Raw genomic sequence first — 126,067 nt, forward strand, 5'->3', positions numbered from 1 at the left:
GTCTCTCCTAGTATATTTAATGTGAGTTTTAAACGGGAAATGCTATAATCTTCAGTGGTGTTCATACTGATATTAATAGAAATCACTACATTTCTATTGGCTATGTTTCTATTGATATTATTTTGCTGTATACGTTGTTTTGGTTGTTTTATTTTGAAGGTTTTCATCGGATTGGTGCTTATGTAAATACTTCCGTTTTTAAACTAGAGTTCAAATATTTCTTTTGTTTTTGGAATACAGTTTTTGACACAGTTAGCGTCAGCGGTCACAATAAGCAACCAAATCTACTTTGTTAAGAAAAATGTATATAATAAGCCACAGATCATTCCTTATAACTTTTTCGTTGTTAAAATTGTTGTGTGGCCACATTGAGTGTTGTTGGACCTATTGCTTTCCAGTCTTAACAGTCTGCTTACAACAGCATTTTTTTGCTATTTGAAAAATGATCTATTATTTATTTCCAGATGTCCTTTTTTCCCAGAGTTTAACGTGAGCACGTAAATGCACCACAAAAACTATTAAGTTGTCAATTAAATACCTGATCTCATTGTGCAGGTTAATGGGCAATATTAGCGTAATTTCAGCTCTCATACAACTTTAACTTTCAAAAGGGGAGGGGGATTTCTACGGGATTTTGTATATTATAATGGTTGACGGCTTGACATGCAATCAATTCATTTCCGGCAGCACCTGAATGCAGCATCACATAGGCTACAGCAGGTGGTTTTGAGTAGCTGATGATGTCACCGGCTGTATAAAGAGCGCAGCAGCATCTCCTGTTTCATTCACCTACTCACTGAGCAGCGAACCCAAGCAGAGCAGCGAGACCAGCCTTTGTTCAGACCCCACGCCAAGATGAATAAGATGTGTCTAGCTCACCTGGGACTTTTCCTGCTGGCTCTCAATCTCTTCTCAACAAAGGTTAGTTTTCTCCCTTGTTTTGTGTTTTCTCTTTAACTTGGATAAAAATCACTGTTAATTGTAAAAGGTGAGAACAAGTCTGTTTATCTTTATAGGCGTCCTAACAAGCGGAACAGGTGCCCTTAATTTCCTAAAAAAATCATCTTTTAGCTGTCAGTTGTTGGCTTGTTTATATCTTAAAACATTTAAGACCACAGGCTAATTCAAACAACTTTTAAATGCTTGTAGTTCTAGCTGCGACGTGCATCATTGGAAATGTTGAATACCATCAGAGCCAAATCTTGATTAAGCACAAGGGCTTCAAAGAACTCTAAACCCACTTGAGGTTTTGATAGTTTAAAGAAACAACCTTATCATAAGACCAGCGCTCAAACGTGTCGCGCTTTTTTTTCCAGAAATTCGAGGGTTAAGTTTAATTTGATGAATTAAACTAGTTTAAACTCGTGTAATTGTCTAACGGCATCACCAGAAAGCGGAAAACGGTGACTTCATTCCATGGTTTTCACCGGACATAGTCTGAGGAGTTCAAGCGCAGGATGTGGTTGCTTTAGAGATGATGCATGCGTTTTAAAGTTCTTAAACGCGGTTGAATCTGTCTTCTGGCAAAGTTTTTTTTCTTCGGTATTTCGTTGGCCTCCCTGGCATTAACGTCTAGCGAGTGAGCTCATTATTACCCAATTGTGATAAACGCCTGCATTAACTGTTGTAGGCTACCTGTTAAACAAGATTGTATGGTTGTTTGTTGCAGCTGGTCCAGGCCCAGAACACCGAAGGTGCCATGAACAATACCACGACAAACGGCGCCACGATGACGGCCGCCCCCTCAATGAACATGACCACTATGAAGAGCGGCTGCGGGAGAACCGAAGCCTTCACGCTGCTGCTCCCCCTGGCTCTGGCAGCGCCCCTGCTCCACGGCTGGTCCCAATGACCGGGCTGATGGCGTGTTGCATTGGACACAGACCGCCAGGACGTCTGGACTGGACACGCAACGCATTTTAAGAGCAGTTCTTTAAAAAAAATCTCCCCTCCTTAAACGCATTTTGGAGTTCACATAAGTGTTTGCCTGTCCCATATTTTGGATTTATTTTGAAAGGAGCGTGCCAGAAAGCTGTCTCCGTTTTATGCACGAAACGGGGACGCGCCCTGCTGCTCTTCTGTCCTGCTGGTTTTTGTGGGCTCTGTGGACTATGGAAATTTCCCTTTTCCAGACAAACACAGGTGTATTGGTTGAAGCTGGCGTCCTCTACAGGGTCGCAGGTAACCCGTATGCCCGCTGTGCACTCTAAAAAAATGTAAAAATCATGCACACTTGACACAAGGCTCCGAAGGCCTAACGTGATTGTAAACAAGTTTAGAAAAATTTTGTATAACAAATTCTGGATGTGTGATATAAATGTTTGCTTTTAGAATTTCAATTTTGTAAGTCCAATAAAGCTTTGAATTGTAAGTGACAACTTGATCAGTTTGTTCCTTTTGCTGCTGGTGTGTAAAAATGAGGCAAGCTTGGATTTTAGGGCAGAAAGTCAAAGCTGAATGTCCAATTCCTCTGCTAGTTTGTTTAGATAACCTGCAGGCTATAATACAACCGCACTTGGGATAATCAGGATCAGCTCCAACTCTAATTAGGCTCCTGATCATGTATGAGGTGAAGGTAAACAAATGGCAACCCTGGTTTAAAAGTTTCCTCTTTATACTTGTGAGGTCTAATAACCACTGTTTTCACGACAAGTCTAACTTCCCCAATAAGCTAATGCATGTAGCTGCATTTATATTTGCAGTCCTAGTGAATGTGCTAGATGGAGGAATCCAACATGAGTGCTTCCCTAAAAGTAATTTAAATAAGATTCTTTGTCATGTTCAATTGACTGTAACAAACTCAATTAGATTTTATTTTTTTCTTAAAGTAATCAAATTTAAATGTAAAGTCACTATTGGCAAATTGGCTAACACAATGGTGATTGAGCCTATGGCCCACTGAAGGCCCTTGCATTTGCAGTATTACAGACTGGGTGTCTGTGACAACATTGGCAGAAAAAATCACAAGCTGTGCCCAGTTGTGCGTTTTTAATTACCCAGCAGTCTGCCAGAGAGGGTAGGCGGAGCAGCTTTTCTGGTCTCAGCAAGTGTTGCGAGTAAACGGTAATCTACTACGGCTGATCAAACCAATAAAAGATGGATTACTAGATAAAACTTCAAAAATAACTGAAAATCCAAAGAAAAAAGGAACAAACTCGACGCTCAGATGAAGGCAAACAAAGTCTAAAGAGGAAGGCGACAGTCAGCAAGGAAAATCAAGAGTTACAACCGGAGCCAACCGTGGACGTCACACATGCAGCACTGTCTGGATATCTGGGAAGTGTGCTCCCGCAATTACTGTATCACCATAGATGCCACCAAAGAGAACGAAACTGATCTTTGCGATTATAACTTAAAGTATTACTTATAGGCTACTTCTTAGGTATGTGACCTGTCTTATGTGATAGAAAGTAATGCTAAACCTTTAAAATAAGCAATATTCTGTAAAGTGTGCTGTGTTCTAATTAGTGAGGGAATCTGAACGTTTTCTCACATCCCAATCATCTAAAGAAATTGGTAAAATTCTAAGGGACATCAGGCCAACTTTCAACCTAACAGATGTTTGTCTAACTCATTAGAAAACAGTAAACATTAGCACTAGGTCTTATCTTATTATCATGTCATGTAATGTTAGAATGTTCCAAACCATTATAACTCTTTTTTTTAAGTGAGGGGCAGTGAAATGATGTGTCAGGTTATTTTGATTACAGCATTTGAGCTCGGCCTGAGTGTAATGTCAGAGGAAAATGGCCACCAGGGAAGAGGAAGACATGCAATGCAGATATTTGAAGGTATTTAAATGACTTGGATCATTTATTTAACAAAACACAATTTTTCATTCATAGTACGGTTATTTAATTTCTCTAAAAAATATCCAAAGGAGACAATCAGAGGTTCCTGATGTGAAGCTACACGGTCATATAAACCTTTTCTACAAGCAGCTGGCCACAAATACCAGGGTTACAACTGTAAGCATTGTTTCCTCACTACTCAAAGAGAGGATGTGAGTGCTAGACAAATCAAATACTTTAATAATTGATTGTCGGGGGTGAATAATTAAAGGCTGGTGAGTCTGGCCTCCTTCCTTCACCTGGTGCGGGGGGGCTCTGCCATCAAAGGGCCTCTCTATCTGTGGAATCCACCTGTTGTTTCCTCCATCCTCCCCCTTCCTGCACCCACTCCCGATCAGTGTGGGAATAGCATCCCACCCTGATCACATGACAAAGGCTGTATTGTGTGGCTCATCTTATCTGTTCCATAGCTTGACTCAGATCAGGACATTTGCTCCCTCCCTCCCCCCTCTCCTTCATCAGGTACCTCAGACTGTTTCTCATTAGCATGTTTATTTAAAATGTGGATCTCTGTTTTTACACTCAGTCTGCGCACCTTCTTCATAATCCAAAGCTACAGAGGCCTGACGGAGCACCAGCCACATTCCTGCAGCGCATGTGTGAAACTTTAATGCCACTGGAGTGCGGTCAGGTGATCAAGAGAGTCCACCTTTAGCTGACCGCCAGAGTGTGACCACTTAAGGCTCTCCTCCTCCTCCCGTCCACCTGAAACGTAAGGAGAAACCTGAAATCGGGTATAGGTGTTTGCTCGCTGGGGTAGAGAGGGGGGGAGGGAGTGCATGCTATAGGGAGCGAATAAAAGAGAGGGGAGAGGAAGGACAAGAGGAGGGATCAGGGAGAGGTGAAGGACACTCCAAAGCTTTCATCGCTGAGGAGAACAAGCACTCACACAGCTCTCGCTCTTAGCAGGAATTTCAAGACCACAAAGTTGAAGCCTTTGAGAAGTAATTTGACACCATTCACCACATGATCACACTTTTTTTTTTACCATAACAATCATCTTACCTCAAGAGTGAGTCAGCATTTATTCCTCACTGTCTCTTCGGAGTCTAAAACAACGGCCCAGCGTTGGATGCTTATCAATTAGTCAGAGACTATCATGTGCTGGAAACAGATATCACTTCACCCTCACTGTGGCTTCCCAGTAAGTTATTTAGAGCATCTGTGTGCATAAAGGAGGCCTGTTATGTAGCTTCTACTTCTACATTTGCTGTGGCCTTTAAATGAGGACTAGTGGAACTAAAACAGTGAAGTAATTAATGTAAACATAAGAAAATTACTTCCCTAAGATACATTTTCCAGTGAGATACTTCTGACGTGTTGCTGAGTAAAAAAAGTTTAATATTAGCTTCAAAGTGGGGCTGGTTTTGCTCGGATGGTAGAGCAGGTGACGTATATACAGAGGCTACAGTCCCCAACGCACTGATTGCTGGTTCAGCTCCCAGCCTGCCGATCATTTGGCACATGTCACCCCCCCACCCTCTACTCTCAACACCTGTTTCTCTTCAGCTGTCCTATAAATGAAGGCCAAAAAATAATCTTTAAAAAATATATATATACCCTACCAGTCAAAAGTTTGGACACACTTTCCCATTCACTTGTATGAGAAAAGGTGTCCAAACTTTTGACTGGTAGTGTATATATATATATATATATATTTTTATATATATATTAGCTGTAAATCAGCATTTGACCCTGCAGTAATGTGGTGTCTAAAACAAACTACTTTCCGACTGAAGGCCACCTCAAGTCAGAGCAACAACTCTGACGGTCAAAGAAAATGTTGCATCACACCGAGTTGACAGACTATGTAGAAACACTGATGACATTAATGGCAGAAAACATTTTATAAATGTAGGAATTGCATATCATTTTTTGCTTGCATGCAATTTAATATGATATTATGTTATAACTATAAGTTGCTGCCAGGTAGAGCAACTTAGATTACACCTAAGCAATTCAATTGAAAGTGTATATAGCTGTCAATGCTATAGGTATGGCTCTTTCGACTGCAGCGTCGCATGACATTTAGTACATGTATTGATGGGGCCCGGAAAAGGACTCCGACTGACTTCTGTGATACTCTCACTTCTCTAGTGCTACACACAAAACATTCACATAGTCTGACCTTCACCTCAATGTCTGTTATTTGATTATTTGAAAAGACCCTTTCCTCTAGTGCCACCAGCACATTCACAACACAGGCTCTGGATAAAATGTCTCCACAACTTAAGTCTGATAAGAACGTGTCCCACTTAGGTTAACTTCTGCTATCCTTTAATTTTTCAATTAATGCCATCTTCAGGGCAGTGGTTAGCACTGTCGCCTTACATCTAGAGGGTTCCTAGTTCAAATCCCGGTTCGGACATAAGGAGCCTGCATGCGCAGGTTCCCTCCAGGTACTCCGGCTTCCTCCCACAGTCCAAAGCCATGCCGATAGGTTCATTGGTGACTCTAAAATTGCCCGTAGGTGTGAATGTGAGCGTGACCCCCGCGACCCTGAACACGATAAGCGGTAGGCTATAAATGATGGCGGCTGGATGTAATGGTTGGGTTTATGGACAAATACCTGCTGGACAAATGACATTCCAATCAGTTTCAGCTTTACTTATTGTTTAATGCTAATTAGCACATGCTAGCATGCTAAAACACCAGACTAACACACCTACTAAACTATTGACATTCTCCTCAGCTTCAGCTATTCTTGTCTCAAGAGCTAATTGTTAACACGCTTACACAATAAACAAAAACACCTGTTAAAACCAATCCCATCAGCCTTTGGCTGGGGCCTAATTTATGTTGAAGGCTAATTTGCAAATGATAGCATGCAAACACACTAACCTCAAACATCTTCTAATCTATTGTCAATCCCATCAGCCTTGGCTGGGGCCTAATTTGTTTTCAATGTTAATCTGCAAATTTTAGCATACTTAACTCTAAACTAAAACACCTGCTAAACTAATGGCATTCCCATCAGCCTCAGCTGTACTCTGTGTTTGTGTTAGCATGCTTACAGTAGCATTAAGCTCATTACTCAGCTGTGTGAAAGTAGCTACAGAGCTATTAGCATGGCTCTGGACCCTAATTGTTGTTATTAGTTAAATGCAGGCTCAGATGTCCTTAACTTGCTGACTAGTATTCATTTACTCCTCTTTTTTATTGTTTAAATGTGTTGATGCCTACCCTAGCTAGGCAGGAGCCCAGTCTGTTGGGACCTGGCTTGGGAAGCGGAGGGCGGCTGGCTCAAGTCCCGGTATGGACCAAGCGTGGAATTGGGGCTGGTAGCTGGAGAGGTGCCAGCTCCTTTCCTGGGCTCCGCCGAGGTGTCCTTGAGCAAGGCACCGGATCCCCCACCGCTCGTGGCACATGTCCATATGTAGCCCCCTCACTTCTTGTGCATGTCCATGGAATCCTGTTCGTGCATGTGTGTATTTTGGGTGTGTATGTGTGTCTTGCATGTTTGTAAAAACAGAGTGAAAAAATTGAATTTCCCTTCGAGGATTAATAAAGTATCACTTCTTCTAATTCTACTACTTCTGTCGCGCTTTGTATAGACCTATTTCATTGTTTGGTGATGATAGAGTGGGAAGCAACCACCTCTAGAGACACAGAGAGACAGAGACATAGGCCTATACAAATTCATCCAGCATTGACAACTATTTAAAAAAAAAAAACCTCAGTGCTCTTGAGAGATTGAGAAACACAAGGCTGCTTGCTTCATTTGAAACAACCGATGTACCACAGATTCAGACCCCTGCATGTGTGTGAACGACACAGAGAGATAATTCTTTCTCTGCCTGTAACGTGATTTTAAGAGACTGCATTGCTCTCCAATTAAATGAAATCAAACTACAACATAATCCAAAGCATCAGCAGACAGGTTAATTGATAGTGGCTCCACTAAGTTGGTTTTATGACCTTAAAGGAACACATTGATGCTGACCCTGTGCCCCGAGACTTGGCACAGCAAAACAACAGTCAGGAAAAACATCCTTTTATTCACAAATTTTTCTAAGACAATATAAAGATATCTTCACTTAAAATGTATTGTACTACCATCACAGCATCGCTGATTTAGGGAAGTTCAGATGTGCTCTTTCGCCACACTTTGTACAATTACGGAACTTAAGAGCACACATTTAACAGCTGCCATGCACACAGGTTGTGTCATTTTTGACTGGTGTTGAGAAGGCAAGGATAAACACCGAGCTTATACACTACCAGTCAAAAGTTTGGACACATTTTCTCATACAAGTGAATGGGAAAGTGTGTCCAAACTTTTGACTTGTAGTGTATGTTAGTTGAAAGCATTTAAATTCTCTTTGGGTGCTCTTTTCCAGACTGACTCTAAAGGAACACGCAGGTAGCAAAACTAGTTCAATCAGTTTAACCAAAGACCTTTTATCGGGATGCTGTAAGAGACACTCAAGTGATGTTTCAGGCGTTTCATGGTGTTGTTTACCACATGCCCCCTCCCCTTAATCTGTTTCTAGTCATGATTCAGCTCTAGGGCATTGTTCTCCAAAGCAACTTGCAGATCTGTCGACATGTCCTCATTTCCTGTTCCTGTTTTTGGAGAACAGATCAGTGGGTCAGTTGACTATTACATAAGCTAGTTTTGCATACTGCGAAGTAACTGATATGACACAGTAACTCAGTTCATACATCCATTCATCCCTGCAGAGAACCAGAAGCTGTCCAAGCATGCACTGGACAAAATGCACGGTGCATCCTGCACAAGCATGGATGGATTGCTGAACGGGGCCTTTGGGCGCAGGCGGAAATACAAAGACGACCTTATAAAGACACACAAAATGAACAACCAGAAAGAGACACAAAACAACCACAGAGAGACACTGATTGACCAGAGAGAGACATAAACATTAAAAAGCGACACAGAACAACAAAAGAGGAACAGAATGGCCAAATGAAGGGACCAAATTACCCTCAAGATGTGTTTTGTCTGTGCCCGGGGTCTCATTGCCTCAAAATCCGTCCAACACCAGTCCATTACAGACTCACAGTTATAAGCACACACTGTGATGTTTGAACAGCATTACAAACATTATTTAAAGAATGCAGATAATATGCAACCAGAAGAAAATCTATGAGAGGTGCGGCAAGCTAGAGGAACAAACCTCTGTGTCGGGGAAATCCCTTCAGCTGGCAGTTGTGTCACTAATCCTCCAGCTTAAAGAGGAACGTGCCAACACAGACACACACAGTTTTTACCTCCCTTGTCTTTGCAAATTAAATTTCCCATCTCAAACCAATAAAGATATGTTTAGTGTTAAGATGCTTCTTCTGCTGGACCCGTGTCTGTGACCTTCAAGCAGAACTTAAACCGTGATGTGGACGCAGTTGCATTAGATTTTGTCTGTGGAGGATACATGTGAGGAGTATGTGCTTGTGATTTTAGAACGCCCTTCTCTGTAAGCTGTGATTAAAGGCAACATTTGTACAGTGAAGACGGAGATCAGGATCAAATGAGTCGCACTGGAAAAAGCTGGGCAGGTGGGAGGGATGGAGCGAGGATGAAAGAGGAGAGAAGGGGATACCCCGCAAATCCACACATCCGCAGAGGAGAATGTCAAAGGAAACAAGAGCCCAGCACAGGCCCTCTGTGTTCTGCTGTGGGTTTGTGTGCGGTAAATATTTCAAAGGATAAGTTGCTGGTATGCATGTTGAATAACTTTTAGTCAAATCTATAGTAAAAGTTGAACACTTTGGGAGTGAACTCGGTGATTCGCAAAGATTAGCTTAGAGCCAGAAAGTAAGGGGAAATTAAAAACCTGGTTCTGTTCAAAGTTAAAAGATGCATAAGGTGGTTAATCAATCAAACAATCTGTTACTAATTCATACAGTCCCAAATTACAACAAAGGTTTTTTCATCACATTTAACGTACAGCAGGTCCAGGCCTTATACTGTTATTTTCAGACTGGACTGAATACAGTATAACATGAGCAAGAACTCAGCAATGTCGGTGAGGAAGAACTTCCTTTTAACAGGCAGAAACGTCAAGCAGAACGTATTTACTCACAATTAAAATGAGCTAAGCTAGCTGTTATTACTCACATTAAAAATTAGCTAAGCTAGCTGTTATTACTCACATTAAAAATTTGCTAAGCTAGCTGTTATTACTATTAGAATGAGCTTAGCTAGCTGTTATTACTCACAATTAAAATGAACTAAGCTAGCTGTTATTACCATAGACTGTATAAGGTTATTACTCACATTAAAATGAGCTAAGCTAGCTGTTATTACTCACATTTAAATGAACTAAGCTAGCTGTTATTACCATAGACTGTATAAAGTTATTACTCACATTAAAATGAGCTAAGCTAGCTGTTTTTACTCACATTAAAATGAGCTAAGCTAGCTAATATTACTCACATTAAAATGAGCCAACCAAGCTAATATTACTCACAATTAAAATGAGCTAAGCTAGCTAATATTACTCATATTAAATGAAAACATTTCCACTTATGGTAAAGTAAGACAAGTTAAACGGGACCGCAGGAATCAGCGCAACGCCTAACTGAGGTTTTCTGTCTCGCCACTGTCAGAGTTTAAAGTCTTTAAACACCGCCGTAAAGATCCACAGACATCAAAGTGACATGAACGTACAGGATACAGTTGGTATCCTGCAGTTATGGGAGATGAATGTGTACAGACGGAGGCAGAGAGGAGGACAGAGGAGCTCAGTGAATCATGGACAGTTCCCCCAGCAGTAAAAGCCTATGAAAGCATAACTAGGAGCTCAAAAAAGTTCAGATGTAAGCCCAGACTTAAATAGAGAGGGTGTCTGCCACTTGAACCCAAACTGGAAGACTATCCCACAGGAGACGAGCCTCATAATGGAAGGCTCTACCTCCCATACTAGAGTCCAGGAACCACCAGTTAGCCTGTTTTAACAATACATTAGTGGGGAAAAAGGGAGCTGTGAGTCTGTATCTTTCAAAAATTGTCAAACTATTCTTTTAAAGTAGTTACACAAAAAAGGGCACAGGTATTACCAGGTGTTTAATCATATTCTGAATCTGGCCTGTGGTGGTAGAAGCTAGCTACAGAGCTTAGATGCTTTGTGTTGTTCTCAGCCTGAGTTGTCCTTCTTTTAACTGAGGTAGAATAAGGGTAAGCAGTAAAGCTAGCTGAACACTATTTGTAGCACCAGTGAGCTGGGATTTGGGGTTTTCAGGGCACTATAACAGTATCAAGGAATAATGGACCTGGTCTCTAATATACCTGTGTGACATATATCTCCTTATCAAGCCATTATTTTAGGTAATATCATTTTGTTAAAGCGAATTACAACATCTACTCTGAGACTCTGACAACCACTCTGTCACTCTGCCTGTAAAACTTCATTGTATTTTATTTGATAGGGGTCTTGCTTCAGTGCTCAGATGAGCTTTATCAGACCCGCTCTACTGACGCGCTCCCGCTGACCTAATTTGTTGCTAACTAACAGCGTTTAGTTTTAGTGCACCTGACGCCTTAAACAAAATATGGTGGATATTTTAAAACTCCAAACCTCTATTTGTAATTTTTTTTACATCGCCATTTGTTATCTTATATCCTAATGATCTAATCTACCAATAATCTCCTCTATATTTATCTAATTAGGACATTACCTTTATTCAGTTTACTATATTTATTTTTCGCTTTTGTACTTGACTTGATTTCTGGAGGGCTCCTTCTAAATCATTGCTCTCTCCAGTATAAATGAAACTGCATTAACTAATGTTCTATAGTCAAATGTTACCTTTATAGATTGTTTGTAGTTCATATTATTTACAAAGAGAAGTATATGGTTCATTAAAAGCGAAGTGATGTGAAGTAAGTATATTGTGAAAATTGCTCTGAAATACAGAAGGAAGTAACCTAGTATGTTGAAACAGATCAATTAGATACATGAAAAACAATACATTCATACAGACAAATAGACAAAAGGAAGTATTAAAATAAAGAGGAAGAGTGACATCTTGGTTCACTGCAGAGAACAGGGAACTGAGATAATCAAATGAGGCTTCCTGACCTCAGCATTAACATTTCATCATATCAACTCATCAGTTATTAACATGCGCTCTACTTAAATGTTTTCTTAATGGAACTTGTTGATGCACGATTTACAAAAAACCCACAGCATTCATGTAGAAAAAACATCCAACATGTAAAAACAAATATTTAGTCTTGTGCACTCAATTAAGCTGAATTACAGCGTAAGGATTACCATGACCAAGTATAAATTCCCTCCTGCAGAGACGGGTGAGGATTATCTGTAGTCAACTGAGAGCAGGTTATTACAGACTCCTAAAGCACTCACTGCAGGTCCTTAGTTTAGGCTAGTTTCCAGCACTATAAATGGCTTAGTGGATTGATTGCACTTGTGTTGAACACTTTAATATCTTTGTTAAGGGAAAGTGCCTTTGTGAGCCAAAATGGCTTAAAAGTCTTCTGGTTGCAGCTTGTGCAAAGTTATTACAGGCTCTTTCTTCGTTCTTTCTTTTTCTTTCAGACACACTTCAGACATTTTTTTTCATTTCTTAGTGAATTGAAAATTGTCTGCACGAATTGCAACATGTGAAGTTTAAAGAGATAAATTTGAGACAAGATTTACACCTGTTATACAGCTCTGGAAAAAATGAAGAGAGCACTCACAAATGTTCTTTAAATCAGCATCTCTCTTTGCATGTCATGGCCGGCCCAATCCAGATCTAAACCTCAGTGAAAACCTCCTGAATGTGATCAAGAGGAAGATGGATGGTCACAAGCCATCGGACAAAGCCTAGCTGCACAAGAGCGGCCTAACGTCACCTAACAGCGCTGTGACAGAGCAGTGGAGAGCATGCAGAGATGCATGAAAGCTGTGATTAAAAACCAGGTTATTCCACCAGATATTGTTAAAACAGTATTCTGTTGTTCAAACATGAACATGAACTTGTTTTCTTTGCATTATTCAAGGTGCTTTTGGTTTTCTCAACCAGTCGTCATTTTCTGCAAATAAAAGACCTCAATGAGAATATTTGATTTGGATGAAGGAGAAATGTTGTTTACAATAAAAGTTCATTTAACACAAACACACACCCAAAGAAAAACGTATGTTGCAGTGGTCTCTTTATTTTGGCCGGAGCTGTAGATGATGCCAAACAGTGTCAACTTAGCATGTGATGTGGAAATACCTCTTTATAAAGTTATTTTCCCCCAAGGATTAAGAAAGTATTTAAGATACTGATACCAGGTCATTGTTATAATTTATTTACAGGAATAGGGCTTAATGAATTAATTTATATCCATTTTTAATCAATCTAAATCATATCAATATAATTCACTCTGGGCCAAAGTAGTGTGTCCTGTTTTCTATCCATCCATTATCTATACCGCTTGTCCTGTTCAGGCTCGCAGGGGGCTGGAGCTTCTCCCAGCTGTCATTGGGCGAGAGGCGGGGTTACATCTGGACTGATCGACACATAGAGACAGACAACCTTTCACACTCACACCTACGGGCAATTTAGAGTCACCACTGAACCGAGCATGTCTTTGGACTGTGGGAGGAAGCTGGAGTACCCGGAGCGTGCACGGGGAGAACACGCAAACTCCACACAGAAAGGCCCGCTATGCCTGAACTAAGATTTGAACTAGGAGCCTTCTAGTTGTGAGGTGCACCACTGTGCAGCCCCCCTTTCTGTTTTATCTCTGAAATATTTTCCTTTCTTGTCACCCAAAACTAATCTATTTGCATGAGTCTATTTAATTCAATATTTGCTCACAGCTATTATTACCCTCCGGTGGTGTACGCCAGGCCTACGCGTTTATACCAAATCAGATGTAATATTTCTTCAATATAAAGTGTTTTCAAAGAGGATTTAAGAAGAGAACAATTAAGAAAGACGATGCCAAGTTTCACGAAGGTTTGACAAAGCTGAAGAAGTTCCCTGTACTTCATGGTGTTTTTATTTCCAGTGTTGGAGCCATGCTACTAGCAAGGCAAATGTAGCTAATCTTTCCAGTTCGGAGAGTTTTTTTCCTTAAGATATAGTAAATTGAATATTCCATATCTTGATACTTAAAAACAATAACAATAATAAAAATGATTCTGTCAAAATAAATCACCCAACTCACATTTATTTCATAGCTCCACCCTTAGACAAGAAGCAGCAGGTCAAAGATTAAACATAATGTCTCTGATCTTAAAATATGATGCTTGTTGGGAAACTTTACATAAAGCCACTGGTTGCATTTATATTTCATTCCATCAAGAAAACTTGAAGCTCTGGACAGATGCCTGAAAGTCCACCAAAAATGTCCTGCAAAGGCATCTTACAAGCTGACAAAGTTCACCACAGACGATGAGCGGCTATCAAACATGAGCCTGTAACAAGTAACGATGCCAACACTCCTCAGTCCTCCTCAGGCAGCGGAAGTCTGCTCCCTTTTGGTCACTCCTGTATCACTCCTGCTCTCGCTGGAGTACCCATAGTCACTGATTGAAGGAAACCCAACCCTCTGCTCCATCCATCGGGCAACACTAAGCAGCTTCTTTTCTTGGAGTGCAGGGCTGATAAGCTGTAAACCAATGGGAAGGCCCCGTCTTGATAAAGCTGTTGGCACAGACACAGCGGGGAGACCTGTGGAGAAGAAAAGGGAGAGCTGAGGGAGAGTTCAGGTAAAGGTAAAGATTAGGATCTTGAGGTTAGTTACAGGTTAGTTTGGAGGCTCATTAGAGGCGAGAGAAAGTTTAACTCAATGTAAACTCACTCTTTAAAGGCTCTGAGTTACATTTTAATCTCAGGTTAAACTTATACTGACCAGATCAGCAATTGTTTGCCTTCAGGGGTTGACAAAGAAAGAGAACAAGCTTTGCTCATTATTACTTATTTCCCCTTTAACTGTCACTGCGACATCTATTCTCCTTTGTCATATGGAAAACAAAGACGCTTTAAGTGCTTTGCGTGTAAGGTTTTAAAGTCAAGGGTGTGTGGGTGTGTGTGTAGTATATGTGTGTATCCATGCATAATGAATATACGACTTCCTGAATCCTCCCACACTTCCTACACACACACAAGCAGTTGTCATTGTTTTCTCTCTGTACCTGCCATGTTGACGGGCTGGGTAAAGACGTCTTCCTGTGCGCTTCGTGTTCGGTTGTCTTCCTGTGTGAAGTCAGAGTAACAGGCTGCGTCAGTCAGAGTTGTGGGTGTCAGCAGGATGTCCACACCTGAGCCGAACACATGCCTGAAATCATCTGCGATGAGCCGGCGGACTTTCTGAGCCTTCAAAAAGTAGTGCTGGTAGTTCCTGCGGCAAGGATGGCAACAGTTAGTTTGTGCTTTTTTGGAAATATTACAGCTCTAATGACAATAGAGAAAGGGTTAGAGTACGTCTGAAGAAAGACGGTTCAGTTCGTTATCTTACTGTCTGAGCAGGAAGTAGTTCCCTGAGAGTATCCTCCCTCTCACGACGTCGTTGAAGCCCTCATGTCTGGTTGAAGCATACATGGTCTCCGTCGAGCTGTCCACAACACTACGATGGCCTGGAGAACAGGGATGGAAATCAATAGTATTTGTTTTTCTGATTTTGTACTGTAAAATATTCATATAATAATAAATAATAGTCTCATGTTTGAAGTGTCAAATGCTCCATACTAGCTTTATATGTTATATTTTAAGGTATTTCGGGTATTTGTAACATATATTTGTGTCTTACAGTTGTAATCTTGATAATCTCAGTCTCATTCTCTTTGTCGACACCTGTGGCGATAAACGGTAATTGCAGGAGCAGACTTCCCAGATATCCAGACAGTGCTGCATGTGTGACGTCCACGGTTGGCTCCGGTTGTAACTCTTGATTTTCCTGGCTGACGGTCGCTTTCCTTTTCAGACTGTTTGCTTCATCTGAGCGTCGAGTTTGTTTCTTCCTCTTTGGATTTTCACTTCTTGTTGAAGTTGTATCTGTAGTCATCCATCTTTTCTTTGTTTGTTCAGCCATAGTAGATTACTGTTTATGCGCAACAATTGCAGAGACCGGAAGACCAGCCGCTTAGCTCCGCCTACCCTCTCTGGCAGACCAACCACTGGTGGCTGATGGAAAACGCGTCACTAACTGGGCACTGCTTGTGATTTTTTCTGTGAAAGTCGCCACAGACACCCAGTCTGTAATGATACTATACTGTATACTGCTAATGCAAAGTCTTTCATCAGTGGGCCGTAGGCTCAATCACCATTGTGTTCCCCGCGATAGATAGTGACTTAACAGACATTTATTTAAAGGAAAATCTTCAAGATTATTACTTTAAGGACCTATAGGTACAAAAAGTTTGAGAATTGCTCCAGTAGATTGCTTCAGCCAACAGCTGCACACAGGCTGTAATGGCTGCAATGTAATCTCATGGAGACTAATATGTCCCATCAAAGTATGTCTACTAAAAGTGCTTTTTTTCCACATATTCAGATTGTTTTTCTGAGTTCCTGACAACATAATGGAAAGGATTTGCCAAAGAGTGAGATGCTTTTTAGAAACCAGAAACAGCCGTCACATCCCTCTCTTCAAAGATACCAGACTCCATAGACTAAAACAGTAATTCTACACGTGTTGCTGGTCTGCTGCTGCCTCAATGGGTTTGTTTGTGTTATGGTGTGACCATGATGGTTTAAAAAAGTACTGTTTTTGTCAATGGAGTCTGGAAGCGAAAAAAGGTCTACTTCTGTAGGAATCTTTTCCATAATGCTGTAAAACACAGAGAATAACAGTCAGTGGCAAACACAAGAACTTTTATTGGGGGCTTTTTGCCTTTATTCGATAAGGCAGCTGAAGATCGACAGGAAATGTGGGGAGGAGAGAGCGGGGGATGACATGCACCAAATGACAGATTGGGAGTTGAGCCTGTGATCAGTGCGAAGAGGACTGTAGCCTCTGTATATGGGGCGACTGCTCTACCATCTGAGCTAAACCAGCGCCCCAATGCACATATTTTGATCGAGTGCATTTCCAGAGCAGAGCGAAACTTATGCTGCAGCCATTACAGCCCGTTTTGTGGCTGCTGGCTGAAGATTTTCTGGAGTAATTCCAAAACGTTTTGTACATTTTGGACCAAATTGTCCTTTAAAAAGGTTAAATGTTTTGTACTTCTTCTTACCATATTCTAGGCCGTCAAAACGGGCCATGTTTGATGCCACCTCAGTGTGGCACAGGACGTGGTAGCACACGATGGAGTACTGGGTGTGGGGGAGGGATACTTGCTCCACCCGGGCCCCTGCAGTCTCAAACAGGTCAGCAACACGACTCCACTGTGCTAGAGTCTCCTCAGACAGACCCGGGGCGTGGTACTCCTGTGATACATTTAGAGACAGGAGAGACGAGCAGCATTAGGAAATTAATCTTTTAATGTTTTTGTTTAGCTTTTGCCTTTATTTGTTGGACAGCTGAAGAGAGCGGGGGCACCAGCACCCCGAAATCAATCTTTTTATGTTCACTGTGTTTTTGATTCCAAAAATACATGTGTCAGTGAGGCTGAGATAATGAAGAGGAGGTAATGATTCTAATATAGGGATAAACTCACCTTAGGGATGCCCACACAGATGTTCTTGACATCCAAGTCTTCAGGTAGCTCTGTCAGGGATGAGGGCGAAGGGATAGTTGTTGAGTCTCTGATATCAAGGCCTTGGAGGATACCTGTGTGTCAACAAAATTCAATGTTAGGTCCATATTTGAGGTAAAATGCACAAAAAAATTGAACTTTGGGTCGGTTTAGCTCAGCGGTTAAATTGCAGGACCCATATAAAGAAGCTACAGTCCTCTATGCGGCGGCCCAGGGTTCAAGTCCTGCCCTCGGCCCTTTGCCGCGTGTCATCCACACTCTTTCCTCAACTGTTTCCGACACTATCCACCGTCCTCTCACTTAATAGCGAGATTATGTTTATTTTATGTGTTTCTGACAAGAACACATTGTGTGAGACTCGTTGATAACGTAAGAAAAATATTTCCATTGCAAAGTATTCTTTTTCCAAATATTTAAAAAAGTTGCAAAGTTTATATTTATCTTTGCTTGTTTGGCTTTTGCTGGCGCCTACCTACGCCCGTTGGTGTGTTAGCATCGACCGGGTGTTGATCTGCAGAATAGTGTGTAGGCAATGGCAGGATGAATGTGAGGCCTGCATGCTTTTTTATGAACAATATGACTAGTACCCCCTTGTAAAAACCTTCCTTAATAGCCCCAGTAGTGGTCATCTACACTCACCAGCCACTTCATTAGGTACACCTGTACAATCTAATGCAGTTGAATACAACAGCACTGCCGTGGACTCTGCTTTTATGAGGTTTAGTTTTTGTTGACTTTTTTTTTGTTGAGTCGGAAGTGTGGTAGTGTAGTGTAGTTAAAGGTGGTGTTGTACTCTAATTTTTTGTCCTCCCTATTTACATACATGAGGGGGCCAGAGTATTAGGAACACCTCTAAATATAATGCAGCTCAGCACAGCCCCAACACCAATTATTACCTAGACGCTGAAATATCATTGAATTAACACCTCTATGACAGCTTAGAAAAAAGCCTGTACATTACAGGCAACATAAAATCAGTAGTTTCCTACCTAAGACGATGGCTGCATCGCTGACACTGCGGGTCATGATGCCGGGGACATCCATGGAGTTTACCAGAGGGATGAGACCGTGTCTGGACAGCAGGCCGTAAGTGGGCTTCAGTGCCACGACACCACACAGTGCTCCAGGGTTACGAGTGGACCCTCCTGTGTCTGAACCCAAAGCCCTGCCAAGTAATAATCAATACAGGAAATCATGATTCTGAACAACAATCTGGATCTTTACTTTTCTATTTCTTTGCAACATATTATCTTTATTATTCTTCAACTAGTGGATATGAATGTTTCCTCACAGGTAGCTGGTGAGTGAGGCCACAGCTGCAGCACTTCCTCCTGAGCTTCCTCCAGTGACGACCCAGTCAGAGTCCGGAGCTGCCCCAGTCTGCTCTCTGTAAGGAGCAGCATAGCTCCAGGGGTTTCTCACTGGACCAAATGCTCCATCAATACTGCCTGCACTGTGACACAAATAAATACAAAGCATCATCATGCTGTTTATAAAGAAGACAGGGAAATGTTACTAGCTGTAACGTTAACACTATTCTAACATTGATAAAAATGGACTAACCCCATTGCAAACTCATCCATATTGGCCTTTCCCACGAGAACAGCCCCTTGGTCAAGCAGCTTCTGGACCACTGTAGCATTGTAGGGTGGAGTGTAGTCTGGAGACAACACAACATTAGGTTAATAATAATGGGATTGGGATATAAGAGTATAAAGTATGCAAGTCATACTTTCTCAAAAAATCACACAGACCTTTCAGCATCCTGGAGGCACACGTGGTCTTGATATTTTCTGTGCAGAAGTTGTCCTTCACTGCAAAGGGGATTCCATCCAGAGGACCTTTAGGAGCACCTGACGGGAAACAAGAGGAAGCAGTAACACCTATGACTCTACAAAGATGATATACAGAAATACTCACTTGTACACACCTTGTAGCAGTCGGCTTTCTGCCTCTTGAGCCTGCTTCAGTGCCAGCTCCTCTGTCACAGTGATGTAAGCATTGAGATGTTGTGTTTTCTTGATGCGGTTCAGACACTTCCTACAAAGCTCTGTTGGGGAGAGTCTTCCCTCCCTGAGAGCCAAAGACACCTGAAGAACAGGGATGAAACAACCAGGTTGAATGTAACTCTTTAAGTCAAAAGGCGAATGGATCGATTCTGATTAAGTGTCTTGGGATGTATGACAGTGTGACAGGAAGTCATTCCTGCCTGTCGCCATCAAACTTTACAACTCCTCCATCTGACTGTCTGACACACAGACACCTATTTTAAACTTTGCACTGAACTCTTACTGAATATAAGCTGCATAATTGTGCAATAATTCAACTGTGCATTATTTTGACATAAATACTGCCTTATACTGTTCATTTTTAAATAAATCTTATGTATAACTTTTTTGCATCGTAACTCTTATTTCGCATTTAACTTTTTGTGGCAATCTCTATCTTTATTTCTTATTTTATTGAATATATGATGCATATATTTGACATTTTTCTTTCTTCTATTTTATGCCATATATTTCTCTATGCTTTCTGTGTCAGAGAAACAAAAGGGAAAAACAAAATATTTCTGATTGTGCTACTACAACCCTGAAAGTGTAAAAGCTACAAAGCTGTGAAAGCACTAAAGCACTGCTTTACTTATGCATCAAATATGCATCGTTTTCCAATAATGCATATAATAAAAATAAAATAATGCTTTAAATTGAGTGTTTTTTCATTGCGATGGCTTTTATATCAATTATTTCAGAACATTTATCTCCTTATACTCTCAATTATTGTTTGAGTTTTATGTCTTACACTTTATTATAATAATATTATTGCACAATAATAAAACAAAAAGTCCTAAGCTATGTAAAAAAAATATTAGTAATTCAATTATTGGCGGGACTTCTACCTGCAAACGAACATATTTTCATGGCAACTTTATAAAGCTAAACGTTAAGCAGTTTTTTGCTTGTCTTGGTAAGCTAGTTAAATTTTCTACTGCATTCACACAAATGTCATTTAACTTTCATCACTGTACAAAATGCATAATGCATATACAGTTATAATGTTTTTAACTGTTGCCTGACAGCATGTTTTATCACTCAAGAGGCAAAAGTAGCAGAGATGTCATTTATTTTTCTTAAGCTAGTTCTGATTTGCCAGCAGAAAACGTCCAATAGTGAGCTAAACGCGCTTAACGAACTCGGAGACCGAAGCTCACAGAACAGTCAAGTAATCATACCAACCTCTCTTATTGTCAGGCCAAGCATGTTTATAATAATCCTGTTACAACCTTTGAAATTAAAAACAACCTTCGCACAGTGTGCAGCACAAGCAGGCCGCCATGTTTGTTTCGGTATTCAACGTGTAACAACGCCTTCTGTGATTGGACAGCTGCTGAGGAAACCGCGCTCTGATTGGTGGAGAAGCATAGACACCGGTCGAGGAAGTAGCATGTTACGGAAGAGGACTTTGATTTGAAAATGATTAAAAACTTCGGAATTATTGCCTTTATCAGCTCGTTTAATTGAGAAGACAAAATTTATAACCAGAAGGTGGTTGTAGTTAATCAATTACGTTAACAAGTGATTTATTAATCTAGCAAACTGGCTGTACAGTTTACAGTCTTCACCTCTATCAGTGATTACTAACTCTGCTAAATTACAGTTGTACTTTTATTTGACAATATTTAAGAGTTGGAAGATGAGTTCTGTCAGACACTTGTACAGAAGGTGCTGGTTTCATCTTAGTAAATCACGCTGTGTGGAAATGACCTGTAATGGCAGCCAGAAGAGACTGTTAAGTACGACCAAAAGCTGCAGAACCATCATGCCAGCTTGGGTTATAGATAAATACGGAAGCAATGATGTGTTACGGTTCACTAAAAATGCCAGCTTTCCCGTCATCAACTACCCCAATGAGGTTATTGTCAAAGTCTCTGCAGCAGGACTGAATCCTCTTGACATCAGCATGAGAGGTGAGTGACAAATCTGTGATCATGTTTAAAGTGACATCATATTAAGATATTGAATACATGTATTGTATATGAATATTATAAATATTCCCAAGTGAATGCATATCAAAGCTTTAAAACTTGAAATGGAAAAAAAGGTATTGAAAAGTGAGCAACACATTCAAGACTGGTTAGACGGATGTGTCCTGTGGTTCCATGTTTCTTAAAATGAATCATGCACCCGTCATTCCCCCCCACACAGCCAGTGTCTGCTTAACCACTCTGTGATCTGTGGTTAGCATATGTGTGGGTGGATAGAAAGGGGTACATGAAGTGGTAGGTATTAAGTTTGGCGGAAAATTTAGGTTTTACTGCCTGGATTGCACTTTTGCATAGGGAAAGGGGTTACATGGTTCCTGCTTTACACGCAAGCTTATTTGAATAGGATCAAAGGATGACGCACATTAAACAACATTACTCTTTTATTACTTCCTCTTATCATTTGTTTGTGAAAATATCCCTGTGGTGTAAAACACACAAACATTATTTCGCATGGTGAGGCTTAAACATCCAAGTGAAGCTACAGTGCAGCAGGCCTTTAGGTGACCTAAACACCTTTCTTATATCCTTGATTCTGTAGCACCTCTTTTAATTTAATTTAATTTAATTACCGTAATCTAAAACAAACATTTAAACATATTTATGATGGATATTTTGAACACAGAGAAAACAATGAGCATTAAACCCAAAATACAACAATGACTGATAGAAAAACCATAAAAGCAAACAAAGTAGAATAATTCTTAAAAATCAAATAACAATAAATTATGTACAATATATAGTATACAATAAATCGATTTTAGTATGTAAAATAACATTATAACAAAATACATTAGATACAGTTATAGTTAGCACTGTAACTGTATTTGTTGAAATAAACATTATATAACATTAACCTTGTTCAACACCTTATAGTTTCTGTAGTTTTCATCAATGTTCAAATGTGTTTGGTAGGTATTTGGTTTCGTCTGAAAACAAAGTGTTGGAAAAATAAAAAGTCAGTGGATCACCTTCTCCATTGCTGCTGCCTCCCTCTGGAACTCTCTCCCCCAACACCTCACACTCTCACACTCACACTCACTCCCTTCTTTCAAAGCTGCACTCAAAACTCACCTACTTAAATCTGCTTTAAATCTGGGATCCCTCATTATGTTATTTTTGTAACTGTCTTTAATATACAGATATATTTAACTTAACTAATGTATGTACCTTGATTGTTTTACACTGTTTATTGCTTTTACTGTCTCAGCTATTGTGGTGTAAGTGTTGGTCAGTCAAAACAAACGACTGAAAGACAACACCATGGACTTAAGGTTTATTTGATGAGTATTTCTCATGATTTTCTTACATTCTAGATCAAACAGGAAACTGATCATTTAAGAAAATAATCGGATTATTATGTCAGTCTATGGTCTATGGTTCCAAAGGTTGACACAACATGTTTTACTGTTAATATTACTGCAGATTTTTACAACCTGACAATCACTTTGGTGTCTTTGATCTTGTCCTTTTCTGTTTTGTTTAGTTTTAGTTATCTTGTGCTGTCGCTGCATTAAACTGTCTCCTGTAATATTTTTCTTATTCTCATGCTTTGATTGTTCTCAAGCTTTTGCGGTCATCAGAAACTCTTTACTTCCTGTCAGGTGGCTATGGTGCTGCAACATTGTCCATGAAGAGAGACCCTCTGAACATCAAGCAGTCCGGCAGCGAGTTCCCTCTCGTCCTGGGGCGGGACGTGTCAGGGGTCGTCATGGAGTGCGGCCTGGATGTGAAGTACTTCAGAGAGAGGGATGAGGTAAACCAGGCAGACCGCAGATGAGAAGTAAAATGAAGTTGTGTGTATATCCAAGAGATTGCATAAAATCATGTGGTAAAAAAATGACCCTTTTTATGCAATCAGAACATTAATATTTATATTCTATTGATGCATTTATTACAGGCCCTGCAACATCCAGCGTCTTTTTGTAGTCTGAACAAAGGCACTAAGATTTGCCCAAAGTCAAAGTATTAATCAAAACAAAAATCAATGCAAGGTTTTTGAGAATCGATGCAACAAACAAAAAGAATGATTTCCTGATACTCAATACTTTATTACAACGCCTAGTATAACCACTTCATTATACATGCAGAAAGGCCCCCTGTTTATGGAAACAACTTGTTCATGCACGCTGTGAGTCATGCATGAATAAAGCATGAGTGTAAAATGTGTCGTCAGGTGTCCTGTCAACAAAAACATCTATCTGCAGAAACAACAAAACACCTTGTTAAAAGACAGATTAGACAAGAATTATTGAGACACAAAGGTAAACAGTGAAAACAACCTGTGCCTGGAGTCGATGCTTGGCAGGAACACTGTCAGCATGTCACTATGGTAACCACCTGTAGTGCTGGTGTAATACTACAGGGCTGCTTTCTTGGCTGACATAAGGCTCCGTAATGCCACCCAAGTGTTATCACCACAGTGTATCTGAGCACCTGCGATGACCTGGTTCATCCTCGCCTAGCAGCCTTGTACGATTTATCACATCCATCCATCTTCCAGGATTATGCACCGTCATCCCTGCCCCGCTTTGTGGCTTGACTCGAATCTTTTCCAAGTTTCAGTTTAAGAGAACCTCTGAGGTAGAACAGGAATCCGAGCAGCACCTGTGAGATGCCGTTAAGTCTTATTGAACTAACGTTGCAGACCTATACATGTCTCACCTGATTTCTTATTAGCTGTTTTTTTAATGAGTTAAATTTAGCAGCAATTAGGGCTGCAACTAAAGATTGAATACAAGGTTGCCAAATTAAGTGCAGAAGCCCATTAAGTGCAAGGATGCACCGACACACCCGCTCAGTTTGTCTAGAAAGTTTTCCAAAGCCTCTGCTCAAGTCTACTTTTCAAGTTTCAAGTTTCAAGTGATTCTGTTGGAGGTTTCCAGCGATGCTGCAGCTGTTGTCCCTTGGCTGGCTTCTGGAAAGCTGGCCAATCAGAGGAAAGTGGGTTTTTAGGGCTAGGAGCCAAGGAGCTTGTTTCAGACAGAAGCTAAACTTAGGGAAGAAAGCCAGTACAAGATAAATAAGGATTTTTTCTCAAATTGAATCATGCAAAGCCACTCTAGTGGAGTCCCAGAATAAAAATATAAGGCTGTAAATGAGCAGGAAAGTTCCTCTTTAACAAGTGTTGTGTTGCTCTGTGTCTCCCTCAGGTGTGGGCGGCTATCCCTCCGTGGAAGCAGGGCAGCCTGGCTGAGTTTGTGGTGCTGAGTGCCAACGAGGTATTGTTACTCTGACTCTAATGTTTTTAGTGATGCAGCACATTTTTCATCTAGCTGAGTTTTCCTTCTATCTGTGGGAAGTAATTTAAAAGCATATTAAGTAGTTTTACACATACAAGGGATTTGTCTTTGTGTCTTGGGTGCATAATGACAAACTTAGAAATGGACAAAAAATCAAAGCACATAAACAACAGTACTCTTACAGTTAACACACTTTGATTAAATCAATAAAAGAAGAAAAATATGAGACCATAATGTCTCATCATCATCATCATCATCATCTTCGTCATTTATTTTTTTAAATCCTCGGGAAAACGCATTGAGGGAGAGCCCTCATTTACTTTGGTGCCGAGGTACAGACAACAATAGAGCAGATACAAATAAAATCATCACATAAGGCTAGGGGGTAGCCATGTAACACGTTCAATATTTTTAAAGTGTCATGTCATAGCTGTACAATTCGTGCAGGAATGTGCAGGATATTTACATGGGATTGGATTGGATTAGATTTATTTCGAACATGTACAAAAGAAGGTCATACAGAAAACAATAATTACACAAATAGAAAGCAGTAACAGATTGTCGAATAGGTGATGACTCTGTATACACATCCGAAAGGGAGTGGGAAGAAGTACAAACTTATTTAATCCCACCCCCTCTCCATAAGTCATTTTTCAATTATTTTCCAGCTTCCTTATATATAAATCTCAATAATTATTTACCTAAACTTACCTATATATATATATATATATAGTGTTAATACAAATATATTACTAATATGTTCATATATCAAATATATAACTTCATTATTTACATAATTATTTATTGTAACCAAAAATATGATTTCATCGATATAAATGTATATCAATAACAAACCAATTAATAAACAGTAAACAAACACCCGGTTATAATCAGACACCTTCATCCCTGTACCTTGTGAAAATCATATCCTTATACCTCTTTTTGAATAGGTTTATGTTTGGACATCCCTTGAGCTCATCATTCAAAGTGTTCCATCGCTTCACCCCACAGACAGAAATACAAAAACTTTTCTTGGTTGTGCGCACCCTAACATTTTTTAAATTAAATAATCCCCTTAAATTGTAACTTCCTTCTCTTTCAGTGAACATTTTTGTATATTTCCTGGTAGTTGCTTATTTTTTTCTTTTAACATAATTTGTGCAGTTTGAAATTCCACCAGATCTGCAAATTTTAATATTTCTGACTGTAAAAATAGTGAGTTTGTATGATCCTGATACCCAGCATTGTGAACTATCCTTATCCTTATTGCTGAACATACACACGTTTACTTTATGAAACACAGAGGAAAAACTGCATGTACAGAGATAATAATCCAGAGGATGTGGGTCAATGTAACAGATAAGAGTCAGATGTACAAGCTTTATAAAGATCAAATGACAGTCTGTGCCTGAGGAGGTCTTATTGAGGAGGCTTCTGTTGTGGTGAGATGTGTAAAATATACATTTATTTGAAAATGAACAGGCTTCCTTTCTCGTGCTGCTTATCACCAAAGCATACAAATAAAAACATGTGAAGTACCATCAAGCAAACTTTCAGATCCTTTTTCGCGATGACTCAACTTCAGTTATGCTCCTGAAGTTGTTGAGGCAGTGCTACTTGTCTAACTTTTATCATTATAAATGTGTGTTGTGCTCAGGTCTCTCATAAACCAAAGTCACTGAGCCACATCGAGGCAGCAGCCATCCCCTACGTGGCAACCACTGCCTGGTCTGCACTCGTTAACACCGGTGGGCTCAGCAAGGACAACTGTGCCAAGAAGCGGTGAGGGAATATGGACAGGCACTGCCACACACACACACACACACACACACACACACACACACACACACACACACACACACACACACACACACACACACACACACACACACACACACACACACACAACTTCCACTTAATCCCTTTCCACCCTAAAAAGAAGCTCCCTGTCTTTGATCTGGCCAATTATTTCACTCCATCCGAGCTTAGCCCCCTGTTAGCCTGCCCTGCTCTGTAATGAGCCTCGAGGTGCTCTGTTTCTCTGGCTGCCGCTCAGACGCTCGCTCGCTCTGCTGTGAAGTTGACACCCTGAAGCCCAGAGTGCAACTGACATGAATCCTAATGAGGGAGAATCTGTGCAACAATAGTGTGGAGAACGTTGTCGACACATTCTTGTTTTTTTAAACGTGCGCTGTTTCTCTTCCCCCTGCAGAATTCTGATCCTCGGAGGCTCCGGGGGAGTGGGAACATTTGCTATACAGGTACAGATGTTATTATGCAACACCTGCTCTAAATATGGCACTTTTTACTTATACTTAACGACAGCCGTGTTAGAATAAACAAGAGCGCTCATCCTGAAGTAAACAGTGGTGTTCGGTCGATCAGTTTGGCCTGTCAGGTTTCAGACTCTGCCACACGTCTTACGTCTTACCTGCTGACCTGAATACTGTAGCTCACGTTACACAGACGTTAACACTTCATCTCATTAATCATACATTCTCTGTGCCTCTCAAACATTCGCTAACATGCTGCTCCCTACAATTATCCACATCTTTACGTGTTTCAAGACAAATATGATAAGCGTTACTACAAAAACTGTGGAGAATTTCTTTTTGTCTGAGAGTTTCTTTTAAATAAACCAATGAAAGGACAACAAACAAACAAATACACAAACAAACAAACATAAGAGCCCAACACTCTGTGCAGCAGAGAACCGGGGGGGTTACAAAACAACTCTACTTTCCCAAATGTATCAAATATGTTGTTCCTGAGTCTCAAAACAAATGTTAATTTGTACATTACAAAAATGGAAAGCATCACATTAAACCAATCTGCTAGTTTACTGCGACTTAATCTCTATATATATTTACAGATGCTACATAGAAATGTAGACTCTGTAGGCAGGAACGTGGATTTTTGGGACAGCAAGTGTTCTGGTTTCCCTTTGTACTACGCTTGTAGCCCCGAGTAGTATTGACCAATCACGTATCAGCAGGCTGCGGGGTATGTAGGAAGAACAATCCGTGTGGAGAGCAAAAGCAGGCAGAATTCACTGTAATGACATCCCGGCTCCATCAACGTCATCTGCCAACGATTTAGCTTCTTATTAATCTCTATAAACAGACGTCTGCATGCTAACAGCTAACAATCTGTTCTAGATCAAAAATTCAACTTAAGACAAATTCCCTTGATGCTGTGTCACAAAAGCTGTTCAGCAGTCAGATTTCCTGACTTCCTTGAATGCATCATAAATGATGGCTCCAACCTCCATTCATCAAATGAGCATTTTAAAATAAGTTTCCATCTCCTCTTGAGGACAGACCTGACAAAGCTTCATGTTGTTCCTAATCTGCATCATGATGTTGTTCTTTCAGCAAACTGAAGAGCCGTTAATTAAAGTCGATCACAAGAAAATCTGTTTCTGTTTGGGCTTCATCCCGCTGAAGTAAGCCAGAGTGCAGCCTCTGTGTAACTTCCTGTTTACAGTGAAACTGAGACTCAGGACAGACAGATGAACGGGCGCTCCTCCGGGAGATGGAACGAACCAAGAGATGACAGCGTTTATTTAGCAGACGTATCTGGAGGGAGAACTTCACTTCACTTTGATCTGAACACACTGTCACTTCTCAAGCTGCTAACTGGACTGTAAACAATGCAGCGCACGGAGAAGGAAGTCTTGGCTAAATGCTGGCTAAACCGGACACGCCCGACATGTTCACCGTTGTCCCCAGAGGCTATAACGTTGTCAGACTATAGCCGATGGGTTCGGAGATTGACTCTGACCATTTCGTCATGCCGTTTTATTAGCAACAGGCATTATTCTGAATATGTAGAATGGGAAAGCCAATAAGATGCGCTGTCTTATAACCCGAATACAAAACCGGACAAGAAAAGAAAGTCTTCATTTTTAAAACGTTTTTTTCCGTATGATGTCTGATTGTGTTGGAGTAGCCTTTAATCCCAGAACAATCCCAACTTATAGGATAATGTGATCATATTTAAGTATGGAATCTGCCTTTGTGTTAAGATGCTGAAGGCCTGGGGAGCCCATGTAACTGTTACCTGCTCCCAGAATGCCGAGCGGTTTGTTAGGGAGCTGGGGGCGGACCATGTGGTGGACTACACTGCTGGACCTGTTGAGGAGCCGCTCAGGGCACTGGAGAAGTAAGAGAATCACACACACACACACACACACACACACATTTACAGTCCTTTTTCGTACATGTGGGTATTTAATTGGAGGTGGTGTATGTGCCCTTGTTACTGAGGTTCCTCCAGCCAGTGTCAGCTCGTTAGTGCGGGAAAACACAGAGTCCTTTCATTTTCTGACAAATGTAATCTCTTTGTAAATCTCTGTCCTCTGCAGAAACATCCCTTTTCTTTCCAAACTACCTCTTCATTTATACCCAATGACCCCAAACATACTGTAGGTTTCTGTGTCTCTCTTAAGGTTCAACCTGATCCTGGATAACGTCGGGGGAGACACAGAGCGTTGGGCACTGAGTCTGCTAAAGCCGTGGAGCGGAGCCAAGTATGTCACCCTTGTAACACCGTTCCTCCAGAACACCGACAGACTGGGCATCGCTGATGGCATGATGCAGACTGCTGCCACAATGGCCACCAAAGCACTCAAGGTATAATCACTGTAGAATAATACGGATGCTCTTGGACTCTTCAGTATATTGGTTCCTTAAGGGGGAACTATTTTTTTTTTTCTTTAATATATTCTTTTGGAATTGGTCCAGCAGATCGTTTCAGTTGGCAGCTGCTAAATGGATTTTAACGGCTGTAATGTCATCCTTTGCTGCAAATCAACCCAATCAAAGTACGTACCCTGAAAGTTCATGTTTGTGCCACTGACAGGCTCAGATTGTTATCAAGGGTTTGCAACATTACGGAAGGATCCCTGCAGACACAGACCTTTTTGTTAAAAGAGTAAGGTGCCTTTGTGTGACTTTGTCATAAATGTTTAGATCCAACACAATATTTGTGATATACGCGATAGCAGAAAAAGAAAATCCTCACAGCAGTAAAAAAAGCACTCCAATGTTCTGCAAGTTAAAACTACAGTGTTTGCCAGTGGAGTCTTGTGGCTTTTAAATAGAGGAACAGTTGTGGTTGCAATGATAGCATCTGAACATGTCAGTGGCTAAAACAAGCACTTTTAGAGAATTTACTTTGATTGTGCACATTTCCCCCCCTATAATGGTGCACCCATTGAGGTGCGTTTCGCAATTGCCGGCTAAAGCAAGCTGGAGGAAAACCAAACCTTTCTAAACCTTTTAGTAGTTAGACTCTAAAATATGTAAACATAGGGCCCAGGTTTAATAATACCAGAATAGCCCCTTAAACTGAATTAATTTAAAATTGTAATCTTGAGATCTCAATTTCCTTCTCTTTGGCGGCACCTGTGGCGATAAACGGTAATTGCAGGAGCACACTTCCCAGATATCCAGACAGTGCTGCATGTGTGACGTCCACGGTTGGCTCCGGTTGTAACTCCTGATTTTCCTGGCTGACGGTCGCTTTCCTTTTCAGACTGTTTGCTTCATCTGAGCGTCGAGTTTGTTTCTTCTTCTTTGGATTTTCACTTCTTGTTGAAGTTGTATCTGTAGTCATCCATCTTTTCTTTGTTTGTTCAGCCATAGTAGATTACTGTTTACTCGCAACACTTGCAGAGAGCGGAAATGCAGCCGCTTAGCTCCGCCTACCCTCTCTGGCAGACCAACCACTGCTGGCTGATGGAAAACGCGTCACTAACTGGGCGCACCAGCCACCCAGTCTGTAATACTGCAAATGCAAAGGCTTTCATCCGTGGACCATCGGCTCAGTCACCATTGTGTTACCTCAGTCGGCAATGTTACTTAACAGACATTTATTTAAATGAAAATCTGGGGGGTTTTTACTTTAAAAGCAAGATTTTTATCACATTGTGAATTATACTGATTCTGATATACTGTATGTTGCTGCTTGTGGGTGTAACACACACCGGGCATATTTCTGTTTTTCTTTCTATCTATTTTACTAAGCCAGGAATAAAATTCCTGAACAAACTTTTAAACTAAATTTTGGGTTAACATCTTGCACATTTTCTAGTTCAGTACATTTCTATCACCAGTCTCCCTCTAACACTTACCCTGCAAAAAAACCCATCACAACACCATCAGATGAGTCAGTTTAGCTGGTCTGATCAGAAGTGACACAGCTTCCTCATTTAGTAAAATTTGAAAAGTGTGTTGACACATCCCGTCTTTCAGACAACGTACGCACATTTTTTACTTTTTACCTCATGAACCTTGCTGAAAAGATAAAATGACCCACACACTTACTCCATATCACAAAAAAAATGTGATCCTACTTGGATCTTGGCCAGGTAATGCTCTGTGCTCTGTGATGGCAGGTGTGGTTAACAAGTACTGGATACTGTACAGTGAGTGTTTTTGCAGAAAGGAACACCGACAGGGTGAGCAGCACGGTCTTGTCTCACCCTGAAGGGGTTTCTCCACTTATTACATGGCCATTTACTTACATGTCATATTTCTGTTTTCCATTTAAAAATAGTTACACTGACAGTGAGAGTATCCCGTACTGTGTTCTGTTTGTTTACTTCATGTGCCGTAGATCTTTCTGTCATAGCCTTCAGTTTTTGCATCGTTTAGCCTTAATTGCTTTTTCTCTGCTGTTTTGTCTCTTTCCTTTTATTCCCTCTGTGTCATCAGCGGATTGATATGACTACAGTTAGTCCTCCAGGTTGTGTGATTAGAGCCGCATCCCTAGCAACGGTCTGTTCTTCATAGCAACGGTCTGTTATCGCGAATAGCACTTGGAATGCCGTAATTAACCAATCAGAATCAAGTATGTAACACAGCCGTGTAATAAACCAAACGATTCAGGATGATAAAAGTCAGAAATTTTTCTAAATTATTAATTAGAATGTAAAGAACACAATACATAGAGAACACAGAAGGTAAACTACACACTATCAAATATTTAAAAACATTATATCCAAATCTGCATCCCCTACGGTGAGAAATGTCAAGGAGGAAAAACAAGACAAAAACACAGATTGTGTCTGTACGCCACTCCATGAAAAGTTATTTTGATCAATACAGTGAGACGGAAACACACCGTGGTCACTTGCAGATTAAACCTGTATGTAGTTACAGAACATTTATTCTGATGCTATAAGAACCTTTATTCTGAAAGGAAGATTTCAACAAGATTTGGTAACCTTGTTCGTAACGTGTCAGTCATTTCCTCTCTGATGAAGGAAACAATTCTTTGCCAATATTGTAGATGTTGAAATATGTTTCCGGCCGCTGTGTTTGTCAGCCTCCAACAAATGGAGATTAAAACATCTATCCTGAAATACCATCAATGCATGTGCACAATATATGGTGTTATAGACACACACACACACACACACACACACACAGATACACACAGACAAACACACACACACACACACACACACACACACACACACGCACTCACAGATACACACACAGACACTCCTGGAGCTTAGTGTATTCAGTTTAAGTTGCATCCTGTCAGCGGGCCCACTGCGGTTAACTTGCATGCAGTGCAATTGTGGCTTGTGTGTGTGTGTGTGTGTGTGTGTGTGTGTGTATGTGTGTCAGACTGTCACCACTTCTTTCCTTTCAAGATAGAACAGAAAGATGTCTTTAAATTAGTGTGACAACACGCACACCAAACACCTTTGCTTCATTCTTGATTCAAGGCCTGGTAGCACCTTAAACCAAATGTGTGTTCTGTTATTTATAACTCTGAGTCATTTATGGTCCCCTGCAGAAGAACAAGGAGTCAGCCTTATACAGTTATATTTGTGATTCGTGAAAGGAAAATTGTGTATACGCTGCAAAACATCAGCTCTCAAAAACAAGAAAATAAACAATGAAATGGGGAATATACAACTTATAAAATAAGCAAAATCATGCCCCAAAAGGACGAGAAAATGTCAGATTAAAAACTGCATAAACAAACAGATATTTCAAAAATAGTTTGGGCAAACTAAAAACATAGACTTTAATCTGATTCAAGTCAAGGTTTAAAAACGTTGTTCTTAGTATGAAGGAAGCCTGCTTAAATGCTTAATTGATTGCTGTGCTGTGATCCATGATTCACAATAAAACAGTGTTTTGTATTCTGTCATTATCGATCCTAAAATGAAGAGATTAAAGATGGTTGAAGTAAAAAAAATCGGCCTTTTACGAAGCAGGTTTGGCCAGTGTTAATTGAACAGCTTTACAATTCTGCTAATTCTAGTTTAAAAAATTCTAGTAGGTTAAAAGACTCTTGTGTCTCTTGTGGTGACAAATCCACAGGAAATGATCTTCAGATTGTGCTTCCGTAGCTCTGTGGAGCATCTTAGCATCTTTAAGCTACGTGTTTTGGTTTTCTAGCTCATTAACCTACATTTATAGCCACAGTAAGCACCCCATTAAATGTTGTCTGTGCCACTTATAAATCTGCATATCAGCGCTCCGCTACAGAGACCGAAACTGTTGGTTTAAGTCAAAGACTGTCTATATAGAGTCATTGGTTTAAGTGTTCATTTTAAAACAATTTTGATGACACCTGTTGCAGTTTTGTTTCTGACTTCCTCACTGCTTTCAAGTAAAACGCAACTCAATTTACTCATGAAATGGAAACGGAAGAAAGAAAGTGGGACAGGGGATTAAGACGGGCGGGGGCCGCCCCGGAGGAACTTGCCTTTTTTTGTACATTTCTGTGTAACTGTCAAAGTGAGGGGTTTGCCCCCAGGGCAGACAGTAAGAGGAACGAATGCTGCCACATGTTTGTGTAGAAATATACTCCCTCACTAGTCACCTTTCTTTACTTCTTGCTCATCATTAAAAAAAAAAGTTTTCAGTGTCTCCCACCAAACGTTAACCCTTTCACCTCCTTCTTACTAAGTGAAATGAAAGTGTCTCATATGATGTAGTGCCTTTAAAGTGCCATAGAAATGTGTCTGTTTCAGTTTTCATAGAAGAGACTTTTATATTTTATATTTCTTTTTAAATGTCGCACCTCATGCTTCAGACGATGTAATAGAAGTAAAAATCGGAGTGCTGCGCTTCCTCAGGAAGGATCTACATTACAACAGCATTGTGTATCATCTGAGACAGATTATTCATTATGACGCAGGAGAGGTGTTTGTTTCCAGCTGCTGATGCTTTGTTTCAGAGTCTCACAGAGCTGTTATGGAAAGACACTTTACAGCTGAATGATGGGATCTCTGAGTGTGAAGAATGGTGGGAGGGATGTATATTGTTGGTTTAAAAAGAGGAAGCAAAAACTACTGTACACCTTCAGGTCTCATCTCGCATACAGTCTGTACTTCACTGTCAGTGAAAGGAAAAGAAGAGCGCCGACAGCTGGCCTGGTTGTCACATTGGTGTTGTTTCTAAACAGGCCTGAAGCAAACATGTTAAGTAACTGCTTTATAACAGAACAAATACCTACAACCCTACACACACGCACATAACAAAGGGAATCTTACCCTGCTGTTTAAGGCTCCACCCAGCCGTCTGACACACATGATACTCTTTTGTTGAGTCATGCACGTTTATGTATATATGTATAGTGTATGCATTAATGCATCTCTTTATGTTAAGGGCTTGTGTCCACTGACTTCTTTTGCGCTGGCAGCACCCACGACCTCAATTTCAGAGCGCTTGTTACCATCGCTTACTGTTGCTATGTTACGAAAGTTTTCTCTTGGCACTTCCGCTTCCCTCGGTAAAACCAAATACACCTGACACTGAGGGTTTTTGTGCTCAAAACGCTGCACTGTATTGGTTTTGTACAGAAAATAGGCGGACACAGGCCCTTATTGTGTGCATAGGTGTAGGTGGATACCCAAAGTAGGTTTACACATACAAGGAATTTGACTTGGTGTTTACAGAAAGATAAACACAGAAGAATAAAAATAAGTAAAAAGCTATTTAACAGTAGTACTCCTACTGTCAGTGAACTTCAGCAGAATAAGGTGAGAATAAGATATTAAAAAGCAATATCATACAAAATATATGTATGCACCAGGTGCAATTAAAGAGCTGTACAGATGTGCAGGTTTGTGCAAGATGATGGTAGTGCAAACATTTAACAGTATCAAATTAAAAACAGTGCAATGTAAACATACAGTATGTAGTCCAGAATGAACTCCACATTAATGTGATGTTAAGTGTGGATGAGAGTCCATGTCATGTGGTGGGGTGGGGTCGGGGCCTTGTAGACGAGGCTGGCAGCAGAGGGGAAGAAACTGTTCTTGTGTCGGGAGGTTTTGGTCCAGATGGAGCGCAGCCTCTTGCCAGAGGGGAGGGTCTCAAAGAGGCTGTGTCCGGGGTGAGAGGGGTCAGCCACAATCTTACCTGCACGCCTCAGGGTCCTGGAGGTGTACAGGTTGCAGCCCTCTCTCTGCAGAGCGGATGATACGCTGCAGCCTGCCCTTGTGCTTGGCAGTGGCAGCAGCGTACCAGATGATGATGGAGCAGGTGAGGATGGACTCAATGATGGCGGTGTAGAAGTGCACCATCATTGTCTTTGGCAGGTTGAACTTCAGCTGCCGCAGGGAGTACATCCTCTGCTGCCCCTTTTTGATGAGGGAGCCGATGTTCAGCTCCCACTGGAGGTCCTGGCTGATGACAGTCCCCAGGAAGCAGAATCACTCCACAGTGGAAACAGTGGAGTCACTGCATCCATGGAAGCCAGTAAAATTCGTAATGAGAAGAGGAAGCATTTGTTTCTTGTATTGTAGATGTTCAGTAGTAACATGTTCAATTTAACATGCTCTGTCATTTCCCTTCCCTCCAGTTTCAGGCCAAACCATCAAATTTGCATCATAAACTTCATCTTTAATAACACTGCTTCTGTTTCCTTGTAGCACCTGGTCAGTGGAGTTCACTACCGCTGGGGATTCTTTGCACCCAGTGGTCCTGCTCTGGATGAAATAAGGGCGATGGTGGATGCAGGAAAGGTAGGGTACAACATATAATAATAATAAACTATTCAAGGAGTGACAATGCAGTGACCTCTGTTCCCTCTGCTTCGTTTTAACCGTGTGCACATCAGCTGACCTCAGCCTCCATACATCCTAATGTTAGAACCGAGCTCCATCTCCTTCAGTGTCACACTGCGTCCAACCCCTCACTCTCTTTAAAGATAACAGCCCTCTTTCTGTCTAATTATGTTTCTTAATGAAGTGTGCTCCTGCCAAGCAATGTGTAAAATGCAGCAGCATCCAGACAAAAGCTGGTGGGAAGAAGCAACATCTATTTTCTGATTCTCCTCATTTGTTTGTGGCATTACGATAACTTTTATCACAGAAGGACATTCTAATTCAAAGCTTGCATGATCTCTGCTCAGCCTTCGCCTCTCTGCTCTCTGTCAGATCCGGGCGGTGGTGGAGGAGACCTTCAGCTTCTCTCAGGTTCCTCAGGCCTTCGACAAAATGGAGAAGGGTCACGCTCGAGGAAAGACCGTTGTCGAGATCAGCAAAGGAGGAGACGACGTATAGCACTGACTCACAGAGACTGTGTGCATTTGTCTGCACAATCATGACCCAAATATTTGAATTTCAAGGTCTAAGCTTTGCAAACCAGGAACAAAGACAAGGTAATTACTGGTGTAATGGTGATGAGTGTTTGTGTGGCTTTTGTAGTTTAACTGTACGTGTATGTAAGCTGCTCGTGGAGGCTTTAAAATATTTGGCTTTTTTTTTTTTAATAGTGCCTTGAATAAAGAAAATAAATATGCTAATATAAAGTACAGTGAACATATAAGCTCTGTCACATTAATAAAAGAGGAGTAAGCAAAATGGGAGCTTGTAAATTATATATTTCAACGGTATACTGAGCTGAAACTAATGCTGCCTATTACAATAAGTCCTCCATTGTGTTATACTGACAGGTATCGCTGACTATTAAACACAATACATTTCAAAAATACCACCTCTAAAATGATGAAGTTGTATCAATGTCTCTAAAAAAGGGGTCGGATTATCTCAACGGTTAAATTGCGCGTCACATATACAGAAGCTACCGTCCTCGATGTCGGGCCCAGAGTTCGACTCCCAGCTCATCCCCACTCTCTCTTCCTCTGTTTCCGACACTATCCACTGTCCTCTCTCTCTCTCTAACAATAAAGGCAGAAAAAAGGCGCCGAAAACATTGACTTGACAGTTAAAGGGTAATTTTAGTAGTTAAAATTGTGCCGTTTTTACATATAGCAGGGTATCTGAAATGCCTCCTTTAGCACCTAAAATGCAGTATTGTGTCGGAGAGTACGCCACTCACTGCACTGTCTTGACACTAAAATCTATTAGCCCGGCTTTTTTCAGTTTTAATTTTTACTTCATTTTACTTATTTGTTATTTTGTGCAACAAATCAGAAAAATAAGTGTGTATTTGGTTCCGAGCAGATGGTTTGTGCCACAGGCGGTGTCCTCTGATGAAAGCAATTCCACCATAAATCCATGGAAGATGAGATAACTCCCTTTACCTTCACAGAGTTACAGAGTGATTCACAGCAACATGTTATTAATGTCTAAAGAAAGAAAATGTTTTATTTTTTAAAAAAGATGAAAGAAATAAAATCACATCCTTATTTTCATGTGTAACAGTTTCTCTTTCACATTCACATATTTACAATCAGCAGGGAGCAGATTTTTCATTAAAGTCCTGCTTTGAAACTCAGATCTATACACGTGATGCTTATGTACAAATGAAAGCAGTAGTTTGTTTAAAAAGGTAAAAAATCCTAGAAAAGATATTAAAACTTTACAAGAGAACGTCTCACTCTACAGAGATCTTTGGAGTGTAGGCACATCAGACTTCATATTGCAGCTGTCAGTATACAGTATACATTCATATCTGCCAACATTATGATCAGAGAGCAGACACTGAAATCTTGCAGAAGAAAAGTACCATGAAGTAAAGAGCAGCATTAAGACAGGGCTGAGTCTTTGGATCGTAGTGTTCAAAATGAAGTGTCTAAAAATAATCATTCATACTGAAAAGAGATCTATTAACTGGATCTACTGTTGATCCAGTCAATAGCTACCCTCCTCAACAAGAGTAAACAAGAGTCAAAATACTGTGAAAGAGTGCCGTGTTTTCAAAAGACCCGAACTGGGTCCATCTCTGCATTTTGGGTTCCACAGTGGAGCTGCATCACAGGGCTCACTGGCCCCTGGCAGAGCTGCAGTGGAAGGCCGTTAGGGCCACAGCAGAGCTCCTCTGGAGCGTCAGATCAGAGGATCTGCAGAGTCCACCTTTGATTTAATTTCCTCTCATCGAATGTGTTGAGGATCACCTGGTTCCTGTCATACTGCTGACCACCTGTAGAGCAAAGACAAGAGAACACAAGTCAGTGTTTTTGCACTGTAATAATCTGATATTTTCCATCATTGCACCTCCTCAGTTCACCAGCAGATGGAGCTGTGGGATAAGGGCCGACATACTGGAGCTGTACCATATACGGAAGTTGGACCTGAATTATGTATTATATAAAATAAAACTTGACAAAGAAATGTTTAAAGTTAAGACAAAGCTGTCTGACCTTTGACCTCCAGGACCAGGTCTGGTTTGAGGTGGCAGCGCACCAGGCCGTCTGCAGTGATGTTCCACAGCTGGTTGACTTTGCCTCGCTCCGGGGAAACTAAGAGCCGGCAGCCCGCCATCAGCACACTGCCTGCCGTCTCCAGGCAACAGTCCTCCACCAGCTGGAGACGAAGAAGACATGGTGATGAAGATGAAGATGCAATAGTAGGTAGTGGTTCATTTTCTCCCTCTGAAGCCAAAATGTGCTATTATAAATGTGCAGAAAGTTATTTTAACCTCTACATGAATCTGCTTAAAAATGATGATGCCGGAGAGTGTTAGAGTCTAAGGCCCCGATCAGACAGAGCGCGTTTTGCAGTCTGTTAAACGCGAGGCACTGCCTTTTGTTGTTGAGGCCTACGTTTAAAAAAAGAGCACCTCGCGGCACCTTTTTTCTACTCTTGTTAAGGCAAACACTGAATCATTAGCTGTCATTAACCTAGCCATTATGTTGTAAACTGACAGAAGGCCCGCCTCTACATTCATCCAATTGGACAATGAGAAAAAACAGCAATGACGTCGGGTGTGTTTCGAGTTTTTTCAACTCGAAGCGCTCAGTGTTTCCTCAAAAACGGGAGGCGCTCTGCAACGCAAAAGCAGCGCGCAAAAAGCGTCCCTCTCACTGAAAACAATTACATGTCCCAGCTGCTCAAACGTGCTCTGTCTGATCGGGCCCTAAATGTGCATGAACTGTATCACATTTCACTACAATTGCAAAACTTTTAAACAAAAAACTCCCTTTCCATACAGCTAAGCTCTTGATCCTTGATGTCTTACTGCTTCATTTCCACCACACTGACTTGAAGTTTGCACAAGTCTTTCGATATCCTGCTAACTCAAAGACAGCAGACAGGAGTAAAAACATGACCCCTTTGATGGAGGTCGCCTTAGGAAAGAAGTCTGTTGGGAACACATGTTGTTTTCCTGCCTTTTATATTGTCTTGATCACACCCTTGTTTTCATGTACACAGCCACCTACAATAACAATACCACAGAGTGTGTATGTTCCTTACAGCCCTACAGTTCCTACAGAAAAGTAACAGCTGTAACCAAATGATCAAACTTCCTGTCAAAATGTTTAAGTTCAGGGCTCATGCTTTTACTTTTGGGTAAATGTGCAAACACAAGTCTGTCAGAAAGCTGAATACTGAGGATACAAAGTATTGGACTTTTAAGGCAACAATAAAAGTATCTGTAAGTGAAACACTTCTGATAACACTTTAGGATCTGTCTGAAGAAGACTTGTGCTCATTCTTTGAGCTATAAATAACTCCTGCGTCACTTTAACTAAGTCAATGCAGCACTTCCTGTTTTCCCTGTGAGCGTCAGTTTTGTGTGCAGTTGGGTTTTGTTTTGTACCTTGCAGGTGAGCTGCCCATCCTGATAGAGCCAGACCTGCTCCACCCCTCCGGTCTCCTCCACAGCCTGAACCCTCATCAGCTTGATGTCGTCCAGAGTTCCTGTCAGTGACATCACACTTCCTGTCTCCCTATTCTGCAGATGGAAGAACATCTGCTTCTGTGGAGGGAAACATTCAAAACTACATGGTTAGATTTGATTCACTGATACACATTTGACTCCTTCTTTGAACTGATTAAATCTATCAACGTGCATTTTAGCTGGTACTAAAAACCATCAGACATTCGTCATACTTTCCATGTGAGAAACAAAAAAAACATTCACTTGACTTATGTGACTATAAGTCCTAGAGACCCGTTTCCCTCCTTCCATACCTGGACCAAAGGACGCAGAGATCCTATTCGCTGCCAGCCGCTGAGCTGGAACAAATCCAGCACTTCACCTGGCTGCAGGAGCAGCTGCTGACCTGAGTAGTTGCTACCTTCATACAACACCCACCTGGAGAGAAGACAGTTAATCATGTGTGTTATATCAGCTTCACCAAACACAGTAGCGTTGAACCTCAACATTAATAACTTCACTTTTATTGTGTTAGTACGAATCACTGTCAATATTATGATAGGATGCTGGGGATGGAAAATGCCAAGAGACTCATTCTGAGAGATTGGAAGTCGCTGATATGATGTCATACAAATGGAAAGACTCAGGTTCCTGAGGACCGGTTTGATAAGGACATTTTTGGATATCTGGGACCCTTTTCTTTCGTACATAGACGAGACTGAAGCAGGATGAAACCTCTCTTTACTACTCTTTCACACTCAGAGAGTCAATGCAGAGCACCTTTAGCACGATTAGCAGCTTTGTAACGCCATTTTGACATCTTTTCTGCCCTTCATCTACCTGTGTTTCTTTTCGATTTCCTTTCTACGCCCATCCATCTATCCACGATCTATACTGCTCATCCTGTTCATTTGGCTGGCGGCTGGAGCCAAACCAAGCTGTCATTGGGCAAAAGGCGGGGTTACACCCTTGTCTGATCACCAGTCAATCACAGGGCTGACACACAGAGACCTTTCCAAACACATTCACTCCTACGGGCAATTTTAGAGTCACCAATGAACGAGCATGTCTTTGGAGTGTGGGAGGAAGCTGGAGTGCCTGGAGGGAACCCACGCATGCACGTGGAGAACATGCAAACAGAAAGGCCCACTTTGTCTGAACCGGGGTTCGAAATAGGAACCTTCTAGCTGTGAGTCAACAGTGCTAACCACTGCACTCTGTTCTTGTTGTTGAAAAACACTTTCACTGAAGTTGCATAAAAACAAATATTAGATTTAAATAGAACAGGGTCACACCTACGGAGTGTTTATTGTATGGCATTAGATCATCTGAAAGTCAAGCGTTCATGTCCCACGAGCTTAAATAAAGCATCATCTTGTTGGACTGTCATATCAGTTAATTCAGGGCTAGGATACTGAAACATGTTGATATTATCCTGGATCCATATTCACACCTATGCCTTTAAAGAATTGAAAATGGAAATTCTAAAGTAGCGACATACATTCCTCCTTCCACCACCAGGGAGCGTATGCGAGCATCCAGGCCGGCCTGCAGCAGGTTCACAGCTCCTTTAGGCAACACCACCCTGCGACCTTTGCAGCCCACCTTACTGAACAAGGTGATGGAGGGCAGCGACAGCTCCTGAACAACAACAGCAACAGAACGTTCATTAGTCTCATCCGTAAGAACTTGATTCTTCAATCATCAACAAGGCAGAGTCACAGATGGCCCAAGACAACACTCACATGTCCAGCGGTCTGTATGGAGCGGAAGGTGGAGTCTGAGGACAGGAAGCCCATGGCCTCTGTGTTTGGGTACTCTCCCTCCTCCAACACGTACATGTTCTCTGTGAACTGGGCTCCTCCAAACGCCACCCAGCTGACACAGAAAGACACACATTGTTCTTCAAGTTTGCCTTTAAGTCTCAACAACTTTAAATCCACTTTCACGATGCTACTTTGTGAAATAAACAATAAAATCACAGATTGCAAAATTACAGATTTTAGGGTCGGAGAATTTCCTGCAAAAGCACTTTTTTTTATCTTGGTGTAGAATAATCACAGTGTTAATCTCTGAGCCGAACATGTGAGCCACATCTAATTTCTTGTACCCAGAATGTTCCAGGCGGTGTTTGGTGCTAGTTTAGTCAGTCCTACCTGCCAGCCAGCACCTTACAGGACCTGGGTATGAAGTCCTCATCCAGAGCCTCTGCACTGTCCTCCAGAGCCACCAGCCGTCCCTGGAAGTCCGGCTCAGAATACAGTTTCACCTGCACACAGCAACAGAACTTAGTGACCCAGTTACAGACAGACAACCAGCATGGTTTGGGAAAGATGAGTTTATCTGTTATATGAAGATTTAACTGGAGGGAGTGATACCTTGAATTTTGGTGCTCCCATTAGAGAGTCCTGTGAAACAGACAGAAGGGGGTTAAACAGCAGCTTTGCACACAAAAGTTGTTAACAAAGACTTGGCTGGTGGTGCCTGGGCGTGCACTATTCTTTAAATGATACTCTAAATCATTTCTTACATGGAAGACGGGCTGTATGGATGAGATTTTGGGGTGCTGGGCTCCCCAGTCCTCGGGGCTTGCATACAGTCCTTTCTCCAGGATGTAGAGCTCTCCACTGAATCCAGGGTTCTCAAAGCCCACCCACCTGCCCGGGAGACAAAAACAAACATCTTTAGATACAACTCATTTTCACACGATACGGCCACAATGGCTGCAACATAATCCCCTGGGGCATTGCGCCTGATCAAAGTGCGTCAAATATAAGTGCTTGTTTTTGCCACTGACAGGCTCAGATTGTTACTCCAGATCGATCCTTTTTTTGTAACCAGAAACAGAAGTCTTGTTCAAGGAGAAGTCTCGCTCTGAAATCTTGCGGGTGGTGAGATGGACGGTGGCTCAAATGCCTCATCTTCATTGTCGATCAGGTAAATATTCAGCCATGGCTTTTGAAATATACTCTTGCTGGCAGTCCTCTCTCCAACTCTAACTCACGTTTCTGACATCCTGTTCCAGTAACATCTCGCCAACTGCGAGATTTCAGAGTGAGACTTCTCCTTGAGTGAGACTTCTGTTTGTGGTGACACAAAAAGGATCTTAGTCTTTAAAAAAAGGACGATCTTTGTAGGGATTGTTTCCATAATGTTGTCGGACACCTGGAGTAACAATCTGAGCCTGTAAAAACAAGCACTTTTAGTGGAGGTACTGATCAGGTGCATTGCCCCAGGGGATGTTGCAGCCATTGCAGTCGTATTGCTGCTACGCTGGAGAAAAATACAGAACTTCTCCTTTAATGTTTTATGTTATTCACACCCAATCAGAGAGACAAACAGAAACAACTGCAAAATCACTTTCTTTATAGCCACCAGACTCCATTCATAAAAACACTAATTCTACCTTTTAGGACACGGGAGTTAAAAACAAGAGTTTACAAAGTGCTTTGACAACCAAGCAAACAAAGTAAAGCAGAGAACAAGCAGAAAACCAGCAAATCACAAAACAAGTAACTCACACAGGCCCAGCAAATCACAGAACAAGCAAAGCACAAAACCCAATACCCAATTGGCAACAGGAGAACCCTCACAACCAAGACCAAGGGGACGAAGCAGGAAGAAGTAGAAAGAGTAAATAAAATAAAATAAGTAAAAGAGATAAAAGAAAGGAAATAAAGGAAAAAGAAATAAAAGCTGTAAAACCAAAAGGAGATATAGAAACCAGTAAAGTATGTGTTATTATTCAGTGTTGGATCAGAGCGAACCCTTAAAAAAAGACCAAGTTAGACAACAATGCAAATGCAACAAACAAATTAAAACACTAGTCGTGCAGCAACTCCAGTTTTCTGCAAAGTAAAATAACTGTTTTTGTCAATGGAGTCTGGCGGATTCAGAGAGGGAGCTGAATGGCTGTTTCTGGTTAAAAAAGATCTCCCTCTTAACAGAATGGTTGATCTCTGTAGGGGTGCTTTAAGTAGATTGTACTACAGTGCATTCTCCTCTAAAGATTACCTTCCAGCCATTACAGCCTGTCTCACCTGTCTCATGACTGCCTTGTTTGATTGGTCGTTTAGACCCTGAAATAAGTAAAGCCAGAAAATACCGTATTCCCTTTTAAGAATCCAGACCTTACTGATGTGATTGTCCAGCTGAATAAATCACTGTATTTAACTGTGTACCATCATTATAAAAGGAGGAAGTGGAGGCCTCTGAAAGGTTGTAAAATGACGCAGCAGGCGGGGCAGATGTAAAGCAAACACGTTATAAAAGTTGATCAGAGACTTTAAACAAATGTGCTTAAACGTGCACTTAGATCATAAAAAAATCTGTGAACGGAAAAACTCACGTTTTAAAGGAACACATTCAGATAAATCACAGACTAAAAATGAAACCCATTGTGAAACTTAAGTTACAGTTCGGCACTTCACTATAATTACACCAACTCTTAAAGAAGCTTGTAATGTTTAAAAGAAGCTCTCTTCCTATTCATGTCAGTTTAAATCTTTGCCCTCAAGAGTTTAAAGATCTTTTACATCCTTTATCAGAGCTGCCACATCAATTACACACAAGCGATCTTTAACACTATAATTGTTTCCTCTCGGGCTATATGTATGCGAGCGTGTGTTTTGATTGTGTGTGCGCTTAGTCATGTCTTGCAGGTGGGGAGCACACAGACACACCCAAACACTGTAAGGGCGTGGACAACACGCAGTCTAAATCATTAGCTGTTTTTTTTACTTACACTCCACCCATGACGTTGACAGACTGAGTCTTGACTCCGTAGCTGACGGCCTCTATGTTAACGACGGGACCCAGCAGGTCCATGCTGAGCCCGTGCTCGTTGAAGTGCTGCTCACTGAACAGTTTAACATGAGGAGACAGGAAGTCCTGGGGAGGATAATAACAGTGAAATGATTAGAAAGTGAAGAGCCAGTCTCAACACCGAAGCAATTAGTGCTACGAGCCAAAGATGGAGACAAGATCAAACAAGATGTCTTGCAGATTACCATGTAAATGTGTCAGTCATATTGCAGCTGATACTCACTGTGCATACAGGACGCAGAGACAGGGGCCCGTCCTCAGTTCCTCCCCAGTCGCTGCACTGAGGATACTCCCCCTCCTCCAGGATGTACTGCTGACCCTCAAAGTTTGACTCTTGATAGCCCACCCAGCTAAAAGCACAAAACAAGAGGTATAAGCGGAGGAAATCTTTCTTCAATAATCTGATAACACACACTGTGGTAGATTAAACCTTTTAAACTTTCATCCTCTGCTCATCTTTTTACTTAAACAGATACTTACAGGCCACCAAGTATCTTCATAGACCCCACTGCAGACAATGTTTTCTTGTTCTTGATTTCTTCTTCTGGTTCTTCTTGGAGGTTGTATACGTCGCAGTCGACCTCGATGCACTCTCCATCAAAGTTAGGCTTCTCAAACACTAAAGCCTGGATGGGAGAAGGAGGGGACGGAGTAAAAGTTTCAGTAGGTAACATCATAAAAACTAACTTTATGTCATATTTGTTCAAACTGTAACTTTGTCCATGCAGTAGTACATGAGAGAGATAATCTGTGAAGAAAACCATGTTCCTCTGGCTCCTCCTACTGCCCCCGAACGGCATTTGCAAAAAATGTACCGTTGCAGAACACAACAACCAATCAGAGCCGAGCAGTGTCTCAGGCTGCTGTCAATCACACGCTGCGAAGCGCCACTACTGTGCACATGCTCACACGGTCAAGCTCAATTTCTTCAGTGTTAGCAGCATCATCCAGTTTGTGTCCACAAAGGCTGTTCTGTGTGCCTGTGCTCTCAAGGCTAAATATTCTCAACATCAGTGTGTTACTGCTTAGTCGGCTCTGTTTTGTCCACAGTCTCTGTTTGCAAACTAAGTGCTGCTGGTTTTGCCGAATGAAATTAGCTGTAGATTACCGTTCACAGTAAAAACACGTGTATCTGCTTCGATAGTGTTGGTGGTGTAATAAAACGGCTGCGATTGTTGTCATTTCACGTTTTTACCGGTGTATCCGCCATATTGTATATCTGGCTTTTTCAGTTGCCATGGTTACTAGCATGCGCGTATGACAGCCTCCTCTGCGGGGAGGGCTTTGGAGGCAGGACTGAGCGCCGGAGAGAGAGGGGGAGGGACCTGGAGGTTGTAATCTTAGAAATTTTGAAGCAAAGTCCGCTCTCTCCTCCATCTTACCTACTGCAGCTTTAAAGATGAGCCTCCCTTTAAACAAATGCCTTAGATGTGTTACTGTGTGTGTATAAATTTACGAGTGTAGCGTTATTGCAGATATGTGTTTTTTGCTCATTTCTGTCCTAAGGTAGAATACCATTCATTCCACAAATCACAGTGCAATGCAGTGAAAGTATATCTTTGCATGTCTGTCAGTAAGGTGCGCAGGCTGCAGGCTGCAGGCTGCAGGCTGAGAGCTGTCAGCATACTTGAGGAACGCAATAAAAAGTGTGGACATGGCTTCTTTTTTTAGCTAAATCATCTTAACTACTGCATACCTTTACAAAAGAATTTGTGTTTCATAACATTAACAACACTTAGATTTCTCTCTGGGATTTTGACACCGAGTCCTTCTAATTCATCTCACAGTCATTTAATCATTCTGAGGTACTTAAAATCAGCAGAACAAACGCATTAACAAGCTGCAGCTGTTTGTGCATGCTGTTTTCCCAACGCTATGTGATTTTGCACCAAACCACCAACATAATTAATCATGTTAGCAAAACATTCCTCAGATAAACTATAACAATCCTTTCTCACTTCGACTTTGAGCGGCCATTTCTACCTGTTGATAGATGCAACATACCTTTACTTCAATAGGATGCTCCACCCTTATTGCTCCCTGCAACAAAGAGACACATAATGTATTTGTAACGGCACGTAATTTGAAAAAAATGCGGTATGTACAGTATATTCCATGTAGTGTACCATTCGGAGGGGTCTGAGAGACCCAATGAAGGGCTGAGGGAAACCCCAGGTCTCTGGGCAGGGATACTCCCCCACCTCCAGCACTCCCACAAAACCTCCAAATCCTGGATCAGCGTACACCAGCCAGCTAAAGACACACATGAGAGAGAGAGAGAGAGAAAGCTGAGTGCAGCACTTCAGAGTTATGACCATTCTGTGAGTTATTTCCTCACAGTTATTTGAAGAGCCAAACCCATCGGATCCTCTAGTGTACTTCTGAAAAATGTGAGTGCTAACCATCAATAACTAGCAGCAGTTAAAACTCTGACAACCACGAGCTCTGGCCTGCAGCGTGCATTCCTGCTTAGACACAGAACAGATGCTGCACACACTCTTACAGTTTCATACGCGTGCATTTAAAACAGTAGCAGGGTTGCCACCATAATGTGACACATGTTTACATACACTCCCTGTTACTTTAATAGAGTTATTAAAAAAACTTTGCTATAAGTGTCGTGAGAACTTACACTCCAGAATGGACTTTAATGGATCCAGTGGTCTGTGGCATCCCATAGGAGCCGAGCTCTATGGTGTCGTCGCAGTGAGTGGACACCCTGCCCATCCCATTGACCTCCGTGAACAGATCAATTTGGGGTACGCTGTAGTCCTATACAACACAAAATACACAAAACAAGTAAGAAAGTTTTCAATTTCAGACTTAAGGATGGCCTGTGCTTTCATTACGTTTTTGCTACATGTGCCAACATAATATTTTTTTGAAATCCTGCCGATTTCCACCCCCAGTCTTATCATGCTATTATGGGGAGCTAATGCAATTACGGTAGGAAAAAATGCAATTTTGCTCTGTGGCTTTGGAAGACGCAGAAAACCTCCGCCAGACTACGTAAAACGTGTCATCCGGCGGAGGCCAGGGAGCACACTTCCTCAGTCTAGGACGCCCGCCTCCGATGTCATGTCTCGTTCAAAAGGTTTTAAATGCAGACTGCAGACCTGAAGATTTTTTAGACGATCCACCGGTATATTCTCATCGTATTTCGAATTCTGTACCGCTCTGAGCCATTGCCTGCAGCGTATTTCACTCCACTGGGCCGTTCCTTTCAGAGGGAGGGCGCAATGCATGCTGGGTGTTGTAGGAATGTAGAATGGGCGAAACCACAAGCTGTTTGTACAACTTTCTCCACAGCTATGGTGCCAATTTCAAATATTATTGCTTCTATCAGCAGAGACTCAAGCTTTGACTGACAGCGGCGTTTTCCAGGGGCGAGTTGCTTTAATACTTTTGAATATGATTCTTTTTACAAAACAATAAGCTAAGTATAAAAGTTAATAAGCAGTCACTGCAGGATTGTGATATTTTACTGTTTTGAAAACAGGAAGTTAAACAGAAAGTATCTTACCCTGACAGCCAGTCGGATAGAACCAATGACCATAGGTGCTGTCGGTACAGGCTGACCCATCTGGTCTAAGGTTGTTGGAGTTCCCTCCTCAGCCCACATGTTCACTATCTGATCTGTAGGACCCTCCTCCAGGGCGATGATACGACCCTGGAAGCCAGGTTTTTCATAGAGGAGCCAGCTGAAGGAAAAGAAAATGAAACCATTAAGCATAGGAACCTTTCTCTGTAGTTTCATTAAAAGCTGAAGGGGATAACTAAACAGTTCCATGGATGTCTCTATTAGATGCATGTGGATCAAGAGAAACATAAATACATGCAGGATAATTGAAGATGACAGTTCAGTTCGGTCAAAATAATGTCCCAGCAAAACACTGCAGGGACTTTAGACTGGCACAAAGACCCTTACCATCCTCTGATGACCCTGACTGAGATCACAGGGGACAGCTTCAGAGTGGTGGCGTCCTCAACATCAGAGTACAGCTCGAACGCTTCTCCTCCAAACTGAGGATGTTCATGTACAACGATCTGTATGGGGAAAGAGACATTTCATTAAAATCTGTAGCAGCAATGTCTTATTTAAAAAGAGCATTACCAGAAATTAAAGAAAATAACAATCATCTTACCTTTCCAGGCCTTTTGTGGAATCCTCTTATTGCAGGTACCTGAAAGCAAAGAAATGATTACAAGCTTGAACACATGCTTTAAATAAAGACTTCAGTCCTCCAAACACTAAAGCTAACGAACAGCAGTCCATCCTAATCAGAGACTAATTATTTATTAAGAACAATTTTACCACCTGCTTGGTTCGAATACGGTCATTGGAATGTTAATCTGGACATTATTAAGCACTATTAAACATACAAATTATAATTTTCAATGTTACACAAATGTTATGAGGTTTGTTTGATCAAGTTTGCATTTGCACTATTAGCATGTATGCTAGCATCTACTACCTTTCTTAACCATCTATCCATTTCTATGAGCTAACTGTTTACACCCCTCTGCTTGTTTTCAAGCACTAGCAGCACTTTGTCCTTCATTTTTTTTAATTTAATAGTAATTTATGTTTCATCAAACTATTTGAACAACTCTGTGTCAGAGCCCGACCAATATATCTGTTGGCAGATATTATGCAGCTGATATCAGTTTATTATTTGGTTTCAGGTAGACGGTAGCTCGGTCGGTAGGGACTTGGCTTGGGAACTAGAGGGGGGCTGGTTCAAGTCCCCGTTCAGACCAAGCATGGAATTGGGGCTGGTAGCTGTGCCAGTTCCTTTCCTGAGCACTGTCAAGGTGTTCTTGAGCAAGGCACCGAATCCCCCAACTGCTCGGGGCGCATGTGCATGTGCAGCCCCCTCACTCTGACATCTCTCCATTAAAGCATGTTCATAAGGTCCTGTTTGTACATGTGTGTATTTCAGGCCTGTGTGTGTAGCATGTTTGTAATAATAACCGAGTGAGAACAATGGATTTTCCCTCGGGTACATAAAGTATATCTTCTTCTTCTTCTTCTCTTCTTACAGATTTGTGGAACATATGTTTAAAAATAACCGATATGAAAACTTATTTTATCATACAATGAAGAAAACTGTGTTTTAGGTGATGAAGAAATTATGGCTTTAAGTTAACCACATATCGGTTAGTACCCATGGCAAACACTGTTTAGAAATCCCTAAGGTATTGTGGGCATACTGACTGTTAGAAACAACAATAACTTGTAATGCCAAGGGTCTAAAGGGAGGAAAATAAACATGTTGTGCAGTATGATGTATATGCACACTGCTGTCATCCAAACACAGTCTCGTTGTTTGCATAGTTTTGCTTTATTTGCATGTTGATGCAAATATCTTCCTAAGTTGAGCTTCAGTTGATCTTGGCCAAGACTTCCTGTGCAAAATTCCAGACTTCGGGCATGCTCCTTTGTCCTGTCCTCACTTGCAAATGATTCATGACTTTTTCTTACAAAATAAAAGAGCAGGATAATTACCTGAGACACATTACCATGGAACTAAACTTCATCAATGCTTTGTGTCCATGCTAGCAGGTCTAAACACATTCAGGCTTGGGGCTGCTACATAAGCAGAAATCGGAGCTGAAACCACATTAAATCATAAAAGCTCTTTAATTGAAATATAAAAATTGCTACCTTAGGCTTTGGAGTAGAGAGTCCATTTCTAGAAGTCTGTTGGCTGTAGTTGCTGGGTGGAGGCAGGCCTCCAGGGACCTTCAAATCCACATCCACATCAGCTACTCCTGCTGTCGAGGCCTGGTCCATAACAGTGCTCCCCATAGGATCCAGTTTAGGTTTGGCTGTCTCAGTAGCTCCCTTCGAGGTCTCAGACTCCCCTTTGTTCTTCTTAAGGTATTTCTCTAAATGATCAGGCAGCGTTATCTCAGCGAACGAGGGCTTAGGAGGAGGTGGAGAGGAGTGGCTGAGTGCTGACTCACGAACTGTACCTTCACCGCCACCCACATGTGAGCCTTGATCTGTACTTTTCACACCCTTCTTATCTGCTTCAACGCCAGGCAGAGGTGAATCAACAACTCCCTGCTCTCCCAGCGAGGGCAGGCCCATTTGTTGGTTAGATGTAAGTGTGCCGTTTGAGGCGGATGCAGCTTCCTCTTTGGTCTTCCTGGACCGAGGAGACCTCATTAAGTCGGAGAGGATGGACATCCTCTCAAGGCGTGACTTTGGCTTCCTATGCTCTTGTCCATTGTTTTGTGGCTCCTCTTTTCCTACATCAACATTTGTCCCCTCTTTTACTCCATCTTTTCCTTCCACCTCATCCAGTGATTCCATTCGGTCTCTAGATGTCTGCATGTCATTCTTTAATGCACGTTTGTCCTGGGTACGTCCTTCCCTTTCAGCTGCTTTTTGTTTAATCACCATAGCTGGGGAAAGGTCCCTTAAACTGTTGCCATTTTTTCTTAAGCCGAACTGGAATTTCTCTGGATCAAATGTTTTCTCGAAATGGTCCTCCTTGATAGCCGGCAATGCAAAAGGAGGAGATGGGGACTTTCTACGAATCCGCCTCTTTGGCGGTACTGAGAAAGGAATGCTGCCCTCCTTAATGCTCTTTATGAAATCATCAACATCATCAGGCTCATCATCCACACTGGCAGAAGATTTCAGTCGTCTTCTTTGGTCCTTCTTCTGTTCTTGAGGATGTTCTACATCTAACCAGCTAGATGGAGATTCCTTCTTTGGCCGAGGACTTAGTGATGGAGAAGATGGTTTTGCTGTTGCAGAAAGAGTGGAACTGCCATTAAGAGTTGGCTCTGCAGGCTTCTGTGGGACCCCAAGGTTTACGGCTTTCTCTTGTCTTTTAGTCTGCAGCTCCTGCTTCAGACCACTTTCATTTTTTATTTTTTCTGTGGAGTCCTTATCATGCTTTTGAGCTTCAGAACTTTTAGAAACTTTGTCTTGAACTATGGTTGGCTTGTCTTTTTGTTCACCAACCTTTTCGCTGGATGCATCTTTCACAAAAATGGGTTTTGACTCTTGCTTGGTATCTACCTTTGATGCCACCGTCTGCTGAGTCTCCTGTTTTGTGTCTTTATTTTCAGCTGCAACAACCTCTTTAGTGAGGTGTTGTTCCTGTTTCTTATCAGTCTTACTAGCTGGTTTTTCAGTTGTCAAAACACTTGACTTTTCAGGTAGTTTGGCATCTTCCTTCGTCTTGTCCAGAGTTACAGACTTCTGATCTTGCTCATTGCAAATTTCACTGTTAGCATTTGTAACTGCATTCGTTTTCACTGAACTCTTCACTGATGAATCCTTTGTTTCAGTCTCTTCTTTAGTACCTTCAGTCTTCTGGGTTTCAGCACTTACTGCTTCTGGTTCTTGACTTCTGTCCATTTGGCTTTCCTTTGTCTTCTCCTGAGCCTTTTCTGTCTCAGGTTTCTGTTCTTGGTTAGCTTTTGGCAATTTGGATTTTGTTAACTTGTCTTTAGCTAGTTTTGTAATTTCCTCATCTTTGTCTCCAACAATAACAGACTTGTGGTCTTGCAGGATGCTAACTACACTCTGTACTGATGAATCCTTTGTTTCAGTCTCTTCTCCTTGTGCCTGAGCTGGATCCCTTTGTGAAACTTGGCTTGACTTCTCAGAAGCCTTTCCCGTCTCAGGTTGCTGCTTGAGGTCAGCATTTGGACTTGTTTTTGTTGATTTGTTTTTCTCTTGTTTTGTAATGTTCTCATCTTTGACAGACGTTTTTGTTTGTTCCTCGGTTTTGGTGTCTTCTTTCGTACTCTGGATTTCACTGCCAACTGCTTTTTGTTCTTCAGTTCTGTCCATTTGTAAAACTTGGTTTTGTGTATTTTTGGGCTGATCTTTTTCTGTTTTAGGTTTCTGTTCTTCGTTAACTAATGGATGTTTGGATTTTGTTGACTTGTCTTTCTCTGATTTTGTAATGTCCTCATCTTGGTCTTTAATAATTACAGACTTCTTGTTTTGCTTAATGCTAACATCACAGTTAGCATTAGCAGCTGCAGTCTCTTTGACAAAGCTCTTCTTTGATAAATCCTTTTTGGCTTCGTCTTTAGTACCTCCAGCACTCTTGGTTTCAGTGCTTACGGCTTTCACTGTGTGAGTTGTATCCATTGTTTCTGTTGTTTTCTCCTGAGGTTTCTCTGTCTCCGGTTTCTGTTCTACGTTACCTTTTGGAAGTTTCGTTGACTTGTCTTCGTCTGGTTTTGTAATGTCCTCATCTTGGTCTTTAATGATGACAGACTTCTGGTCTTGCTGGATGCTAACATCGTTGTTAGCAGTAGTAACTGCAGCCTCTTTTACCAAGCTCTTTATTGATGAATCCTTTGTTTTGGCTTCGTCTTTAGTACCTCCAGCACTCTTGGTTTCAGTGCTTACGGCTTTCACTGTGTGAGTTGTATCCATTGTTTCTGTTGTTTTCTCCAGAGGTTTTTCTGTCTCAGGTTTCTGTTCTACGTTACCTTTTGGAAGTTTCGTTGACTTGTCTTTAGCTGGTTTTGTAATGTCCTCATCTTGGTCTTTAATGATTACAGACTTCTGGTCTTGCTGGATGCTAACATCATTGTTAGCAGTAGTAACTGCAGCCTCTTTTACCAAACTCTTTATTGATGAATCCTTTGTTTTGGCTTCGTCTTTAGTACCTTCATCACTCTTTGTTTCACTGTGATCTGCTTTTACTTCTTGAGTTGTATCCATTGGTAAACCTTGGCTTTCACTTGTCTTCTCTGGAGGTTTCTCTGTCTCCGGTTTCTGTTCCGTGTTAGCTTTTGGAAGTTTCGTTGACTTGTCTTTGTCTGGTTTTGTAATGTCCTCATCTTGGTCTTTAATGATGATAGACTTCTTGTCTTGCTGGATGCTAACATCGTTGTTAGCAGTAGTAACTGCAGCCTCTTTTACCAAACTCTTTATTGATGAATCCTTTGTTTTGGCTTCGTCTTTAGTACCTTCATCACTCTTTGTTTCACTGTGATCTGCTTTTACTTCTTCAGTTGCATCCATTGGTAAAGCTTGGCTTTCACTTGTCTTCTCTGGAGGTTTCTCTGTCTCCGGTTTCTGTTCCGTGTTAGCTTTTGGTAATTTTGTTGACTGGTCTTTAGCTGGTTTTGTAATATCCTCATCTTGGTCTCTGACGATTACGGACTTCTGGTCTTGCTGGATGCTAACATCATTGTTAGCAGTAGTAACTGCAGCCTCTTTTACCAAACTCTTTATTGATGAATCCTTTGTTTTGGCTTCGTCTTTAGTACCTTCATCACTCTTTGTTTCACTGTGTTCTGCTTTTACTTCTTGAGTTGTATCCATTGGTAAACCTTGGCTTTCACTTGTCTTCTCTGGAGGTTTCTCTGTCTCCGGTTTCTGTTCCGTGTTAGCTTTTGGTAATTTTGTTGACTGGTCTTTAGCTGGTTTTGTAATATCCTCATCTTGGTCTCTGACGATTACGGACTTCCTGTCTTGCTGGCTGCCAAGTGCACTGTCAGCATGAGTAACCGCAGTCCCTTTTACCAAAATCTTTTTCGATGAGTCCTTTGTTTTGGCTTCTTCTTTAGTACCTTTAGCACTCTGCGTTTCACTGCTCACTGCTTTTGATTTGTGAGTGGTCTTATCTGTAGCTTTATCTTCCTCGGGTTGCTTTTTTAGATCAGCTTTGGATTTTGTTGATTTGTTGTTCTCTGGTTTTGTAATGTCCTGAGGTTGGTCAGACTTCTGGACTTGCTGGATGCTAACTTCACTGTTAGCATTAATAACTTCAGTCTTGCTAGCAGGACTCCTCAATGGTGACTCCTTTATTTCAGTTTCTTTTTTACTCAGAGATTTTTTGCTCACATCCTTAAGTTCTGGAGATTGTCTGTCCTTTACAACATCAGGGTGATCTTCCTCCTGATTTGATTCCTTAACTTCAGGCTTTTCATCTCTGGTTGGAAGTACTTTGGGTTCCTGTTCATTTTTCACCGTTAATACTTTAATCTGCTGATCTGTTTCCTTCTTGCCACTCTCTGCATTTTCTTTTAAGAGGATTGCACATTCCTGCCTTGTTTCGACCACACTGGCTGCATTTTCACTGAGCGCACTTCTTGCTTCCTCTGTGTCCGTCTTCTTCTCTTGCAGAGCATCTGTAACTTTTGAGTGTGGTTCTTCCTCTGATTCAGGCTGCAAACATTTCTCCGCTGATGATAGACGTGTTGGTTTCTCTGCTTTATCCGCAATAGTTATGGCCTGGAGCTCCTTTTTGGAACTGTTCTGTGACTCACTGCTTTCCACTGCTGCCTCATTCAGCCTTTCATTTGGTTTGGACTCATTCTCCCGTCTTTCAGATTCTCCTGCCACTAAAAGAGGCTCTTTGTCCAGCTGATTTTCAGCATTCTTGGGCGATTCACAAACAGTCACAGTCTCTGTTTGAATGTCCAAAGCCTCAACTGGTTTCCTGCCAACCTCCTCTTTATTTTTATTTTCTACCTTCGAGTCTTTTACCGATTCGCTGGGCAATCTATCATTTTCAAGAATGAGACTTGTGGTTTCATTCAGTAACTCTTTCTGCTGTCCTTTACTTGCCAAGTTGGGATCAACTGAAACAGCAATGGAAGAGGCTGAAAGTGAAAGTGCATCTTTGGGCTCAGCTTCTTTGTCTTTCGAGTCCAATTTGGAAGGGAGATTATCTCTGCTTGTAGTTTTGTTAGAAGTTGTTTTTTCAAGAGAAACACTACCAGGCTCAACGCTTTCACGTTCAGATTCGGTCATTATGTCACCGACAATGCCGTCATCCCCAGCAGGTGTGGCTGACGTATCAGTTACATCCTTCTGAGCTGGTTTTGTTTCCTGAGCCAGCACTGCAGAATTTAACTCTGCAAGTCCTTTCACCTGGGTTGGATCCGGTTTTATGTTACTTATTACCTGGGCTGTCTCTATAATGTCTTTTATTTCTTCTGGACACGTCTTTGGTGAAAACATTGTGTCCTGTTCCTGTGTGGTGTTTTTACTGTTAATGTGAGATACATTTGCGGGTGGAGACCCATCTTTTGTTTGTTGTTTGGTCTCACGCTGTCCTTCATGGCTATCAGTCTTAGCATTGTTTACATCAGCCTCACTACCAGGGGATAACTCGTCTCCGAGGCCTGTCACTGGTGTGATTTTTTCTTCAGATTGTTCTGTATTTCCATCATTGTTTGGTAGTGGTTGGGTTTGTGAACGCTCTTCAGTTGAAGAACTTCGTACGCCCTCCTGCAAATGCTTTCCCACTTTCCCTTTCTGTTTGATTAACCTGGTTCTGGACTGAGTGACTTTCACTGTGTGCTCCTCTTCCTCTGTAGACACGCTGGAAGTGTCTTCTGCTTTAGATGAAGATCTGTTTGCAGAATTCCCAGTTGGTGATTGTTTTCTGGAACTCACTTGGCTGGAGCTTCTCTGACCTCTCGCAGGAAGCTTGCTTACAGGTGACGAGGGTTCAAATGAATCCTTAACTGGACTTCTGGGGGGTTTGTTGCTGTCGCTTTGTTTGGAGAGCCTTGATAAGACAGGTTTCTCTGTCTTGGTGGGAGTCGGAGAGGAACGCAATGTGGGTGAATGACTCTCTTCTCGGCTGATGCTACTTTTAGAGAGGTGTTTGGATGGTCTTGTTGACAGCATGCCTCCTGTTGGAAACACAGACACACAATTTTAATACAAAAAACCCTCAAAGAGAAAGTTGCTTGTTATGCTTATCGCTTTGACAAGTGTCCAGTGTCCAAGGTGGAAGTAATGAATTACTCACATTACTGTAATTGAGTAGCTTTTTCGTTTACTTGCATTTTTTAGAGTATTTTTCAAAGTCAGTAATTTACTTTTACTTAAAGGAGAAGTTCTGTATTTTTAGACCTGGGCCCTATTTTTACAAATGTGTGTGTCGAAATGACTCATAGGAACAAAAACTTTTGGAATCGGTCCAGTAGATGACCTCCGCCGTAGCCACGATACGGCTGCAATGGCTGCAACATAATCCCCTGGCGCAACTGCGCCTGATCAAGTACGTCCACTAAAAGTGCTTGTTTTTGCGACTGATAGGCTCAGAGTGTTACTCCAGGTGTCCGACAACATTATGGAAATGATCCCAACAAAGAAGTCTGGCTCTGAAATCCTGCGGAGAAGATTTTTTTACATAGAAGACTGAGTCTAGACTAGAGCCTGAGGCTAAGTCCTCAGTAATACATTAATTGTTTTAAAATGCATGATTGTTATACTTTGTGTTTTTGAGCCCCTAAAAAAGTTCCTTTTGGAAACACAGCTGACCCTTTTTCAGTTTAAAAACTCTGGGTTGCATTATAGTGTGTATGAGCTGAAACAAAGACTTTTAGAAATGATGATGCTGACTGAGTCTTATCAGTCCCAACACGTCCTTCTCAGATTTATCACACTACTATCACATGAGACATTTTTCAGAAGATATCAAACGCTTGCTTGACTATCAGCGATTAACCTCAACATGAATAACTAATTACAGGCGCTGCTGAGCCTCTCTGATCTAGCTGCCAACATACACAGCAAACACGCTACTATTAAAACAATTCCCATGTCCAACCGTAGGGTGCCACTGATTTTAGTAAGAGAACATGTGGCTGTTTTGTGTGTATAACTTAAACCTGCCGCCCATGCCACTGAAGTGAAGAGTGTTAGTGACGAGGGGAGGCTCGCTCTGCAAAGCTGCTTAAACTCTGTTATGGATGAAGATGGTTTCCAAAGGTTACACAATCTGCCTACCAGCACCTCTATGGCTCAACAACAAACACATCATTTCTGTGAAAACAGCATGTTGTGGATCCACAGGGTTTTATGTGCAGGGCTATTTCTTGGGAAGGCACAGTCTCAGACAAAGAAGAACATGGTAATAAGTGAACTTAAGAGGTGATGGCAATTTAGCAAAAAAGTGTACAAATCCAGGCTAAATGTTTCCCCCTGCATCAAGACTTTGAGCTAAGCTAAGCTAAGCTAACCAGCAGCCTGGCAGTAGCTGCATATGAACACTACAGATATGAAAGTGATATCAATGTTCTCATCTAACGCTCACAAGGAAGGAAGATAACCAAATTTCCCAAAGTGGGAAACTGTTCCATAAACAAATACATGAACAATTCCTGAACTGATGTCTACAAAATTGGCAACAGAGGGCCCCGAGGATTTATTTATAATGACAGTGAAAGGTGTATTCTGGAACAGTCTGTGTAGACTACAGCGTGTTGTGATCGGACTGTTTTACCTTTCTTGGGACTTTCAGACAGCGGAGGTGGCGTTTCACTGCCAGGTCTCTCACCAGGAGTGACGTCTTGCTGCTCTGCACTCGGCTTCTTCTGTCTGTCTGACTCCGTCTGACCAGATGTAACCTTTTTAGAGTTGGTTTCACTTGTTTGAGTTATGTTAGTGTTCCTCTTTCTTGCCGGAGATGAAATGGGCAACCGAGTCTTAGGCGAGGCATTACTCTCTTGTTTTTTGACATCCGGGCTCTCCCTGCCCTTTGAGAGTCCTGCTTTCGTGCCAGTCGCCTCACGCTCTCTCACCACACCATTTACCAGGTTTATAGAGTCACTGTCCTCATCTGACTTCTCCTTAATCCACTTTGTTCCTGGCCTGGGTTTTGTGGGAGAAATGTCTCCTGACAGAGCTTTCCCTCCCTTACCTTCTTCAAAACTGGGTTTCCTGCCAGTTTTGGTAGGAGTGACCGGAGACTTTAAAGCTTCTTTGCTTCTGGGTTGTTTCTGCAGTCTAGATGTGAGTACGGTCCCAGAGGCTTCAGTCGGCGATGTTTTATCTGGTGTCACTGGTGATTTCACATCAAACTCTGATGTTGACCTCTTGGGGATTTTAGACTTTGAAACAGTCGCACTCGACGGAGTACTGGTGCTTTGGTCTTTTAATGTTGGTAACATAGAAACAGTTTTATCACTGCTATGCTCCCTCTGTGCTGGCATATCACTGGCAGTTCCCACTTTTGTGCTCTCTGTGGAGGCCTTAGCCTTTGTTGTGACATTCTTTGCCTTGCTGCCAGCTGCTAAGGACGGGGTCTTTGCTCCACTTGCTGTGGTATGCCGACTCTCTGCTGCTCCTTTAACCCCTGGTTTAGTGGGCATGACCTGGCCTCCCGCCCCAGACGCCACCACCTGTAACCTTGCTCTGTACATGTCTATGGTTGAAGAGCTATCATCAAAGTCTGAGGCCTCAGAGTCAGTTTTCTCTTTAACTAAGGGATCAGATGTATTTGAGTGAGAGTGCGTTGTCTCATCTGTTGTTGGAAGTGGTCCCAGGTCGGCTTCCTTGAGTTCCACATTGTTGTTTTGTTGGCTTGGCAGTCTGGAGGAAGAGAGACAGAGGGAGAGAAACATTAACAGAAATAGTTTACAGCAAGCCAATAACCACATACCAAGCAGCAACCTCCAGGCTGAGAAATGAAGCCACCAGGAAGTGCAAAAAAACTGCAGTTCTTCGATGCAACATAAGCTCAGTTTGTCTCGTTCCCCTGCGACTGGTTTTACAACATGTGCCAGTCTGCTGCCTTTCACAAGCTCTCCTAGCTGTTTTAGTCTAATAAATAAAAAACTCTGATCAGCTACCACCACAAATACAACCTCATCCTGTGGGAAACACTGTCAATAACTGTAATTATAGAGCTTAAGACGTGGACATAGATTGTATAACTTTGACAGCTCAGCAAAGCCAATTGTTGACAGTGTTCATGTCTAGTCTAAAAGTCTTTAAATAAGAAACTATAGATTGTACATTTCATTTAATTCTACTGTTGGTGTGATGAAGTATCTAGTTGGCAAGATTGATTCCACCATGTATGACAAGTTTAGCTGGAGCTAGCAGCTCGTTAGCCTAGCATAAACACGAGAAACAAAGGGAAACAGCTAGCATGGCTCTGTCTAATCTGCCAACCAGCATCTCCAAAGTTTACTTACACACACATAATAACATTTCTGTTTAATCCTGCAAGTTAAAGTTTAACTGAGCAGTTATGTGCTAAACTACTTCAAAGCCAGCACATAAGCCCTATAAAAAACAACAAATTATTGTGCTAGCTGTTTCCTGTAGCTACATGTTTATTTCCCAAAACTATTATCATTATCATTACCATATCTGAGAAGGTAAGTTTAATGTGACATGTAGCATTCAATTTCAGATTAAAATACAGATAAAAACTGCTGTAAAAGCAAAGACTGAAGTAGATGTCGCCACGTTGACATTATCCATTGCTTTGTGGACTACTTGCTGGAAGCCTTACGTTTGGTATTTTTGCCTTCGCCTTCTTGTTTTTTTGGAAACAGAAGCGACCATATTTGGATGAGAGGGTTGATACCAATAACTGTGTATAAAGATGACCGACGCTGCTTCATCTACTCTCATTGTACGAGATTGAAGCCAGCATGCTGCCATCTTGCGATGGTGACATCATTTGGAGCCAGAGTTGTGCAGTAGAGATTGGTGGGTGCAGCTGATGTAGCAACTTCCACTAACCAAAACACACACTTTAATTACTGGGAAAAGAACCAGCAAAGATCCGGCACGTCGGCTTGTTTAACAGCAGAACAGCTTCTGAAGCAGATATTCACGCTTATGGAAAGTTCAATGACTGTAGTGTTAGTGTTAGTTACGTCCCCTCTCGCCGTTCCTCCTCTACTCTGCTACTCGGGAACAGATCAGCTGCGGAAGCCCGATTTGTTAACAGAGCTGTCAATCATGAGGTCACACCCCCTTTTTATAGCATCCAATAACTAATTAAAAGTAAACTTGTCAGAAAAATGAACACTTGGACATAAATCAGCATGATAAGAACTAACTATAAGGACAGAAACCATGTTTGGGAAAAAAGTATTTGACGTGTATTTTGATTTTATAGTTTGACTCATGTCACATCTGTTAACATGGAGGAGGCGGGCTTTATGACCTATACTGCAGCCAGTCAGCAGGGGGGCGATAGAGAGGCTTTGGCTTCACTTTTAAGGAGCTGTCATGTCGTCCATCTTTTTATACAGTCTGTGGTATTGTAGTTTACAGGTTGCTGTGGTTGTCAGTCACTAGTTGCATACACTGCTTTAATGCTTTTTGTCTTCTAACTGGGATCATAATTTACAAAATAAACATCATGCTTTAAAGAAGACTCAAACTAGGACATTGAGAACATGACCTCGGTAGCAAAATAAATGGGAAGTGGTGTCATATTCTGGTAAACTGGCTCACAATAAGACCTCTTTTAGAAACCAGTTAAGTCGACCATTACAAAGATTGCAGCTATCAGGAACCCCTGCGTTGGCCTTGTATTGAAACCAAGAGGCTACGTTCACCTCTAAGGCTACAGTTGTGGGGTCAAACTTCTGCAATGTAAAGAATCCGCCTGCAGTAATTAACAAACTATAAATCAAACCAACTCTTGTCTTTGGCATAACCATCCACAGCCTGGAGAGCAACAAGTAAAAGAAATGAATGAGGTATTACTGTAGCTACTCAATGGCTCTGAGTGTTACCATGTCAGCTGAAATCAAACATACGTATGCAGACAGTCGTCACCAGTTGCCCGTCAAGTTTTGTAATGACTAACCCCTTCAGGTGGAGAACATACACCTTAGGACAACACAGCTAAGAAGAAAACTAATCCTGACTTCATTATTAACACTTATATTGTTAAATAAGTCAATACTTTTTTTATCTACTGCACAACACCGTCACTGTTTTGTATGATTAGATGTGCTGTACATAAATATTTCAGTGCGTCAGTGTGGGTTTAGGCTGCATTGTTGTCCTCTGGTACAAAGAAGCATGGGAACGCAGAGCTCAGGTTGCACGCAGGATTAGCTCTCCTGCTCTCTGTTCCCCACAGGATCAGAGGGACTACTGAACGATAACCACAGGAAGTTTAAATAGACAGATACTCACGGTTTCAGCTCTGTTGTGTCTGAACTCTTTGAAGTTGAATCTCCGCTGCCGTCCTCTCCCACAGGTTCGTTCTCATCCAAACTTGGCTCCGGGCTAATGTACACCCTGTGGGCAAAAACCTTGTTTTTGGAAGGCAGATTCACAGTCTTGCGCGTCACACGTATTTCTCTCAATTTGCCTTTCTCCTGAGGTGAACTTTGCTTTGGGTGCGGGCCAGTGTCGGGCTCCTCTGTCTGCTCTAAGTTTGTTTGCAACTCCCCTGTAATTGCTGCTAAGGTGGTGTCTGATTCTGGCAGGCAACCAGTGGACGGAGAAGTCTCGGAGGGGGTAGAAGGGCTGTCTGCAACCTCCTCCGTAACTGAATCTTCCTCAGGAATTACAGTGACAGGTATAGCCAGGACGGGAGGCGAGTCTGCTCTGAAGCCCTCCTCCTCTTCTTTCACTGTATCCCTCTGTTCCTCCCCCTCCCTCTCCCCTTCCTCCTCCGGTCCCAGGTGTGTTTCCACCCATATGGCTTTGTGGAGCTGGGCAGGAGAATCACCTCGGGGCACTTGCTCTTTCTCAGGTGAAGAGATCAATACCTTTTGGGCTGTTTCCAGAGAGAATATCCGCCCCCTCCTCTTCTCTCCTGATTTGTCCTTTGCGAGGTCCGGGGAGTCTTTTCCTTCTTCCTGAGTGGTGATGAGATGAGTGGTGGACGACTGAGAGCCCAACCTTATTCCTCTTAAAGCCGTGCTGTGGCCCTTCTCTCCGATAGTCACCGACGATTTCTTTGATGCTAAACTTATAGAGGTTAAGTTAGGTGACTTTGGTGCCTCAGCTTGCTTGGAAAGTGGGATTTTATGTGTCGACATTGCGGCCTGGTTCGCTGCATTATCCTCCGAAATCTTCTGGAGATCTCCGTCCAAACTGACCCGCAGCCTCTTGCTCACTTCCTCCACCACTGATTCTGTAAAGCTGAGTTCTGAGCCCGAATCGCCTAATTGAGCGGTAGCGGCAAGGTCCAGATTGGTGGGAGTTACATTCCCAGAATTCCTTTCATCGCTGCCTGTGCTGACCCTGCACACATGCAACTCTCTTACACTGCTCCGGCCACTGCTGTTGCTGTCTGCAAACGGGAATTCTGTCACCACAGAAGACATGCTCGAGCCGCCGGGAGTGGAACTGCGAGTGTCTGCATAGAAAGGTCCTGTCAGCTCGCTGTCTTTTCTGGAAGGAGTTGGAGTCTGTAGTCCGACCTCCTGTTCAGACTGAGGTGAATTTGGAGACAGGGGGGACGTTGGGGTACTTGCATCGCCTGAATGCCGCCTGCTGCTGCTGCTTTTCTTTCTCTTGGAGCTGAAGAAGTTGCTGAGGCGATCAAACATTCCCTTCTTTTCCTCCGAATTCTGAAAGAAGAAAAGAAGAGGACAGAAAGATAAATGTTGAGGTGTGAAAGCACCACATAAGATATTAAGCATAAAGCTTAGCAGGAAAAAGAAACCTTAATTTGCCATAAATGTGTGTGGGGGTTTTTTTGCCCTGGTTACAACAATGTTAAATTAAGTGCTAAGTAAATGGATTATTGCATTCATTTCTTCAATATCAATGTTATCAAACAAGATATAAACCCACTCATGTTAAAAGGTCATAGTTAAGGATGTTAAGGAGACACAAGATTTGGATTTACAAGTTAAACAAAGCTAAGAAGAAGATCTATGAATGTGCTTCAATAATCTGCAAAACAAAAACAATAAAGCTTCTGCACAGAATATTCAGGGCAAATACAGATGCATTATTTTAACACGCTGCAAACACAAGTTTTGCTTAAAACTAGTTACGAAATGAACGTCCATGCCTCCACCATGGAACACAAAGAGTAAGAAAGACTGAAAACCATAGAGCAGATTATATTTCAGTTAAAAGGAAATAAACAGATCATGAGTTCGATAGAAGAGGGCGTCACTGTGAAACAAAAATCTGTTTATGATCGTGTGTAAGATTGACCTTATATTAAGGTCCTTGTAATAATAGGTTTGTTAATAGGTACTACAGTAAGACCCTTATAAGTCTTTATAAGATGCTTATTAACAATAAATATATGTTAAGAGGACTATATAAGTCTTGTATTTTACATAATTTAGCTTTTCTTTCTTACAAAATTAACTGGTTAGTTGCCGGTTAATAAGTGTCGGTCTACCAAAAGCAAAATTAACCGACACTGACCTCCCTATTCTCTGTAACAACCACAGAGTCCACAGAGTCTTTAGCCCTATTTGCACAGGACTAGTATTACCTGGGACCTGTTTCGTGCGACGCATTCCAAACAGACAAACAAAGTCTGTATTTTACTACAATTTACAGACATTATCCCTCGCGTAACGTCTGCTTCCTCTGCTGTTTTCATCCGCAATATTTGACAAGAATAAAATATTCAACCCCAAATTACTGAGATGGCGATTTGCACGTAACTAAAATTATCAGATGACCTCTGTGTTTGCCAAAATATGCTTGGTAATTTGCACCGGAATTTTTTACGGACAGGGCCGATTCACAGGGGATGAAGATCACAGACCACCTCCTCAAATATTATAAACTACTAGAGGTCCCCAGGTAATAATAGTCCCGTACGAATAGGGCTTTAGTTTGCAAATAATAATACTGTATACGTTCTCGCTTTAGATCCAGTAGCTGCAAAAAGCATAATTTACTGTGAATAAGTGCATAGTTAAGGCTTAACAATGGCATAATAGGAAAGTGAGTATATGCTACTATAAAACATTATAAGAAACTTATGAGGCTTTTATTAATGCTCTATAAATTGTTTACAAGTTTTGATCATGATACAATTATTAACACTTATAAGAGCCTTATTAACATATATTAAATGTTAATAAGCATCTTATAAGGACTTACCTACCTATAAACCTATAAACTACCGCTTATTACAAGGACCTTAATATAAAGTGTTGCTGTAAGATTTATTTCAAGGCTCTGTGGAATACTTACTTATGATTGGTCTATAACTACATTATATTCTGTGATCTTATATTTCCTAATATCAGACCCAAGCTTATAATATTTCAGTTTTTGACGACACTTTTAGACCAGTTTAAATTCTGCGGTTATAATGAGTGTCGGTGTTGCACTGGAGTGTATTATATTGAGAGGTGTTGCTACCATACTACCATCACATGTATGTAAAGGGGATGACAAATAATAACTCAGTCCAGCTCAAAGCAATTGAAAGCTGCAACCTTATAAAGATGTAGTTAAATTAACACGTCTCTGACAGTGTCAATAACAATGAAGATTATTATATTTGTAAAGGCAGAATTCATGGCTGAGCTGTTGCATCATTGAAGTGATATATACTGTATATGTATATCTTTTTCTATTTATATATTCTGATATTTTGTTCATCTTTTTTTTTTTCTATCATTTTATCATGTTTTTTTTAATGACAATAAATAGGTCGAATAGAAAAAGAGACTTCAAAGATTCTTTTTTCTAATGCCAATAAAAGAGTTACCAGTACATATTACATTTATCTTTTAAAATAGAGACTGATAACGACATGTATGTAAAATAATTATGCTGAACAGGTTTAATCCACACAGTCTGTTTGCAAATAACAACACACGGGAAAACAATCAGGCGAGAGGGGGATCAATAATGACTAACTAGACGGATATGAAACGTCTTCGACAGTCAGCTCAAGGGTCACTGTTATCACGGATAAAAACGGGACATAAATAATAACAGAATGAGGTCAAACAAGACAGAATAAGATCCAATACTCCGTGAGAGCGATGTTATATTCTAACACAGGGTACGGTGTGAAATAGCTGCACACTTTAAGAGTGAAAAAAGACCTGACAAGGCAGGGGAAAAAACAATCCCAACATCAAACACACCTTGTGAAACCTACAAAGCACATGTTGGGACAAGAATCATGAACCACAGAGTAAAAAACAACAATTACCTACCATTCTGACTTCCTGGAGTCTAAACCAGTAAATCCCTTTTCATTTCTGGGTCTAATTAAGGCTGAAATCGGTAGAAACGTCTCTTAGAAGACAGAATGATCCGTATGGTAGGTAGTCATAAAGTTTAATATCAAATCCAGAGTCCTACTTCATCAGCTGCCTACAGAAAAGTAGTGCTGGCTGTGTGAGCCTTCAGTTTGGTGTTGCACCTCTGAATAAAGGGACTGACTTGAGGGCATGGCCATTTGCATCCCAGCTACAGAGTAGTAAAAAAAATGATTGTGAAAGACGGTTGACATGGCAAAAAAACAAGCATAAAAGAACGCAGTGATATTGAAAGGGTGTGGATAGACATGTTGGCAAAAAACCCCACCCTTCCTCATTCTAAAGCTGGCAGATCAATGGGACATCTGTTATCGGCTGTGCCTTTATTTACGAAGAATCCAGTTAAGACTCATTAAACCTGCCAATTAGATACAAACTATACCCTGAAATGGGTCAAAGGTGCCGTAATCTAGTCAGCAAATACATCTGCAATCTGATTTATCCTGACTGCTCTGTTAAGTAAAATGTGTATGTTTCCAAGAGACTTTCTGACCAGGAAGTTTTCTATCATAAAAACCTGTTTTGACCCCAGTATTAGTCAAACATTTGGATAATTCAACTGAGCAAACAGCAGGTAAAGACAGTTTGACACCGGGTTTTTCCAGTTCATGTCCAAACAGAATGAAACCTGAAAATGTAACAGCCTAGAAGCAGTGATAACGTACCTCCAAGCCGCTCTCATTCAATCACACATCCACCGCGTTGAAGCATAAGAACACTGTCTCCAGTCTTGAATGGTTACCGTTCCTCCCTCTATTCACTGATAGCTCTCTGCTGAGCATTCCCCTTGTATTTACTCATAGCTATTACAAAAGTCAGGTAGGTGGAGATTAATAGCACCATATCTGTGTGCATTATGACCCACTTCCTTATCTATGAGCCAAAGCTCTGCTTCATTCTCTGATTGCTGCAGACAATCATAATAAAGGCTCACACAGGGACAATGTTGTTGATCTTAACAGAACATGTTTTTGTTTATATCAAGGAATGGACTTAAGGAACCTAAAAATCTTTGTTATGATTATAAATATGGCGTGCTTAAATTCCTGGAAACTCTAATAAACTTTGGAACGTGAGCTTCTTCTCAACGTCTCCCACTGACACACATCCCTCTGAGAGCAGGTTTGACAGGTTGGAGTGTATGGAAAATAGCCCCTGGACATGAGATCCCATGGGATTACGTACATCTTCTCTTAAAGGGGAAGCACAGTTTTAGATAAACGTGTGCACCTACAACAGGGAGGTCTATCACTGAGTAATTACCACAGTCACCTACAGTAGTGGTTCTCAACTGGTCTAGCCTCAATCAGGACCCACCACCGCCTCCTTCACGACTAATCGTGACACCAATTTCTGACATTTTTCAACCACTTAAATGTATTCAATGGAAAATGGTGTAGTTTAGTAGTATTAATATTACAATAGGGACGCACAATATTGGAGTTTTTGTCGATATTGTCCAACCCTTTTTGCCGATCACGATACCAATAATTATATATTTTTCCACCTAATTGCACAGAACATCAAGTCTCCCCTGTAGTGGAATTGATCTCATGCTTACTCTTATTGTAGTGGACAAAAACTGCCATACCGCAGACATCTTGCACCCTTCTTTACGTTTGACTGAAGAGGCGTACAAAAGGTCACTCACGTTTCTGAGCGCCCCTGAACGCAGCATCCCCCTGAAACACGGCAGTGAGGGAGACATGCCCAGACTTGTTTACTGCACCTACTACAGAGACATCAGCGATCGCCGATGGACCCTTTGTATCGTGTGGGAGTCCATGAATATGTAAGTTAGTTTTGCACTGATGTTTATGAAACTCTCTGTTAGCGCCGGCTTAGGCTGCGAGTGTATTTTCGCCGTGTTTGATGTTGTTTAGTCGGTAAAATGACGAGAATGTAAGCTAACTGTTAGCTAGCTGTGAAAGTTGTTTAACTTCTGTTCATTAGCTCGAGTTTCTCTGACTTTTTAGTCTTTATTTGTATATTGTTGATAACTTTGTCGCCTTAATGTCGTAGCATTATGTCAAGCTTTTTTCGGGAATCATCGAGCATTTTACAGAATTAAAGCGATGTTTTATCGGCGGAAAATAACGCCAGAAAAATGACATATCTGCTGATGCCGACGTGTCATTTACAAGCAATAGTGCAGAAATCGATAACATGCCGATAATATCGTGCATCCCTACAGAACAATAGTATAAACAGTATAATAGTCAAGCAAAAGACCTGCAGTGCATAAGAGGAAAATATTCCCTCTGCAAATCACTCAATTAAAATCCTTTGTTCAACAGAATAAACTCAAAGTGCATGAAAATGCAACCACTGCCGGGCTCATCAAGTTTTAGGACTGTAACTGTAACTGTAGCTGGGATTATCCAAGCAGTGGATACATGGAGTGTGAATAAACTACACTACTACTGCACGCGCACCATAGGAAGTCCATGACTTTTTATGTGTGTTTTTCTTTGATGGATTTAAGGTAGTCCTGCAACATATCAGGAATAACAGCTGTGTGCAAAGACAGTGTTCAATATTGGCGATATGATGTGCGATGCATTAGCAAACATTGAAGAGTGAATATTAGCAAGAACAGTTTTAATGTCTTTCTGCAGCTCTGCATGTTTTACATAGAAACGCCTGGATCTTATGCAGAAGTGCAGCCTTTATTTTAGGCACCTTTTCAACACCTTGACCACAGATTATGGATGAAAAAAGCCTTTGGTTACTTCTATTTTCTTCACTATGTATGTTTTACTCAAATAACCTAAACTAAGCTAAAATCAACAAAAGAAGAAAAGTGAAATGAAAGTAGAAAAACAGAACTTAAGCATACCACAAAGTCAAATATACAGACTATTCACCAGGAACATGGCTTATTTATTTCATTTCTTTTGCCTTTGTTGCTGCCATCAGCATGTTTCAATACAGATTGCTTTGTTTAACATAAAGGTGAAGGGCTTGGACCTCAGAGAGAATTAATGGCTGTCAATATGAAGTGGACAGTGTGATACAACCAGAAAAATAAATTTAGCTGAACCTTTTTAAAGGAATTATTGAAACATGAAGCCAAGCAATAATAATAATACACTTAAGGATCATTACAGTCCAGAAACTCTACTTTTGTACAGTGTCAGTGCACATGCACACACACACATTACTCTCTATGCTTCTGTCCGACTTTCCTGATGAATATGAAACGAGGTTATAAAAACTAACCTTGTAGAATTTGGAGGCAGAGTTCGGGCTGTGCAGCTGACTCATGTCGAGGCTGATCATGGAGGTGGACTCAGAGAGAGGGTCCCAGTCCGACTCAGTGCGGAAACTGCACTCTGTGGAAATACTCATCTGGTCGTAGCTCCTGGTCGAGAGAGGCAGGAAACACAGAGAGAGAGAGAGAGAGAGAGAGAGAGAGAGAGAGAGAGGATGTTATGTCAGTGGCCTTTGTTTCTCCTCTCAATATACAGTGTTTATGTCTGAACTGTTGTGAATTCATCACACTCCCTGTTATGAAACTTTCCTGCCATGTAGGACACCTTTGAAAGATCATATTCTAATTAGTTCAGTCTTATGTATTTTAGTTATTTATGAGCATTATATATAAAGACAGAGTTTGAACTATAACCGGCTCCGCTCTGTTGCGGGACGTGTTTGTGTTCTCAGGTGCACCGGCATATCTAATTGATCTGAACCGCAGTGACGTTTTTCTATTCTGCCTTTGCTTTGGAAAAACACACAGAGGAGACACACGATATGACACTTGAAGGACAACATTCACTCCCCAGCAGCAAACCGCACGGAGCAATTAGAGTGCCCTCGAGGATTGTAGGGCACATGTGAGGCATGAGGAGGTCTATTTCAAGAGGAGCGGCTTCTCTGCAGTTTGCAAACAGATCGCACCCAGTGTGGAACAAGTCCTTTGAGCTGTGAGCCGTCTAATAAAACCACTCAATGACAGACGGCATTCAACCTCATTAAAATGTGCAATTTAGGCAATTTGGTGCTGTGTCAATAAGGATACTGCTGCTTTATGACACAATAGTAAGGTATGCACACAAAGCGCACAAAGATGGCCGCCTGTAGGTGTTTTTTTTCCCAAGGTGCAACATGTCCAAAGGTCAGTATTCCCTTAAACCTATAAAAAAGGGGGCGCCGGTTTAGCTCAGCGGCTGAATCGCACGGCCCATGTGCAGAGGCTACACTCCCACTGTCCCGCCCCTGTGTCCGACACTATCCACTGTCCTTTCACTTCATAAAGGCATAAAGACAAAAACATAATCTAAAAAAAACATTAGCATGAAGCAGGTGAAAATACTTCAAGAAAAGACGCATGCCGTGTGCTGCTATTGCAATGAAATATCAAAACACTTTGGGACTCAAATAATTAGCATATCTAATAAACAGAAATACACAGAGCTGAAATAAAGTATGTTAAGAAATATTTAGTTCATGTTTCTACACTCATTTCTGTTTTGGATCGATATGTTTTATGTTATTTAGCTAAATCTGATGATTTTATTTTAACACAATCAAAATCAATTTAATCATTTTATTTGAATTAAACACAAGACACTTGTGCTCTAATGATGAGGACAGGCGCTCAGTGAAGAAACCCCTCCCCTTGTGCCCTCATCCCATTACTTATAATTAACCTACCACCGCCAACTTCAACAGACCCAGGCGCCGTTCACGCGAGCTCCAGGTATTCACAACGCTGACGCTACAATAATGTTTCTGAATTTAACACAAAAGAGAAAAATAGAGAGAGAAGAGTTTGTAGAGAGAGACGTGTTAGAAAGAAGACGGGGAAGGCAGAGTACGCTCTACCTCCCTCTGCTCCCTCATTTTCATGAGGGAAGAGAGGAGAGAAGAGAGAGCAAGGACGATGGGGGGTTAAGGCTAGGGTAGGGTACCCTACCCTCCCACATGACTTGTTTTTATTATTTTAATTATTAATGCTTAAGGCAAGAATCCTGCAAGGATAAGATACTCTAAGAAATGACATCACAATAAGCACGAATATCAAAGAAGGCACGGGCGGGCCATTTCTGTTGCAGAGTTTTCAGAGTTTAATTAAAATGTTTTCGTCTGTTGAGAAATATCAGTAAGATAACAGCACATTGGCTGATGAAGGTTTATGCTGAATATAATAAGAGGAATATTTTCTCTGTTAGTTCTCTGCTGTCGGGCTCCAACCCACACATCACCTCCACCCTCCTACACCTTCACTGGCTCCCGGTCAGGTCCCACACACCTATCCTGCTTCTCACCTACAAATCCCTCCATGCCTTGGCCTCACGGTCCCTTTCAGACCTCCTCCACCCCTACACCCCGTCCCTGAATCTGTGGTCCTCACACTCAGGCCTGCTTACCATTCCCCACACCCGCCACTTTTGAACTCTCTCCCTATTGAGCGCTGCAACGCAACAACATTCCTGTTAACAAGATCTACAATCAATAACAACTCACTTTGTTTTCTTTCCTTGTACTTGTGTTTATTTGTTTTTGTTTGAACTCCCATGTAAAGCGACCGAGGGTTTCTTAAAAGGCGCTATGTCAGGGGTCTCCAACAGGCAGCTCGCTGCCTGGATTTTAGTAGCTCGCCAAGAGCTTCACAGACTCCGACAACAATAAATGTAACCTTGAAAGCTTCTTCCCACAATCACATACACAGATGTCCCACACCCTCCAATACAAAATAAGAGGATAGGCCGATCAGCTGTCAACAAAAAACTGTGAAGCTGCTGGCAAGTTTGACAGCGTCTGAACCGAACCAATCACAGCGATGTTGCAACAACCTCCATCGACAGGTCGGGTCGGTTACGCTGCATGTTAAGCTAAAGAAAGGAGTTTGGTGCTGTTAGCAAGCCTGTTTGCTAATACATACTGTTGCATGAAGCAGGTGAAAATACCTGTGCCTCATCTGCCTCCAGAAGCTCTGGGCCACTTTAATTTTTCAAAGTAGTTCTGAGATGAAAAAAGGTTGGAGACCCCCGCGCTATATAAATCTAAGTTAATATTTTTATTACTTTTATTAAAGTTTACCACTTAAGCTGTGCGAGCTGCTATTTTCCACATATTCAGTATACTGCTGACACCTGTTGCAGTTATTTTGCAGTACTTCACACGAGCAGCAGCCACAAGAGGCATGCGAGTGTGTGCAATACAGTGTGTCCACCACAAGGGGGCAGAGCTACATTAGATTTCCAGGGTGAACTTGCAGAAAGACAATAAAGCACATGACGTGCTGTTTTGCAACATTAAACATGCCAGGACTTAGAAGAAAGAAAAAACGGACTAACATGCAGCAGCACAACATGATCACACATCATCTCCAATCCAATCCAAATCTATTTATAAAGCACATTTAAAAACAACAAGACAAAAGTGCTGCACAGTCAAACAAAAAAACATTCAAACAATAAAACAGTGAGACTAATTTGAAACAACGGGACAATAAAATAGCAAAAAGCATGAACACCAACAGGAAAGGAAAGAGAATAAAAAGGCAGCACTCATGCAGAGCCAAAAGCAAAGAAATAAAAGTGTTTGATTTAAACACAGGCAGCGTGGAGGACAGCCGAACATGTGGAGGCAGGGCGTTCTCAAGCTTTGGAAAAGCTCGGCCACCCCTGAGCTTCAACTTTGACCTTAGGACAGCCAGAAGCAACTGGTCTGTCGGCCAAAGTGTCCTTGGTGAAAGATGAGGTTTTAAAAGTGTATTTAACAATTTATGAGTTTATAATAAAAGCTTAAAATCAATCCTTAAACACACAGACATCCAGGGAAGGAATCATTCACAGCAAAAGTTGTTTATTTTGATAAACTTCTGTGGTTCCTTTAGATGGCAGAAGAATCACCTTCAATATTCAAGTTATTTTCCTTTTACTGCTGACAATGTAAATCAATAATCAGGCTGATCTCACCTGGAATAAACTTTGTGAGAGCGGTAGTTTGGGAGCAGCAGCAGACCCAGGACTTTACGCTGTGAAGCCGTGTTAAATAATCCAAAGTACAGTAAATGGACACTGGATTATTCAGTGCTTTGAAACTCTAACACACACAGTGAGAACAGCAGATCCAGCAGACTGTGTGTAGATATTTACATTCTTTGTGCGGCTGAGCAAAGCCTCACCTTCTTCAGCTCCGACCCGACAGGCTGACTGTGGGATGGTGCACATTGTTGGAGCTGTTACAACCACATAATGGTTCTTACATGACCTGATGAAGATGTGAAGATCACTGTTCTTTTTAGGTTGTAATCTTGTCTTGTATATCTAAATTATTTTCATTAATAGTATTTCTTTTATTGTTAAAGCAGCAAAAACACACTGTGAGACAAACGAAGCATAACAGTGGTATCTAGGTTTTTCTCTGTTTCCTGAAATGCATGTCAACATCCTCAAAGGAACATGCACGAGCTTGTTTTCAGTCAATCAAAATGTCCATATTGGAATTAAAATGACACCAGACTGATCATGCTGAAACATGTAACAACTCTTAACCTGGATTATATCTGCTGCATTAAGTGTAACAGTAAATTCCTCCCGGATTAGAACTGATTCATAAGGATTTCAAGACATGACTGTTTTGGCGCTTTTGCAACAGTGGAAGGATTCGCCCTGAAGTACAGGTCACATTTTCACTTTTGTTGGTGTAACAGAGGAGGATGATAGCTTAGCGTTTCTCCAACTAATGAGATGTCTTTACGATTGATGACCTCAAGTAGCATGAGATTTTGAGGACTGATTTCAGACGGGGAGGATTGACAAATTGCCGGCCGCTGGGGAAGTTTTAGCTGGAATGAAATCGACCTTTTCTTGTGCTGATATGACCCAGCAAAGGTACTCAGGAGGCTGCTTTGTTAAACAGATAACAACAACGACATGGACAAGAGCGGCAAATATCTCTGGAAATGTTTTCGAGCACACTTCAGCTGCGGTGTGAGCCTCCTAGTTTTGATTGGATAGAGGCATCTCCCTAAATAGCAATCAAACCTGCTATTTCGCCGTCTCTCCCCTACTGCGAGGCGCTGTCCTCTTCTTCTTCTTCTTTACAATCACTCCTGGAAATTTGTATATTACCAAGGCAACGCAGACCAATTCCGGTGTTAAAATACAAGTTGCATGATTTGGATTCTGATTTAGTACCACAAATTTAAGTAGCCCAGTTCCGAATAAAAAAAAAAAGTGACATCATGCAACTTTTTGCTGTTCACCCTGATTTGAATAAATCAGATTTGTGTCTCATAGTGAGGAAAAAAAAATCTGAATTGGGAAACTTTTAGCTGCAGAATGAATGCAGCCTAGGTGATCCATTCATCCATCCATTATCTATACCACTTAATTTATTCAGGGTCGCCGGGGGGCCGGAGCCTATCCCAGCTGTCATTTGGCGAGAGGCGGAGTTTCACCTGGACAGGTCACCAGTCAATCACAGGGCAGACAACCTTTCATGCTCACACCCACACGGGCACCACTGAACCCAACAAGCATGTCTTTGGACTGTGGGAGGGAACCCACGCATGCACAGGGAGAACATGCAGACTCAACACAGAGAGGGCCGCTACGTCTGACCCAGGAACCTCCTCGCTGTGAGGTGACAGCGCTAACAACCACACCAGTGTACCACCCAAACTAGGTAACAATGCCTGCTTTATATTAGATCATATTGGAAAACATATGATACCAATATGTGATCATGTCGGACGACCAATATAAGTTTAAATCCAGCTTACAACATGGAAATCTTTTATTAACATTGCATTGCAGCTGTATAGGGATACTGCTCGTGAAAGACGGTGCTCACCCAGGTGCAGTGTAAGGATCTCAGTGCAGCATGAAAAACCACCTGCTGATGCTTTGTTTTACGAGGGTTTGCCCATGATCCTGAGGTTAGCACCTGAGCTTTTAAAAAATACAGCAAAGGCAAAAACATGGCAGAGTGAGGGCTGGGAAGGAAAAAGTGACAATGCACGCTTTAACCTTTGACCCTGAGACAACCTTGTGTGTTTTTCACAAGAGAGAGAATGCCTCCAAGCACATGTGACTCAGAGCCAAGTGCCATCATCAACACAGTGACAGCTCGCTATGAGAGCATGATTCATACCTCTGCATCCGTACCTGCAACGAGTCTCAATAACTCCTGACTGCGCTGAATGAAAGTTGCAGAATGATTTGCATGAGATCTGTCCCTCCAGCTCTCTGTCAGCGTGCAGGCACAAACCAGCTCCAACTTGTCTGAACCTCCTCTTTGTAGGACAAAAGCTCTACTGTTTTAAGCACACAATCGAGAGAGATGTGAGATTTTAACGAGAAATGTTTGCTGGTGAGACTTTGGCACCATGGAAACTGACGTCAGCCCTCAAATATTTATGTTCGGATGAGGTTTGATCGTGTATTGAGTGTGCAGATAGAAAAATTCGGTTTGAGAAGCTCAGTCTGGATAAACGAAGGATAAATGTTGGTACGCTAAAATGTTGCAATTCCACATTCTCAAAACAAGCGCTCTGAATCATTAATTTATGACTACATGAAGCAGCTGCGAGCTCGAGTTGGAGGTGTTTGCTGCGTGATCATAAAAAAGACGACACAAGAACACAAACCGAACATGCCGAGCACACCTGTTTACACTCTGCACAGAAGCTTTTATTTTAATTTAATTTAAATATCAAGACAGAAATATGTCTTTCTGACTAATCCATTAAATTATATTACTTATATTATAAGTTTTTATTCTATCCGTCACAAATCTACAACAAGCACGCGACGCCGCTGCTGTCACAGATCGTGTCTGCGGGAGGATCAGATCTTGCTTTTGAAGCAGGCTTTTAGTTAAGTGTGGCGGCTTTGGAGCGTGTGTCGATATCAACTGCACCTCGTGCCGGTGCTCGTTAGCGCTGTGGCTACAGATACGGGTTGGTAACGGAGCAGATGTGCCGTGACGTGTTTACTTTAGAGGCTACACCGTGTGTGCCGACTGGAAGTGGGATACGGCGAAAGTTACCCGGGCAGATCCCGCTGATTAAACATACATTTGAACATTGTTAGAAATGGTAGACGACATAATGTATAAGTAAGACAACTGCAGCCCACAAGTCTGTTTGTATTTATTATTTAAACAAAAGTGTCGCTCCACCTGAACGCTCTACTTTTTCATAAGGCTGTCAGAGTCGCAGAACCAAGTAAAAGTAGGAGGGGTTTCTTCTCACCCTGATGCGCCCATCACTCTGGAACAGGGTCAATCTGGACTCATCAGACCACATGACCTTCTTCCATCGCTCCAGAGTCAAATCACTGCATCAGTTAGGGTTAAATAACTTGAATTTAATCACTGCAGTGATTTTCCAGTGGAAGGCTCTTACCTATTAGCTTAGATTAGGGGTCAGGAATCTTTTCTATTAAAGGAGCCATTTTTACCCGCCCCTCCCCCCAAAAATCTGTCTGTCGCTGCAAAACATATTTGAATTTTACAATAAAGATAACGCAGCCTATTAAGTCTAAATGTAGACGCAGGATATGACGCAAAGGTTGACAAAATACGAATAATAATAATAATAATAATAATTTGGTGTAAGATTTTTTACAGTTATAGAATGTAAAAACACTTTGCGTCAACAATGATAAATGAAAATTAAAATGTAAAAAAAGTTTTTCTGGCAAAGCCACAGGGAGCCACTGGAGAGAGGGGCAAAAGAGCCACATGCGGCTCCAGGGCCGCGGGTTCCCTACCTCTGGCCTAGATAAATCCAGGTGGTGACTTGAACGATATACTGTATATGGTCATGTTGCCCAGCCCCAGGAAGGAGTGCAGATGAGTGCAGGGAGTGGAAGGTCAGGGCTGAAATGGTGGCGAGTAAGGCTGAACAATATTGGAAAAAAGTGACATTATGATAAGTTTTTGTGTCAATATGAACAATTAACAATCATACTTGTTATTCGGGACTTTTTACTAAATTTGTTTCTCTCCTACTTTTAAGACACTTGGTTCAGCGATTCTGACGCCCACATGAAAAAGGAGAGAGAGTTCTGGTGGAGCGACACGTTCCTTTATAAAATAAATACAAATAAACGTGCTGCAGTTGTGGTATTTATACGATCATCACACCATGTCATATCGTTTCTTTTCTTTTTTAAGATGATTTTTTTTTACTTTTTCTGCCTTTATTTCAGAGAGAGGACAGTGGATAGTGGCAGATATGGGGGAAGAAAGAGTGGGGATGGCACGCAGCAAAGGGCCGATGTTGGGAGTTGATCCTTGGGCCGCCGCATCGAGGACTGTAGCCTCTGAATTTGGTCGCTGATTTAACCGCTGAGCCAAACCGGCGCCCGTCATATAATTTCTAACGGTGTGTAAATGTATGTTTAATCAGCCCAGTGACGGTAACTTTTTCAAACGAAAGCTCACCGTCTCTTGCTTTCTGTCGCCACACACAACCTCACGCCGTGTGTGCGCTGCAGGTGTAAAGTAAACACTCACATCTGGTCCATTTATGTAGCCACAGCATCAACCAGCACCGAGACGAGGTGCCACTGATCACTGGGAATACACTCACCCACCTCACGTAACGGAGCATCTACCTCGATCATCCCGCTGACATCATCTGTGACATCAGCAGCATCGCGTGCTTGTTCACAGTTTACCGGCAGGTGACACACAGACTTTGCAGCTCAGTGTGAGTTCGCTCTGTGCTCTGATGAAGAGAGCACTGATGTGATATCAGACGGACTTTTCTTGTAGATTAGTGACGGAAAAGGAAAAATGTTTCACTTCATTTGCTTCAGTATCGCACGTCCTACGATGTGACTCTTGCACATGTGCAGCAGACAGTGTTGAGTATTGTATAAAACTACAGGATGACACCAATTGCACATAGCCCCAAGCATTGTGTTCTGCATCATATGTTCTTCAAAATGAGCTTTCACATCTGTGCATATTAGAAAACATATCGGCCCAATAATATTGGCTGACTGACCCATCGGTCGGGCTGTACACCAAACCTTCAGCTCAAACCACAATCGTGCTGGAACCAAAAAAAGGAAAAGATTCTCATCTTTTATTTCTCAGACATGAACATGCAAATAAAACAAACACATTGCAGTGAGCTCAGCAGATCTGCAGCCTGTGTGAAACTACTGGATAAACTCTAACAAGGGATGGAAAAGATTCAACTGACTCACCCTCTGCTGTGTACATGAGGGCTGCAATGACTCACTAGAGGTTTTGATGGAAGGTATCCAGTTCTAATATAAGAAAACTAAAAGCTGTGAGCGCGCTGAAGAGAGTAACTGTATTTAAACGCACATTAAAACACTGTGATACACAGATTGGACAATGCTGGACTCCTGCCTGCTGCATGTAAGGACCTGTTCCAGGGTCAAGCCGCCCAGTAGGAAACTTGGAGCTGAGCTGAAACAAAGCAGAGCGGCTCGTGCTCTGCAGCGATGTCTCATTACCTCCTTTCATGCTCAGACAAGACTGCAGTTTCCTTTAGGGCTGAAATAGTTTGCTGTTATTCTAAGCCGTAAATGATACATTAATAATGCAAATCAATACAATAACCTGGAGATATACTGTATAGGACCTAATGTGGCTTCACACTGAATATAACAGCTGTTGTTTGTCAGAGCGAGTGTGCATTAGGGAGTGCCTGGATCAACTGCAGCGGGGGCCGAGTGTTTGCCAGATGCTGGGCGGGTCTGTAACAACCAGTAGGCTGCAGCCCCTGCACTACACTTCCACTTTGAACACTAACTGGCGACATGGTGTGCACTGGAAAAGAAGCCAACATGTTTGTGAAGACTTTCAGGTGTTCTCCTTAACAGCAGACATGATGCAGTCTCATAAAACAAATACAACCAAACTACATAGATTAAACTTGCAGTATAGAACCTAATGCATGTGGGCTCAATCCTGCAGAAAGTCTGTGCAGTAATAATATGCATGTAGTATCTTATTGTTACAATCATGGAAGAAACAGTTGTGATGTTACAAGTACATGCACAAAGTAAGAATGGCAGCTCTTAATGCTGACATGTTGACTTTGGAAGGAGAGGCAGAAATCTATACCTATACAACTGTTCCAGTTTGTCTCTCTTTCTCCTTTATTTTATTTTATTGGCATGAAAGGCAACATATGTCAGGACAAAAGTAAGTTTCTATTTACAAATGTATAGACTTTATTTTTTTCTTTTGACTTTTAATAAGTTATGCCGGGCACAAATCAAATGTTCTTTCAAGTGATTTCATTGCTGTAGACTATTTCCAGTGTCGTATTAAATCCATTAGAGTTTTGCGGTAGTTGACCAATCTGTCTTAAGTTAGTCTGCTTCCCGTCTAGAGGTTCTGATAAAAAAAAATGTCTCATGTGATTGGAAGTTTGTAGCAAGGACAAAAAAGCTCGGTGAACCACTAAAAGTTTTAAGTAGGAGGAACCTACCTATCTCCTGTAGCCAGTAATGCTAACCCAGCTAACATAACCATCTCAGTTACTGCAACAGATCACTAAACTCATGGTCAGATCGTATCACGGTTTTTAAGTCACAGATCGGATAATTTTTTCGATCAGTAAAAAAAAAAGAAAAAATATATTTCTAATTACTTTTCCATTCCTCTGCCAGGCATGACTGTCACTCTAAAGCTTTAGTGAATAACGATTCTAGATGCATCTTAATGTAAAACATTTTTTAAAGCTGCTTCTTTTCAATACCAGGATCTTCTGTAGGCTGGTGCATTAAGCCTGCTGTCATCTGCAAAAACAAAGTTTAACTTCATTTAATAAGTATGCTAAACATTTATCACTGATGTGACTGTTTTATTTACAGTTTACAGTTTGGGATTATGCCCTCAGTTATGGAACCGGCACAGTGCTGTGAGACTAAGTTTGTTTAACAAGGGTAACAGTAAGTGAATATGTACACATCATAAAACATAAAGCTTCTGAGTGTTATTATAAGCAACCGCCAGCTGGTGCTTTAAAAACAAATGCCGACACATGAGAGTGAAAAGAGAAGAGAGGACAGCAGTAATGCACTGGCCTACAGCAGGCAACATAAAGTCAAATATTATCACTTTATGACCTAATTGTTAAAGCTCATGCATACCTCTCGTGAAAAAGTATTTAATATAGTGTCAGTGTCACACATACGCACCACATCATCGCTGTTCTCAAGCTCGGTTTAGCATACCGGTGAAGCTATAGTAACTAATTTCCCTGCCCCGTCCTGCAGCCGCCGCTCCAAGAACGCCTTCTCTCCCCCCTCCCCCAAACTTCTGATCCAGTTCTGCCACAACATCTATGCAGTGTTGTTTACGTCCCCATGACACCTCTAATCATTACAAGGAAAAGTCACCACAACTCTGGGATTAAGCTGCAGTAAAACTGTTTTTAACACCATGATGTTAAACTTTGCATCGGCCCGTCATGCGTGCCGAACCGTCGGGAGTGATCCGTACAGATTTCGGATCAACAAAGATCCGTTGCACCATCACAGACAACACAAACCACTGCACACACAAGGTCAGCTGTGACCGAAGAGGTGCTTGTGGTTCTGCTCCAGTTCTTCTTGTAAATTTCCACAAGAAACAGGAAGCATGATGGGAATTAAAGCGTGTCAGACTTCAGTACAAAATTTGACGTATTATTTTTAATATTTTCTTCTTTCCTGGCTGTTCAGTACTTCCATATGTTGAACTCTGAAGAGGTTTTTAAATGTGAATATGACATGTTGACATCAGGCTTTTACTATGTGTAAGATGATGCTTTCTCACAATACAAAGGTAACAGTGCAGTGACACAAGAGCAGAGCTTTGAGGACAGATGTTTAACAGTCCGGCAGCTACGACTGCATGTCTCCCCATGATCTCTCTGCTCACTGTGCTGCAGTAATAATGATTACCTGCTGTATTCTTCAGATTCCTACAATAAGGAATTTCTTTTCCGTGGAAACTCTTGAGTCAGCCCACAGTTTTGCATAATTAGAGTTGCTTAAAACCACTCCGCAGGGTCCTGGAGGTGTGTCTGTGCAGGAACTGGGAGACTCTGCGTGACACTGAGCAGTCGTCTACAGTGCGTTGTATTTCTGCTTTTGTGTTCAAAACCCCACAAATGAAAATATGCAGACGTTATTGAGTAAGGACGGGTTTCATGTCCGAATCCAGGTCATGTTTGCTTTAGTTATAGCTGCCTGTTTGCTCCTCCCTCACCTTGGTTTTGGAGAGCCTACTGCAGCACAAAGTGGCAACAATGAGGTGTTTGCACTGGAGTTAACACCCAGCCATGCTGACTCAGTGTGCAGCACATGAGTCGACCATCGCCTGTCAACATGCATGCAGCATTTATATAAACTGACTGACAGAAAGACAAATGGAAATCTTTGTTTCCCACAAAACAGACGCATTCACACATGCATGCATACAGGAGAGCGTTATGTAACTTGTGCGTTGTACTTTCCCTGCGCTGCCAGTACGAGTGAAAGGTTCCTGCTATAGAACAACATCCTGCTAGTAGAATCATAAACATCTACTGATATCGTGCATGACTTGAATGACAGAGAATTGAACAAACTCAGCAGCAAGGCACACAACACACACACACACACACACACACACACACACACACACAGACTTTTAAATAAAATGCTTCAACTGGTTCCTCTTCCAGTTTAACGCCCCATAAAAACCTCTCTATCAGCCTACATGCATTTAATGTTTTGTCTGACGAGTGTCCATTTAAACATCTCTAGCCCACGACTTTCCCAGTGTTTCACGTCACATGACCATTGTTAAAAACTGTATCATTTATCAGAACAATCAAAAGAAGCTGAACTAAAGTTTGCAGCAGATCAGCTCACAGGCAATAAAAACAGTTTCCCTGGAGACAGCAAAGGAGAGACACTGACTTTAACCATTAAACTTTTTTTTATTTAATCACCAGGTTTGTTTTGGAGACGGAGAAAAGGAGACGTCTGCACATGCTTTGCTCTCTGCACACATTGCTTTATGTACAATGGCGCAGATAAGAAAGAGAAGAGTGTAGATTTCATTGATGTAATGCGAGTCGGCTCGGGTCTTCTCAACTGATGATTCAAGTCCTCAACTTTTAGGAGGCAGTCCTCATTTTTTAACATTTACTTTTGTTGACAGTAATAAAGAATAAAGTTCCCACTGCACCCCCAATTACAAACGTTAACATTCTCCAGTCAAGTTTACATTTTAAGATTCAAAATCCAGATTCTACATAGACATGTAGTCCGAGTAGTATTGACCAATCACGTATCAGCAGGCCGCGGCGAATGCAGGAAAAACTGTCCGTGAGAGCAAAAGCAGGCGGAATGTAATCCGCCGTAATGACATCCCGGCTCACATCACCACAATCAGTTCTAGGGCTGTCAACGAATATTCTAAATTCGAATTGTAATAAAAAACGGATATTCGGATATTAAAATTAATATTTGTTGTGACAAAAAAATCTGCACTACTGCGGCTGTTTACGAGCTCGCAAGATCTCGTATGTCCTAACGCACACTCTTGGTTACGGAGCATCCTTGAATGCATCACAACGTCACTATGATACATTAATTATTAACTTTAGTCTCGCTGAAACAAGCTAAAACAACAACCGTGTGGCGTGCGGTGATGATGCCGGAGAATTTAAATCCCGGCCCGGCCAGACAGAGAGATTCTCACCTCCAGCATCACAGACAGGTGTAAGTATGTTGATCTTTTTTTTTAAAGGCTATGTTTGAATAAATATACCTGTCACAACACAGCTCGCTTGGAACGCTGAATGTCCGTTTTACCGTAACCTAATTACTTAATTTATTTTGCAAGGTGTAGGATCTTTTAAAAGGCACATTTCTGTTTAAATCAATATATCTTTGCAAGTAAGTTTGTCTCTCGTTGTGTTGGTATGTCCTCTTGTGGACATATTGTGCAAACATAGATATTCGAATAGTTCGAACATTTGTGGGGTTTTTTGAAGGAATAATCGAACTTCATTTTTGGCCAATTTTGACAGCACCAATCTGTTCTAGATCTAAAATAGATCAAATCTGATCGACGCTGTGTCTAGAAAGCCGTTTACCGTTCAGATTTCCTGACTTCCTCGAATGCATCATAAATGATGGCTCCGCCCTCTGTCTCATGTTAAAGTAGTTTTCTTCTCCTCTTAAGGACAGACCTGACAAAGCTTCATGTCGACTTGTTCCTGATCTGCATCATGATGTTGTTATTTCAGAAAACTGAAGAGCCGTTAATTAAAGTCGATCACAAGAAAAAACGGTTATTTTTCTGTAAACAATGCAGCATGCGGAAAAGGAAGTCTTGACTGAAAGTCGTTAATCGATAACCGCTGGCTACATGCCCCGGCATGTTCACAGGTCTCCCCAGAGGCCAGTGTTGCCAGACTTGCGCCTAATCTGACAACACAAATAGCACAAATAGCATCGGGCTGGTAGCTGAATTCCGGGCTGCTTCTGTCAACAGGCGGGGTTCTAAACGCCAAACAAGCTTTCATGGTTTCCACTCACTCACTGTTTACCCATTTTATTGACATGAGTTGTATTCAATCCTACGAATAACGTAGATAATTATCAATCAATTCATGTTTAAATAATGCCTTATTTCTTATATTTTTGGTGCATTCAATGGCATATTCGTTTACATTTTTTATTTAATATGCTTCATTTTGGCAGTTTAATTCCTCCATTATCCTAAAGTCTTTGAAGGCTGGATTTTGGTGTGTTCACATGTCATTGCAGTATTTCATCCCTTTTTTCAATCGCCAATTTGTGTATTTGGTTGTCTAACTGGACTGTTTTTGGGTTGCGGTAACATCTAACATTTTCTCTTTGGTTTTGTTATATCTCATGTCATACTTAGCATGTGCAAACGTAGTTTATGCATTAGAGGGGCGTCACCAGCAGTGGCGGTAATACCTGTTGTTGTTTAGGGTGTATTTCTAGTTATTCTGGTCGTCGTCTAATTATTTACCAAACAAAGGTCACAGCCTCACAAAACCAGGGCAGATTAGACTATGACATATTTTCTTATTAACCTATACATATATATTTTTATAAAACTGGCATTAAAAGTATGTCAGAATAAATATCAGCAAACTGTTTACAACTATCACAGTATATTTCACTCATATCAGCCGACTTACAATCTCATTTCTAACCACCAACGTAACTAACACATACTTTAGAGGCTTAAAGAGTCAACACAAGGGCCACTGCTTCGTTTGTAATTAAGTCAACGGCAGGTGCACTTTACGTGTGTTTAAGCCTCGCTCTCAATGGGCTGCTGACAGATCTGTCAGCTGAAACCAAGCAGACAGAAGTGGACACATCAGGGCAGAATATATTACTTGACTGCACCCGTCAGTCACACATTCCTGTTAATCATTTAGGTCATTAGGCCAGAACAAAAGTTACATCCTCTATTACTTTGGCTCGTCAACAAGTGGTTTCACAAGAGGCTATTAGTCACAGGACATCATGTATTACACAGCATCACAATAAGGACTCCATGCATGACACATGCAAGACAGTAAACAAACTTAGATCTAGGGCTATCCCAGAGCAGTCGATGCTGTGAATCATCAGTCGAGAAACCCCAGAGTCTAATCAGAGTAATGCAGGACTGGCAGCATGTAAACTGTAAACCTTGCAGAGTCTGAAAACAGTGCTAAAGTGTGCATTGTTCATACCGTTTTCACCTACAGACAAATAATCTGCAGAGGTCACCTCCTTTCCAAACAAGCGGGGGCTAATGTCAGCTTGGCTTGTTTTTAAGTATTAAGTAATAAAGTAAAACATGACCTGACAGGTCATGAAACACAGGCAGTAGTCTGCTGGAAATGTTTTAATATATCGTCGAAGGTAGGGCTGTGATCGCATGAACGCATTACCATGGTTATGTGACGCCAACCGAGGGGAGGGGTAGACCCAGTAACCATCACCACCACTATTTCTTTTTTTAATATCATAGACCTATTGCTTGCATACTTGAAATCCCAGGTTCAATAAATTAACTGAAATAAAATGTAAAAATGTAAATGTAAAAAGGTTCAATATGAGCAGTGAAGCACCGTCTTTTTCTCTTCACTCAAACGCCACACGTCACATTTACAGGTCGCTGTGGCAGCACAGAGAAATCCGTGGGACCTGAATGCTGCCGGGTGTCAAGTTTGCAGAACAAAGAGCAGGAGAAGCAGCAGAGAGTCTCTGTTGATCCCCAAAAAGTTAGAGGAAAAGTAAAACTGAACCTGTGTTTGAGAAAGACGGTCAAAAGACCGGTATGCAGTGGTAGGAAGAAACGATCAGTACTGTGGTTCCACGCGAGCACGCTCAGAGTCTCTGTCAGATGATCAGGATGAAGGGTGGAAAAAGATGCTTGTGTTGGCTTCATAGATGATAATGAGTTAAAAAAAATTAGGATAACTAACGTTTCATCTCCATCTCTTAAGCAACATTTTCACGGTATGCTGAATGCATTTAACAACAAACAAAACACATACTGATCTGTTTAGACGGCTTCACAGACCTACGCTCACGCTCCTAACGCCTGTATCCCACAGGATCCGTGTCCGGTGCGTTCCGTCTGCGCCGCGGTTCTGGTCCGTCAGACGGCGCGAGCCCTGGCCCACAGGAAGCGTGTCTGATCCGCAGCGCGACATTATCGCACGCGAGAATTGCGAAATCCCGCAATAACATCAATGTTAAACAGAGCAACACAAACAACAGTTCAGTTTGCACCTCCGAGGTTGATTATCTGCTCATTCTGTGATTTTTGTGCTTCGACCATGGCTGAGTACACAACTTAATTTAAAGTGTTCTTTTGTGTTGTGTTGTTGTTGTGAAAACGGGAAAAAACGGGAGTCTGTACATGGTCTGTACATGGTGTTTTATTTTGAAATGACCGGATGCTGTATGCTGTTTTCGTGTGTCACTTCCTGTTTGGAACGATCTGCTCTGTTCAGCTTGAAGCGGCCTCCGTCAAAAATAGACTCGGCGCGTATCTTTAGCAGAGAGAGACGCTTCTGGAACGCGCCGGAGACGGACCGCGGCGCGTGCTGTGGAATCACGATCATTGACTTGAATGGGCGCGATCGACTCCGGAAGTCACAGAGCACACGGAACGCGCCGGAGACGCATCCTGTGGAATTTGAGGGTTAGTCATTATTTGAACAGGAGTCTCTCTCTCTCCCTCTCTCTCTCAGTGACACCGTTTACGATTAAATAAATGATTTGCAATCGCTATGTTAGTCGATAGCCTAATTTTGTGTTTCTTCTATTTTGTACGTTTTTGTATAAAGTTACAGCTGATATATCGAGTTATGTGTTGAGCTGAACTCAAACATAAAACTTTATATGGAACAGCCAAGTCTGATTTGTCTGTGTCGGCTACGGCATGACTACTTTTTGCTTTTTATTAACAGTTTCTGTAAAGAGGACAGTTTCTTCTCAACCTACAGAGCTTCATTCTTTCAGTCTACAGTTCACACATAAAACACATTTCACAGCCTGCCCCCTGGAGCGACATCCTTCACATGTGAGAGACGTTTCTCTTTCCCAACCTCCCCTGCAGCAAACACCTTCTACACCTTCAGAACTAGTCAAGACAGCACACAACAGAGCATTACTCAATACTAGATTTGATTATCCTTAACAAATATGAACGTCCATAAACCGCGCTCTTTGGTTGGGGAAAAAACAAAACCTTACTGATTGATATAATACCTGTTTCACCATGTTATCAAGCGGTTACCTTAAGCTGCCACATCAGTGAGTCAATCAGCAGTGATTCACTTCTTATCTGATCTGCTCAGAAGTGTTTACGAGTCAAGAGCTCTGCTGGCTAAGTGCATTCCTGCACAGAGAAACTCTTGATGAGCACGAGCAGTTAGCAGGTCGAGGGATGAACTGGATCACAACCAGACGTAAGGCTTTATTCATGTAGCATCCCGTCAGCAGGATCAATTGTAAAAGTAGCTCGTGTAGCTCCAGTATTTTTCTGAACAGGCATCTGAAAAATAGTCTATTATTATTATTTATTAATTTTATCATTATTAATATCATCACACACTTCTGCTGGGAGTTCTTTCATTCATGTGGATGTTACTTTGACACGCACCACCTCCCCAAACATTGTTACAGGCCAAGTACACCCCTTCATGGAAACAGTATTCCCTAATGGCAGTGACCATACAGCCGTATGAGGATGAAATATTCCGCACTGGCTTTGGCATCCCTTCATTGGAACATTTGCTGTAGGCCATTCTACCTGTGAGCCACTTCTGACTCATTTTCATCATTTTATAATATCTGGATAATTACTTTTTTCTTGCAGGTGTGACTCGTCTCTGTTTCATGTGACTGAGCAGGTGTGTACAACAGGTCTCTATACGTACATCACAGAGCCACAGCTCAGCCTGTCAGTCCTCGTTGATATGCACACAAACGCTTTCACTTTCAAAGTCTGAGCCACAAAATGTGACAACACCTGCAGGATCGGCTGTCGTGACTCTGAGGTTTGTCGGTTTGTTCTCTCAGCAAACCTGCTCAACAGCTCGGAGTCCTCTGAATGCTCTTAAATGTTACTGTGATAAGAACTTTTGCTCATAAGCACGTGCTGATAAATAGTTGGCCAACATTGTGTTTGTCTTACAGGCATTTTGAAGCGTCTCTATACTTAAATGGAATCATTCTCCTTATTGTTTAGAACAAACACGACCGGGTTTGCAACCTCAGAGCTTTTTGATCTTATCAAACTCAACGCGATCACTTCATGGAAGGTAACTCCAGGACAGGCAGGCCGAACACGAAAAACTGCTCTGACTGATGAGTCAAACAAAAATCTAATTAGAATTTGATTGACATGGAAAACAGATTTAATGCGGATCTTTTACTATCAATATCCAATCTACTTAAGCCTGCCTTGGCGACCAATGAGTCCGGTTCTACTCGAGGTTTCTGCAGGTTTGGAGGAAGTTTTTCTTACCACTGTTACCAAGGGCTTTCTCAGGGTGGATTAATGTAGACTCTCTCTAAATAATATAACACACGGTCTAGACCTGCTCTTTACGCTCAGTGTTGTAAGACTCGAGTCTGAACACCAGCATTGACTGCATTCAAACTCAGAAGATGGAGAGGAGTACTCAGACGTACTGATAAGGGTTGTTTTACTGTTTTTGTATAAGGCCCTAATCATTTATTCTGTTCTGAGCAGGGCTGGCATGTGTGTTCACCTGCGTGCACGTTCACGTGCCGTCTTGTTCAGCAATGGTTCCTGCCAGTTCGTCTAAAAAGGCGCCACAAATTGTTCGTGTTGCTTTCAAAGATTTTACAACAAATGTTAGAAAGCAACCAGGATGTTTGGGTGCAAGTGCACAAAAAGAAAGTTAACTAATGTGGTAAAGGGTTATAAAGTTTTAATTCTGATTAATAGCAGGTGGGTTGCAGGTATTTAGAGTTTATTAAACACCTGCAGTGATCCCATTGCAGCAGAAACAATGAGTGCGTCTCCCCAGCCCGGTGCGCATTTATGCCCGATGCACAGCGCTGCTGTCCTGTCAATTTGTAACAGTTTGAAACAGGCTTTAGTTTTGTTTGCTTAAATGTCCCACAATATTTGCTGCAGTGACATTACACACACATTGCACACATGCAAACATTAACAGGGGTACAGGTACGGGGGTCTTTGTTGATGACCGTCAGTCCTCGGTGATGGACCATGGCATCGTTAACTCTGACTCTAACCTGAGCTCCATTTCAAAAAAACAGAATTCAGACACGTGTGTATCATGAGGGCCATGTGAGGCTAAGTTTTGCTTTTGGACTGAATATATCTTAAAGACATTTCAATTTGGACCAAAGTCCAACAGTCCAACACGATCATCTCTAGTGTCAGGCTGCTAATGTTGTTTAAACAAGCTTGTAGAACCACATCTTTATCCCTCAAAGGGAAGTGTTGAGCAGTATCAACTAGGGCTGCAGGATTTTGGAAAAAACTGACATTGCGATAACTTTTTGTTCTATGATATCTAATGTGATTTTTTTTTTTTTAAATGCAGGAAATTATACCAGATAATCACAGTGTGTTTTCATGTTTTTCATCTTTTTCTTATCTGGGACTTTCAAGTCCATTTGCTTGTAACGAAACAAAACTCCTCTCTGACTTTCATTTTAAAATGTTTGAGTTCAGGTGGAGCGACATGTTTCTTTATAAATGAATACAAACAGACTTGTGGGCTGCGGTTGTGTTATTTATGGTTTGTCATCAACCATTGCTAACTGAGCTGCTGCTATCACAGATTATGTGGGTGAGGTGATCGAGGCTCCGTTACGCGAGGTGGCTTATAAGTGAGAGTATTCCTGTTAATAACAGCACCTCGTCCCGGTGCTGGTTAACACTGTGGTTACATAAACGGACCGCTCACCGAGCGGACGTGCCGCGGAATGTTTACTTTTAGCGGCTACACCTGCTGCACACGCGGCGTGAGGTTGTGTGTGCAGACAGGAAGCAGGAGACGCTTGTTTACAGTTTACAGGCAGGTGACACAGACTCTGCAGCTCAGCGCTCAGTTCACTCTGTGCTCTGAAGAAGAGCTGCACTAATGTGATATCAGACGACTTTTCCTGTAGATTAGTCATTAAAATGAGAAACTGGCAGCTTGATGTATGCCCTGCGATGTGCCTATCAAACATGCACACATCGCAATTGCTGTTGTTAAAGATATATCGTGCAGCCCTTTTATCAACGTCATGTGACCTGTCAGGAACTTGAAACATGTCAGAAAGCACTATGTGTATCAGAAAACATTAAACATACATGAATGATGTCTGGTAACATGATAATCTACGCTTTAAGTCAGCTGGGCCATCTTTGTAAAATGGGGCTGTGATGCTCACTAATGGAAGGTATGCGTGGTTGCACTAAGGTTGACGTGCTTGTTAATTCCTGCACTGCCATGGCACCAAAGTTATTGTCCACAAATATGTTGACTTGTTCATTTTAGTTTAAACCTCCACACCCTCACCTTAGGGACCGTCTAGAAATTGTAAGAGCAGGAAAGAGTCTGCAGAAGGGTGTGACAGGTTTATCTAGTCTGATAGATTGGATTGTTTCGGAGCACTGCGTGAGCTTTCACCGGCTGTTCATTGAAATACTTGAGTTAAATTCCACTGGAAGGGATACCTAACACTCAAACAGACAGTCTGCAAACTCAAGCTTCTTCTTATCCCTCAATAGTATGAGTGAGTGTGCAAAGGCTGCACTTTCTCTGTTCCCTCATTTCAAGGGAGATTTCAGCTGCTATACTGGGCAGATTCCGGTGTCACCAGTCAGGACATTTAAAACACTGTGTTCCCAATATTCTGCACAAGAGTCTTTTAATCATAAGCTATATGTTGATGCCTCTTCTTCTGTACAGTCAGCACAGTACATAGGGAAAATGCCTGGAAAGTGCAGGTGTGTATGTTTGTTCAATCCTGTACAAACGGACTCAGTGACAGAGACCAGAGAAAGAGGCTGACTGTGCTGAAGACCTGTGCCTATAGGAGCAGTGTCTTGAAATGTGTAGATACAAAGTTCTTAGTTTTAAAGACTGAACAATTTACATTCAGTTGGTTAAAACTGTGGCAGTATTAAGTGTGCATGAAGCAAAGTTTTGATTGAACTCTGAATGAATCTTTGAATGGAAGCTGATTATTTAAACTGACTAGTCAAACTATATGCAGTTAATGTTAGGCGGATAAAGGTAGGGGTTTCCATGAACACAGTTCAAAGATGTGTAAAAGAGCACGCTGGGACTTAACTCATGCTTCTTTATGGGGGAATTAAAGAGTCCTTTAACAGAGTCGAATCAGATTTGGCTCTTCAAAGGAAGCTTTGAGGTTTCTGGCATTACCACCTGTCAGTGTTGGGTAACGATACTTTTAAAAGTAACTCGTTACGTTACTGCGTTACCTCTGTGACTTGTTCCACATGTGGGTTATATTGTGAGAACAGCGTGTAGCCTGCTGTACGTCTACCTTTGAATGTCTCGACTCTACCGTCGTTGCATCGCCTCGTTTACGGCCCATAATCTGTAACTCCGCAGCCTGATAACAGCAACGACAGACGCAGTATAACCTTTACAGCTCTTTATGATGCTAACAATCGGACAGTAAACTGGGCAGAGGCATACAGTATGAGCCACAGCTGTTTCCATGACAACAATACAACACAGGCTCTTAGTCCCACCAGTGTTGTGGAGCTGTGTTTAGCTGCAGATGCTTCTTCACGTTTGAAGTCGAGCTCTTCACAGCTGACGAGCACTTCTCCTCCAGACACAGCTTACATTTCACCGTCATGTTGTTCTCGTCCCTTTCACCCAAACATTCAGAATAATGTGAATATTTTCGCTGTCCTCTCTGACAGCTTGCTAGTTGAATTAGCTAGCTACACATGTGCACTGACATAGCTGTGTTTACCTTTCGCTGGTACGCACATGTTCAGGATACATAAGCCAGTTTACTACAGCAGGTTTGTAAATAAATATGTGACTGGTGAGTTTATCTGCAGAAGAAAAAAGTTGCTCAAAGGTTCTCACAACACAAAGCGGAAATATTATAAAGTTACAGCCAATCAGACTGAGTGTTAAAGTTACCATTGTCATAAGTGCACCCCTACATTACACGAGTCAAACGGTTATGTTCTGTACTGTAAGCAGTACCATCCATCTCTCTCACCTGCACAGTGTCACGTGTGTAGGTGTTGTTCAGGCTCAGCCTCATATTAATTATATTTACTCAGATCCAGACCGGCTCAGACACAATATCAACATGACTGAGCCTCCTGTAACTGGACTGAACATGAATGTGTGTCATACCTGCACAGCAGGTTTTTAATTTCAAGTTCAACTTCCTGATATCACAACAGCATCAGTCATGGTATGTCAACCTGATATCATGTGACAGCAAACCCTGAGTCAGATTCAATCAATCAACCAAAACAAATTGTAGACGCAGAGCAAAATGGATCTGAATGTTCAAAGAGAGCTGGAAACACTTTGGATAAATAAAGTTCTGGAAATGTCTCTGTCATGACTGGGACCAGTTGAGGTTCTTTTTAAATCTCTAATTTATCCCGGGAAGAGTGACTCAGCACGGGTATTTTCTGCTTCACAGTCACACAGTTCACCACGCTGCCTTAAAGAAGATGCCATATTTTTACGACTTTTGCACTGTTGGCCAACGAACAAGGACTCACAGAGAGTTGTTCCTGTCTTACCAGTTCTGATTGGAAATGCCTCAGATGCAGCCTATAAAGCAGGATGGGATGTCTCCGAGTACGCCGAATCTCTGCACTGAACTCAACAGTATATAAACCTCTTTCAACAGAAATCAATCCGTCTTCATTATTGTTTCACCAGCAGCTACTGTTTCAGAGCAGCCGAGAAGAACTGATATCAGATAATATGTCACGTGACGATAGCAAATGATAACAGTGCACTGTGCTAGAGGAGAATGTAATGTTAGTCACAGCTGCTTAAAATAAAGCAGTCTGATGCTAAAAATCTGTGTCCCCTTAACGCTTCAGCCACCACAGCACTTAAAGAATGAGCTACAAGCAGAGCTGCTGCTACGTCAGCTTAACTTTAAAGGTGCTCCGCCTCTTTTAAGGTTAAAATGGACTGTACTTATTTCGCATTTATCTCATCTTCCAACATGTGACACATTCACCCTTTCACACAAACATTCATACACTGTTGGCAGAGACTGCTATGCTAGTTCCAATCTAACCAACCATTCACCCAAAGATGACTATGCCTTCGCAAGCAACTTGGGGTTATCTGTCTTGCCCAAGGATACTTCAACATGTAGACGTAGGAGCCGACGACAGAACCAATTTCCATTTAAGAGATGAGCCACTGTACCACTGAGCCACAACAGCACTGTTAGGATTTCTATAGTGTTAATATTTCAGGAGATTTCACGAGGAGTGAATTTTCTTCAGACGTCTCCTGCTTTGCAAAAAAAACACAAACGACCTGGTATTTAAAAGTAAATGGTAAATGGACTGTACTTATAAAGTGCTTTTCTATTCTTTCGACCACTGAAAGCTGCTTTTACACTACATGTCACATTTACCCATTCACACTTGTCGGCCATGCCACTGGGAGCAATTTGGGGTTCAGTGTCTTGCCCAAGGACACTTTAAAATGTAGCCTGAGGCGAGCTGGGGATCGAACCTCCGGCCTTCTGATTGAGAGACGACCGACTCTACCACTGAGCCACAGCCAGCCCTTAAACTGTGATTTAACTGAATACTGCAATAGTTTAAAGGTATTTTTCTCTGATGCTCTTCAGCAGACACAAGACGAAGAAATGTGTCACAACATCTCTCCATAAGGAATTGTTGTTTATTCCTTGATTCATTATTTATCTTCTTTCACAGTTCTGCTCTGTTGCTTGGTTTGTTTTAGTTCATGTTTAACAAAGTGTTACAACCATGTCGCCTTCATGTCACATCAGTGCTAGGCCTGCACGTGATGCGAAAATCTTCAATAACGATATGGGGTGTTATAATAAACAAATATGAAAGAGTGCATTTTAGCCTCAATGATTTGATCTGCAGGTTTTACGTAATACCTGTGTTTGCAACATGTCCCTCCTCAACCCAGAATAAATCCAAAAATCTGTTTTTTTCACCATTAAATTGACACCAGTTAATCTGAGGGGAGCTGACAGCTGCTGTGGCTTCATCTGATGGCATTAAAGTGATGTAGCATGGCCATTATACCCAGAAGGGGTCAAACCTAAAGGTGGGACAAAATATCGATATTGCAATATATCGTTGTCGCCACTGGTGTGATCGCTGGCGCCAAAAATCAGCGCTCTAAACAGACCTCCCTGCCAATTTGAGTCACCGCATCGTTTATCTCAATTTGTGTCCAAATCTGTGAAACTGACACCCAGTTGCAGTGAATAATCCATTAGCTCTGCACTTCACCTTTTAGGAGCATTTTGTATTCTTCAGTTCATCAGATATCGTGATGTATCGTTCTATGATTGTCTTGCATTGTATCAATTATCGCAGATTCGCTGTATCGTGATATTATCGTTATCATGGGCCACGTATCGCGTATCGTGAGTTACCCTGTGATTCCCTACCCGAGTCAAACCAACAGGTGAAATCTTTGCATGCTTATGGCTCGTTTACATAAAATACTTCTTCTTATTTATTGCGATAAATTCATACTTTTGCAATGTGTTTATTACGAATGCTTATATTACGATGAAATTGCGATTTTGGCCGATTCACAGAATGACGTATAGGAATCTGTGACACAAAGGGAAACTTCCTCAACCTCCCACCGAGTGAAGACTCAACATGTCAAATTAAATATTTGAACTGCATAGGGAGAATCCACACCAGCACCTCGTGTTCTGCCTGACAGTTGATCCCTCCTCGCTCTGTTTGCCTATCCTCTCAGCATTTTTCAAACCTGCTACCGCCAAAGTGATGCATGACTGTACTAGTTATGCCACAGCTCCATGCCACAGTGGTTAAAAGTGCCAGGGGGCTAAACAGTCGCTCTGTGAGATGTGTTCTGCTCACACACTTCAGTGCTTCCTTCGACAGCTTGTGCAACACGCTGCGCTGATTTCCAGGGAAGAAGGACAACCAGGGGCGACTATGGGACTTCCCAGCAGTCCTATTGATTTCATCATTAATACACCTATGCTAAATAGTTAAGCTTAATTAACACAGACTATAAATGATCATCTCTGGGAAACTAAACTGGGACAGTTCCAATTAGGTCAAACAGATCGATTAGTATTTCTTTGTTTAAGGTAGTGATATTAGTGTGGTGATATTTTTTTTTTGTTATTTACACTCATTATACATTATTTGTTTTTCATGTTTGTCAGAAAGGTGAGTAAGTAGGGTTTTATTTCTATTTCTACTTCTTTCCAAAAGTTTGTATTACTTCATTTTTCTCTTGATAATAAATGCCTTAATTTGACCAAAAACACCTGTTTTCATGTTGCTTGTTTTTACCCTACTGACCTGGATCACAGCAATAACAAAGTATGATGCCCTTTTTATTTGGGGTTTTGCACAGGTGTCACTCAACATCAGAGTAAACTCACTTTAAAAGTTTAGATAATATTTTAAAACAAAGATATAATATTTATTTCTTGTAAGGGCTTTTAAGAACATATTCACTAAATGTGGGGGTGTGTTTATTTAAAACTACATTTATTGAACTGTGAATCACTTTGTGACTGTGAAAGATGCTGAATAGATAAACTTTGCTTGCTTGCTTAGAACTTTGCCAACGTTACAGAGCTGTATCATCATATTTTCTTTTTTCAGTTACTAACTTATATTTATCTTACCTCGTGCTGGTGAAGCTGTCCAGTTCATCCGTCTCAGGGAAGAAGACCTCTCCTCCTCCTCCTTCTTTCTTTTTGGATTTCTTCCGTTTCAGCTTGAACGACAGCAGCCGTTTAACCTTCTTCTCTTTCGGGGACACGGGTAAAAGATCACCGGGCAGAGTGACATTGTCTCCCGGGCTGAGGGGGCCGGGGCTCCCTGGTAAGGTCTCCGACTTGCGTCTGGGGCTGGTGGCTTCTCCATCCTTCTTCAAGGACTGTGACCGTTTGAGCTCTTTGCTTTCTTTGTCGGGTGACTTAATTTTGAACAAGCTCTTCACTTTCAGAGTGCTGGACTTACTCATGGTGTCAGAAGTCCTGTCAAAGAAAGCGTGAGCAGGGAAATAAAAGCACGAGCACAGTTGTCCTATTTATGACTGCAGGAGAAGTGATTCACCGAGCTAACCTGCAGAGCGGGTTACCGCGTGTGCTTTTGGACTTGCCCACACCGGTCGCGCGCGCCGTCAGGTAAAAGGTGCAACAACAAAGATAGACAGAAGAAGAAATCGTACTTCCGGTTGTTGCCTTCTGAATAAAAGTCCTTTATTTATAGAAAGAATATTCTCTTGTCAGTAGGCAGGGTGTCTTATTCGAGGCCACGCCCCCAACACGTTACAGGTTGAACGGACACTGAAAAAAGTCACTAAAGTTTTGAAATTATGTGGAATTATTTCATTTTATTCACTCAGGAAACCGTTTTCTATTTGGAAGCCTTGTTCTTTCTTTAAAAAAGTATTTTCCAACACTATACATATATATATATATATATATATATATATATATATATATATATATATATAAAAGATTCTGGTGGAGAAATACTAATCCATAACTCTTAATAAAAGGATGGTTGAGAGAAAATTACAGACAAAAAGGAAAAAAAAATTTCTACATAGATTTGCTCTCCTTCAAAAAGCAATAAAGCCTTGGCCTTTGCAGAAAAAATACTTTTTTATTGTACCATAGGGCATAGATTTTTATTTTTATCAAGACATTCATTACTTCATAATAGTTTGCTAAGAATGGTTTCATTTTCGAGAGTCCAGGCCAAGCCAGAAAAACCATGTGTGGCCCAATGTGTTTCCCAACCGGAGCTTGGTCAATGTTGTCCTCAGTCTGCCTGGAGGGTTAGCCTGGATGTATTAATGAAGGGTCCGTGATGGGCTCCATACAGGCCGATTGGATAAACATGTAGCCCACTTGGGACCAATCCAGTACACATGTTTACTCTTTGAATGGTATGCCCATTTGAAGCCCATGTATATTCTGCTGGGTTTCCCATGTGGGCCCCAACATCATCCAACAAACGTCAACTCTGAGCCCATGTCCAGTTGAAGCCCACCTAAGGTAAGGCCCGTGCAGGTCCTCTTGTTTTAATATTCTGTTTTTACACATTTATCAAATCCAATTGTCCAATCACCACCATGTACCAAGTTATTGACTCCCTAAACATAAAATAATCAACACATAGAATGCCTAATACACCATGCATGTGTAGTTAAACTTATTTCAGATGAATACATGCTACTATTAAAGGAACTGAGTACGAGCTGCAGGAACAAGGAGGGTAAAATGATGTAGGAAGAAATATTTCCAAACAGGCATGGCTCGTATGTTGTATGTAACTGCCTGCTCTGTATGTTTTACTACTTTAGGGACAAATATCTACTTGTTTGAATTCTCACTATTCCTACTCTTTGGTCCACTGAAGGTCCAGGACCTGCGCCTCTGCTCCACCTGTCCCGTGGGTGACCAGTTTAAAACCAGCAATAACAACATCAGCCAAGAGGTTGAGGTTGTTTTTTCACACGGGTCTAAAAGTCAAGCAAGGGGCCATTTATTAATGGTGATTAACACATTTGATTATTTTATTCCGCTTTAAATTGAGAGGACATTTAGCACACTTTTATTTTGAAAGAAATTGAATCGTTCTCTTAGTTTCCTGCTTGGTGTCGGTCCCCTGTTCTTGAATCTCTCAACACAACCTTTTCAGTTTGGTCTTACCTTGATGCAAGCCTGCCCTTTAATCACCTCTTTACACTCTGTGTAATTATACAGTTTCTCTGCTTGTTTAAGGGCGTGGGTGTGAATCTAAGTGTTGTCCTTTACATTAAAGAGAACTAAAGCGATAGAAGCTATGTGGGATTCCAAGATGTCAGTAGTGTTGACATCTATGATGGGAAGTGCTTCATTTATGAACTCCACTAAGTCTCTCACGTCCTTAAACTTTGTTTCATTGCAAAAAGCATAAATTATTTTACTCCTAAAGAAACTTACATCAGCTGTTACTCACTGTGATGAAGGTTCTACATTTTCATCAACTTTTAGTGAGGCCTGAAAGATGATTGGTTCAATAAATTCAAGCTCAGATATGAAGGTTTTACTTTCCACAACATCGCTGCATTTAATGACTTATGGCGGTCTATCCATTTACACTAGATGTTTATGCACTGTTCTCCCCACTGATGTGTTATTCACTGAAACAACAGCTCCATCTGCTGGTCATGTTGAGGTACTGGCACTATTAGGTTAGATTGGATTAGATTGAACTTTGCATTGCACGAGAGCAAACAGTCTGTGATTGGGGAGAGAGGCGTCTCTGACGATGCCGAGTGCCTTCCTCAGGCACTGCTTGCGTTAAACAGCCTCAGTGGTGGGAAGTGGAGAACCGATGATGCGTTGGCACCCTCTGCTTTGCTCTCCGGTCCGAGACAGAACAGTTGCTGTACCACACTGAGATACAGTTGGTAAGAATGCTTTTGATGGTGCAGCAGTAAAAGCTAACCAGCCTCTGAGGAGACACATGTACCTTCTCAAGTGTCCTCAAGAAGAAGAGACGCTGGTGAGCTTTCTTGACCAGGGTTGAAGTGTGGAAGGTCCGAATAGATCCTCAGAGATGTGGACACCTAGAAGCTTGAAGTTGGAGACAGGCTCGACTGCCATCCCATTGATACAGATGAGGCTGTGTCTGCCACCTCTTTCTGAAGTCCACACTGAGCTCTTTGGTCTTCTTGGTGTTCAGGGCCAGGTTGTTATCTGTGCAGCGAGCCACCAGGTGCTGGACCTCTTCCCTGTAGGCCAACTCATCGTTGTTGCAGACCACTGTCAATCACCGTCAATCGGACTGGTCCAACGTCATCTGCAAACTTAACAATGGTATTATAACCATCTACCAGTCTGCAGTCAAAGGTATATAGTATTGTCACTATCATTTACAAGACAGCAGAGTCCATATTTACTTCTTCTCATACCCCATGGCACACACAAGGGGCTGCTGTGTCTCAGCAGCAGTGGGTCCTATCCTAATTAGAAGGTTGGTGAGTTTTTCCTCTCTTTGTGCCAAATTCAGTCGATCCCACAAGAATCATTTCAGATACCTTCAAATTCATCAGTTCGTCTGATTCCTTCCCACATCTCCCCAATGACCTAAAGTATGAAAAACCCTCCCGCTGTCTCCAACTGAGAATGGCTTCATTTCAAATGTTTGAGACATCATGCATCTGACTGTTGACTAAATACACAGAGTAACGTCTAAAGAAGAGCTGGGGTTGGAGTTGACAGAGGATTGGTGGGAGGATGCTTTAAAAAGAGCTAACTCTTCTTCCTCGTGCCCACAGCTCAGTCTAGTCCAGTTTAAAGTGGTACACTGAGTCCAACTTGGAAGGCCTGACTCTGACCCAAAGTGTGACCTCTGTGGTGAGCCACCAAGCACATCTCACACACATGTATTGGTCCAGCGTTTCTGCTCTCCAGTGTCTGACATTTTATCTACTGTCTTACGTATACCGTTAGAACCACGCTAGCCATATTTGTTGTGCCATCAGAACCCCTGCAGTGTGCAGCCTCTACAACACTCTCAGGGAGAAGAACATTACTATTATCATGGAAATCTCCACAACGCCCCTTATTTTCAACCTGGTTGAAGGATGTGATGTCTTTTCTAAGCCTGGAAAAAATAAAACTCTCTCTCAGAGGAGCCATGAATGATTTCTTGAAGTTATTGGGACCTTTATTGAGTATTTCTATAACCTGTCAGCCAGGCCCCCTGACTAAAAGGGACATCTCTGGCCTGTTTACTGCTTGAATAAAAGTATGCTGGTGCCTCTGTAATCTGTGACCTGCCAGTTTATTCAGTTTACTCCACTCAAAACCAACTTATAGCTACCTGACATGTCTGCTTTTTCTTTCTATGTTCTTTGATGTTTTTGTTTTGCTTTTTTTCGTTCGTTTTTTTTGTTTTGTCGTTTGTTTTTTTCTTCCTCTGATTTATGTTGTCAGTAAAAGGTAAAGTAATGGTGATTTGTAAATGTAAATGCTGTACCTGTCCTACTTCCACCAATACAAATAGTTGTAAAAAAAGTGTCAAACCAAGGGTGTTCAGACCTGGTGGCAACATGTGCGCACCTGGTATTAACATGTGGTTTTTGTGGTTTTCATGCAGTGCAGTGAGGAGAACACAGATCTGTGTGTGCTTCTCACGCTCTGGTACTGGCTTAATAGCAGCCGCGATCTGTCCCATATTTTCGTGCAGTTACCATAAAGTATAAACCACATCTTCACATCACATGACGTGATTGACACGAGCAGGAGCTAAAACCCGCGTGCAGATCATCTTAGGTCATAATGACGCAGCGCGGGGAGGAGGCCGACGCTTCATAATGAGGATCTGTGTGTCACTGTTATCACAGACTCCAGTCGGCTGTGCATCATGTATCTGATAAACACAGAGCTGTGGAGGAGCATCAGGCTTCATGATCAAACACAGTTTTCTATCACGATCTCCCTCTGTGCTCGTGCGCAGCAGCTCTCCGCCTCTCTGTGCTGCGAGGCTGCATCACACTTTCTGTCATTACATGATGTTTATATTATTATATGATAAGGCTAAAGATAAGGGTTTATTTGCATACAGAGCAGGAAACTGACATGTAGCTCCAGTAAGTGTATGAATGTGATTGGTTAGTACGAGGGGCAGATTGGCACTTTGCATAGCAGCTTCTGCCTCTGTGTGTGTGTGTGTGTGTGTGTGAGGTTTATATCTGATGTTAAATCATTAGAATGAATAAATACTGTAAGATTTAAATACTTTTGACACTGGACAAAAAGAGGGGAAACCCCGGATGGTAATTTGCAAAAAACAGTTGAGGAAGAGAAACAACCCACCTGAGGTTTGAGGGCGAGAAAACAGCTAGTATCTGTGTGATGTGAGTACACCTGTGTGTGTTCAGAGACACAGGGGAACAGACTGTCATTGTCTGTTTCAGAAAACTGTCGTACATTTTATTTACAGGTTGTAACAGACGCCATCACTCCTATCCTTACTCCCCTTCACTGCCTCCCTGTCCGTTTTAGAATTGATTTTAAGATGTTACTGATCACCTTGACAGCTCGTTTGGGTCTTCACACTAAATGCTGACACCCAACGAGCCATCTCGTGCCCTCAGATCCTCAGGCGGGGTCCTGGTCGCTCCAAAGTCGAGTCTCAGATCTAAACCATCTTTTGGCGTCAGGGCCCCTCGGCTTTGGAACGAGCTGCCTGAGGAGCTACGGCGTGCAGAGTCAGTGACTTCTTCCAAGTCACTTCAGACTTGCTTTTATGTGATGTCATCTTTTTAAATGTTAAACCATCCACCTGTTCACCTGTTAATGATTTTATTAGATTTTTTTTACTAGTTTATTTATATTTTATTCATTTTACTGATCCACATCTTTGTATCCCTTTCCCTCTGATGTGATGTCGTCATTTTATCCTCATTTTATAACCTTTCATGGTCTTTTATTTCTATTTTTTTCTTTAGTTATCTCTTTATCTGTTTTGCTTCTTGCTCTAACTGCCTTTGTTTCGGTTTTATTACTTTTGTTTTTGCACTTATTCTCGTTGACCTTTTGGGCTTGCCCTGCGTTCTTGCCTTCTGTTGAATTTTCTAGACTCTCTGTTTGGCCACATTGTCGAATGTTCTGTAATCTTCCTGCCTTTGCTTTGACTGTCAAAACACTTTGTAAACACCTGTTTTTAAAGGTGCTATATAAATAAAGTTATATTCATTATTATAATTATTATTAGTCATGATATATCGAGGAGAGGTTTGTTGTCTTTAAATGTACAAACACATCTGATGGTAAAAAACAGCTGCTAACTAAAAAACAATTTGATGCATCAGGCTTCTTTTAGTAAATCAAAGCCAAAAGAAACCTCAAATGTGCATCGAGCACGTAGGGGGAACGTCCCTGCACGCAGAATGGCACAAAATGCTGTTTTGTTGATAGAGGCATCAGATAAGGAGGATCCGTGTGCGAAGGTGGGCTGAACACGCAGAAGAGTTCAAAAGCAGGAAGATCAGAGGAGCGGCAGTCACACAGCAGCACAGCAACATGATGTGGTTTTGGCTTCTTCTTCTTTGGTGATTTTTTTCAGTGATTGTGACATAAAGTCCCCACGCTGGACTCTTTCTTCAGAAGATTCGACACTTTGGTGAAGGAACAAACTTCACGTTACTCATCAGCATCGAGCCAGAGAGTGAAGGATCTAACTGAGAGAGAATCTGCATTACTCTGCCAGGTAAGCTCTGAGCAGAAAAGGCTCGATCACATGCTCCTCTGTTTTTATTGTTTTCTTTTTTCAGATTAATAATTGCATGAAATATATTTATATTTATATTAAAGTATTTAGATTAATCTATAAGTATAAATAAGTCTGTGGAACTGTAACTCTGTAGATGTAATTCATACATGGTTCATGATATACATTTCAAACTCTGAAACTGCTCTGACGCATATCTGACCTTAACATAAAAGATCATTTCATTTATCACATGAAAATATTACCTTACGTTACAAACACATTTAAGCTGCTAACAGGAACAGATTAACAGAACAGTCACTTCTGTGAAATAAAGGAACACAATTAACTTGCGTCTCTATACGAAAGGTTCGTCTCTCTTCTGTTCTTTATCTTCCCAAACAGAGATGAACAAAACCCGATACCTTCCTCATTGACGAGAGCTGATACACTGTGTTATATTTACTCTTACCATAGCCGAATGTGAGAAGTGAAAGTGCTGAAACAAAAGATACCATCATGTTGTCATGTCTGTTCCCCATATCAGGTTATGAAGAAGTAAGCGTGCAGCATGTTTCCCACACGATGCTGTTTGCATGAATCAGAAGTCACATTTATTACTGAGCCGTTTCACTGAACACCAAGAGTCAGTGTTATCGAACATCTAGTGATCATCTCAAAGATCATGAAAACAAAACAAAGACACGGAGACTAAAATTGTTAAAAACACCCAATAAAAGCAGTTACGTGTTAAATATCAGAGTTTGTTCAATGGTCTTTGGCAGATGTCAGGAGGGGCTGCAGGCACTGCTGCAGTTTCTTTACTACGAGCACAGGAGTGATAAATGTTTCTCTGAGGCTCTTCAGTGGTACTCGGAGACTTCAAGCCGAGTTGCTGCTGATTTAAAGTGATAATCTCAAAGATTTTCATTTAAATGTCTGTTAAGTCACCTTCTATCGCAGAATGAGGTAACACAAAGGTGATTGAGCCTGTGGCCCACTGATGAAAGCCCTTGCATTTGCAGTATCACAGACTGGGTGTCTGTGGCGACTTTCACAGATAAAATCACAAGCGGCGCCCAGTTAGTGACACGTTTTCCATCAGCCAGCAGTGGTTGGTCTGCTAATAGTAGATTAAACAGTAATCTACTATGGCTGAACAAACAAAGAAAAGATGGATGACTACAGATACAACTTCAACAAGAAGTGAAAATCCAAAGAAGAAGAAACAAACTCGACGCTCAGATGAAGCAAACAGTCTGAAAAGGAAAGCGACTGTCAGCCAGGAAAATCAAGAGTTACAACCGGAGCCAACCGTGGACGTCACACATGCAGCACTGTCTGGATATCTGGGAAGTCCGTTTATCCCCAAAGAGAACGAGACTGAGATAAAATTTTCTCTTTAACAATTAAATAAAAAAACACTATAGGAGTCTGTACGGAAGCCCTTAGTGGACATGCAGCCGTACATTTTATTTACTCTGTTTTCCCGTGGGGGCTGCAGTGGTTAGTGCTGTTGCCTCACAGCTAGAAGGTGACTGGTTCAAACCCCGGTTTGGACGAAGTCGGCCTTTCTGTTCGGAGTTTGCATGTTCTCCCCGTGCATGCGTGGGCTCCAGCTTCCTCCTACAGTCTTGGTCTGGACTTATTTATCTCTTCATCTTGAGATTACAGCGCTGCATCTCAGTAACGTCAGATGATCGTATCCTCTGAGCCGCAAAAGCACAAAACAAACATAGAAACTTCATCAGTGTGTGCGATGGCAGCGTGGCATGTCCTGCTCTGTAACATCACAGTGAGCAGCCTGTTGTTCTGTTTTCTAGATCGACAGAAAATTATCCTGTTATCACGAGAAAAACAGCTACGAGATAAATAACTGAAAAACTCCAGACAACCAGAAACTTGTCCGCTTAGGGCTTCCATACTTATGTCAGGTAGGGAAAGACTTAGATTTTCTCAATTCTTTTTTTCTTTTCAAGCAGATACAAACACATAAACATCCCATTTGCTTCCAATATAGCTGTTACGCTAAATAATATTATATTATCTTTATGCAATATATTCCTCTCTTAGTGTTCATACATCTTGGTCAGTGACTTTAAAGATATTTAATTAATTGTCCCCATACTCTTAAAAAACCTCTGTATTTTCTTTTCAGTGCCGTAAGTCAGTCTGGCCATGGACAGGCTTTTAAACCAATGTCCAGCTGTAGGTATCTCAGTGCTTCTCCAGACTGTTGCAATACAGTGTTTAGCCTGAAGAGAGCATAAAACAACTATCGTTTTATTTGCACCTGAAAGTCTCAGTTCAGGTGAAGTAGTGCGACGATGAATGGCTGCGGGGCAGATAGGCAACCCAACAGAGATAATATCAGATACAGTTTGTTTGACAGTGGAATAATGTGCCTTCTTCTTTGCCGTTCATAAATCATGATTATTATCAAAGCGCTGAGGGAGACGGTTATATGTTTGTGCGTCGTGGCTGTTCTGCCCTCGTCACGTCTGTGACCTTCCTACACGCAAACTGATTCTTAGTGAAACATCGAAAGATCTCTGATTAGGATCTTCTCAGCCGTGAAGATCAGATGATGCACAGAGTGCGACAGCCACCTGCAGCGTACCTTATCGTGCATTCTCTTGATGCTAATGAGACTGAATTTGGGTCATTCACAAACAGAGGAAGCGCTGACCTAGAACAAAAGTTCTTTTCCTGTAAACAGAGTCAAAGCTGTGAGGTGAGCTTTACCCCCTCCATGCAGGGCGCACACTTTATGGGCTAGATTTGTTTTAACTGGTGAACTCTAAAAGGTCACAGAAACAGATTCAATTCGTTTTTTATTAACAAAATAGGATGGATAAAACCGCACAGTGTATGGTTCAGTCTCTGACAGGAAGCTTCAGAAAACATCATCTTACGGCAGACCAGGTGTGCCATTGTACAAATGTATTTGAGTAGGTTATCTACAAGTACAAGTTCTGTGCTTTAATGCAGTTTTATTGTTCTTCCCATCATAATTCCACTTTATTTTACTGAATACATCAAAGCATTTTGGAAGCAAATATTAAACTTTCAGCTACTCTACATGTATTTGAAAGCTTTTTTTACTTTGCAGATTGTAATTATTAAAGTCAATCAAGTGATACATCAGGATTTAAAGCTACAGAACAACCTACACAGCAGCATATAAAGTAGATTCTATTAGCTACAGTTTTACCTGCTCACTGACATGCATGCCCGCTGGCTTCACACACCCGCTCAGCCCCCCACACCTCCCGAAGTGTTAACAAATGTATCCAGCGATCCTCACAGTGACTTATTAAATTCTTTCTTTTATAAAAATGATTTTCATCTTCTCAGCCCCCGACTCATGTTTACGAAACCTGTTGCGCTCTTGTGCAGCCGACATTGTTTCCCCTTCTCCTTTGTCCTTGCAGCGAGCAGCGAGGTGGAGCACGCGTGACGTAACGATGAAAACTGGATAATTTGTTAGGTTAGATTAATGAAATTGACAAACAGGAAATCCATTTCAGAATCATGTTGGGCCAACAACAGTCTTGTGAAAAACGCAGGATTTGAAGCCAGGGTTGCCAGGGTTTTTCCGCAAAATTGCGCTTCTGTTGAAGTGTTGCTGCGGACCCTGTGAGGCCCTTTAGAGGCACGAGGCTTTGTGCGGTTGTACTCTTCGCACAGCCAATGCGACGGTTCTGATGCTCACACAGGAATGAATCCATAGTTATAATCCAAAAATGGTCCAGGTAATCTGCATGAGTGAAGTTATTCAGTTACAATCTACACCTCTGCTCAGAAACTAAGCAAGACTTACTGTATTTTTAACTTTTGGAAATTTTATTTTCTGCTTGATGTAAACGAACACCTTCTCTCCTACAGATTAAAAACACGGATACGATGACGACGGAGATGACGACGGAGATGACGACGGAGATGACGACGGAGATGACGATGACGACGACGCCAGACTATGATTACAGTACAGATGACCCATTCTGCGACCTGGATCCAAACCCCACAGACGCCAACACCCAAGCTTACATCCACTCCATCATCTGTGCCTTCGGCCTGATGGGAAATGTTCTGGTAATCGTCACCTACATCTTCTACAAAAGAACCAAGACCATGACTGACGTCTATCTCTTTAATGTGGCGGTGGCAGACCTGATCTTTGTGGTGGCTCTGCCGTTCATCATTTACAACGAGCAGCACAGTTGGGCGATGGGTTCTGTGGCTTGTAAGCTGCTAAGGTCAGCCTACAGTATTAACCTCTACAGCGGCATGGTCCTGCTGGCCTGCATCAGTGGCGATCGTTACATAGCCATAGTTCAGGCTCGAAGATCGTTTGGCGCTCGCTCACACGCTCTAACGTACAGCCGCTTCATCTGCTCGGCTGTTTGGCTGTTTGCTGTGGCTTTGACTCTGCCCACACTCATCTACACACAGCGCTTTGAGGAGCTGAACCTGGTGGGGGCTGAAAATGTCACTGTGATGTGTCAGCTGTCTTTCAGCGAAACAGAAACAGCAAAGATCATTAAGGTTCTGGTTCCCAGTCTTCAAATGGCCGTCGGCTTCCTGGTTCCCCTGCTGGTGATGGTGTTCTGCTACTCCAGCATCATTTGCACCCTGCTGAGAGCACAGAGCAGCCAGAGGCACAAGGCCGTGCGGGTGGTGTTGGCGGTTGTTTTGGTTTTCGTCGTGTGCCACCTTCCCTACAATGTGGCTCTACTGAGCCACACACTGTCTCTGTTTAAGGAGAGGAGATGCGACGTGGAGAAGATTAAACTCAAAGTTCTGGCCGTTTCCAGGAGTGTCGCGTACCTCCACTGCTGCCTCAACCCCATCCTGTACGCCTTCATCGGGGTGAGGTTCAGGAGCCACTTCAAGCAGATAGTGTTGGACCTGTGGTGCTTCAGTAAGAAGTACATCTACTCTGCTCGCTCGTCTCGTGGGACGTCTGATGTCTGCATCTCAGGCCGCGTGTCTTCAGAAGGCTTCAACAACATGTCTTCGTTCAGCGCATGACCTCTGAAAGGGGATTCTTAGCAGGGCCAGTTAGAGCCGCCTGCCATCTTTAACTAGCTGCTGCTTTGCTGTCGCTGTACATACAGATAGGTGAAAGTATCTGTGCATAATGTGCTTACATAAAACATGAAGTGTAGTTGAAGTCGACAGTTCTTATTAACATAGTTTTGTTATCAAGTTATGACTGTTATTTGTATGATAAGTCAAATAAATGGTTTAAAATTAAACAGGTAATACTCCTGTAGTTAAGTGGTGAACTTCCAAAGAGTAGATAAGACAGTGAAGTAACGTACGTTTTTAAAAAAGGGGTAAAATCATGGGGTTTTTTTAAGTCAGTGATTTTAAAGCGATGTGACTTCGCCCTTCTGGCTTCCATACTGGTGAACAAGTCACACTTTCAGCAACTTCTCAATCACAGGTAGCCTGGCCCGAAAGCATACCCTGCTTTATCACCTACTTGACTCCAATCTCAGAACCCACTGGCTGTAGTCAGACAGCGATAAAGTTAAGGCTTCCTTTTCCGTGCGCTGTATTGTTTACAGTAGGGATATTATCGGCACGTTATCAGTATCTGCAGATTATGGCTTGAAAATGACATATCAGCATCGACAGACGTGTCATTTTTCTGCCGATTTTTTATGCCTAAATGCTCGATGAATGCTAAAAAAAAAACTTGACCTGCAAAACTAACTTACATTCATGGACGCATACACGACAAAAAGAGTCCGTCGGCGATCACTGATGTCTCCGTAGTACTCCCTCACTGCCGTGTTTCGAGGGGTTGCTGCATTCAGGTGCGCTCAGAAACGTGAGTGATCAGGCACATGACCCGTGTACAAGCGTGAAGAAGGGTGCAAGATGTCTGCTTCGTGGCATTTTTTGGCCACTACAATAAGAGTAGGCGCGATATCAATTCCACAACAGGGGAGACTTGATGTTACACAGAGGCTGCAGTCTGGCTTGAACCCGAAAATTAATCCGATTTTCTTGTGATAGACATTAATTAACAGCTCTTAAATTTGCTGAAATGATTTGATTTGATTTTTATTTATTTATTGAACTAGGACAGTGCACATTAATCAACCCAGCTGCTTCAAAGCCAGAATTAGCACAGGCTAATTATAATAATAATAATAAGGCAGGTACTTAAAAAACAGATAAAATACAACAGTTTTTACAATTACACAAAGACAGTCCACAGGACAGCACACGGACAATTTTACATACAGAATGGACACATTTGTAACATGACAAATAACATACCCACATACAATAAGTTGGATACAATGCAAGATGATCCCGAAGCCTCCGGGAACAGGCGTCAGAGGAGGAGACAGATGTTATGCATGAGTGCATGTCTGGTTAGTTTTTATCCAAGGTTTCAGTGGAGTTTTTTAAAGGTTAAGTAGCCGTCGCAGTCTCTGATGCGTGCTGGTAATTTGGCTAAATCTAGTTCTACGCCCAGGTACATTACAGTCTCCTCTAGTTTGTGCTCTGGTATTTATGGTATTGATTGATGATGCCCAAATTGTTAGTTAGAGCAGGGACCCCTTTCAGGGGAGATCATTTTCCAAGGACGCCCTCATAATCGTAACACAGATTCAGCACATGCTTACTACCATTTGACTCTTAGATGCCATTGGAACTATTTGTATTGTAAAACCTATCAACCTAAATACTTCAGACCTGTTTCATGGTGATAAACAGACAAAACTTATTTAGTTAATTATTTTGCAGAGCCCCATGGGTATGTCAAATTTCAACATCATGATGCAGACTTCTAAAAAGTCAAAAATGAAGCTTTGTCGGATCTGTCAAGAGAAGAAAACGACTTTAAAATTAGAAGTTTGTTGAAGGGAGGACCGATCATTTCTGATGCATTCAAGGAAGTCGGGAAATCTAAAGGCTGAGCGCCTTGTAAATTTCTGTTTATAGAGATGTTCCGCCTGCTTTTGCTGTCCACACAGACTGTTTTTCCTGCACACGCTGCTGCCTGCCGATATGTGATTGGTTGATATTACTTGGACTACAAGCGTAGTACAAACAGAAAACAAGAACACTTCCCGTACTAAAACTCCACGTCCCTGCCTACAGATTCTACATTTCTATGTAAAATCTGTAAATACAGATTCACTTCTCTAAATGGGACCATAATTTTAGGAACTAAATAACAAAATGTTTACTGAGAAGTGAGAAGTATAGCATAAACATGCTTATTGGAGGCTACCTTTGTTTAAAATATGACTTTAAAGAGTGATATAAGATCGTGGTACATTTGGTTGTTATATTCCTGCAATAATGCGACCGTGACCAAAAGCTTCTGTTTTTGTGTCTCCCACTTTGTTGAGTTCCTCTTCTCTTGCTATCTGAACACAGATAAGAAGCTCCACATGTTGCTAAGTTTCTATATTTTGACTGTTGGATTGTTTTCTTCTGTCACATTGTCTGAATAAACATTGAGTTTGGGAAAAGTCCATTTTCTTTAACACACATGATCCGAAATGTGCTTTAACCGAACATTTTTGTCGCATTTGTTTGCAGGAAACTTGACATTTAACTCCTTTACTTTGGCACACATCACTTTGTTTGTATGAAACTGTGTGCAGTCGACTGAAGGCTGACTTTCTTTTCTGATGATCCTGATAAGACGACAGAGAAAGGAGAAGTGCGGTAGCAAAACCTGACATTTGAAACCCAACAATTGAAAGCAATTATTTCCCCACACGATCTGTTCATACTGAGAGACCTCAGAAGTGAACTGCCTAGATATTATGACACAGATAGAAGTAAAGCGGGGGAAGGAAACTTTGAAGAGTTTAGTACAAGTTAGCTGAATATCCAATCAATCACATGAACATGCACTGCCTGACTTCTGCTGTCATACCCAACTATCCAACGTATCCAACAACCCTTCTCTCTTAGCTTTAGCTTGTAGAATACTCAGCTTGTACACAATGGACTTATTTAAGGCCTGCGACAGCCATGGTTAGCATGTTTTCCTTTTTTCCTCAGAAAAATTGATTTGTTGATTTCTGGGATGTAAATCAAATTTCAACAAAGCGTTGTTTGGAGCAAATGAACGATCTAAACAAGGGCAAGTCTGCCATCAGCTGTTCAGCATATTTTACAAACTCAGAGCGAACTATGATTTCAGAAAGATATGAAGAAGTCACACATAATCCAGACTGAGATCTGCTCAGCTGCAACTGCTGAATGCAAGAAGGACAAATAGTAAATGCACAGTTAATAATATAACTGCTCCATCATTACAGCACCATATATTTATTAAAACACTCAAATCAATCAATCAATCAATCAATCAAATTTTATTTGTATAGCGCCAAATCATAACCAGAGTTATCTCGAGACACTTTACAGAAAGAGCAGTTCTAGACCGAATCTTTGTTATATTATTTAAAGAGAGGCCAACGTGAATCCACCATGAGTAGCACTTAGCAACATTCGCCACATTGGCAGAAAAACTTCCTTTTAACAGGCAGAAACCTCGAGCAGAACCAGACTCATGTTGAACATCTGCCTCGACTGGATGGGCCGAAAATGGGATAGAAGGAGATGCAGGATAGAGACAGGCAAAGAGAGAACATATGTTCTTGTTACATGAACAACAACAGGTAATACAAACATATGGTTACATTGCCAATAATAGTGGTACACTAGTGTGTGATTAGCAAAAAATAATTTAGCGTGAGAAGCAGAGTAATGACAAAGGCTGAGGTAATCGTAATTGTAACAGTTGAAGTCAACAGGTCTACTATTAGCATTAGCAGCAACAATAATGATACTATGGGGAAGGCTGATGTTAGTAGTTGTTGCAGTCGAGCAGGTCCACAGCAGCAGGTGGTCTGCAGCAACGATCCCCAGGAACCTTCAAGACAAGGGAGCACGAGAACTCCCGGGAAGATATGTGGTTAGTAATGTTAATGGGACCAGAAGATACAGAGTTAATGAGCTGCATTAATATGACAGAGAGAGAGAGAGAGAGAGACAGAGAGACAGAGAGAAACAGAGAGGCAGAGAGGGGAGAGAGACAGAGAGACAGAAAGAGAGAGAGGAGCTTGGTGTGTCAGATCCCCCCGGCAGTCTAAACCTATAGCAGCATAACTATGGGCTAGTCCAAGCCTGAGCCAGCCCTAACTATAAGCTTTATCAAAGAGGAACACTTGTGTGTTACATTTCATTAATAGGTCGCACAGATGTATTTTTGTTGCGTTAATGAGAGATTTCGACTTATTCTCTCAGCCGTATCAAACTATGGAGCAAATAAAAATAAATATAAATCCATAAATTACAAAAGTACTTCAGGCTTCAGTGCTTTTATCAGTCTCTGTTGTGGATGTATCAGTAAAGCATGATGAATATCTCTCATGAATATATTTGTTAAAAATCAGACAAGAAAGCGGAAGTGATTTACCGCTCTCTCTCTCCCTCCTCCCTCTCACGATCTGCTCACAGAGCTCCTGAATCGAGAGACCTGATTGGTCAGTGGGTGGCGATGAGTTCAGGTTGATCTCTTATCTCCAACATAACCAGAGCAGGATATGTGTCAGCATGAGTTACCATGGTGATCCACCCCGGTAAAAAGTGAACCACCTATGTAGAACTGAAATCTCGGAGTTAACCCTGAAGTAACCTCGATAGCAGCAAACCCTGCTTCGTAGTGTACCCCCCAGGTGACGAGTGGCGCCCCATCTGATTGGTTGCCTGAAAAAAGCTGCGGTGGCAACACCAGAGGCTCGGAGCGGCCGCACACGCCTTGTCCTCATTATGGAAGAACTTATTTTGCTCTGCTGTGACTAAATATTGCCTCAGAGGTGTTCGCATATCTGAAGACTCGTCCCAGGTAACTTCAGTTATTCTTGTTTAGTTATGTATTTCATTTGTATTTGGTTGTTTGGTATCATTTCCTGTTTTATTTTGTAATTTACTACCCTGTTGTTGCTCACTTCCTGCCGTTGTGTGCCCCACCCTAAATGTTTTTACCTGTATCTTACCCTAAATGTTTATACCTGTGTGTTGTATGTGATAAGCCCATGCATATTTAGTCTCTGTGTTACTTCCCTTCTGTGCCAGTTCGTCTCACGTCAGTCAATCTTTGTGAAACCCTTCGTCTAACTCGTGAAACATTTTGTCATTTGCTACCTGGCCTCTTTTGGATTTTCCTCGTGGCTCCCTGTGTGTTTCACCTGCTCACGTGTATTCATTTAGATTATTTGTTAACTGTTTTTTGGACCTTGTTTTTCCGTTGGATTTGTTTGCCTGCAGCCCTCGGACTCAGTAACTCACTAAGCTTGCCTCTTTGTTTATTAAACTTATTTTCGTCTGCGTTTGGGTCCTCCCCCTTTTTGTTATCACTACAAACGTGACACCAGGTGTCCAATCCAGTTTTAATTTTCAGTTTTAACAGAATATGCTCATTACATGGAGGGAAGGTTGATTAAAATGTCTTCTTACGCCACACTGCTGGCTCCATGCTCACGAGCTGAAAAAAACTATGATGCCTGTTACAAACATCGTCAGATATTTAGAATATAAAGAGAATCACTTTCTTTCCTCGGCTTTATGACTTTGACTGAAGATGATTCATTTCCGGCCCAAAAATCAGGCCTTTGTGGGGCATGCCACAGATAACAGTGCCTCTTGTGTTTCAGGGTCACTTCCTGTAATTGTTCCAGAGTAGACATCAATTCTGACAAATACCACCACAAGTAACCAGAGGGTAAAACGCTGTGTAAGCAGAAGCAGTCAAAGTGAAACAGAGGGCTGCGGCGCAGATAGAAGAGAGATGAAACAGCTGACAGGTAACAGAGGTCCTGATGAACACTGTCAGGTCCGTGTGGGTGTTGAACACCTGATGGTACTTTAGATTTATTGTGCCTGCAGTGAAAACCTTTGTGTCCCGACATAAGCCTCTTTGCTTGAATTGTATCGTGTTTGCCTTTTCTCAATACAAACACTGAGGCAGAGGAGAAAGGATGGAGATGATTTTCAAAAGACATGAGAGATTTTGTCTGTTGTGTATCTAATTCTATAGGCAAATATAAAACTATACTTCATGAATGAAAGTGAAACTCACAATAACAAATGGGGAACAGCTGTATTCCTGTAATAATTCCTGGTAATGTTTTTTTTTTGCCAGAATAACGCAATAAGCTGACATGAGGCAGGCTGCAGCACAGACCATGATTGAAAGCATGTGAAAGGCACAGCACCTTTCCCTGATGTTACGACCCCGTCTAGATGGTGAGGGTGCAACATATAAACAACAGTAGAAAAAAGTAGAACTGCAAACAATGAGCAGTTTATTTGCTATAACAGTAATCTTATGTACAGTGTACACAAAACAAAAGAAATGAATGAACGAAGCTCAGGCGTCAGGGTGAATCCAGGCCAAAGTAATAAACAAAACAAAGCTACCGAAAAACCCAGAGAAACTAATCCCTAAAGAAAAAGCAAATAAAAGACATGAACTAAACCTGACTCCCCAACTTTATAAAAGCAGGAGAAAACTTGTTAACAAAAATGGCAATTCACCCCTACTGCTTCAAAAGTAAGTAAGAACAAAACATAACTCGAAATATGTACTAATACACCAAAAGAGACGAGAGGAGGAGTGCAGCCCTGCAGCATCAGTCCTTTTGGGCTCAACTCGACGACCCGGAAGCTGAATAGAAAAAGCCACCAACCAACACCCTCACCACAAGTGTGCACCTCGAGGTAATGTTGTGTTGTTGTGGCATTCAGGTACGAGCTGTTTCTAACTGGTTTTAACTTTACTTCTTTAACTAGTAATGTAAAAAATATGAATCAACTCAAACTGGTACTAGGCTGCACAGTGTTCAGTGGTGGTCACCTTACAGCTAAAAGGTCCCAAGTTCAAACCTTGTGTGGACGTAGTGGGCCTTTCTGTGTGGAGTTTGCATGTTCTCCCTGTGCATGCGTGGGTTCCCTCCCCTCCCATTGGTGACTCTAAATTGTCCGTCAGTGTGAGTGTGAATGTAAAAGGTTGTCTGTCTCTATGTGTCAGCCCTGTGATTGACTGGTGATCAGTCCAGGTGTAACCCCGTCTCTCGCCCAATGACAGCTGGGATAGGCTCCAACCCCCCCAACCAAACTGATACTAGAAAAATCTGAACATGCAAACTCCCCACAGAAAGGTCTACTTCGTCCACACCGCGGTTCAAACTATAGGAACCTTTTAGTTGTGAGGCGACTGGTTAGGGAGTTATTCAGTTAGAAAACATTTTTTTGGCCTTAGTTGAAAGAGAGAGGACAGTGGATAGTGTCGTAAACAGGAGAAGAGAGAGTGGGGAGACACGCAGCAGGGGGCCGAGGGTGGGGGTGAAACCCGGGGCTCTGCATTGAGGACTGTAATCTCGGTTTACGGTTTATTTAACCTTTGAACTAAACCAGCACCCCATTTTTTTCACTGGAAGTTTTCTTTTATATGTTCTCCTAAATGGTTTGCTAGCACAGACAAAACAGATGATTGAAACTCTACACGGCATTAGAAAGAAAGGGAAGGTCCCCCTCGATCATTTGATGTTTAAAGGTATAATCAGTAGGATTTTCCTATAAAAATAAAATATAGACTTTTACAAATATAATATGAATCATCACTTATGGGCCTCTATACATGTGTGTTGGTGAGTGTGTGTGCAGACCCTTGTGAGACCCTTCCCTCTGCATCTATTCTGTTGTTTTGCTTTGCACGGGACGTTTTCAGGAGGGGCGCTGTTGTGGTTCCCTGAGCCAATCACAGCGTACAGGTGAGTGTGGGAGTCGCTCAAATTAACTGGGCCCCATTCAGACCGGCGAACATGGCGACAGAGCGATGCAGAGTTGGCCTTCTTTCTGTTGGACAGGCAGGTGCCTCAAACCGGGTAGGACAAGCTAACCGGCGTTTAGTGTGCTAGTGCAACGGTAACCGTGATGCTGTCGGTGTTAGCTCGGTGGGGTGGGCGTGTTCTAGAGGTCTTCATGGGTCCAAAATTTCATGTGCAATCCGGAACCGAACCGGACCCTTCTATTCTTTGAAAGTTGGGATCTGGACCCGTCTGTTATTTAAAAGCTGGGGCCCGAACGGAGTTATGTCGGACCCAACCCCGGCTGGACGAAACAGACCCGTTCAGCACCGACTTCACAGCTGATTAATATTAACAAGTTACCGTTAGTCAGCTGTGAAAACAAACCTTTTTGTCCTCCCTGTGCGACGCAGCCTTCTCCCCTGTGCCTGTCCCTGCATATAATCCATCCATGCCAAGAAAGTTCATAAAACACATCCAGGTTTCCTGGTATCCATGTCGTTTTGATAAAAACAGAGATATTAATCCACTTGTTATCTCAGATTAAAAGTCCACTTGCTTTCATTCAGACGGATGACAATCGCGCAGCTCATTTAAAAACCACACACACGTGTTGCACGTAACTGTGCTTACTTTCTTCTCGTCTTTGTCCACAATTTGCATAAATGAGGTTTTACTTCTTTATATTCATTTTCTTTTAGCTTTTCTGTCCACATCAGCGAGGAAGGTATCCATCATTTCCGGCTTTGGCTTCAACTTTTCTCTGAACCTGCAGTCACGTGACACGTCACTCAACTCGTCGTTGCTCTTTCTTATGTTTTTTCCACTTTCGGCACGTTCTCATGCGAATGACGTGTTAAAGTTAAAATACACACACAGACACACACAGCACCCTAATCATGAACACTTTCTTATCGCCTTCCTGGATCTATTTGGGTATTACACATAATGTTTAACAGACCCAGAACTGAGGATCATAGAATCATCACAATGCATTGATGAAGTAAAAACACAATGATCTTTATTTTTTAAGACAAATCCAAACCAAACTGTAAGGAGCTATGCAGAGCACAATGTTGTGAACCTGTTGTGACATCATGAGTAAATGACTGGTTATCAAATCCACAGACAGAAACAGAAATCTCTCTCTCTCTCTCTCTTGAACCCTTCCCTTTATTTTCCCTCCACTGGATGTCCTCAGTACGCTGTGATCAGTTTTTACGGGATGGATGAAACACCGTCCTCTCTCTACTGTTCCATACATGTCCTGTTTTTAAAGCAACCTAAGCCTGTTGCTAATTGAATCTGTTTGGTTAACAACAGCTTGACGACCCCCTCTGCTCTGTTTGCTTTCCTTCTTGTTCTTCTGAACATGAAGACAAGCTCAAACCTGTAACGTCTGTCGCTGGGGCTCCTCTGTTGCACAATCTTCCCTTCTTTTGGCTCTTTATCTCTTTATCTTTTTACCTTGTATGGCACACTAACAGCTTTTATGGTTTTTACTCTCTACATACTTTCCATCTTCCCACATGTTCATTGTATGGATCTCCAGGACTGACGTTACGCAATCTGAACCATTCGATCAAACTGATATTTCACTGGAGACCCATTTCAGACACATTTGAAAGCCAGATGTGAACTGCAGATAAACTCAGTAACAATCCAGACACAGTCTTGATGCATCTGGACAAAAGAGAACCTGTCTGAGCAGGGCCTGAAGGTAAGATAGGATAGAATTGTCACAATCATTTTACAAGTTTTCTAGAAAAAATTACCAACAAATCCACTGAGAGGTTTGCATGCAAACACCTGCTGTCCTCCTCACCTTCTCCCTCTGCTCACTAGGTGTGCTCAGTGTCGCCACACACCACCCCGGCCTCTCTAGTGAGCCTTAAAGTGATAATCCACAAGATTTCATTTAAGTAAATGTCTGTTGGAGGTCGAAGCCAAACACCAAGCATGTGCGACGTGCTTCTCCGACGCTCTGTAGTTATGTGACAAATTTAACTTATAAACAGTCTCCTAGCAACTTGTTTGGACACTGTGTGACTCATTCATCAGCTCGGCAGGTCGCTTTCTTTGGACTTTGATTCAACAATGTCCTCCGCTAAGCAGAGAACCGATACATCGCGTGCAGGCCTGCAACAAAGCCTCCCTGTTGACTGAACCACCGTCACCGCCAGATAAAGCCGCTAGCACTAGCATGGCTAACATCCCCGATCTACAGGCTCTACAGTCAATGCTGGATACTCTGAGGGGGGAGGGGCAGGACTGATTCATTGGCTAACTAATGTAAGAACTGAAATTCAGTCGGTACGTATGGTGTTGAAAAGTGCCACCATCACAAAGTGACTGACCACGGACAAACTATTCAAGAGTTGGAACTGGCGACAAGCAACCACAGCGACCAGCTCTCCTCACTTCATTCCAATTCCACTTCAAATGCGCTCAAAATAAAAGTCTGTTGCCTCGCTCTCCCTGCCCACTCTGTGTAAGTGGAGAGAGGAACAATAACAGGCATGTGGGAGTAGCAAGGTGAGACTCAGATATGGAATTAAGTACGTGTTATTACTGCTGGGACAGGACTCGGAGGCTGCAGGGCCGCCGGCAGCCCGTGCTCACTATTTTGGCTGGAGATAAAATAAAATGGAATGTGTACACCGCTGGACTGCTTAAATATTTGTGTAAATAGATTATAAAAAAGTGAAAAAAAATAAAAGTGCAAGTCATTCAATATCTTACACTTGCATTGATCTTTAGTCATTTAGGAGCAGATTTATGGCTACTTTTTTCAACCCTCTCAGCATAAGAGAGCTGATCTGGGATCATTACCTCAGCCCTCCTCTGCAGCATCTTTCATTACAACCTGACAGATAGAAAGAGAGCTGACTGGAGATCAGCATTTCTGCAGACAAGCAGCTCCAAACATGCGCTGCAGTCCACTTGATGGTGGCCGCAGCAAATGAACTTAGCGAACAATCTGAGGATCAATCCCATCACTTAGCCAATTAGACAATAGGGAGACAGACGCCCATTACCGTAAGAACCAATCGATAGCCGGAGCCAGGGGCCGAGGCGGGATGTCTGGTCTCGCAGGGCCGAAAGGGGTTTGTGTGCCGCTAATGGAGGGAAAAGGGGGCATGGCCGAGCGGGCGTTTTGACGGACAGCTTGGACAGGATGCCATTGGCAGGGCTGGGAGGATGTTGACGCGGAGTGTTGGATGTTGTAAACATGACAGAGAGAGTGGTGTGGGGACGGACAGACAGACTCTGGGATCAATGAGTGCAGCCGAGTCACCAGTTGATTTCCCCCTCAACACTTTGACAGTGGTCCTTTCACACTCTGGACAGTTTAAGTGGCTAATTCTGAGCGGATCGACAGTTTGGCTGAAATTCATTGAGCTGCAAATGACTCAATGTTTCTGTTTTTTCCCTCCTTGTTGAATCTCATTTAGAGGCTTTTGTTGCTCACTTTCCATCATAACACAAATTATGACTCTTGTTTATTAGTGGTTCCATTAGTGTAAAACACTGACAGATGCTGAAATAACAGGCCTGAGACATTATTAACAAATAAACCAAAGACGCAACATGTTTTATGGAAACTGAAATGCTCGTAATTACATACATTTAAAATGATTTCCATACAAATAAGTTGTCATATTTGTGCCTAAATGATGAGGCCCTTTGTGTATGAATGGCATGTTATTTACTATAGATGCTGGTGAAAACAATGTCTCACTCACAGCATCTAATAATTATTCAACTGCATTGTTTTTCTTCTTCAACCTTCATGCATCATCATTCATCGTGTTCTCCTGAGAAGTAAAACTTTTCCTCTTTCACACAAAATATTTCCTCTCAGATGTTGATGAAGCTGTTTGACCTGTTGAACTGCAAAAGTACACAAATGTCATGAATGTCTGTGATGTTAGAAAGGTTCTGTTCTGTTCTTTGAAGGAAAACCAATTAAATGTTGAATCCTGCTGATAAAAGGGGAAGTTAACATCTGAGACTCACCATGAAAACATGAATTCAACCAATGTGACGATTACAAAAATGTAAAGAACGTGAACGTGACATTAAAAGGGGCTAGAGATGTAGGGCTAACTTTTATTGAAACGAGTTATCCTGAGGAATGAGTGGTGAAGTAGGGTCTTATGGATAATGCCCAATGACGTGTCCATAATCAGGAATCAATGGATGAAGAGGAAGCCTGCGCGGAGGACAGCTGCCTCTGTGGGGTCCATTAATATCTGATTATGGACACCTTGAAGGGCATTATCACGCTTAGACAGCGGCCATTTGTGAAAGAAAAAAACATAAATATATTCTTTTGAGCTTTTTGCATTTAAAATCCAAAGTTCAGTCAGAAAACTCACGTTTGTAATAGTTTGAAATGTTAATTTCAGCAGCAGAACACAGCTTGTGTTTGGCGTCTGGGCTCCGACCTCATCACTCCTCACAGATTTATTTTACATGCAGAAGTTTGAGGAGTGATGAGGTAATATCTTAATCCAGGGGTTCTCAAACGTTTTGGGGCCAGGGACCCCTCACAGGGGAGAACATTTTCCAAGGTCACCCTCATAATCGTAACACAGATTCAGCACATGCTTACTACCATTTGCACTCTTAGATGTCATTGGAACTATTTGTATTGTAAAACTTATCAACCTAAATACTTCAGACCTGTTTCATGGTGATGAACAGAAAAACATTTGAACTTGAATCATGTTAAGACCACTTCTATACTTTAAAACAGAAGCTCATTTGACTCAACTTGACAGCATTTATACTTTTCAAGTAATTGATCTTAAAAGCTTCAGAAAATTAACAGAAGCAAGACAGCAGCAGGAACGGTTCACTGCGACCTGAGTGAGTCGAGAGATTCATGACAGATTGACGTCATGTGTCCCAATCACATCAGTTTATTGGTCCAAAGCTAACGTGGGTGGAAGTAAAGGACACAATATGCTTGTTTCATTGGCGCAAATGGTCCTCATCTGTAGACATGCAGTTTTTAATGATACAGCACGATTTTATAATTTCTTTTAAATTCATTGATTATTTTGCGGACCCCCACTTTGAGAACCATTATCTTAAACCCCCGAACTGGAGCATGCAGGTGGATGCTGGGGTGGAGGTGGGGCTGAAAGTACGCGCACGGTACTGGTGCAGGGCAGCGATGACCATGACAGAGCAGAAGGAGAGACCGGACATCCCTCCCATGGGACAGTTAGCTCTGCCATGATCTCTTACTGGGCTGTGGTGGACCATAGAACAGTGTCTGGATGTAGAGAGGTTGTAGTGACTTCAGTTGGGAACTTCAGCTTCTGATCGAGGTCCAGGTGTTAAGGCTGATCTTTCTGAGTGATGTTCTGTACCATGCCTCCTTGTCCAATGAAGTGGATCAGCCACTGTGTTGTTAGCAGGTAACCTCTGATCGCCTCCAGTATATCTATCTAAAATAGTTAAATCAGGTTAAGTGTACACAGATTTTAAATATATTCAGCCCTCACCTTGCCATCTGACAGCCCTGTCCTTTAAGACTTTTACTGTGTCTCAATTCAGGGGCTGCATCCTTTGAAGGATGCTGTTTAGGAAGGATGTGTCATTTGTAGCCAGCGTAGACCGCTAAGGCCGAACTGAAATGAGACGGTTTGGTCAACCGTCCAGACCGTCCAGGAAAATTTCCTGTTTGCCTCATCAACTGTTCCCACCCTTACCCTTGCGTTACCGAACGCCGCTCCTGTCACCTAGCAGCAGGTAGCTAGCTGGCTAACTAGCTATCATTACTAACGTCATGTAACTTAACCTATTATTTCAAGATAATTTGAAGTTTCAAGACCCCTTTCTTTATTTTAACATTTGTTTCTCTAGCTATTCGATTAAGTTGAAACATTTAAAGTGGATTCCTCTGCCGCTTGAGATTCCGCCATCTTGTTTGAATTGGCGTGCAATGAATCTCGGGATCGATGGGCCGCAAAGGATGCACCCGATGGATCTTTCGTGACCCGGGAAAAGGAGGACGCATTTGTAGGCCGCATCTGAAGGAGCCTTCGAAATGGGGCAGCCTTCGACAGGCAGCTGTGATGCAATCAGCCTTCAAATCAGCCTTCATTTTGTCATTTCCCACCCCATACTCCTGGAACGCATGGCTGACATTGGGATCACTGGTATTGCACCGTATTGGTTCACATCATACCTCGCTGACAGGCAGTTTGTCCAACCACAGAAGAACAGGTCTGGCTGCTCTGCTGTTTCACTGGGTGTTCTCCAGGGGTCAGTATTGGGTCCACTTCTTTTCATCATCTACTTCATCCCCCTGGGCGCAATCCTCCGTCACCATGGTGTCCACTTCCATTACTCTGATGATACACAGGTCTATATCTCCACTAAACCCACCACTGCCCTTCCCCCCACATCCCTCCTCACTTGCCTGCAAGACATCAGGAGCTGGATGAGCAGGAACTTCCTGAAGCTCATTGGCTCCAAAACCACCCTCTCCAAATTACAAATCACCAACATCCCAAACATCATCATCGCTGGCTTCCCTGTTCCTTTCTCCAGCCAAGTCAAGAGCCTCGATGTCATTCTGGACAGCACTCTTTCTTTTGAACCCCACATAAAAACATCACCCGGACTGCCTACGCAACATTTCCAGACTCCTCCCATCACTGTCCCAATCCAGCACTGAAACTCTGCTGCAGCTGATAACCTTTCTACCACATCCAAACTCAGCCGTGACTCCCTCTGAACCACCAAGAAACTCCCCCCTTTTCTCATCTCAGCTGCAGAGGGGAGGTGCAGCTGGCCGGAGGAAGGTGGGGAAACCGTCCATCAGAGGCGGGCCGAGCCGGGACACGGCCCATAAGGAGCAGCATGAAGCCCCGCAAGTTATTACCCCGGCTACTCGGGCCATTTTGTCTTCATCAATTCTTAAACTCATAAGACTCCCTGCCTCTCTCCTTTTCCAAATTGTGCCATCTATCAAGCGTGCCGCGACTCTTGCTACCTCTCCTTCGTCTCCCTTCCTGCTCTCCCTTCTTCTCTGCTTCTTGCTCTCGCTGTAGAACAAGTACAGTGCGGCAATGGATTGTCGAATTATGCCCATGAGCTTTTTTTTACAGGTGGTATTGACTGCAGCTCCCCTCCTCACACCCCCACATCTCCTTCTTTCTTATCTTTTTCACTTTTGTCTCCATCTTTCCCCCTTTTTCTTTCCTGTTCCCCCTCTCCCCCTCTCCATCCTACTTTATCTTCCTTACTCCACTTTATCATCCTACTCCCCTCCTCATCTCTCCCTCCAGCCTGTCTTTCTTTTATCCTTTCTGTCTCGCTGTTGGTTTCTCATTGTGGCGGACCTTCTTCCTTTCTTATATCCTCCTTCTTCCCCTCTCCAGAGACAAAGGCGTCTGATTCTCCCTCCTCCCACTCAGAGCTGTCAGGCCGGGTGTAGGAGAGAGTTAATTTCACACTTACTGCATGCTTTAATTAAAAAGGGGTGGGGGGGTGGGGGGGAGGAGGAAGGAAAAAACAAGGAGGGATACATGCGCTCAGTCACACATAATACAAATGCTGGACTGTGTGTGCGTGCACATGTGTTTTTGAACATGCATCATGTTTGTGCCTGCAGGTATGTGCGTGCAGGCCTGAACCAGGTGTGTGTGCTTTTAGATGTTTTTGCTGCGTGGGCGTGCACCTCAGCTCGTACAGAGTTCACATCTTCGCTCCTCAGGTGGATGACACGCGTCTCCTCTCCCTCAGTGGCAACAGGCTGTATTTTTAGAGCCGGGGGCTTTAATGAGGAATCAATAGGATTGTAATGGCTTGTTAGGGGGGGTTACAGTCACACACACACACACACACACACACACACACACACACTGGCATCACTGCTTTGATCCTCTGCACTGGCAGCTGGAGTGTGATTCACACACATGCAAATATACAACATTTCACACATACTTGAGCATGTGCAAAAACAAACACACACACTCATAAATACAGATATGACATCACAGTACATGCACACACACACACACACACACACACACACACACACACACACACTGTGCAGCACCACCCCTGCAATCATTCCCACCACAGCAGCGCATGATAACCCTTGTTGAGCTATTGAGATATGGATGATAGCGGTTACACCCACCATTGTCAAATCAGATACTTTATCACCCTCGTCCGCTGCATGTAGCAGAGAGCCAGCGATCTAAACGTGCGTCTCATGTATCTCTGCGCTGGCTGGTCGTTGAAATTCTTCGGTGAGGTGATGAACTGAATTAAAAACTCTGTGATCCCGTTCTTTTGTTTCTCAATTCAGATCTGCATTATTTATCTCCTCGCACACACAGAAGATTGTGTTACGATTTAATGACGTAAAAGACTCTTGTGGCTGAGCGACGTTGGCTCTGCACGTGTAATGAGGACGTGTGTGTTTATCTTCACGTGTTTTTTTTTATTATGGTCAATGGGGAATGAATCCATCCATCCATCCATCCATCCATTATCTATACTGCTTATCCTGTTCAGGGTCGCGGGGGGCTGGAGCCTATCCCAGCTGACGGGGAGAACATGCAAACTCAACATGCAGACTGAACAAGAAGTTGGATCGATCTTTTCCAATCAGATTTCAAGGGGGGCCCAGGCCACCCCTCTGGATCCGCCCCTGAACAGGAAGTCATGAGTTACAGTTTAACAAAGCCTGCTTTCACTTGTCTAGGTTTTCAGGTGTCCTACATGTACTCTCAGGTTTGTGGAGGGTTGATGCAGGAAATGTTTGATTTGATTTCACAGCCTTTGTTATCACAACAGACTCCAATATTTCACCATCACTCCTGGAATCATTTCGTGACTTTCCATAACCAACAGGTTTTTATTGAAATCACTTCGTAACTTTAGAGTTTTTAAAGTATCTTTTGGGGGAAATTTGTCGCAGCTTTTTAAAGAATTATTTCAGATATAATCTCAAAGATCTCAGTTGATGACAGATGTGATGTGAGTCCAGTTTCTGTGTCTGTAACGCAGTGACAGTGAAAGCAGCTCGACCAGAGATAACTCCTCTCTTATCCTGTCTCATTTGTGCAGGTTAAGCGTCTCAGAGGCCTCTGGTCAGGTGTTAAAGGCAGGGAAGGATGTGACTTCACCAATTTGTAAAAAGAAAGTAAAACAAAGTCAACACAAGGATGAGAGAGCTGTCAGTCAAGCACGTTTTGTTCACGCCCCCACAGACCTGAGAGGAGGTCCAACAAGGAAACATAAAAACACCTGAAGATTTTATACACAAATGATATCAGCTTTTTATTAAACATGATGCATTATTATTGATTCAGTTACCCAACAGTGAAATAACTTGTTATAATGACCAGCACACAGTCAATCAGATCAAAAGCATTTATTTCTTCACTTGTTTTGAATCAAAGTCACAACACGGAGTTCAAATTATTTTTCAATTGTTAATTCACTTTTTATTTTTTCTTCTCTGACCAGATTTAGGGGCAATTTAAAGTGTCCGATTGACCTACAAGCTGCATGTTTTTGGGCTGTGGGAGGAAACTGGAGCCCCTTAGGAGTAAAATCGACCAAAAAACAGCTGAGGGAAGAGGGAAAGAGGTACAGGTAAGCAGGCACTGATTCTCTCACCCTAAACAGCGGTCCCTTCATGTCGGGCGCTTAAAGCCTTTGGACACAAGAATCATTTGAAAAGCAGCTTTCCTCCTGCACATGTTGGCAGTAGTGACAAAACAAAATGCACAAATTTAACAGCACAACAGCAGATTTATAAGACTGGAGGATAAACTGCAAATAATGTGGAGGAGACGGAAAGCTCACTGACAAACACTAACACGTCACACATACAAACCAGTGGACAGATACGAATGTCTTGCATGCTAGCAGAACATGGTTCAGTACAAAGAAATCTCTGTGAGGAACAATCAGACCGACCCAAACACAATTATTTGACAAGCACACAATCAAGCATTTTCAGAAGCAGCACCTGGATTCTTCTCTGAATCTTTGATTCATGGAGCCGTTAGAGCAAAACAAACAGTCGGCGTCATCAGCCTGCAATTGAATCCTCTATTGTAATCCTCTAGGTTTTAATCAAGGCATATAATTACTGCCTATAATACAGCATTAGTACTCATACGCTAAATTATGATTGCACAGAGAAATGGTGATTATTTCCTTTTCCTGGGTTTAACCCTTTCTCTGCTGGGTTATTATAGCTACTTATAGCTCTGTGACGGCAGGACATCAGTCCTTATGTCAGACCGTTATGTACCTTGTTCCACAGGTGTCCCAGACTGATCTTAACAAATGTACCTCTGCAGCCCCTCACAGAGTGAGAATAGCGCCGGATGAATGTGGCAATCAGTGCTTGGTGGGTACGAAAGAGTCATAGAGGCTGATTGCTCGGTGGGAGCCGCAGAGCAGAGCTCCTCAGACTCTCCATGCAGGAATAACAAGCTCCATCGCCCACAGTGTGAAACAACAGACTGCTAATTGGAATCAGCACGCCTCTCCCTGAGCTTATTCTAATATCTGCCGGATGCCTGCTTCGTGCTATAGGTAAGGTACGGGGGTGTGCTTCTGCAGCTGTTGTCCATGTATGAAGCTCATCTCTTCAGCGCGCCTTTATTAATGGTGCGTTGTGCTGGAACGCCCCTCATGGAAATGACAAGGACAAAGCATCGAAGCAACTGAACAAGATGATGAATCTGACCTCAGTATGCCTACATCTCTACATCTCACACCTCTGCATTATTCAGCAACTGAAGTCTACTTACATGTAGCTCTGTGGACTCCTTTGGATCGCAAGAGAACCATGTTTAACCTGAACCAGCTCTGACCCATCAGTCGGCTGTGGGTTCCAGATTGACCCCATGACCCACTGACCCACCTTTCTATGACCAACTGTACAACATACTGTACTCACTGCACCAACCTTGAACCTGAACACAAACCAAACTCGAGGCAAAATGGAACTTTGTAACAATTTGGTGTTTGATTCGGATCAAACAAACTTTACGTGTGAAAGCAGCCTGAATGTAAAAAGATGGATCGAAAGCCAAACTGGGAAAAGTTTGTGCGAGAGCACAGGTCACCCAGTTATACCACAGAGACAATAAATATACAGTCAAAACAAATCAACATTAGGAGAGAAATATTTATATCAAAGAAAAAAAACGAATCAATAACAAAGCAACAGGTGATAGAGCCCGGTCTTTATGCTAAGTTAAGCTAACCGTGTCCTGAATCCAGCTCTGTATTTAACTGTGTAACTATTTCTTTACTTGTCCTTTAAATAATGGATGAGGATGGATCATTTGGACGAGGTTAAGACCCTTCTCGCTCCTCTTCACAGACTTGCGTGACTTTGGGTCGGAGCGGTTTGACTGTCACATCACACCTGAACAGAGAAAACCTCTCAGGGAGCCAGGAATGAAGTGACAGGAAGAAAAGGATGGATGAGTAAAAATGAGGGATGGAGGGAGGATAGCATAGATGGATGGAAGGGTTGAATGGACTGAGGGAAAATAGGAGGGGAGGGCTGAAATAATGGACGGGGGAGGGCGGAAGTGCTGAAGGCACGGAGGGAGGAATAAATGCACAGAGACAGGTGGATGGATGGGTGG

The 126,067-nt window shown here is 42.0% G+C and overlaps 4 protein-coding genes across 4 annotated transcripts; 2 read left to right on the top strand and 2 right to left on the bottom strand.

The window, feature by feature from the left end:
- Window positions 1-13,961: 13,961 nt before the first annotated feature.
- On the bottom strand, window positions 13,962-20,731 carry qrsl1 (glutaminyl-tRNA amidotransferase subunit QRSL1). The gene is made up of 11 exons (XM_069662034.1): window positions 20,683-20,731; window positions 19,380-19,539; window positions 19,204-19,302; window positions 19,013-19,109; window positions 18,741-18,902; window positions 18,439-18,614; window positions 17,411-17,523; window positions 16,988-17,180; window positions 15,268-15,385; window positions 14,945-15,150; window positions 13,962-14,480 (listed from the first exon to the last, which is right to left on the bottom strand). The coding sequence occupies exons 1-11, from the start codon at window positions 20,704-20,706 to the stop codon at window positions 14,263-14,265; spliced, it is 1,566 nt and encodes a 521-aa protein (XP_069518135.1). The 5' UTR covers window positions 20,707-20,731; the 3' UTR covers window positions 13,962-14,262.
- Window positions 20,732-20,887: 156 nt separating this feature from the next.
- rtn4ip1 (reticulon 4 interacting protein 1) lies at window positions 20,888-37,325 on the top strand. The gene is made up of 9 exons (XM_069661216.1): window positions 20,888-21,413; window positions 23,093-23,244; window positions 24,641-24,709; window positions 26,388-26,512; window positions 26,943-26,991; window positions 28,758-28,894; window positions 29,181-29,364; window positions 35,637-35,729; window positions 36,144-37,325. Exons 1-9 carry the CDS (start codon window positions 21,140-21,142, stop codon window positions 36,267-36,269), a joined length of 1,209 nt encoding a protein of 402 aa, XP_069517317.1. The 5' UTR covers window positions 20,888-21,139; the 3' UTR covers window positions 36,270-37,325.
- Window positions 37,116-95,362, bottom strand: crybg1a (crystallin beta-gamma domain containing 1a). Its single transcript, XM_069661215.1, has 23 exons — window positions 94,965-95,362; window positions 68,794-68,935; window positions 61,499-62,886; window positions 57,831-58,918; window positions 50,264-56,232; window positions 48,741-48,779; window positions 48,524-48,642; window positions 48,119-48,296; window positions 47,228-47,367; window positions 46,722-46,848; window positions 46,600-46,635; window positions 45,076-45,221; window positions 44,819-44,945; window positions 44,516-44,661; window positions 42,302-42,428; window positions 42,150-42,179; window positions 41,928-42,040; window positions 41,517-41,649; window positions 41,273-41,412; window positions 40,086-40,209; window positions 39,712-39,870; window positions 38,312-38,474; window positions 37,116-38,091 (listed from the first exon to the last, which is right to left on the bottom strand). Exons 1-23 carry the CDS (start codon window positions 95,303-95,305, stop codon window positions 38,003-38,005), a joined length of 11,064 nt encoding a protein of 3,687 aa, XP_069517316.1. The 5' UTR covers window positions 95,306-95,362; the 3' UTR covers window positions 37,116-38,002.
- Window positions 95,363-101,380: 6,018 nt separating this feature from the next.
- Window positions 101,381-108,998, top strand: ccr6b (chemokine (C-C motif) receptor 6b). Its single transcript, XM_069661609.1, has 2 exons — window positions 101,381-101,556; window positions 105,445-108,998. Exon 2 carries the CDS (start codon window positions 105,463-105,465, stop codon window positions 106,588-106,590), a length of 1,128 nt encoding a protein of 375 aa, XP_069517710.1. The 5' UTR covers window positions 101,381-101,556; window positions 105,445-105,462; the 3' UTR covers window positions 106,591-108,998.
- The last annotated feature ends 17,069 nt before the right edge of the window (window positions 108,999-126,067 follow it).

Source organism: Semicossyphus pulcher, unplaced genomic scaffold (assembly GCF_022749685.1).
Source record: "Semicossyphus pulcher isolate SPU_LCO1_2020_fin unplaced genomic scaffold, fSemPul1.0.p SCAF_14, whole genome shotgun sequence".
NCBI lineage: Eukaryota > Metazoa > Chordata > Actinopteri > Labriformes > Labridae > Semicossyphus > Semicossyphus pulcher.

What these genes read in the sequence shown, in the direction of transcription:
- qrsl1 (XM_069662034.1), bottom strand. Translation starts at nt 20,706, where the DNA reads ATGCTTGGCCTGACAATAAGAGAG. An exon ending in ATGGATGAGTTTGCAATGGG is followed by an intron (nt 18,903 to 19,012) that starts GTTAGTCCATTT and finishes TTTGTGTCACAG; the next exon opens with TGCAGGCAGTATTGATGGAG. An exon ending in CGATGCAGCCATCGTCTTAG is followed by an intron (nt 17,524 to 18,438) that starts GTAGGAAACTAC and finishes GTTGACACACAG; the next exon opens with GTATCCTCCAAGGCCTTGAT.
- rtn4ip1 (XM_069661216.1), top strand. Translation starts at nt 21,140, where the DNA reads ATGAGTTCTGTCAGACACTTGTACAGAAGGTGCTGGTTTCATCTTAGT. An exon ending in ACTTCAGAGAGAGGGATGAG is followed by an intron (nt 23,245 to 24,640) that starts GTAAACCAGGCA and finishes TGTCTCCCTCAG; the next exon opens with GTGTGGGCGGCTATCCCTCC. An exon ending in CGATGGTGGATGCAGGAAAG is followed by an intron (nt 35,730 to 36,143) that starts GTAGGGTACAAC and finishes GCTCTCTGTCAG; the next exon opens with ATCCGGGCGGTGGTGGAGGA.
- crybg1a (XM_069661215.1), bottom strand. Translation starts at nt 95,305, where the DNA reads ATGAGTAAGTCCAGCACTCTGAAAGTGAAGAGCTTGTTCAAAATTAAG. An exon ending in GACAGCTTCACCAGCACGAG is followed by an intron (nt 68,936 to 94,964) that starts GTAAGATAAATA and finishes TCTCTCGACCAG; the next exon opens with GAGCTACGACCAGATGAGTA. An exon ending in TCTCTACTCCAAAGCCTAAG is followed by an intron (nt 48,780 to 50,263) that starts GTAGCAATTTTT and finishes CTTTGCTTTCAG; the next exon opens with GTACCTGCAATAAGAGGATT.
- ccr6b (XM_069661609.1), top strand. Translation starts at nt 105,463, where the DNA reads ATGACGACGGAGATGACGACGGAGATGACGACGGAGATGACGACGGAG.